The sequence below is a fragment of the Theropithecus gelada genome, chromosome 1, assembly GCF_003255815.1.
Source record: "Theropithecus gelada isolate Dixy chromosome 1, Tgel_1.0, whole genome shotgun sequence".
NCBI classification, from domain to species: Eukaryota; Metazoa; Chordata; class Mammalia; order Primates; family Cercopithecidae; genus Theropithecus; species Theropithecus gelada.
In genome coordinates, this window is record NC_037668.1 from 11,656,766 (window position 1) to 11,797,097 (window position 140,332).

The 140,332-nt window shown below is 42.6% G+C and overlaps 1 protein-coding gene and 8 pseudogenes across 4 annotated transcripts; 5 read left to right on the forward strand and 4 right to left on the reverse strand.

Annotated features, from left to right (window-relative positions):
• Positions 1-1,083: 1,083 nt before the first annotated feature.
• On the forward strand, positions 1,084-8,992 carry LOC112624233 (3 beta-hydroxysteroid dehydrogenase/Delta 5-->4-isomerase type 1). 2 transcript variants are annotated; one of them, XM_025384613.1, is made up of 4 exons: positions 1,084-1,139; positions 1,270-1,500; positions 5,385-5,549; positions 7,765-8,992. In XM_025384613.1, exons 2-4 carry the CDS (start codon positions 1,356-1,358, stop codon positions 8,574-8,576), a joined length of 1,122 nt encoding a protein of 373 aa, XP_025240398.1. In that variant the 5' UTR covers positions 1,084-1,139; positions 1,270-1,355; the 3' UTR covers positions 8,577-8,992. The 2 variants fall into 2 exon arrangements, with proteins under 2 accessions (XP_025240398.1, XP_025240409.1); XM_025384624.1 differs by having other exon boundaries at positions 1,099-1,145.
• A 21,374-nt stretch (positions 8,993-30,366) lies between these two features.
• Positions 30,367-31,359, reverse strand: LOC112624251 (annotated as a pseudogene).
• A 3,803-nt stretch (positions 31,360-35,162) lies between these two features.
• LOC112610367 lies at positions 35,163-60,212 on the forward strand (annotated as a pseudogene).
• Positions 50,676-51,263, reverse strand: LOC112624247 (annotated as a pseudogene).
• Positions 60,213-73,557: 13,345 nt separating the features above from the next.
• LOC112624241 lies at positions 73,558-74,582 on the reverse strand (annotated as a pseudogene).
• A 7,557-nt stretch (positions 74,583-82,139) lies between these two features.
• Positions 82,140-83,711, forward strand: LOC112624224 (annotated as a pseudogene). Its single transcript, XR_003119371.1, has one exon. The product of XR_003119371.1 is annotated as a 26S proteasome regulatory subunit 10B pseudogene (transcript).
• Positions 83,712-87,993: 4,282 nt separating this feature from the next.
• Positions 87,994-96,272, forward strand: LOC112624238 (annotated as a pseudogene). The gene is made up of 3 exons (XR_003119375.1): positions 87,994-88,138; positions 91,849-92,021; positions 95,058-96,272. The product of XR_003119375.1 is annotated as a 3 beta-hydroxysteroid dehydrogenase/Delta 5-->4-isomerase type 1-like (transcript).
• A 22,792-nt stretch (positions 96,273-119,064) lies between these two features.
• On the reverse strand, positions 119,065-120,062 carry LOC112633415 (annotated as a pseudogene).
• A 4,209-nt stretch (positions 120,063-124,271) lies between these two features.
• Positions 124,272-132,138, forward strand: LOC112610410 (annotated as a pseudogene).
• Positions 132,139-140,332: the final 8,194 nt, after the last annotated feature.

Consider the following 140,332-nt stretch of genomic DNA (forward strand, 5'->3'; position numbering starts at 1 on the left):
TTATATTTAAATATATATCCAGAACCACAGAGATCTTAGAAGAAAAAATTAGGGAAATATGAAATAAAATGAGAACTGTGGGAATAAAAATCAGAAAGTAGTTGCCTATGAGGTAGACTGGGGGAAGGGCAGGGAATTAACAGGGAACAGGCAGAAAACAACTTTCTGGGGTGAAGGAAATGGTCCATATCTTTTTTGGGGTGCTACTTACATGGGCATATATAACTGTCAAGGTCCACTGAACTGAACACTTAACACCTGGGCATTTTAATGAATGTAAATTATATTTAAATTTTTTTAAGTAGAGAAAAGTGTCTTGGGAAGCTTATGGCAGTGATATTTGGGCAGTTCTGGGCATAGGTTTCAGAAGCATTCACAGCATATTCAGTTCAGGGATTTGCTGAGAATGGTTTTGCAGCCAAAAATATGGGATACGTTCAAACATCTATGATACGAGTCATTGGGGCATAAACCACAAATCTCCACTCTTGTGGTACAGGCCATATCAAGTGGTTATCACTAGATAGCTTCCCTTAAATGATGTTCTTCCTCTAGGAACCCAGAGCTCTCCAGGAGAAAATGACAATTGAGGTTTTGGATATATTGGGTAAGAAAGAAAGTCACCTCACATAAAACTCAGTGATTGGAGCTGTCACCATTGCAAATTTCTAAACTTTGCAAGACAGCAGCAACATTTTAAATGATAGTCTGAGAGAGGAAATAAGGCAATGGGCTAACATGGATTTCCCTCCAGATGGATTTACGGAACAAGGGCACAATTCAAATTGCACTTGGAGATTTCTCCTGGTCTAGTTTAAGTTCACAAATTGTGGATCCCAGACAGCTGGTATCAACTGACTAGTGTCCTGTGAAGGCTAAGCCTAAGACTCTTTGCCACACTGCAGCATTAGGATGGGACTTCTCTTCCTGTTCCTGGGAAGAATTAGAGATATAACCCAAAGGTCACTATTTTTCTGAGATAAGGGATCCTGCAGGAGGAGAGAGCAATAAGTATGTGGCCAGAGATCAAAGGGATAAGAGCTGGGCCAGAAGCCACAGTGCATAAAGCTTCAGCCCTGCCACAGGGGATGAGGGGACAAGTACTTCTACTCTTCTGTCCAGCTTTTAACAATCGAATGGTTAGAGCTTTTTCACTTTCTTTCAGCTACTCCTGGCAGTGGTAAGGACACAGAATGTTTGCAAAAAAAATGGGGTAGAGGAAAATAAGGCATCTGTGTGAGTGTATAACCATTTGACATCTCTTTTTAGCCCTCTCCGGGGTCACCCTAGAATCAGATCTGCTCCCCAGCATCTTCTGTTTCCTGGCGAGTGATTCCTGCTACGTTGGATTGGCCATGACGGGCTGGAGCTGCCTTGTGACAGGAGCAGGAGGGTTTCTGGGTCAGAGGATCGTCCGCCTCTTGGTGGAGGAGAAGGAGCTGAAGGAGATCAGGGTCTTGGACAAGGCCTTCAGACCAGAACTGAGGGAGGAATTTTCCAGTAAGTAAACTTGGGTCATGGGTGTGTGGTTCCATCTTAAACCCTGTATGCATGGGGGGGAAGGTGGACCTTGTCTAGCAAGTTATTGAAATTTGAAGCCAAATCTAAGCCAATCCCACATCCAAAGTCATCAAAAAATAAATATTAAATAGTATACAATGGCATAGTATGAAAGATACTGGATGGGATTTCCAGAGACTGGATTCTGGCCCTGACCCAGAACTTGAGAGGCAGCCGCCTCAGCCTCCAGGCCTCTTTTCTTCTCATCTAGAAAATCCCACACTAGTTCTTATTCTTGTCTGCAACTGTTTTATGTTCTGAAGCTTTTGTCTTGGCAATTGCTGTACAACATTCACAAATGACACCATTACACTGGAGACCTCAGCAGTGGGTCATTGTCTCGCTAGACCGTGCCAGGCTGTGTTTTGTTTTGTAGCTTCCTTAGTATCTTTAGTGAGGGAAAAATAAAAGGAAGTGGAGGTAAAGATGAGTTTATAAGGGTGTGTGTGTGTGACAGAGAGAGAGGAAAACAATAAGGGGGAGAGAAAGTCAGAGACAGAGACAATAAGAAAGAGAGAAATAATGAGAAATATATAGTGAGAGAGAGAGCATCAGAGAGAGAGAGTGTGCGTGCACAGTGCAAAGCACAGAGCAGAGACAGAGTAAAAAGTGGTATAAGGCCAGATATGCTTCATTTAGATTTCGCATATATGGCTTTAAAAAAAAAATTTACCTCTGTTGCTCATCATCAAAAACAAATTGATTGCAGAATTTGCTATGGCAACTCCTTGTACAAATGGCCCCATGAGGCAGTAGAAAAGGGGTCACATCCAACTGGACAATGAACGCATCAAGGTCCAGAACCATAAAGCGACTTGCTAAGGCCATCTGATTGATGTGCAGCAGAGCTCAGACCAGAGCTTTATCCATAGGCTTTATCACTTGGTCCCAGAACTGATGCTTAGCAAAGTGGATTTTCAGTCTCTCCCTTTGCCCCTTGGTGTGTCCCAAAATGATTCCCTGTCTTCCTCTACAACCCAGGGGATTTGGCGGACTGTGTGTCTACATGGGGGCTCTGGCTGCTCAGAGGGTCCTGCCCTGCCCACAGAGAAGCCCCCACTTGACAGCACTCAGGAACCACACCCAGCACTCTACTTTTGATCTTCTCTGACCTCTTGAAATGTTTGATTTCTTCCGCCCTCTGTTTTAATGGTGTCTTTGATAAACAAGTATTAACACATTACCAATATTAAATGCTTGTAATCCTTGTGTCTCAGCAATATTTACAATTTAACATCTGAAGCCAGAAAAAAGCAGTGCTCGGCCTAGTGGTATTGTTCCCCTAGGGCAAAAATGCAGGGCATATAATAGATAGGCAGGATTCTGTATGAAGGTAAAAGCAGAGAATCCTTTCGGTGTTCTTTATGTGCCAGGCACTTGGCCAGAGGTTTGCTGACTCATTTGCTCCTCATAACAACCCTATGAGATCGATGATATTATCCTCCTTTTTTACAGATGAGGAGATAGAAACAGAGAGGTTAATTAACTTGTCGGAGGTCCTACAGTTAGAATATGACAAATCTGGATTTGAACTCAGACAGACTAGTGCAGCATCTGTGCTCTTAAGCGGTAATTTGTCTTACGGCTTCTCTGGGCCTTCCTCTAGCCCAGCTTAAACCATCTAAGTGATTCCATTTAGTCTACATAAGACACTTGCCAAGTCTACAGTGCCTTGGAGAAGAGAGCCATGACTTCATCAACAAAGTCCCCTTTCCTAGTCCCTCTAGGACTTCACCAACAAAGTCCCCCTTTCCTAGATCCCTGGGAACTCACTGGGGAAGAGTCCTTTTCTCTCAGCTTTGGACTTCTTCCACTTTGACACTCCTTTGAGCCAGTCTGTCTGAAGTGGCAGCAAAGAAGAAGCAGAGGAAGGCAGCAGGAAGGGCAGAGGTGGAAATAGAACCAGAGAACATCCCACTCTCAGGTTGTTACCCACATCGCCACCAGCAGCCTCTTCCCTGACTCCCCCACTCCAGGACCTTTTTGGAGTTGCCTGACAATGGGAAGAGGTTGGGAGTAGACAAAACACGGCAGAGGCATCAGGAGAGCAAGTAGTTCTGCTTGTACCCCAGGAAGGAATTTCTCCAGCTTTGAATTTTCCACTCTGAATTTTACTCTCACTGGTCTTCGGTCTTTGTTGCCAATTTCAGTTAAACTGGCTAATTCTTTGGAAAAGAATGATTAAACAACAGAAAAGTTGGTATTAAACAGCCAGTCCTGCACCTGGTGTACAGGGTACAAGCTTGGAGGCAGGGTGGGCATGTTTAAGCCTTCAATAGAAACGTGACCTTAGATCTGTCCCTTAACCTCTCTGAGACTCAGTTTCCTCACTGATAAAGTGGGACTCAGAATACCTAACTCATGAGATAGCGGTAAAAAGAAATAAACCTCCTGTAAGTTGCATACAGATTATAAAGCACAAATGAGTGTAGAGTATTTATCTGAGCTCCATGTAAAATGGTGTTCATTTTAGGAGCTAATTCCAGATGATAACCTTACTGGCAGCATCACTTCCTGTGGATTTCAGAGGAACCTGAAGACAATGATGTTGTAACCACTGCCTCTGGCTAGACAGCTGCGATGTTAGTTCATTGGTGGTTAACTCATTTTCAGCATGGCTACCTGCTTTTGATGATACCTGATAAGAGTTTTTCAGAGAATTTCATCATTGAAACCCACCCACAATTCCTGAGTAATGGCTCCACTCTCCTCCCAGTTGCCCAAGCAGGAAACTGTAGGTGTGATTTATATTATCCTTTTCCTCTCAGCCCAGCTCCAATAGGTACCAGGACCTTCAAGGTAAGGTCTGAAATTCAAACCTGGTGTATCTCTCCCCTCCTCTGCTTCCACTGCTTCCAGTCCTCACCTAAACTTTGGCACAGACATTCTGATTAATCTCTTGATCACCTGGCTTTCTCATATGCCCTATACCAGTCCATTTTATATCCTCAAGCCAAGATTAACTTCCTACACCACAATCCTGCTTCTGTTTCTTTTTCTTGTTTGTGTTTTTGTTTGTTGGTTGGTTGGTTTGGGTTTTTTCTTTTTTCTTTTTCTTTTTTTTTTTTTTCTTTTTTTTTTTTGAGACAAGGTCTTGCTCTACCACCCAGGCTAGAGTGCAGAGCTGTGATCGCGGCTCACTGCCAGAAGCCAGAGACCCCAGCCTCCATTTATCTTCCCACCTCAGCCTGCAGAGTAGCTGGGACTGCAGGCACACGCCACCATGCCCAGTTATTTCATGTATTTTAATAGAGATGGGGTTTCCCCCTGTTGTCCAGGCTGGTCTCAACCTCCTGCACTCCAGTGATCCATCTATCACAGCCTCCCAAACTGTTGGGATAACACGCATGAGCCATGGGGCTTGGCCTTTTTGTTATCTTATTCCAAATATAAATACGGGGTTTTCTTTAACATGGTGCTGGAGTCCCAAAATTATGATTCCATACATGATTTCTCATTACTTACAGAATTAACTTCAAATTTTCGCTCATACTCTCTACAATCACCCTACTCTCCTTAGAAAATTTGATGAGCTTCCCATGACTCTAGAAATGCTTATATTCCAGGCATACCTGACAGCTCACTGCTCAGATTACTTTTCTAAAATGAGATGGGCAAGAAACAGATGTTTGCTCTTTCCGAATAAATTTATACATATGCTGATTTCTGTGCCTTTTTTACTTGTTCCTTCCAAAGAATGTACACCCTCCACTTTAACACCCTGCTCTAACTATTCTTGAACACCTGTGTAACATCACCTTTATCAGAAAACTTCTCAGCCAGATACAGAAATCATTCCAATGACCTGATCTGTGTTCACACAGAGCTCCAGAACAAGACCAAGCTGACAGTGCTGGAAGGAGACATTTTGGATGAGCCATTCCTGAAGAGAGCCTGCCAGGACGTCTTGGTCGTCATCCACACCGCCTGTATCATTGATGTCTTTGGTGTCACTCACAGACAGTCCATCATGAACGTCAATGTGAAAGGTATGGTAGGCTGGGGAGGAGATGAAGCAAGGTGGGGAATTAAGGATCACAAAGAAGGGCAGGAAGGGAAGAGAAGTTCCCTCCACTGAATACCTGCTGTGCTCTGGGCCAAGTGCCTTTGTTGATCACTACCAACTAGGGAGTTTAAGGCTGCTAACTTTAGTTTTTTAGATGATAAAACTAGGACTGAGAGATGGCAAGTAACTTGTCCAAGGTCTCCCAGGCAAGTAAGCAGGTAGGAGAGCTAGACTTTAAACTCACCCCTATGTGACTCCAAAGGCTGTGGAAGCTCTTTCTACTGTGGTTTCAATCAAAAGTCAACTAATCTCTGACTTCAGACTCTCGATATTCAGCCACCCCTTGCCTCCTGGGCCAGAATCAGACCTTGGAGGTACAACTGTAGTCACCATTTTGAACCTTGTGTGCAGGCTGATGAGAACATTCAGAGCCCTCCTGCCCACTTCAAAAAAGAAGTCCTCTCAAGAGAACTAGCAAAGCTGGTTCAGAGGTCTGTCAGGACAGAATTATCCGGCACATGCCTTCCCACAAAATTTTTTAACAATAAGATTTTTCCAGTATCAAGAATACAATCTCTTCAGCTCACCACAGGGCCCACTATTCCAGAGCCATTTCCAGCCAGGTGCCCAAAGTGCACCCTCATTTAATCCTCATCCCTTAAATGCTTGGGGTTTCCTTTCAAAGTATGGCTTTCCAACTACCTTAAATTCAGACACATTTCCTTAAGGAATCTTCTCATAAAGTCTCACCCTCTGATCTCCAGAGTCCAGCCTCTTCAGCACCATAGCACCTCAAACTCCAATCTGGCCCTCCATATTCAGTCTACTCTGACTCTTTTTCCAAAGCAACCAATTGCTTTTGAGTCTCCAGCACTATCAGAAAGAAAGAGAGAAAGAAAGAAAGAAAGAAAGAAAGAAAGAAAGAAAGAAAGAAAGAAAGGCAAAAACAACTTCCAGTTTCTACTTACCCATACCTCTAGGTACCCCTACTGTGCAAGGAGGGTGCTAAGAGTAACCAGTTTTTTATTTTAATTACTACCCTTAACAGCTCCCAAAAGGAAGGGATATGAAATGACAGGAGAAGTGTTAGAGGCATCTGTTTGCTAGAACCATTACCACTCCCAGGCTTAGAAAATACTTCAAAATGTTGGTCATTTCCCCCTTGAAAGTAAACTAACTGCAAATTTTCTCTGCCACAAGATTAATTTTTGAAAACATGAGGCTGTCTCTTCAGAAACTCAAATTGCACAGAGACATTAAAATGGCTAAGAATACAAAAATTTGTAAATAAAAATGATCCTTTGCCTGGGAAATCCCTTCCTTCTTCAAGGGAAGGCACTATGGATACCTCCATGAGCTTTGCTTCTACACAACTCAGGAGAGGTTGCAAGCTCCTCCCAGTGCAGGTGTTACCAGCAGAGGGCACACTCCTCTCCCCAGTCCTCCACCAGGCTCCACAGGAAACACCAGGGCAGGGTTTAAAAGGAAGGTTTATCACCTCCACTTTACATAACTGGGTGATCAGAGTCACAGCCAGAATTGGGAAGCAGCTTTCCCAGGGAACACACAATCAGGAAAAGAGTGTGGGTTTCCAGCAGCTCCCCACAACCCACTGTTTGCTCAATGACTCCAGGATGGTCCTTGTGACAAAGTTTTATTAGAGCCCAGCGACATGAGAAAAGTACCAGCAATTTCATATATATTGAAGAGTTTATATTGCCCATATACAATGGTGTACGTGTGTGTGTGATGTGAATTCTTCAACTGCCCATTTTTGCCTAAGGACTGGAACTGTCCATATTCGCAGAGTATAGCCTCCCGATTTTTCAGATTTCAAATGATCTGACTTCAATGCTACTGATTACAAATTATAATTTTTCAATACCTTTACTTGGCAAAATAAAAAGTGATAACCCTAGGTCCCTTTGCAAAGTTAAAGTACACACACACACGTCCATGAAACCCAAAAGTCTAGAAATTCTTACCTCCAGAACCCACATGTCAGTTCCTCTTCATTTCGATGTTTTTCCTATGGCTGTAGTATGACCCGATCTCAGTCAGAGACACAGAAGAATGCGCCCTCAGTCTGTTACAACCATTATATTTGGCAGTGGGGAGTGGGGCACATGGATCTGTGCTTGTGGTTGGACCCTCTTAGGGATATATACTGACACTGACAGTATGCTCTTCGTGGGCAGGTACCCAGCTCCTGTTAGAGGCCTGTGTCCAAGCTAGTGTGCCAGTCTTCATCTACACCAGTAGCATAGAGGTAGCCGGACCCAACTCGTACAAGGAAATCATCCAGAACGGCCACGAAGAGGAGCCTCTGGAAAACACATGGTCTGCTCCATACCCATACAGCAAAAAGCTTGCTGAGAAGGCTGTGCTGGCAGCTGATGGGTGGACTCTGAAAGACGGTGGCACCTTGTACACTTGTGCCTTAAGACCCACGTATATCTATGGGGAAGGAAGCCAATTCCTTTCTGCTGGTATAAATGAAGCCCTGAACAACAATGGGATCCTGTCAAGTATTGGCAAGTTCTCCACTGTTAACCCAGTCTATGTTGGCAACGTGGCCTGGGCCCACATTCTGGCCTTGAGGGCCCTGCAGGACCCCAAGAAGGCCCCAAGTGTCCGAGGACAGTTCTACTACATCTCAGATGACACACCTCACCAAAGCTATGATAACCTTAATTACACCCTGAGCAAAGAGTTCGGCCTCCGCCTTGATTCCAGATGGAGCCTTCCTTTAGCCCTGATTTACTGGATTGGTTTCCTGCTGGAAATAGTGAGCTTCCTTCTCAGGCCAATTTACACCTATCGACCACCCTTTAACCGCCACAGGGTGACATTGTCAAATAGCGTGTTCACCTTCTCTTACAAGAAGGCTCAGCGAGATCTGGCGTATAAGCCACTCTACAGCTGGGAGGAAGCCAAGCAGAAAACTGTGGAGTGGGTTGGTTCCCTTGTGGACCGGCACAAGGAGACCCTGAAGTCCAAGACTCAGTGATTTAAGGATGACAGAGATGTGCATGTGGATGTTGTTAGGAGATGTCATCAAGCCCCACCCTCCTGGCTTCATACAGAAGGTGACAAGGGCACAAGCCCAGGTCCTGCCTCCTCCCTTTCACCCAATGGCCAACTTATTGTCTTCCTCATGTCATCAAAACCTGCGGAGTCACTCGCCCAACAGGAAGATTTCTGTCTTAATCATATACCAGAGGAAAGACCATGTGATTTGCTGTTACCAAATCTCAGTAGCTGATTCTGAACAATTTGGGATCTCTTTTAACTTGACTGTCTCTTTTGACTACCATAGCTCCATTTCCCCTCTTAAATGAGAAATGATTTCCTTTCTTTTTAATCTTCCATTTCTTCACATAGTTTGATAAAAAGATCAATAAATGTCTGAATGTTTAACATGGAGGGAGGTGTGAGTTATGTTAATACATACTTTCCTCCTTTCTCCTTCTTTTTCAGGTGTTGCCATCTCCAATTTAGGAGAGTAGGATAAAACCTGGGCTGGGGAGAGGGCAGAGTAGTAGGAGGGCCAGAAAGCGCGGATGAAGACTGAATAAGCTCTACTAACTTTCAGGCATGTACAACATGACCTACATATGACATATATTATCTCATTTAATACTCATCAGAAACCTATCTGGTGGGGGTGACTAATCCCATTTTACCACTGAGGATACTTGTTCACAGTCACACTAACTGATTAGCGGCTATGTCTGCTACCAGGGAGTTGGCCTTGAAAGCAGTTATCTTTCCACGGAATCATGCAGCCTGAACTGGTCTTGTCAGTGGTACAGCAGAGCACTGGAGCATGGGGTACCGATACTTGGAAGAGACCCATCTCCCTTGGGTTACCTCCTTCTTGCCCAATCCCATGCAGGGGACTCTCTGGAACCCAGGAGAATCCCTGGGGAGCATCTGGAAGGGTTTGAATGTCTTACCAAAAGGCCCTGAGCAGGGGTGAGTGAAGCAAAAATGCCTCCAGCCTCCACCTTCAGTGCCGATTTCCTTGAAGGTCTCTAGAACACACCTGGCTATATGTGTGTTAGTCATTCTGATCATACATAACCCTGCATTTCACCCTTTCAAATCACACAGTGAAGCCACACCATGTGTTCCTGGGCAAGTAAAGGGAACAATTTAAAGATTCCCCCAAAATGTGCTTTCTATTCAGCCCAAGAATAGAGGTCTACTGTCCCACATCCCCAGATTTAACTGCCTCTTTCTTCTTTCTCCTTCTGTCTTGAGATCACATCCTTTCCTCCTTTATTCTTTCATCTCCTTAGCCTCTTTCCTTCCCTCCAAATCCCCTTAAATCATTGACTCTCTCATTCTTCTCAATTTCCCTGAGGAGAGGAGACCAGTCAAGACAAGCTTGGGGACTTCGATGATGACACAGTCATTAACCAACCAAAGGAGCAACAGTCAAAAAAAAAAAACAAAAACAAAAACAAAACCACTGTCAAGGCATCAGTGACAGAGCTGAACTGAAGTGGGTGAGGAAGTTGCTGTGGGTCCAGAGTGTGGGGCGAGGAAAATTGTCTCCCTCTGGACCTGGGTGTATCACAGTCATGATGAGATCATATCCAACTTCAAGATGGCTTCTTTCTCACACACGAAATTTACAGAATATTAATCAGTTGAATTTGATTACTACAAAAAGATAGTTTCAGTACTCATTCTGAAAGGAAAAGGTACACACATTCTGGTCCAGAAGAACAGGTTTCCACCACCATTAACATGTCAAGAGTCAGATAATCAGCACCAGCATCGGGGGGAGTGGCCCCAGGCAGTAGGGTAACATGGAAAATGGAACACCCATCCTTCCCCAGTGCTGCACAAAATGCAAGAGCCAGCATCTGTCCAGCTCTGGAAATGTATGCACACCGTCTATATGTTAATGCAAAATAGCAGTGGAAGGAAAGGAGGGTAGTGGAATTTTGGAAAAGGGCCCTTTTGGGTCCCTTTTCTCCACCTGGGTGGCTCTGCAAGGTAGCTGGCAAAGGAATGAATGAAAGCACCAGCCAGCACAGCCTGAGCTTTGGCTGAATGTACCATCTTGCCCTAGCATAACATGTGAAACCTTGATATGAAGACATTTCCCCTGTCCACCTCCCACCCCCTGCAGCCCCCAGCCCCAAATTCCTAAAGTCATACTTACAGTTGGCAAAATAATTCACCACAAGCAGGTTGGGCAGGCAGGGAACAAAATCAGCCTTCACCTTCACCCTTAAATGGTGTTGAAATGTGTAAGCATCTCTATCTCTCTCATGCCTGTCTCCCTAGCACTGAGCACTATGCCCGGCACTTGCCCACTCAGCTGAGGGGTGAACTTCCCAGGAGCTCTGCTCCTACTGAGACATAGCCTTGGTTCCCGGGGAAGGCCAGCCATTCACAGATGGTATCAGAACACCCAGGCAGAACCACTCCCTACTTCAGCTATAGTAGGTCCAGAAAGGCATCTCAGTGGACTGTCTTCAGTGAATAAAAAGAATGCATGGAACTACTTTCAATGAATCCCTGGTCTCCAGGAACTGAACTCTGTCAATCCTTTTACTTGTGTTGAACGTTCTTCAAATAGATGTATGGGAATGCCAGCTTGAACGCAGCATGTACAATGATACCTTTTTCAAACTTCTTAAACAGAGGGAAACATGGGCTATGGAACAACTTGCTGCCCACCTCATTGACTTCCAAAGCTGAGCACTCCCAGCTCCGGAATGAGGCAGGGCACCAGCTGGGTATAGAGAGCACTGAGAACTGTGGCCTGGATCTCAGGGGAGCAGATGGAAATTGAAATCCATTGGAATGTGCTTTGGGTTAGTAGAGGTGACCTTGACAACACAGTCTGGCAGCAGAAAACTGCAATCTGCGTGGCACTTGAGATTGTGACAGGGAGACAGGGGAACAAGCATTAACAGCAAAGTTAGAGATAGCTGGGCACTAAGGCTCATGTCTATAATCCCAGAATTCTGGAAGGCCAAGGCAGAAGGATCACTTGACCCTAGGATTTCAAGATCACCCTGGGCAACATAGGGGAGACTCCATCTTTACAAAATTAAAAATGTGTTAAAAGACAGTCAGGGCTTGGTGGTGTGCACCTGTGGTCCCAGCCACTCCCAAGGCTGAGGTAGTAGAATCACTTGGCCTGGGAAGTTGAGGATCATGCCACTGCACTCCAGTACTCTGGGTGGCAGAGAAAGACCCTGTCAGAAAATAAGAAAACAATAAAGAAGAAAAAATGGTTAGAGGAAAAAAAGAATGTCTGAATGAATAATGTCAGCACCGGATTCCCCATGATCTTTTGCTACTTGCCACACTCTGTTCTCCATACAGAGAGATGTTTTTAAGTAAATTCAAATCCTATGTCCCACCTATATAAAACCTTTCTGGGGCTTCCCATTCCGTTTACTATAGACTCTAAACTGATCTCCAGCTCTCCCGGACACTGCATGATCTGCTCATCCTTCCAACTCGTGTCCTCATCACTCTCCCTTTTACTCATGATGCCTCAGCCAGATTGGCCTTCCTTCTATTCCATAAACAAGCAAATCTTTCTTGCTTTTGGATCTTCACATTTATTATTCCCTTTACATAAAATGGTGTTCCTCATCTTCTCATGGTTGGCTCTCTGTTGACATGTAGATCTCAGCTGAACTGTCACGGCCCTGATGAAGTGAGACGTCCCTGTCCATCCTCTCCCGAATAGGCTCTGCTTCACTCATCACATCACACTGTTTCTCCCCTCCTGGCTGTTACCACAACCTACAACTAACTTGCCTGTTGTCTGTTTTATTGTTTATCTGTACCTGCATAGAGACCTTAGACAGTCTTGCTCCCTGCTACATTCCCAAGAACCTAGAACCATGCCCAATGTCATAGAAAGTCCCATAAATATTTATTAAATAAATTAATCCACGAAGGCAAAGCTGGATCAAATACATCAGCACATCTGGAGAATTATAGCAGTCAGAGGAGGAAAACAGTGAGTTAGGATGGAACGCAGCAGAATGGGTCACTACCTAAGCCAACAGACCTGAAAAGTCTTCTATCATTCCTCAACTGGACAGTTTCCTGCATGAACCCATGCCATAGTGCAGGTCCACTTTTGCCCAGATTAACCCACAGAGCCAAGAGTTGGGTCAAGGAAACATTCTCATGGAAAATACCAAAAGAGAAAGCAGTCCCACAAGGAGTTGCTCTGGTAGTGACTTTTAAGGCCTATTTGTTTAACCCATATATATGTATAGGACGTATACCACCCACATATTTGTACAGGAAAAATAAACTACCATTGTACAGCTCTGCTTTCACATGACTGCGATTCAGAACACAGAATTCAGGAAAGTGAACATCAAACTTTCAAATCAGCAGTCACTTAAAAAATTGTTTTTCATAAAGTGTCTGATTCAAAGCAGCTCCTTTGATTCCTCTCAGAACAAAAGATCTTAAAAGAGCAGATCAGTAATGACTGAAACAGCCAGTGGATTATAATTTTTTTCACATCCTTTATATCGCTAGGAGATAACAATGGAACGTTGCACTCTGGACAGAAGAGCAACACTTATAAAATATTCCCCAACAAAAATCATACTCTCTATCTATTTTTTATGTTATTTTATTTTTTTATTACACTTGAAGTTATGGAATATATGTGCAGAATGTGCAGGTTTGTTACACAGGTATGTATACACGTGCCATCGTGGTTTGCTGCGCCCATCAACCTGTCATCTACATTAGGTATTTCTCCTAATGCTATCCCTCCCCTTGCCCCCATCCCCCAATAGGCCCTGGTGTGTGATGTTCCCCTCCCCGGGTCCATGTGTTCTCCTTGTTCAACTCCCACTTATAAGTGAGAACATGCTGTGCTTGGTTTTCTGTTTCTGTGTTAGTTTGCTGAGAATGATGGTTTTCAGTTTCATCCATGTCCCTGCAAAGTACATGAACTCATTCTTTTTTATGGCTGCATAGTATTCCACGGTATATATGTGCCACATCTTCTTTATCCAAGCTATCATTGATGGGCATTTGGGTTGGTTCCAAGTCTTTGCTGTTGTAAATAGTGCCGCAGTAAACATACATATGCATGGGTCTTTATAGTAGAATGATTTATAATCCTTTGGGTATATACCCAGTAATGGGCTTGCTGCATCAAATGGTATTTCTTGTTCTAGATCCTTGAGGAATCGCCACACTGTCTTCCACAATGGTTGAACTAGTTTACAGTCCCACCAACAGTGTAAAAGAGTTCCTATTTCTCCACATCCTCTCCAGCATCTGCTGTTTCCTGACTTTTTAACGATCACCATTCTAGCTGGAATGAGATGGTGTTGCATTGTGATTTTGATTTGCATTTCTCTAATGACCAGCAATGATCAGCATATTTTTTCTTATGTTTATTGACCACATAAATATCTTTTTTTGAGAAGTGTCTGTTCATCTCCTTTGCCCAGTGTTTGGTGAGGTCATTTATTTTTTCTTGTAAATTTTTTTAAGTTTCTTGTAGATTCTGGATATTAGCTTTTTGTCAGATGGATAGACTGCAAAAATTTTATTCCATTCTATAGGTTGCCTGTTCACTCTGATGCTAGTTTCTTTTGCTGTGCAGAAGCTCTTTAGTTTAATTAGATCCTATTTGTCAATTTTGGCTTTTGTCACAGTTGCTTTTGGTGTTGTAGTCATGAAATCTTTGCCCATGCCTATGTCCTGATTAGTACTGCCTAGGTTTTCTTCTAGGGTTTTTATTGTTTTAGGTCTTACATTTAAGTCTTTAATCCATCTTGAGTTAATTTTTGTATGAGGTATAAGGAAGGTGTCCAGTTTCAGTTTTCTGTATATGATTGACCTGTTTTCCCAACACCATTTATTAAATAGGGAATCCTTTCCCCACTGCTTGTTTTTGTCAGGTTTGTCAAAGATCAGATGGATGTAGACGTATGCTGTTATTTCTGAGGCCTCTGTTGTGTTCCACTGGTCTATATACCTCTTTTGGTACCAGTAGCATGCTGTTTTGGTTACTGTAGCCTTGCAGTATAGTTTGAAGTCAGATAGTGTGATGCCCCCAGCTTTGTTCTTTTTGCTTAGGATTGTCTTTGCTATATGGGTTCTTTGTTGGTTCCATATAAAATTTAAAGTAGTTTTTTATAATTCTTTGAAGAAAGTCAATGGTAGCCTGATGGGAATAGCATTGAATCTATAAATTACTTTGGGTAGTATCACCATTTTCACGATATTGATTCTTTCTATCCATGGGCATAGAATGTTTTTCCATTTGTTTGTGCCCTCTCATTTCTTTAAGCAGTGGTTTGTAGTTCTCCTTGAACAGGTCCTTCACATTCCTTGTAAGTTGTATTCTTAGATATTTTATTCTCTTTATAGCAATTGTGAATGGGAGTTCACTCATGATTTGGCTCTCTGCTTGCCTATTATTAATGTGTAGAAATGCTCATAATTTTGCACACTGATTTTGTATCCTGACACTTTGCTGAAGTTGCTTATCAGCTTAAGGAGTTTTTGGACTGAGATGATGGGGTTTTCTAAATATACAATTATGTCGTCTACAAACAGAGAGAATTTGACTTCCTCTCTTCCAATTTGAATGCCCTTTATTCCTTTCTCTTGCCTGCTTGCCCTAGCCAGAACTTCCAATACTCTGTTGAATGTGAGTGGTAAGAGAAGGCATCCTCATCTTTTGCCAGTTTTCAAAGGGAATACTTCCAGCTTCTTTCCGTTCAGTATGATATTGGCTGTGGGTTTGTCATAAATTTCTCCTATTATTTTGAGATGTGTTCCATCAATACCTAGTTTATTAAGTGTTTTTAACATGAAGGGATGTTGAATTTTATCGAAGGCCTTTTTTGTATCTATTGAGATAATCATGTGTTTCTTGTCATTGGTTCTGTCTATGCGATGAATTACATTTATTGATTTGTGTATGATGAACCACCCTTGCATCCCAGGGACGAAGCCAACTTGATCATGGTGCATAAGCTTTTGGATGTGCTGCTGGATTCAGTTTGCCAGTATTTTATCGATGATTTTCGCATTGATGTTCATCAGGGATTTTGGCCTGTAATTTTCTTTTTTATTGTTGTATCTCTGCCAGGTTTTCATATCAGGATGATGCTGGCCTCAGAAAACTAGTTACGGAGAAGCCCCTCTTTTTCTGTTGTTTGAAATAGTTTCAAAAGGAATGGTACCAGCTCCTCTTTGTACCTCCAGTAGAATTCGACTGTCAATCTGTCAGGTCCTGGGCTTTTTTTGGTTAGTAGGCTATTAATTACTGCCTCACATTCAGAACTTGTTATTGGCTTATTCAGGAATCGGAATTTTTCCTGGTTTAGTCTTGGGAGGGTGTATGTGTCCAGGAATTTATCCATTTCTTCTAGATTTTCTAGTTTATTTGCACAGAGGTGTTTAGAGTATTCTCTGATGGTAGTTTGTATTCCTGTGGGATCAGTGGTGATATCCCCGTTATCATTTTTTTATTGTGTCTATTTGATTCTTATCTCTTTTCTTCATTTGTCTGGCTAGAAGTCTATCTATTTTGTTAATCTTTTCAAAAAACAAGTTCCTGGGTTTATTTATTTTTTGAAGGGCATTTCATGTCTCTATATCCTTCAGTTCTGTTCTGATCTTAGTTATTTCTTGTCTTCTGCCAGCTTTCGAATTTGTTTACTTTTGCTTCTCTAGTTCTTTTAATTGTGATATTAGGGTGCTGACTTTATATCTTTCCAGCTTTCTCATGTGGGCATTTGGTGTTATAAATTTCCCTCCAAACACTGCTTTAACTGTGTCCCAGAGTGTCTAGTATGCTGTGTCTTTGTTCTTATTGGTTTCTAAAAACTTATCTATTTCTGTCTTGATTTTGTTATTTACCCAGTAGTCATTCAGGAGCAGGTTGTTCAGTTTCCACGTAGTTGTGCGGTTTTGAGTGAGTTTCTTAATCCTGAGTTCTAATTTGATTGCAGTGTGGTCTGAGAGACTGTTTGTTATGATTTCAGTTCTTTTGCATTTGCTGAGGAGTGTTTTGGTTCCAATTATGTGGTCAGTTTTAGAATAAGTGCTATGTGGTGCTGAGAAGAATGTATATTCTGTTAAGAGTGGAGAGTTCTGTAGATGTCTATTAGGTCCAGTTGGTCCGGAGCTGAGTTCAAGTCTTGAATATCCTTATTAATTTTCTGTCTTGTTGATCTTTCTAATATTGACAGTGGGGTGTTAACATCTCCCACTATTATTCCGTGGGAGTCTAAATCTCTTTGTAGGCCTCTAAGAACCTGCCTTATGAATCTGGGCGCTCTTGTATTGGGTACGTATATATTTAGGATAGTTAGGTCTTCTTGTTGCATTGATCCCTTTACTATTATGTAATGCCCTTCTTTGTTGTTGTTGTTGTTTTTATCTTTGTTGGTTTAAAGTCTCTTTTATGAGGGACTAGGATTGCACCTCCACGCCCCCCATCTTTTGTGTGTGTGTGTGTGTGTGCTTTCCATTTGCTTGGTATATATCCCTCCACACCTTTATTTTGAGCCTATATGTGTCTTTGCACATAAGATGGATCTCCTGAATACAGCACCCCAATGGGTCTTGAATCTTTATCCAATTTGCCATTCTGTGTCTTTTAATTGGGACATTTAGCCTATTTACATTTAAGGTTCATATTGTCATGTGTGAATTTTATCCTGTTATCATGATGCTAGTTGGTTATTTTGCGCATTAGTTGATGCAGTTTCTTCATAGTGTCATTGTTCTTTATATTTTGGTACCTTTTTGCAGTGGCAGGTGCTGGTTTTTTCTTTCCATTTTTAGTGCTTCCTTCAGGAGTTCTTGTAAGGCAAGCCTTGTGGTGACAAAATCCCTCAGCATTTGCTTGTTTGTAAAGGATTTTACTTCTCCTTCACTTATGAAGCCTAGTTTGACTAGACATGAAATTCTGGGTTGAAAATTCTTTTCTTTAAGAATGTTGAATATTGGCCCCCACTCTCTTCTGGCTTGTAGAGTTTCTGCTGAGAGATCTGCTGTTAGTCTGATGGGCTTCCCTTTGTGGGTAACCTGACCTTTCTCTCTGGCTGCCCTTAACATTTTTTCCTTCATTTCAACCTTGGTGAATCTGATGATTATATGTCTTGGGGTTGCTCTTCTTGAGGAGCATCTTAGTGGTGTTTTCTGTATTTCCTAAATTTGAATGCTGGCCTGTCTTGCTAGGCTGGGGAAGTTCTCCTGGATAATAAACCGAAGTGTGCATTCCAACTTGGTTCCATTCTCCCCATCACTTTCAAGTACACCAGTCAATCGTAGTTTTGGTCTTTTCATATAGTCCCATATTTCTTAGAGGCTTTGTTCATTCCTTTTCATTCTTTTTTCTCTAATCTTGTTTTCATGCTTTATTTCATTAAGTTGATCTTCAATCTCTGATATCCTTCCTTCTGCTTGATCCATTCGGCTCTTGATACTTGTGTATGCTTCACAAAATTCTCATGCTGTGTTTTTCAGTGCCTGCCAGGGTCATTTATGTTATTGGTTATTCTAGTTAGCAGTTTCTCTAACCTTTTATCAAGGTTCTTAGCTTCCTTGCTTTGGGTTAGAACATGCTCCTTTAGTGTGGTTCCAAGATGGCTGAATAAGAATAGCTCCAGTCTACAGTTCCCAGTGTGAATGATGCAGAAGACGGGTGATTTCTGCATTTCCAACTGAGGTACTGGGTTCATCTCGCTGGGGCTTGTCAGACAGTGGGTGCAGGACAGTGGGTGCAGCCCACAGACTGTGAGCCGAAGCAGGGCAAGGCATTGCCTCACCTGGGAAGTGCAAGGAGTCGGGGAATTCCCTTTCCTAGCCAAGGGAAGCTGTGACAGATAGCACCTGGAAAATCGGGTCACTCCCACCCTAATACTATGCTTTTCCAATGGTCTTAGCAAACAGCACACCAGGAGATTATATCCTGCACCTGGTTTAGAGGGTCCCACACCCACAGAGCCTTGCTCACTGCTAGCACAGCAGTCTGAGATCGAACTGCAAGGCAGCAGCAAGGCTGGGGGAAGGTCGCCCACCATTGCTGAGGCTTGAGTAGGTGAACAAAGCGGCCAGGAAGCTCAAACTGGGTGGAGCCCACCACAGCTCAAGGAGGCCTATCTGCCTCTGTAGACTCCACCTCTGGTGGCAGGGCATAGCTGAACAAAAGGCAACAGAAACTTCTGCAGACTTAAACGTCCCCGTCAGACAGCTTTGAAGAGAGTAGTGGTTCTCCCAGGACAGAGTTTGAGATCTGAGAATGGACAGACTGCCTCCTCAAGTGGGTCCCTGACCCCTGAGTAGCCTAACTGGGAGGCATCTCCCAGTAGGGGCCAACTAACACCTCGTATGGCTGGGTGCCCCTCAGAGATAAAGCTTGCAGAGAATGACAAGGCAGCAACATTTGCCATTCTGCAATATTTGTGGTTCTACAGCCTCTGCTGGTGATACCCAGGCAAACAGGGTCTGGAGTGGACCTCCAGCAAACTCCAACAGACCTGCAGCTAAGGGTCCTGACTGTTAGAAGGAAAACTAACAAACAGAAAGGGCATCCACACCAAAATGTAAAGACCATCGATGCTAGGAAGAAACTGTGTCAACAAGAGAAAGCAGGAAAGATCTAAAATTGACACCCTAACATCACAATTAAAAGAATTAGAGAAGCAAGAGCAAACACATTCAAAAGCTAGCAGAAGGCAAGAAATAACTAAGATCAGAGCAGAACTGAAGGAGATAGAGACACAAAAAACCCTTCAAAAAATCAATGAATCCAGGAGCTGGTTTTTTGAAAAGATCAACAAAATTGATAGACAGCTAGCAAGATTAATAAAGAAGAAAAGAGAGAAGAATCAAATAGATGCATTAAAAAATGATAAAGGGGATATCACCACTGATCCCACAGAAATACAAACTACCATCAGAGAATACTATAAACACCTCTACACAAATAAACTAGAAAGTCTAGAAGAAATGGATAAATTCCTGGACACATACACCCTCCCAAGACTAAACTAGGAAGAAGTTGAATCCCTGAATAGACCAATAACAGGCTGTGAAATTGAGGCAATAATTAAGAGGCTACCAATCAAAAACAGTCCAGGACCAGATGGATTCACAGCTGAATTCTATCAGAGGTACAAAGAGGAGCTGGTACCATTTCTTCTGAAACTATTCCAATAAATAGAAAAAGAGGGAATCCTCCCTAACTCATTTTATGAGGCCAACATCATCCTGATACCAAAGCCTGACACAGATACAACAAAAAAAGAAAATTTCAGACCAATATCCCTGATGAACATCGATGTGAAAATCCTCAATAAAATACTGGCAAACTGAATCCAGCAGCATATGAAAAAGCTTATCCACCATGATCAAGTGGGCTTCATCCCTGGGATGCAAGTCTGGTTCAACATATGCAAATCAATAAATGTAATCCATTACATAAAGAGAACCAAAGACAAAAACCACACAATTATCTCAATAGATGCAGAAAAGGCCTTTGACAAAATTCAACAACCCTTCATGCTAAAAACTCTCAAAAACTAGGTATTGATGGGACGTATCTCAAAATAATAAGAGCTGTTTATGACAAACCCACAGCCAATATCATACTGAATAGGCAAAAATTGGAAGCATTCCCTTTGAAAACTGGCACAAGACAGGGATGCCCTCTCTCACCACTCCTATTCAACATAATGTTGGAAGTTCTGGCCAGGGCAATCAGGCAGGAGAAGGAAATAAAGGGTATTCAATTAGGAAAAGAAGAAGTCAAATCATCCCTGTTTGCAGATGACATGACTGTATATTTAGAAAACCCCATCATCTCAGCCCCAAATCTCCTTAGGCTGATAAGCAACTTCAGCAAAGTCTCAGGATACAAAATCAATGTGCAAAAATCACAAGCCTTCCTATACACCAATAAAAGACAAACAGAGAGCCAAATTATGAGTGAACTCCCATTCACAATTGTTTCAAAGAGAATAAAATACCTAGGAATCCAACTTACAAGGAATGTGAAGGACCTCTTCAAGGAGAACTACAAACGACTGCTCAGCAAAATAAAAGAGGACACAAACAAATGGAAGAACATTCCATGCTCATGGATAGAAGAATCAATATCGTGAAAATGGCCATACTACCCAAGATAATTTATAGATTCAATGCCATCCCCATCAAGCTACCAATGACATTCTTCACAGAATTGGAAAAAAATATTTTAAAGTTCATATGGAACCAAAAAAGAGCCTGCATTGCCAAGACAATCCTAAGCAAAAAGAACAAAGCTGGAGGCATCACGCTACCTGACTTCAAACTATCCTACAAGGCTACAGTAACCAAAACAGCATGGTACTGGTACCAAAACAGACATACAGACCAACGGAACAGAAGAGAGGCCTCAGAAATAATACCACACATCTACAACCATCTGATCTATGACAAACCTGACAAAAACAAGAAATGGGAAAGGATTCCCTATTTAATAAATAGTGCTGGAAAACTGGCTAGCCATATGTAGAAAACTGAAACTCGATCCCTTCCTTACACCTTATACAAAAATTAATTCAAGATGGATTAAAGACTTAAATGTCAGACATGAAACCATAAAAACCCTAGAAGAAAACCCAGGCAATACCATTCAGGACACAGGCATGGGTAAGGACTTCATGTCTAAAACACCAAAAGCAATGGCAACAAAAGCCAAAATTGAGAAATGGGATCTAATTAAACTAAAGAGCTTCTGCAAAGCAAAAGAAACTAACATCGGAGTGAACAGGCAACCTACAAAATGGGAGAAAGTTTTTGCAATCCACCTATCTGACAAAGGGCTAATATCCAGAATCTACAAAGAACTTAAACAAATTTACAAGAAAAAATCAAACAACCCCATCAAAAAGTGGGCAAAGGATATGAACAGACACTTCTCAAAAGAAGACATTTATGCAGCCAACAGACACATGAAAAAATGGTCATCATCACTGACCATCAGAGAAATGCAAATCAAAACCACAATGAGATACCATCTCACACCAGTTAGAATGGCAATCATAAAACAGTCAGGAAACATCAGGTACTGAAGAGGATATGGAGAAAAAGCAACACTTCTACACTGTTGTTGAGACTGTAAACTAGTTCAACCATTGTGGAAGACAGTGTGGCGATTCCTCAAGGATCTAGAACTAGAAATGCCATTTGACCCAGTCATCCCATTACTGGGTATATACCCAAAGGATTATAAATCATGCTGTTATAAAGACACATGGACACGTATGTTTATTGTGGTGCTATTCACAATAGCAAAGACTTGGAAGCAACCCAAATGTCCATCAATGATAGACTGGATTAAGAAAATGTGGCACATATACACCATGAAATACTATGCAGCCATAAAAATGGATGAGTTCATGTCCTTTGTAGGGACATGGATGAAGTTGGAAACCATCATTCTCAGCAAACTATCGCAAGGACAGAAAACCAAACACTGCATGTTCTCACTCATAGGTGGGAATTGAACAATGAGAACACTTGGACACAGGGTGGGGAACACCACACACCAGGGCCTGTCATGAGGTGGGGGGAGGGGGGAGGGATAGCATTAGGAGATATACCTAATGTAAATGATGAGTTAATGGGTGCAGCACACCAACATGGCACATGTATACATATGTAACAAACCTGCATGTTGTGCACATGTACCCTAGAATTTAAAGTATAATAATAATGATAAAAAGAACATGCTCCTTTAGTTCAGAGGAGTTTGTTATTACCCACCTTCTGAAACCTACTTCTGTCAATTTGTCTAACTCATTCTCCATCCTGTTTTGTTCCCTTGCTGGTGAGGAGTTGTGATGCTTTAGAGGAGAAGAGGCATTCTGGTTTTGGGAATTTTCAGCATTTTTGCACTGGCTTTACCTCATCTTCATGGATTTATCTACCTTTGATCTTTGATGCTGATGACATTCATGGATTTATCTACCTTTGATCTTCATGGATTTATCTACCTTTGATCTTTGATGCTGATGACCTTCACATGGGGTTTGTGTGTGGGTGTCCTTTTTGATGATGTTGATGTCATTGCTTTCTGTTTGTTAGTTTTTCTTCTAACAGTCAGGCCCCTCTTTTGCAGGTCTGCTGGAGTTTGCTAGAGGTCTACTCCAAACCCTGTTTGCCTGGGTATCACCAGCGGAGGCTGCAGAACAGTAAAGATTGCTGCCTTCTCCTTCCTCTGGAAGCTTCATCCCAGAGGGGCACCTGCCAGATGCCAGTCAGAGCTCTCCTGTATGAGCTGCCTGTTGACCCATGCTGGGACGTGTCTCCCAGTCAGGAGGCATGGGGGTCAGGGACCCACTTGAGGAGGCAGTCTGTCCCTTAGCAAAGCTCGAGTGCTGTGCTGGGAGATCCTCCGCTCTCTTCAGAGCTGGCAAGCAGGAATGTTTAATTCTGCTGAAGCTGCGCCCACAACCACCCCTTCCCCCAGTGCTCTGTCCCTGGGAGATGGGAGTTTTATTTATGACCTTCTGACTGGGGCTGCTGCCTTTCTCTCAGAGATGCCTTGCCAAGAGAGGAGGAATCTAGAGAGGTAGTCTGGCTATAGTAGCTTTGCTGTGCTGTGGTGGGTTCCACCCAGTCCGAACTTCCCAGTGGCTTTGTTTACACTGTGAAGGAAAATCACCTACGCAAGCCTCATTGATGGCAGACACCCCTCCCTCCACCAGGCTCTAGCTTCCCTGGTTGACTTCAGAATGGTGTGCTGGCAGTGGGAATGTTAAGCTACTGGTTCTTAGTTTGCTGGGCTCCATGGTGGTGGGGCCCACTGAGCAAGACCACTTGGCTCCCTGGCTTCAGCCCCTTTCAAGGGAGTAAATGGTTCTGTCTTGCTGGTGTTCCAGGCACCACTGGGGTACAAAAAATAACTACTGCAGCTAGCTCGATGTCTGCCCAAATGGCCGCCCAGTTTTGTGCATGAATCCCAGTGCCCTGGTGGTGTAAGCACCAAAGGGAATATCCTGGTTTGCAGGTTGCAAAATCTGGGGGGAAAGCGTGGTATCTTGGCCCGATAGCACAGTCCCTCATGGCTTCCCTTGGCTAGGGGAGGTAGTTTCCTGACCCCTTGTGCTGCCTGGGTGAGGCGACACTCCACCCTGCTTCTGCTTACCCTCCGTGGGCTGTGCCCACTGTCTAACCAGTCCCAATGAGATGAACCGGGTACGTCAGTTGGAAATGCAGAAATCACCTGCTTTCTGCATTGATCTTACTGGGAGCTGCAGATTGGAGCTGTTCTTATTTGGCCATCTTGCCAGATCCCTATACTCTCTATCTATTAAACAGTGCAGCAGAGGAAAATCAGAGGAAAGGAAAAAAAAGCAGGTGTCAATAGAATACTTGGAAGAACACTGTATACTTTGGAGAATTGTGGTCATTTAAAAGAAGCTAAGAAGTTTAAATTAGATGTCATTGTAAATGGACTGATAAAAAGAAAAGGGAAATTGACCATGATTCCACTGTTAGGCCTTCACGTTTTATTCGCATCTCAAATTGACTGCCGCTTTGGTGGACTGATAATTTCAGGACACGGAATGGGGGGTCTTTAATCTGGCAGCAAAGATGGAGTGCTTGTGCTGAAAGTTCAGGGACATACTAAGAAAGAACATGACTATGGGTGACTGGCTGATGCAGCAGTAACAGTGCCATTGTGGGACAGGATGCCTAGATGACCATGGGCCTTGAAGATGACTTCAAATACCCTGATTTATGTGGCAATATGTGACTTGGAAAAAAATGGAACCTTCATGATTTAGTCTGTTTGTGCTAGTATAACAAAATATATGAGCTTGGGTAACTTACAAACAATTGAAACTTATTTCTCATGTTCTAGAGGCAGGGAAATCAATAATGAAGGTTCTGTTATATTCCATGTCTGGTGAGAGCCCAGCATCTCCTTCCAAGACAGCATCTTGTTGCTGCATTCCCTGCAAGAGATGGACACTGTGTCCTCACATGGCGGAAGAATGGAAAGAGCCACCTAGTTCTTTCAAACCCTCTTACAAGGTCACAATCCCATTCATGAGGGCCCTGTCATCATATGTTAATCAATTCCTAAAGGAACCAGCTTTAAATCCAATCACATTGGCAATTAAAATTCAACCTATGAATCTGGAAGAGATACATTCAGACCATACAATTTCACAAGATCAAGAAGGAATATGGGACAAAGGTAATCTTGGTAAGCCTAACTCATGCACTGCTGCGAGGAACTTTGGGAATATTTTTTACTTCAAGTCACAGAGCCAAGGCCAGAGACAAGAAAAATCGCAGGAGAGAAGGAAAGCGTAAAATATTCACTGTCAACACCTAGGATATCACAGGATTGTATGGCCCATTGACTAACATTTATTCTGTGCAATGCACTGACCTCCAAGAAAAGTAGCAGAAAGAGAGTTTTCAGATAAGGGATTCAGGAGCTCTAGAAACAAATTAAAATTGACTAATTCAGTTCTTCAAGAGTAAATAAGAAAGGAGATATGTTTGTTTTGCTCATATTGGATAGCTTTAGTAGATAGATGGAGGCTTTCTCAATAAAGTACTACAGAGCTAACAAATGGCAGAGACTTAAGTCTAAGAAATCTCCTCTTACTCAGGGATCTCAAGAACATGACCTCAGACATTGGGCAGACTCGTTAGAGAGCTCTCCCACCAGCCACATCCTACAGCATATGACCAAACCTAGGCAGATTTTGCTCTCCTCTGGCCTGTTCCCCAACCTTCATACCCTTGTCCTCCATCAGGAATCTGCCTCACAGACAGTGGGACTTGGTGCCCTTTCTAGATATTTACTCTTTGGAAGTTCACATCTAGATCATAGAACTCTTTCTCACATACAACTTTTCTCATTGTCTTATCTGTGTTCAATTCATAACCATGGTCTCATGATTCTCCTCACATCAGAAAAAGATAAAAACATCTCAGTACTAAAATGTTCTTTGTGGTTAAATATATAAATAAGTAAAACCTTGAAGATAAGACTTGAAATCAGAGAAAGCATTAGTAGGATAACATCCACCTCTCCAAACACCCAATCACAGTCTCGTAAATCAATTTTTTTTTTCATGCTTTCATGCTAGCTAGTAATCATGTTGCAAAATTTCCCAAAGTTTATTTTTATTACAGGGACTTCAAAGCAGGCATAATGGCCTGCTTAAGGTCATCCCTTCAACACTGAAATCACCAACTGAGGACTTGTGGGAGTCAACAGAGATTGATTTGTGGTAAGATTGAAACAAATCACATGAGCATACGGTATTAAAGCAATGTGGTATACAGACAATGATGTTAGCTTACTTTGTAAGAGAATGTAGTAGAAACTCTCTTTGAATACATCCACCTGGTGATAACTGTGCTGCTGGACACATGTGTGTAATTTTTAAAGTTGTGCTTGTACTCAGAGGGCAAGATCCAAAATTCTAAGGGAAATGGCAAGAATATTAAGATAATGCCAAAATAGTTTTCTCCATTGCTCAGAAACAGGGAAAAATGAATGTCCACAGTAAACTGAAGAGGTGCATAGAAAAATCTCAAAAGGAATCTCTTAACTCCTAGAAATTCTTACATTTGGAATGCAATCTGATACAAAGATAGGCAAAAGACCTGAACAGACACCTTGCCAAAGAAGATGTATAGAATGCAAAAATGCATGTAAAAAGATATTCAACATCATACGTTTTTAGAGAATTGCAAACTAAAATGAAAATGAGATAACACTGCACACCCATTAGAATGGTGAAAATCCACAACACTGACAACAACTAATGCTAGCAAGAATGTGGAGCATCAAGAATGCTCATCCATTGCTGGTGGGGATGCAAAATGGTACAGGCACTTTGTAAGGCAGTTTGACAGTTTCTTATAAAACTAAACATTCTTACCATATGACCCAGCAATCGTGCTTTATTGAATTTACACAAATAAATTGGAAACTTATTTCTTAAAACCTACTTTTAAGTTAGATCTTCTTTATTTTCTTTATTTTTTTTTTTTTAGATGGAGGGGTTTTTTTGTTTTTTTGTTTTGTTTTGTTTTTGTTTTTGTTTTTTGGTTGGTTGGTTGGTTTTGTTTGTTTTTGGTTTTGCTTTTTTTTTTTTTTTTTTTTTGATGGAGTTTCACTCTTATTGCCCCTGATGGAGAGGAATGGCATGATCTTGGCTCACTGAAACCTTTGCCTCCAGGGTTCAAGTGATTATCCTGCCTCAGGCTTCCAAGTAGCTGGGATTACAGACATGCGCCACCATGCCTGGCTAACTTTGTATTTTTATTAGACACGGGGTTTCTCCATTTTGGTCAGGCTGGTCTCGAACTCCGACCTCAGATGATACGCCCACCTCGGCCTCCCAAAGTGCTGTGATTACAGGTGTGAGCCATCATGCCTGGCTGGTTAGATCTTTATAGGGGTTTATTCATGATTATTAAAACTTGGAAGAAGTCAAATTGTCTTTCGGGAAGTGAATGCATAAACAAACTGTGGTACATCCAGACAATGATATATTATTCAGTGCTAAAGAATAAAAAAGCTATCAAGCCACAAAAAGACATGGAGGAAACTAAATGCAAGAAGCCAAGTGAATGGGCTACGTGCAGTGTGATTCCACCTATATGACATTCTAGAAAAGGCAAAACCTTGGAGACAGTAAAAAGATCAATGGCTGTCAGGGTCAGAGTGCACAAAGGAATGAATAGGTAGAGGATAGAGGATTTTAGGGCAGATGGTACTAAAATGGTGGTGATATGCCATTATACATTTGTCAAAACTCTGAGAATGTAGAAGACCAAGAGTAAACTTGGACTTTGAGTGATAAAGATGTGGTCAATGCAGGTCAATTCATTGTAATAAATGTACCATTCTGGTGGAGGGTGTTGATAGTGGGGGAGGTTATGTATGTTTGGGTGTGGGAGTATACGAGAACTCTCTGCTGTTTCCCTTCATCTTGTTGTGAAGTTAAAACTATTATAGAAAATAAGGCCCATTTTAAAACTTAAATGAGATAATATATGTAAAGCACCTGATATATAGTAAAGGGCTCAATTAATATATTATTAGAGCTCATATGTGGAGCTTTCTATGTGCAAGAAGTCCCATATGACCTCTTGGTCTGATCTTAACTGATTAGTCTTTAAAATAAAGTTCTAAAGTGGACTTGCTGGGTCAAGTGTGTGAAAGTTTACAATATTTTGTCAGATACTCACTAGAAATTTGCATCAACTTACACTTCCAAAAATAACATGCCTGTTTCCCCACATCTTCACTAACACTTTAGTAACTTGAGTTATTTTAATATTTGGTAAACTACTTGTGGCTTTCATACTGGGTTCAATGAAGGGTTCATGTTCTTTGTAATGCAAGAGAAATTCCCACAGAAAAAGGCACCTCACTGGAAGTATGACAATCTACCTTTTTTTTTGTTCTTAAACATTAGAATTTCCAGAGCTCTTGCATCAGCATAAAGTTTGATTTCATCTGAAAACTCAACTGGGGAAAGATCTAATTTCAAGTTCCCTTGCAGAGTTGTTGGGAGATTCAGTTCCTTGCAGGTTATTAAACTGAAAACCTCAGTTCTGCCTTGACTGTTGGATGCCTTCAGTTCCTTGCTATATTTTCCCCCTCTCCAGCATGGCAGCTTGCTTCATCAAAGCCAATGAGAAAGTGGAAGTGTAAAAGCAAGATGGAAGTCACAATACTTTCTAATCTAATCATGGAAGTAACATTTCATCACTTTTGTCCTATTATACTGGCTAAAACAAGTCACTAGTTTCAGCCCACATACAAGGGGATGAATACCAGGGGGTAGAGATCACTGGAGTCACCTTAGAGTCTGGCTACTATACCATCATGGTCAACACCTAGACCACCTAGTTGAATGCCATCTATGTGACCTCCCACTGCCCAAGATAATTGGCAGACAGAGGAATAAGTAGAAGATGGAAATCAGATTTTTCTAAAGCCTATACCTTCCGCACTTCAAAGGCCTTCTGGGAAAGACAGCAAAGTTGAGCTCATATAAACCAAAATCTCAGGTCCCAGCTCTCCTTGTATGGTGGAGAGAATTGCCCATTCTTTCTTACTTCTAACAACTGGCTCTTTAAGTATACTTCAAATACCTGGGAACCTACTCATATCCATTCTCTGAATGGGAAGAAAATTGCTTCTCCTTGGCAAACATCTTTGGCCTGGGCAAAAGTCCCAGGCTCTCATTAGTATGGGAAACTCACTTTTTTCATTTTTGTGGTCACTGTTCTCTTCTATATCCTTTTATGTATTCGTCCATAAGCACTAACTTTCAAAAGCACTAAGACGTTCTAGAGTCCTTGATTGTTCACTCATCCTTCCATTCCTTTGTTCAATAAACATGTATTAAGTTCCCATTATGTCAGATGTGCAAATTCTTATGGTAATAAAAAGACGTAAGAGATATAGTCAGTTTATTTAGTCAAACACTCAACAATATTTGAACATCTGCTCTGTACAAGGTGCTAAAGATCAATAAAGGAGTAGTGCAGTTTAAGACAACACAACAAAAACAAACTCTTGACTCCACTGGCTGTAACACCTTTTTACTGAGATCTTCGTGGCACAACTTCTTGAACAAGTGTTGTTTTTAATAGTCACTCTCTTCACATTTTTCTTCTATTCCTCAACACACAGAAGAAACGTGGGTTGGACTTTGCAGTTGAACTTTCAATGTGTGGAAATTGCTCTTACCAAATTACTTACGATGTTGCCAAAACCAATGATCAATTCTCTTCCTATTGCATTCATGCATCAGCAGCATCCACCATAGTGGACCACGTTCTTCTTGAAATACTTTCTTCACTTGATTTTTACAATGCCATCCCCTCCTAATTTTCCTTCTACCTGCCACCAACTCATACTCAGTATCTTTAGCTGGCCCCTCCTCCTCTGTTCAACCTTTAAATGTTGATATATCTATTCCAGGATTCAGTCTAGAAACTTTTCCTTTTATCCCTGAATATTCTTACACTAGCTTATTTCATCTAGCCCTGGGATTTTAAAAATTATTTTATGCTACTCATGACCAAGCTGACCTCTCTAAGACTATTGCACAAGGGGTATAATTATTCTAAAGTAACCCAGAAGTTTAATAAGCTGGCCAAGAAGAGGGATTTTCTTTTTCCCAGCATGAGGTACTCTACCTAGTATAGGTCTCTGTAGAATGGGTGGCTTTCTCCCCTAAGAAAAGGAAAACGCTTTGCACGAGCCCCCAAAACTCTAGGTTCTGGGCAGTTGATTTTCCCAGACAATGCTGTGAACAGCTGGCATCTAAATCTAGACTGTTTCACACCAGAAGACTGTGTGTTCCTTCATTGATAAAGCTGTGTCCTTGTGCTAACATGATAAAAAATTATAGTAAGGGAAACTAGTCTTCCTACACTGAAATGCAGACTCACATTGTGAGCCCAGATATTTCCTGACCATTTATGCATCAGTGTAAGATACTTCTATTCTTTTGTTGATTAATAATCTTTGTCAGTTTTCCTAATACGGCATTTTTTTTTTTTTTTTTTTGGCTGAACGCAGAAGAATGTATTGATGGTACACAGCAAGGTGGGGCTCCCTAGGCCTCTCCCTCTTCAGAGGGTCTGCATGGAAACTGTGAGGAGGGGAGATTCTCATTGTGGTGTGGGACTGAGTGTGGCAGGGACTCCCCAGCAGCTGAGGGCCTCTGTTTTCCTCTCATGCTCTTGCTGGGGCTGGTGGTCCAGGGATCTTACTCTTTGAAGGCCATGTGGGCAATGAGGTCGACCACCCTTTTGCTATGGCCAAATTCATTGTCATACCAGAAAATAAGCTTGAGAAAGTGGTCATTGAGGGCAATACCTGTCCCAGGATCGAAGGTGGAGGAGTGGATGTCGCAGTTAAAGTCAGAGGAGACAACCTGGTTCTCAGTGTAGCCCAGGATGCCCTTGAAGGGGCCCTCCGATGCTGCTTCAACACTTTCTTGATGTCATCATACGTGGCAGGATTTACACATGGCAGGTCAGGTCCACAACCACCATGTTGGCAGTGGGGACACGAAAGGCCATGCCAGTAAGCCTCCTGTTCAGCTCAGGGATGACATTTCCCATAGCCTTGACAGTGCCAGGAGATGCAGGGATGACATTCTGCAGAGCCCTGCGACTGTCATGGCACAGTTTCCTGGAGGGGCTATCTACAGTCTTCTGGGTGGCAGTGATGATGTGGACCATGGCCATAAGTCCTTCTATGACACCAAAGTTGCCATGGATGACCTTGTCCAGGGGTGCTAAGCAGTTAGTGGTACAGGTGGCATTGCTGATGATCTTGAGGCTGTTGTCATACCTCTCACGGTTCATGCACATCACAGATATGGGGGCATCAGCAGATGGGCAGAGATAACGACCCTTTTGGATCTCTCCTGCAAGTGAACCACAGCCTTCTCTATGGTGATGAAGATGCCGGTGGACTCTATGATGTACTCAAGGCCAGCACCAGCCTATTTGATTTTAGTGGGATCTAGCTTTGGGAAGATGGTGGTGAAATTTGTATTCATGACAAGCTTCCCGTTTTCAGCCTTGACGGTGCCATAGAAATTGCCATGGGTGGAATCATACTGGAACATGTAGCCCATGCAGTTTAGGTCAATGAAGGGGTCATTGATGGCAACGGTATCCACTTTAACAGAGTTAAAAGCAGCCCTGGAGACCAGGCACCCAATACAGCCAAACCCATTGACTCCAGGCTTCACCTTCACTGTGGTGTCTCAGGGATGCGGCTGGCGCTGCACAAGAAAATGTGGCTGTCTGTCGAATGGGAGAAGCAGAGAGCTACAGCTTATTATTTAACCCATAATTATTTAACCCATAATTATTTAACCCATAATTATTTAACCCATAATTATTTAACCCATAATTATCATATTGAGAAATTCTTTGTGAACCCTGATGCCAATAGGTGTTGAGTCAGATGGGCATCACTTGACATAGCATGCTGACCTTCCCTGAGCATGTGGACAATTCAGTTGTCTCAGTGTTACTTGTTTAAAAGACTATCATTTTGCCCCATTGAATTTACTTTTGTGAAAATCAGTTGGTCCTATGGTTTTGGCCATTAACTAACACATAAGCAATAATTTCCTCAAAATGGATTATAGGCCTAAATTTAAAGGCCAAACTATATACGTCTTAGGAGAAAACATAGATTAACATACTCAGAAACTTGAGTTAGGCAAAATCCCAATGTTTCCTGGTAGAAGAAAAAAGTTGAAATATGAGTCATGATCAAAACTAAAAATGTTTGCATTTTTAAAGACATCAATAAGATAATGGAAACATAACTCAGAGACTGAGAAAAAAATTTCGAATCATACATACATTTGCTAAAAGATTTGTATCCAAAATATAAAATACACTGACAATTAAATAGCAAAAAGACAAATAAACCAATTTTAAATTGGGCAAAATATTTGAATAGCCACTGCACCAAAAAGGTACGGGAATAGCAAATAAAGCACATGAAAAGATGGTCAGCATCATTGAAATGCAAATCAAAACTACAACGAGACACCACTTCTTACCTACTAGAATGCTATAATAAAAATGAAGGACACTAACAATTGAGGAAGTGAAATAACAATGATGTGGAAAAATTGAAATACTCATGCATTGTTGATGGGACATGCAGCCATGCTGGAAACCAGTTTGGCAGTTTCTTAAAATGTTGAAGATACATTTACCATATGACCTAGCACTTTCACTCCTAGCTGTCTACCCCAAAGGAAAAAACCTATGTCCACACAACACATGAAGGTGAATATTCATAGCAGCTTTATCCATAATAGTCCATAAAGTGGAAACACATCAAATATCTATCAACTGATGGAAGAATTAAAAAATGGGAATGATCCATATAATTTAATAGAATTTAGCACCTAAAAAAATTAAATATTGATACATGCTACATCATAGACGAACCACAAAAGCATATTAAGCTAAGTGAAAGAAGACAGATACAAAAAAAACACATGTTGTATGATTCCATTTTTATAACATCCAGAAAAGACAAATCTGTAGAGTCAGTAAGTCAATTAGGTGTTGCCTGGAATTGGGGAGTGGGAATAAGGGGTGGTATTGATGAGCATGAGAGATTTCTTAGGAATTGTAGAAATGTTCCAAAACAAGATTGTGATGATGGTCACACAAGTCTAAAATTTTACTAAACATAATTGAACTGTACACTTAAAACAGGTGAATGTTATGATATGTCAATTACACCTCAGTAAAGCTGTTTAAAAACAAAAGAATGTTAGTGGTGTGGCCTTACTGGCCCCTAATCAGTCTTGCTCTTTGTTTTATTTCTTGCTTCCTTTAGTGCTTACACTTATCAGTTCCACTCAGAGACTCCAAGAGACACTGGCTGAAATCTACCAGACTCCAGAACTCTCAACAGCTGAAAGAATGAGTGACCCTCTCCTGAAGGCAATGGGGATTCTTAAGGTGCACTCCAGCATCTGCTATAGGAGGTACACGCACGTGATGCGCCTGAGTGGTTTCAGGTAGTGCTCCACACATCTCAGCAAGACCCAGGGCCTGCAGCTAGTTCTGATAGCTTCAGAGAACAAGCTGCTGCATCCTGGGTCACAGGGCCAAGTGCGTTTGAAGCATTGAGTGTCAGATCCCAAGTAGAAGGTGAGTCTACAACACGGGATGAGGTAAAGACCCAGAGTGGGGTTTCAGACCAAATCATTTCTGGAGTACTACTTCCAACAATTGCAGAAAGCATTCTTGTTAAGTGTTTATGGTATGTTCACCAACATACACCATATGCTGCACCATAAAACAAGTCTCAGTATATATCCAAAGATCAAAATCATACAGAGTATATGCTCTGGCCACAATAGTATTTAATTATAAAGGCATAACAATAAGATATCTAGAAAATCCACAACTTTAGAAAACAGGCAACATGCTTCTGATGAACACTTGGGTCAAAGAAGAAATCACAAGGAAATTTTTTAAACATCATTAACTGAATGATGATAATCCAGCATTAAAAGGTTGGATACAGCTAACATAGTGTTTACAGAGAAATTTACAACTTTAAATGTCTGTAGTGGAAATGAACAAAGGAGTAAAGTTAATTATCTATGATTTTATCATAAGAATCCTGAAAAAGAAGAGTAAAATAAACCCAAAGTTAATAAATGTAAGTCAATGAAAAAATAATGAAAATCATGAAATAGAAAAATGAACAAACAGTAGAGACAATCAATGGTCAATTTTTCTGTACTCCATGCACAAAACCTACGAGGTAGATTCGGGGAAGAGCAGAAAGATAACAGAGAGCAGGCAGAAAATCTTTCTGGAGTGAAGGAAATGATCTATATCTTCTTTTGGGTAGTACTTAAATGGGCATATATGACTGTCAAGGTTCACTGACACTGAACACTTGAGATCTGGGCATTGTAATGCATATAAATTACCTCTCAATTTTTTAAAATAGAAGAAAGTGTCTTGGGGAGATTATGATGGAGATATTTGGGCAGTTCTGGGGCATAGGCTTCAAAAGCACTTACAGCATCTTCAGTTCAGGAATTTGCTAAGAATTGTTTTGCAGGCAAAACTATGGGATAAGTTCAAACATCTATGATAAAAGTCATTGTGGCATGCAACTAAAAATCCCTACTCTTGTGGTACAGGCCATATCATTAAGTGGTTATCACTAGAGAGCTTTCCTTCAATGATGTTCTTCATCTAGGAACCCAGAGCTCTCCAGGGGAAAATGGCAATTGAAGTTTTGGATATACTGAGTTCGAAAGAAAGTCATCCCCATGAAGCTTAGTGATTGGAGCTGTCACCACTGCAAATTTCTAAATTTTGCAAGATAGCAGCAACATTTCAAACGATACTCTGACAGAGGAGATAATGGGCTAACGTAGATTTCCCTCCAGATGTATTTATTGTACAAGAACAAAATTCACATTTCACTGGGAGATTTCTCCCAGTCTAGATTAAGATCACAGGTTGCAGATCCCAGACAGCTGGTATCAACTGGTCAGTGTCCTGTTAAGGCTAAACCCAAGACTCTTTATCACACGGCAGCATTAAGATTGGATTTCTCCTATTGTTCCTGGGAAGAACTAGATATAGCCTATTCAGTATTCTTCTGAGATAAGGGATCCTGCAGGAGGAGAGAGCAATGAGTATGTGGCCAGAGTACAAACTGACACAACCCGGGCCAGAAGCCACAGTGCATAAAGCTTCAGCCCTGCCACAGGGGATGAGGTGACCAGCACCCTGATTACTCTGTTCACCTTTTAACAATCTAACAAATGGCTAGAGCTTTTGCATTTTTTTTTTTCAACTACCACTGGCAGTGGTGGGGACATGGAATTTTTGCAAAACAGAGGGTGGAAGAAAAAAAGGGATCTGTGTGAATATATAAGCATTTGACCACCCTTCTTAGTCCCCTCCTGGGTCACCCTAATCAGATCTGCTCCCCAGCATTTTCTGTTTCCTGGCAAGGGTTTCCTGCTACTTTGGATTGGCCATGACGGGCTGGAGCTGCCTTGTGACAGGAGCAGGAGGGTTTCTGGGTCAGAGGATCGTCCGCCTCTTGGTGAAGGAGAAGGAGCTGAAGGAGATCAGGGCGTTGGACAAGGCCTTCAGACCAGAGCTGAGGGAGGAATTTTCCAGTAAGTAAACTTGAGTCATGGGTGAGTGGCTCCATCTTAAACCCTCCATGCATGTTGGGAGGTGGACCTTGTCTAGCAAGTTATGGAACGTTGTAGTCAAATCAAAGCCAATCCCATATCCACAGTAATCACAAAAGAAATATTAAATAGTATAAAATGGCATAGTGGGAAAGATACTGGATGTGATCTCTGGAGACTGGATTCTGACCCTGACCCAGAACTTGAGAGGCAGCCGCCTCAGCCTCCACGCATTTTTTCTTCTCATCTAAAAAAAAAAAATCCCACATCAATTCTCTTTCTTGTCTACAACTCATTTGTTCTGAGGCATTTTGTCTTGCCAATTGCTATGCAACATTCACAAAAACCACCATTTACCTGGAGACCTCACCAGTGAGTCCCTGTCTGTCTAGACTTCCACAGGCTTTGTTTTGTTTTGTAGCATCCTTAGCATCTTTAGTGAAGGCAAAATAAAAGGAAATGGAAAAAAAAAAAAAAGATGAGTGTGTAAGTGTATGTGTGCATGTGTGTGACAGAGAGAGACAAATGAGGGGGAGAATCACAAAGAGAGAATGAGAAAGACAGAGTGAGAGAGAGAGACAGCATCAGTGAGAGAGAGAGAGTGCACACAAGTGCACAGCACAGAGCAGAGACAGAGTAAGAGGCAGTATGAGGCCAGACATGCCTCATTTAGATTTCACATATATGGCCTTTTAAAAAACCATTTGTCTCTGTTATCACCAAAATAAATTGACAACAGAATTTGAAGGAGGAACTTCTTATGCAAATAGACCCAAGAGGGAGTTAGAAGAGGGGTCACAGGCCAGACGCGGTGGATCACGCCTGTAATCCCAGCACTTTGGGAGGCCAAGGTGGGCAGATCACGAGGCCAGATGTTTGAGACCAGCTTGGCCAACATGGTGAAACCCTGTCTCTACTAAAAATACAAAAATTAGCTGGGCGTGGTGGCGTGCCCCTGTAATCTCAGCTACTCAGGAGGCTGAGGCAGGAGAATCACTTGAACCCAGGATGTGGAAGTAGCAGTGAGCCAAGATCACGCCACTGCACTCCAGCCTGGGTGACAGAGCGTGTCTCCATCTCAAAAAAAAAAAAAAGAAAAGAAAAGAAAGGAAAAAGAAGTGGGGTAACATCCAACTGAACTAAGAACTCATCAAGGTGCAGAAACATAGTGTGACTTGCCAAGAACATCTGCTTAATGTGTAACAGAGCTGAGACAAGAGCTTCATCCAGAGGCTTCATCACTTGGCCCTGGAGCTGATACTTGGCAAAACAGGTCTTCAGTCTCTTCTTTTGCCTCCATGTGTGTCCCAAACCAATTCCCTGTCATCTTCCCCGACCCAAAGGATTGGGGGGACTGTGTGTCTACATGTGGGCTCTGGCTGCCCAGAGGGTCCTGCCCTGTGCAGAGAGAAGCCCCCCATTGACCGCACTCTGGGACCACACCCAACAATCTACTCTTTTTTCACTCTTCTCTGACCTCTGCAAATGTCCCATTTCCTCCGCTCTCTGTTTTAATGGTGTCTTTGATAAACAAATATTAATGCACAACCAATATTAAATGTTTGTAATCCTTGTGTCTCAGCAATATTTGCAATCTAGCATCTGATATCAGGAAAAAAGCAATGCTCAGCCTAGAGGAACAGTTCCCCTATAGTGAAAATGCAGGGGGCATAATGGATGGGCAGGGGTCTGTATGAAGATAAAACAGTGTTCTTTCTGTGCCAGGCACTGTGCTAAAGGTTTTGCATGTGCTGACTCATTTACTGTTCATAACAACCTTATGAGATTGGTAATATTATTAACCTTATTTCTTACAGATGATGAGACAGAGAGGTTAATCAGCTTGTCCAAGGTGTCTCAGTTAGATTATGGCAAAGCTGGATTTGAACCTAGACAGTCTAGTGCAGCTTCTGTGCTCTTAAGCTGTAGTTGTCTAGCAGCTTCTCTAGACCTCCCTCTAGCTCAAGTCATGCCATAAAAGCAACTGCATTTAGTCTACATAAAACACTTGCCAAGTCCACAGTGCCTTGGAGAAGGAGGAAGCTATGGCTTCATCAACAAAGTCCCCTTTCCTGGTCCTTCTAGATCCCTGCAAACTCACTGGGGAAGAGTCTTTTTCTCTCTGCTTTGGAGTTCTTCTGCTTTGACATAGCAATTCCTTTTAGCCAGTCTTTCTGAAGTTGGCAGCAAAGAAGCAGAGGAAGGGAGTAGGAAGGGCAGAGGTGGAAAAACAATCAGAGAAAATTCCACTCTCAGGCTGTTAGCCACCTCCTCCCCAGCAGCCTCTTTCCTACCTCCCCCCACTGCAGGGCCTTCTTAGAGTTGCCTGACAAAGAGAAGGGTCTGGAAGTAGACAAAACATGGCAGAGGCATCAGGAGAGCAAATAGTCCTGCTTGTACCCCAGGAAGGAATTTCTCCAGCCTTGAATTTTTCACTCTGAATTTTACTATCACTGTTCTTTAGCCTTTGTTGCCAGTTTCAGTTAAACTGGCTTATTCTTACTCTTTCTCAGAAAAGTTGATTCTAAACAGCCAGTCCTGCACCTGGGGTACAGGGTACAAAAATGACAGGTGGGATGGGCAGATTTGAGCCTTCACTAGAAGCCTGACCTTAGGTCTCTCCTTAACCTCTCTCAGCCTCAGTTTCTTCACCAATAAAGTGGGACTCAGAATAGCTACCTCATGAGATAGAGATAAAAGGAAAGAAGCAAGCTGTGGGCTGTAGGCAGATTATAAAGCACAAATGAGTATAGAGTGTTTATCTGAGCTCCATGTAGCATGGTGTTCATTTTGTGGCTAATTCCAGGTGACAACTTTGCTGGCAGCATCACTACCTGTGGATTTCAGAGGAGCCTGAAAACATTGATGTTGTAACCACTGCCCCTGGCTAGACAGCTGGGATGTTAGTTCATCGGTGGCTAACTCATGGTCAGCATCTCTATCTGCTTTTGATGCTATTTAATAAGAGTTTTTAATAAAATTAATCATTTCAATGAAATTCTTTCATTCATAATTCATCACTTTATCATTTTATCTGTAATTCCTGAGTCATGGCTCCACTCTCCTCCCAGTTGCCCAAGCAGGAAACTGTGGGGGTAATTTTATCTTCCCCTTTTCCTCTCAGCCCAGCTCCAGTAGGTACCAGGACCTTCAAGGTAAGGTCTGAAATTCCAGTCTGGTGTATCTCTCCCCTCCTCTGCTTCCACTGCTGGACCCTGCCTCCAGCCCTCATCTAAACCTTGGCACAGACATTCCGATTAATCTCTTGATCACCTGAATTTCTCATATCCCCTATACCAGTCCATTTTATATCCTCAAGCCAAGGTTAACTTCCTGCATCACAACTCTGCTTCTGTTTCTCTCTTTTTTTTTAATTTTTTTTCTTGAAACAGTGTTTTGCTCTGCTATCCAGGCTGGAGTGCAGAGACATAATCTTGGCTCACTGCCATCTTCACCTCCTGGGCTCCATCCATCCTCCTGCCTCAGCCTCCCAAGTAGCTGAGACTATAGGCACTATAGCCCGGGTAATTTTTGTACTGTTAGTAGAGACAGGGTTTCACCACATTGTCCAGACTGGTCTCAACTTCCTGGGCTCAAGCAATCCACCCGCCTCAACCTCCCAAAGTGCTGGCTGGAATTACAGGGGTGAGCCACCATGGCCAGTCTGTTTTTCTACTTCTTTTACATATAATTAATAGGTTTTATTTGGTATGATGCCAGAGACCCAAAATCATTATTCCTGGTTACATATAGAATTAAATTAAAATATTTTCCTCTTATACACAACTCTCTATAATCACCTTACTCCCCTTAAGAAATATGGTGAGCTTCCCATGGCTCTAGCAATGCTTATATTCCAAGCACACTTGACAACGCACTGTTCAGATTAGTTTCCTGGAATGATTGCTCTTTCCCAATCAACCGCTACGCATGCTGATTTCTGTGCCTTTGTTTACTTGTTCCTTTTATGGAATGTACACCCTCCACTCTAACACCCCTACTCTAACCATCCTTGAACACCTATGAAACATCACCTTTATCAGAAAACTTCCTAGCCAGATCCAGAAATCCTTGCAATGACCTGACCCATGTTGATACGAAGCTCCAGAACAAGACCAAGCTGACAGTGCTGGAAGGAGACGTTCTGGATGAGTCATGCCTTAAAAGAGCCTGCCAGGACGTCTCGGTCGTCATCCACACCACCTCTATCATTGATGAATTCTGTGTCACTCACAGAGAGTCTATCATGAAAGTCAATGTGAAAGGTATAGTATCCTGGGGAGGCGATGGAGCAATGTGGGAAAATGAGAATCAGAAAGAAGGACGGGATGGAAAGAGAAGTTTCTCCACTGAACACCTGCTGTACTCTGGGCCAAGTGCCTTTGCTGATCACTACCAACTAGGGAGTTCAAGACTGCTAACTTTAGTTTTTTAGATGATAAAACTAGGGCTAAGAGATGACAAGTAACTTGTTCCAGGTTCCCCCAGGTAAGTAAGTAAGTAGGAGAGTTAGACTTTAAACTCACTCCTGTGTGACTCCAAAGACTGTGGAAGCTCTTTCAACTGTGGGTAGAAGTGCAAAGGGGAGTGAGAGTGATGGAGGAGGACAAAGTGGGCCTTTCATGCTTTATTCTGTATACCCCTGTACCACTGGTTTAAAAAAATAAGCATGCAGGCCTGGCGCGGTGGCTCACGCTGTAATCCCAGCACTTTGGGAGGCCGAGGTGGGCGGATCACTTGAGGTCAGGTGTTCGAGACCAGCCTGGCTAACACGGTGAAACCCAGTCTCTACTAAAAATACAAAAAATTAGCCTGGCATGGTGGTGGGTGCCTGTAGTCCCAGCTACTTGGGAGGCTGAGGCAGGAGAACCGCTTGATCCCGGGAGGCAGAGCTTGCAGTGAGCTGAGATCACATCATTGCACTCCAGCCTGGGCAAAAAGAGCGAAATTCCGTCCAAGAAAAAACAAACAAACAAACAAACAAAAAACTCTCCTGAGAAGTAACATTTTTAGATTTATTTTATTTTCCTACTGTAGTCATGGATACCTGGTAGCTCCGAGTTCAATATTATGTATAATCATAGAAGACAACTTTTCTGTTACAGAACAATTATTTCTGTGATTCCAGCCTTCCCATATGTGGTACCAGATTTGTATTTTACTTTTTTGTCCTATACATTCTATTATTTCTGGCTATTGCCTTAAACACCTTTCAGAAGTAGGATATGTTTGAGTTATAACAAAAAAAATCACATTTCTCTCCACAAGAGATAACCTACTCCTGGTGATGTTGAACCTTTTCCTGCTGGAAAGAATGGAGTATTCAAAAGGTGACAATCTGACCAGAGATAAGCACACGAGCTTTCAACACAGACTGGGGATGAAGTCCCAGCTTTGCCCCCATGATTTGGGGGTAATTTAACTCACCTTGGTAAGCCTCAATCTCTAGTTCTACAAAATGGTGATAATAGAACTAAGATATTATTACAAAGTTGAGAGAGTGAAATGAGAACTATGTAAGGCACTGTTCCTATTTGGTTCAATAAACATCACTTCTTAGAAACGGTGTCCATATCATGTGGTCAAAGGACCACCCCGTTCCCCCCGCCACCTAATTCCTTGTAAGGCCACCCGGATAGTACAAATTTCAGCTCAGGGCTCTTTCCATATTGCAGTGCTTTCTCTAAACTGACTGTGAAGATCATCAGATTTAGAGATGAAAGGGCTTTGTAGGTTGCAAAGAGAGATAAAGACAAACATAGGCCATCCCCAGCTAAGCGGAGCAGAAATAGGGTGCTCATCTTCACCTTCTCTGCTTGTGCCTCTCCCTATAACCTCTGCAGCCCCCATGACGATCCTTGGGATGACCTGTCTTCAAGCAGTCCTCCAGCCCCAGAAGCGGGGCAGTAACAGAGCATTATCTTCAAAGGGATATTTATGAGAACACCTTGAAGGAGCAGAGGGACTGTTCAGAACAGGCTCTCAGGTAGAACTCTACTGCTGGCCTCTCTTGTTCCAGGGCCATGGCTGTGACGGTCAGCACCTCACCAAAGCACAGGCACCTGCTGCATGTGGAGCCTTTCCCAATGTCTGAGGGGCTCACACTCATTTGAGGGGCCACGGAGGGAGACGGACACACACCATCCCCCATTTTCATTCCTCTTGAGCTTCCCCCTATCAAGGTACCAACCAGATGCTGCAAAATGTATAAGTTCCAAACACGTTAATATATCCTTGGTTAAAACTTTAGTTGAAAACACAGCATGCGGCTGGGCATGCTGGCTCACACCTGTAATCTCAGCACTTTGGGAGGTCGAGGCGGGTGGATCACCTGAGTCCAGGAGTTCGAGATCAGCCTGGGCAACATGGCGAAACCCTGCCTCTACTAAAAATACAGAAATTAGCCAGGCAAGGTGGCGGGCGCCTGTAATCCCAGCTACTCGAGAGGCTGAGGCAGGAGAATCGCTTGAACCCGGGAAGCAGAGGTTTCAGTGAGCCAAGACTGTGACACTGCACTCCAGCCTAGGTGACAGAGTGAGACTCTGTCTCAAAACAAAAAACAAACAAAAAAGAAAGCAGCATACAAAATAAGATCATGAAAAACCTAAAAAGGAGCAGTCGACATAAGCAGCTTTGAAATGCAATCTCCTGGGCTAACATTATCCGTTGTTGTGACAAAAAGGAAGTTACAGATTAATTAAAAAATTGTAACAATGACTACAACATTCCTGAGGTGGGGCAAAGACCCCCTTTGTATTAGATATATGCATATTCTCATTCTTGTTAGCATAAAATTTATTCCTAGATTAATTTTTTCTGCAAGAAGTTTTCTGAAATATTTCACTAAATTTAAAAATAATTGTTGTGAAATGTAACACTTCATCTCAGGATTCACAGCTTGTATGTACATTTGTAGTAATAAACTACACTTACTAAAAAGGTATGTTAGAGAAAATAGACTGCCCTAGAAAACAGACCTTGCTCATCAGTCTTACATATTTTTTGCTTTGATTACTTTGATCTTGTTAAAAACAATCCAGCTAGCCTGTAAGTTCTGGACATAAGGGGTTTTTTTAAATTTTTTATTTTTTTTACTTTTTATTTTTTAGCTTTCATCACTTTATTGTTAACCAATGAATATTAGAATATTATCCAAAATTAGAGATATAATTGTAACTTAATTGTACAACACAAAATTATGCTAATGGTAAAAGCCTACTGGGATTTACCAAATACTCATTAGTGTATTTTTACCTGGACTATATGAATATGTGCTTGCAACTCCTAATGATAAGTTGTAATTGGTTTGATCTCTATGAAAATCCATATTGCAAATGGTTCTTGTTTAGAAAAATTCACTCAGCCTTAAAAATGGATTAAGTCCATTTTAAACCTAATCTACAAATAGATCATAAGCAGCAAAATATAACTGATAATTTTTCAATGCTGTATCAAACTGATATAGCTATGGTAGTGCACATAATTCAAAATGAGGAAAATTAACAAAAATCCAATGAAAGTTCAGGTTTTTATCTGTTATGGCAATTGCTTTAAAGTGAACATTTATGTTTCAAAACATGAATAGTACGGTCCACCATCCATTCCTTTGATGTACTGCAAGTAGGAACATTCTCTTCCATAGGATTCTGAAGCATGTGCACAAACATGGTACAACAGTCACTTCAAGGTTAATGAGCTATGTTTTGTCCTACAATGTTCAAAAAATATGTTAAACGCAACCTTTCCTTTTCATAATGTCTGTCCAGATTAATCCTTTTAAAGTCAGCAAAATCAAAAAAGCACAAGAGACATTTTCAGACACAAGTTGAATCTACTGTGCATAAAAAGGTTTAATAAAATGGCAATTTTAATAGATAAATGTAAATTTGAGTGTGTAATACCAAATGGAAAGTAGCTGAACCACACAGAGAAAACAAGGCTTTACATATCTCCAAATTTAGCTGTTTTACAATAAACAACGTATTAGAACATGTGAATATTAGAACCTCCTCCCGATTGGAAAGATTTCTTCAGTAAGATATAAATGAAATTAATATAAACTAAAATTATAATTTCTAAAATAGAATTAACAAACCAAATTTAAGCATCTTTAATTAGAGATTGAAAAAAAAGAAGCACAGTGATCTAGAAACCAAATATACTGATTATGTAACTATCATATCAGGGTACAGACATTCTTCACATGCTACAAGGTTAGCATCTCTCTCTCCTCACACACACACACACACACTCTCTCTCTCTCTCTCACACACACACTCTCTCACACACACACACACACACTCTCTCTCTCTCACACACACTCTCTCTCTCACACACACACACACACACTCTCTCTCTCTCTCTCACACACACTCTCTCTCTCTCACACACACACACACACACTCTCTCTCTCGTTCTCTCTCTCACTCTTCCTCAGTCATACAGCACCCCTCCAGGATGATAGTATACCAGTGAGGAACTTACAATCTTAATACAAATCAGAATCCCACAGTTCGACTCAACGAAAAGGCAGTTAAAAATTTAGCACTCTAGATATTCTGAGGGAAAATAAAATATCAAAAGTATTTCTTGATGATTGAGGCTATCATTATGAATTATAAAACATATAGCTACACACTCCACTGTGTTTGAAGAACCAGTCATTGCCGGTGTAGTAGTGAGGTAGTATTGTTGTCCCCTCCTCGAGACTGATGTTTTTATATGCTGCCCTTCCAGAAAGGTCCAAGTTTTAAAAAATAATTAAAATCAGTTACCAACAAATGTATATTTTCTTTTATTAATCATTTGTTTTTTTTAAATAAGTCTAGAAAAGAACGAAACTTTTAAAATCTTGCAGACACTGTTTCATCAATAAACTCTCCTAGGGAACTACTACTGCTGTCTGAACCTCTGTGAAATGGTAGGCAAGAAAAAGCCATCAAAGGATTACAGGAGATAAAACACCAATCAATGTAGCTGTTAAAGATGACTGTGATTAAATAACCAAATATCAAATATCCAATAAGGTAATTAAATTTGGATTTAAACAAACTAACCACCAGCTGTACATTCATTATTAAATATTCTAATCTCTTTCCTGATTCATAGGTATATTCTACATGATAATCAAAGACTGTCCACTGTGCTACTACCATCATTTTAAACACTGACTGATCTGTATGATGGCGGAATTATGGCCATTTTAAATTGTCTTTTAAATAAAGTCCTTTTTCTCTTTTTGAATGGTATATATATATATATAATATATATTATATTTTTAAAAATGTATGTTGAGACCAATGAAGTATATTAACTTCAATATTTTTCTTTAATGAGAATGTGATATTGCATATTTGAGACAAAGTTTTAACATATAGATTATATCTATTTTACTAATGCTCACTTTAATAGATAAAACCCAAGTTGGATAATAAACCACAGATTATTGTAAAATTTAGAATTATCTACTCAAATAACAAGTCACCAAATAAAATCAAATAAAAAATGTTAATAAAAAGTGTATTCTTATTTATGTTTGGGGGATGGGATGCATTTCACACCACTAAGCCACATGTTTCTGTTTAAGGTTTATAAATTACACTGAAATAAGCAATCTTTCATATTGAGAGATTCAAATTGTATTAAATTTAAAATGTTCATTGATTTGAGCATTGAGAACATCAGGTGATTAACCTAATGATGCTTTTAAGGAGAAACAAGTGAAACACTTCATAATCCTTGGTAGTGGCACTAAACCACGTTCATTAATAGGAGAAACATAGATCAGAAGTAGTTGTTCATAGTTGAATTAATTTACATGTTATCTACTGAATTAGACTTATTATGGCAACCTAAAATAACAGCACAGATTAGCTCTCAAAAGACAATGAGTTTATTTAAACAAAGGATTGCAAACAGGAATGCACTGGGTATAGCAAGTCATAGGTACATCTGAGAGGTTGGGGTAGTGGGAAACTTTTAAAGGCAAAAAGAAGTCCACAGAAGCTACTTTAAAACAAAGTTTATTGGTCACAGAAGCTGACTGCAGGAGTTGGCATTGGCTTATTGGTGGAGACAGCCATTGCTAGGCATGTGTTCTTGAGAGAACATTTTATCTGCAATGCTGCAGTCTTGAATATAATGCAGTTACAGAAATACGTGTGTCCATGCAGAATGAGCAAAGTGTGTAAGACCTGCTGATGGTGTAAAGCATGCAGGATGTGCCATAATCTCTTGTGGGTTTTAGGGAGTCCTTGTGATAGTTCTTACCTCAAATATACAAGCATGGGCTCCCCTCCTTCATGACCCTCCAGCTCCACTTCACCTGGATCTGACGATAGTGGACTTCATCTTGGTAGTAACAACTTTCACATCAAAGTTTTAAGAAAATATTCTTTTTCCTCTTGGAGTGTAGGTAGCAGGAGGCAAGACTGGAAGTGGGGAACCCAGCTGGTACAGTAGTTCGTGGAGGAGAGGTTGGAAGCTTGGAGGAAAAAAGTGTCTGTGAAAAGGCAGAGGAATGGACACATGGGAGAGGGATGTTAGAGCTGACATGAGCAGACTTCTTGATGAGAAAAGGAGGACTTTTGAATCACTCTCAGATTTCTGACTTTCAGGGTGGCTGGGTCCAAATACATAAGTGGAAGTTTTGGTGGTAGGGCAGTGAGGTGTTTCCTCACTGATAGTTTCTCTCTATTCTGTCAATGTGGCTTAAGGCAAGGCCATCAGCTGTCAGTGGGCAGTCAGGATCATGACTGGGGATAGGGGTGAGGATATTTGGTATAGATAATTGTTTCAAAGTATGGGAATACAAACTTGAGTGTAGGTTTTTGTGATAGTGTTGAGAGCTCTTCTGAAGATAAAAGTGAGACTGTCCCATAGATACTACTTTTTCCAGCCTATCCATTTGGAAAAACATGACAAGGTGGTTGAGTTTCTCTTTTCTCTCTGTTTGGACATGGATGATGCAAATGTGACAGAAGAGAAAGGTGCAGAAATGCTGAGGGAGTTTGAAAGGGTGTAATTATAGTGATAAACCATGAAACCTGGCTTCGAACCGGAAAGGGTGAATAAGTAGGGACAGCTGGAATCCATGGGTTGTGGAACAATGCATGGTGAAACAGCCCTTATAGTTTAAATAAAGAAGCAAAAGTGAATGGCAAGATGTGGTCTTATAGTTGGGGCATGACTATTTCAGATTTTGATCTGGTGGTGAGGTTCTTGATGACTATGGCCATGGGTGTCTCTGGTGGGGTGTAGACAAGTGCAGTTGGAGAATTGAGAGTGTTGAGGGTGTTGGGTGGATAATCTGTGTGGATGCTAGAATTGCTAAGAACTGTGGCAGTAGTTGGGTGTGGGGAAGCATGAGAGGTGAGAGCTAATATTATCACTAAAAATCAGGGTGTGGGAAGTATGGGGCATGATTATGTGTTGAGCAGATATGGTGAGAAGACTTTCTAGGTTGTTGAATACCTCTAGTGTTGGCTTATTGGATCGAGGGAGGGGAGCTCTGATTGGAAGTTGTAATGGTGACCTCCTACATCTGACTATCTACTATGTAGAGTGGGAAATTGAGATTTAGATTTGCTGTATTGAAAATACAATGGTTTCTTGAGGAAGTAGCCAGAGAAAGAGGCAAATGGATGTTCACATGGTTATTGAAGATGAAAACTGACATTTGGATACAAATTTCAGGAAGATTTGAAGATAAATCTTAACTATAAAAGTGAGTTATGCCAGAGAGAAGAATATTGTGATAAGGACCAGTCAAATGAACATTGCTTTAGGTGTGTCTGACAAATTTCTATTTCTTGATTACATGATGTATGCCTTATAATATTTTCTTAACCAACTCCTTTATTTTGTTTGGTTTTCTGTATTTGTGTATGTGTGTTTTTTCTTCCATTTTAAAATTACCATAAGAAAACTAATAAAACACTCAAAAAATGAGGGAAATACTTTATATTTCATGAAAAAAAACTTAACATTATAAGTATGTTAACAGCTTTATTTGTAATTGTTTTATTTCCTCTCCTTTACTTCCTCTCCCTCTTCACTTCCCATGTCCAATCTTTCCTCCTCCTCCTTCTTCTTCTGTTTTGAAACTGAGTCTCGCTCTGTTGCCCAGGCTGGAGTGCAGTGGTGCCATCTTGGCTCACTGCAACCTCCACCTATCAGGTTCAAGCAATTCTCCTGCCTCAGCCTCCCTAGTAGCTGGGAGTACAGGTACATGGCACCACACCAGGTTAATTTTTGTATTTTGGGTTACTGGTATGAGCCACTGCTCCCGGCCCCATGTCCAATCTACCCCAAAGTCTGACCTGGATTATGTAATCACCATGTGGCTTGTTTGTGGTTTTACACAAGTCGAATCCATGAAGCAGAGTATGTAATACTTCAAGCTCAGTCTGTTGGTTGAAGTAAGTTGTAAGGCAATGTCCCTGGATAAAGGGGGATGGGTAAGAGACTGCACATCATGATAGGGGAATGGCACATGTGTTCAGCAGAGAGAATGGCTGGAAGCTATTTTTACAGATGCACAACTGTACCTGACAAACTATCAGATTGACAAATGTCAAAAGCTTGACACTATACCCTGCTGGCAAGTTTGTGAGGGAAAAGGCATGTTTGCCAGTGGTGATGAAAAACGTTACAACCTCTATGGAGGGAATCTTGAATATCTAATAAATTTAAAAACACATTTACTCTGTCTTCCAAGTAGTCTTATAAGTAGCTAGGACTCAGGTGTGTGCTACCACACTTAGCTAATTTCTATATTTTATATTTTTGTAGAGACAGGGTTTCACTATGTTGCTCAGGCTGGTCTTTTGAACTCCTGGCCTCAAGGCGACTCTCCTGCCTCAACCTCTCAAGGTGCTGGGATTACAGGCATGAGCCACTGTTCTGGCCTATACTTCTCTTTGACTACAGTAATCCTACTTCTAAAAATTAACCATAAGGTCTATCAGCAGAATTATCCAACTGGAGCAGTGAGAAAAAAAGAACAAAAAAGAAAAGAAAGAGATCCTCAGGTACTGGAGGAACAATATCAAAAGGTCTAACAGATGTGTAGTTTGGGTCTCAAAATGAGGTGCGAGAAAGAATGGAACTGATTTTTGTTTTTGAGGCAATAATGGTGAAATTATTCAAATTAGGTAAAAAGCTGAAAAATTACAGATTCAAAAAGCTCATGGAACTTCAAGGAGGCTTAAAAACAAAGAAAGTTATATGTAGATGCCTCACAATCAAACTGAAAATTAAGACAAGGGGAAAAAAATTAAATGTAGCCAAAGGATGCAGGACAGAAAACGCTGGTACCTTAGTAGCATCAAGCACACCCGATTTTGATTACTCTCATCGTCCTCCAGTAATACAAACAGGATGATTTGGAGAAATTGTTGATTCTGGGACTGAGGCTGGAAATATATAAGATGAACCTGGGGCATCTCATAATGTCAGAGTGAGTTTCCTTTCCCATGAAAAATGAAGTAAAACAAAACAAACACCACGATGGGACACGTGAAAGGGTCCAGGAGGCAACTGAAAGCGCTTGTGATGGCCAAAACAGCAACAGTTTGAGCAACAAAACAAAGAAGGATCAAACTGTAACCCCACATAGAAAAATAAATATCCAAGATTCCATACTGCTATGAAGAAATAACTGAATACATACATTCATGAGGGGGAGAATAGACACATCTGTGTGGAGTAAGTCCACATAATTTACGTGGATAATCCACCCATAGGGAAGTAGAGCACAAGTCCACACTCCTTAAATGTGGGCAGCACATAGGGACTTTTTCTAAGGAGTCCAGCATGGAAAACGTGAAAAAGGCTGAATTCACAGTGGAGAAGGCTGATGAAGTGGAGCTGGAAGGTCATGAAGGAGGGGAGCCCATGCTTGTATATTTGAGATAAGAACTATCAGAAGGACTCCCTAAAACCCACAAGAGATTATGGCACATCCTACACGCTTTACACCATCAGCAGGTCTTACACACTTTGCTCATTCTGCATGTCCACACGTATTTCTATAACTGCATTTTCTTCAAGACTGCAGCATTCCAGATAAAATGTTCTCGCAAGAACACATGCCTAGCAATGGCTGTCTGCACCAATAAGCTAATGCCAACTCCTGCAATCAGCTACTGTGACCAATGCATTTATTTCCAAGCAACTTCTGTGGACTTCTTTTTGCCTTTAAAAGTTTCCCCTTACCCAAACCTCTCAGGATACACCTGTGACTTGTTATACCCAGTGCATTCCTGATTCCAATCCTTCATTCAAATAAACTCATTGTCTTTTGAGAGCTAATCTCTGCTGTTATTTTAGGTTGCCATAATCAGTCTAGTTCAATAGATAACATGTAAATTAATTCAACTATGAACAACTACTTCGGAACTATTTTTCCTCTATGGGTAAACATGGTTTAGTGCCACTACCAAGGATTATGAAGTGTTTCACTTGTTTCTCCTTGAAAACATCATTAGGTTTATCACCTGATGTTCTCAATGCTCAAAGCAATGAACATTTTAAACTTAATAAAATTTCCACTCTGAAAGATCCCTTTTTTTTTTCAGTGTAATTCATAAGGTTTAAACAAAAGCATGTCACTTAGTAGTTTGAAATCCATCCCCCAAACAGAAATAAGAATATACTTTTAAAAAATTTTTTTTTTCATTTAATTTGATGAACTATTATTTGAGTAGATAACTCCAAATTTTACAATAACATGTAGTTCATTACCCAACTTGGATTTTATCTATTAAAGTGAGCACTAGTAAAAAAGATATGATCTATAGGTAAAAACATTTATCTCTTTAAACATGTAATATTATACTCTTATTAAAGAAGAACAACATTTAAGTTAATACACCACACTTCATTGGTCTCAACTAACTTAAAAAATTTAAAAATTAAAAAAATAGCCCTCAAATTGTGAAAAGAAAGTTCATTTAAAAGGTGCTTATCTATACAATGTTATTTATCTGCTGAGTACCCTTAAACAAATCATTTTTCCAGCAGTCCATTATCAACTCTGCTTGCTTATCTGGAAAATGCAGTCATGGTGGGATAGCGTCCTTGTAGAATTATATAAGCACTAAATTCATTATTCTATGTAATGCACCTAGAACAATGCCAAGCATGTTTCAGTGCTTTTAAAACTGTTAGTCCTTCTCATTTCCCATAAAATATTTCCTTGGTAATCGTCCCTTTCCAGGTGATATGTACAAAAGTAATACAAACAGCACTCGGTGGAAGGTCTTTGCAGATGCTTCTCACAATAAATCTGGACTAAAGTCCCATGCCTAAGTTCTTACTGAGGAAGGGCACAAAGCCAGCCCAGATCTTCAGTAGAAGCAGACGGTGTGAAGAAAGCTTCTTCCTGACTTCTCCTCCATTTGCAACAGCAGCTCCTCCAGACTGTCTTCCATGTCGTCTGACTGCTGCAGGCACTGGCAAAGCTCACAGATGAGGAAAGCTCCCAGGGTGGCATCTTCCAGGGTATCTTTGATGTCCATGTTGATCACGTGCACAGGCTGCAAGGTCTGCTGTTCTCTGGAACACAGATCTTCCACCACTGTGTCATAGACACTCTCCTCACAGGTGAAGATGACATCAAAGAAATCAGTGCACTCCTGAAATCTTTCTGGACCGGGCTTGATTCTCTCATTTCTTCCCAAGATGTGTAAGATCCCATTATGGGTGTAACATTCTCTATCTTTCCTGACGAGGTCATTGTACATCTCCTTATATGTTGCTGCAAAATCATAAACTACAGGACGACCGGGTCTTGGTCCTGGTAGCCTCACATTAGATTCCGTTCCGAAAGACCGGACACTCAGCCATTTTCTCCTGAGGATGCTGTGGGCCTCCATGCTCCTGTTGATGTTGCTCACACACACCACAGCCACCTTGAGTGAGAAGGAGGAGAACATGATGGCGGCCACTCGGAACCAGAGAGACACAGACGCCTCAGCTGCAGCACGGACTCTGAGCCAAGGAGACGACCACCTGTAGCCAGGTCTTCCAAATGAGCTAATGTGGAGGCACAGGAGGCAGGTTTATATTGAGTCACCTTAATTAGTGGGTGGAGACTTCATGACTTCTAGATTGATTAGGTTGTGATAATGGACTCCTAACTCATCACAAGAACCATCAAGATGATTAAATTACCTCAAGCAGTAACTCTCAACAAAGGTGGCACCACCCAGTCCGGATTCATTTAAAATCTGGAGTTTGCTCTGTTGGTTCTCCTAGTGAATGGGGGCTGCTATTGACAATGGTCAAGACAATTAAGCTTCCTGCAAGCATGTCATAGGACTCTCCAGGGACCTTCAGACATGAAATTGGATGATAAACATGCTGACAATTTCCAAGGCCTCACCCTATTTAATGATAAATTACAAGTATTGTCGCTTGTTTTAATTTTCATAATGTTCAAGAAGCGCAGTTGCATAAATCATAGGACCACTGTATATAGCCTTGTCCAGAAACTCACAAATTTTTTTCACCAATACAAAAAGAATCCCATTCTGAACAACACATCTGCTTATGCTATTTTAAGAGTTATTGAATACCAGATTTTTCTGCATTTGATATTATTGAACTCATAATGATTCTTCAGGGAATGCAGGAATTGATGCAATCCTCTGCCTCCAAGTACAGCTGTGTTTGAGCTTTTCTACACTTAAATGCAATGTTTAGAATTTTTTTAGTAGTTGTATAATTTATTAAGAAAATAAAAGAGATTTTAAAATTATGAATGGGGTTTCAAAAAATAAGATAATCATGTCTCTTTTGAATTGATTAGATTATGATAATGGACTGCTACTCACAAAAACAATCAAAATGATTAAATTCCTAATTCAGTAACTCTCCACACAGGTGGCCCCACCCAGTCAGGACTGATGTATAGGTGAGCTCACCCTCACCTCACCCGGCCCAATTTTACTTGTTTTTATTAATCTTTCTTAAATGTATGTATAGCTCACATTCATTTCAGTATAAATCAGATCAGGGATATCACTTTTGTCCCTGGTGCAGGGACAAAATCTATGAAGTAATATACTGTATTTTTCTACGTCCCTCTTACTGTGATTCTTACATTGCAAATACAGCAGGTTCTCAAATAACATCCTTTTTTTTTTTTTTTTTCATTTTTTGAGACACAGTTTTGCTCTGTCAACCTGGCTGGAGTGCAGTGGTGCCATCATGGCTCACTGCAGCCTCAAACTCCTGGGCTCAATCAGTCCTCCCACTTCAGCCTCCTGAGTAGCTGGAACTACAGGTGTGTACCACCATGTCTGGCTAACTTTTTTTTTTTTTTTTATAGAGGATGGGGTTTCACCATGTTACCCAGGCTGGTCTCAAATTCCTGGGCTCAAGTGATCCACCCACTTCAGCCTCCCAAAGTGCTGGGATTACAGGCATGAGCCACTGTGCCCAGCCTCAAATAATATCATTTTATTATAATATTAATTTTAAAAATTTCTGGCAGACCAATGTCTGCATGGGGTTTGCATATTCTCCCCATGTTGGTGTGGGTTTTCTCTGGATATTCTTGTTTCCTCCCACATCCCAGAGATGTGCAAATTAGATGAACTGACATCCTTATGGTCCCAGTGCGAGGCTGTGCCCTGTGCCCCAGATGGGGTCCTGTCCAACATTGGGTCCTGCCTCGCACCTACAGCTGCCAAGATAGGTTCCAGCCACCTGCCACCCTGAACTGGAATCATCGGGTTGGAAAATGAGTGAATGAATACAAATTATTGAAAAATAAAAATTCATAAAACATGCAGTAATCATACAAATGCAAGACAATAACGATGAGAGTACAAAATAGATCAGCCAGCCTGCAGTGTCTGTCATTGTTGATTTTTTAACTGTGTAGTAGTAGGAGGTGCTCCTTACAATTTTTTCTTTGCAAACATCTATTCCTTGGTTTAACTTAACCACAACTGCGACCACGATCACCCACTGATTCACCAAAAATTAGGTGAATAATAATCTTACTAGGTTTTATTAGGCTTTCTTAATTGTATGTACAGCTCACATTTGTTTCTAAGTTTAATATTCTAAGGGTGTTGAATCTTTATTTAGAAATTTGGTGATGTTTTTGTGACTCTTGTTCATATCAATTAGCCTATGATAAAATTAATTTTATCATACATCATTTCACTTGAAGTCATCGTTTTGGGTTTGGTGGCTCACGCCTGTAATCCCAGCACTTTTGGAGGCTGAGGCGGGGGGATCACCTGAGGTCCAGAGTTCGAGAACAGCCTGGCCAACATGGTGAAACCCTGTCTCTACTAAAGAAATACCAAAAAAATGTGCCGGGCATGGTGGCGGGTGCCTGTAATTCTGGCTACTCCAGAGACTGAGGCAGGAGAATTGCTTGAACCTGGGAAGCGGAGGTTGCAGTGAGCAGACATCATGCCATTGCACTCCAGCCTGGGCAAGAGGAGCCAAACTCCATCTCAAAACAAACAAACAAACACACAAATTAGGAAACACCTTAAAGTTTCTCAAAGTGTGTTCTTAGACTAGCAGCATTAGCATTAATTGGGAACTTGTAAAAAATGAAAATGTAGACCCCAAACCAGTGAATCACAAAGTCTAGTGGTGAACCCCAGAGGTTTGTGTTCTTTTCTTCCCATTTCCATGAATTGTTCAGGTTCACATAAGTGATAATGTTTGGAAAGTCTTCTCTCTAGTAGGTTTCTCTGTGGGGAACACAGGAGATAAACTGCCTGAATTGCTGTGTATCTTTCCTTCACCCTGACACAGGGCCACATCGTGGCTGGGTACAGCATTGCTGGGCTGTAGTCCTTTCTCTCAGTAGTCCTTAACTGCCATGCCACCGTCTGTTCCAGCACAGGAGATAAAAAGTCTAATTCCAGCATCATTCTTCTTCTGTAGATAAGATGCTCTTTTTAATTGGATGTTTGTAAAATGTTTCTCTTTCTCCTTAGTGTTCAAAATTTTTACCAGCAGATGCCTCAATGTTTCTTATTTCTCTTCACTCTAGTCCAGTATTTCTCCATTTTTTCATCAATCCCCACTTATGGAGCCTTTTTAGACACTTTTTCCTAATCGCCGTCTCATACAATTTTAATAGCACAGGTATATTGTATATTTGTTTATGTACTGTATTTGTGCTTTGTACATAAAGAGAGTGAGATTTTTATTCACTCCCCCAAGAACAAATATTTGCCCCATTAGGGACACTATCACCCCCTTTTCACCTCTGTTGAGAGAGCATGGTTTAACCTGAAACAGTGAGCCTTCTATTACACTTCAAGGAATAATCTACTATTCTTGGTTTAATTATTGTCTTCTCTCCATTAATACCTTTTACTGCTTGTGACACTTTGTTATTCTTGATTTATCCTCCAAGTCCCTTATCTTTTCTTCATAGTTTCTTATATTTTTGCTTCTTGTTTTGAAATATTTGTGAAATCAAATTTGGATCTCAAGGAAGACCATCCCTTCTCTCAATTCACTCACTAAATTATTTATTAGTTTGGCCTCAGAAAGGATGGCCCCCTTGAATTTTTTTAATGGGGTTGTTTTTTTCTTGTAAATCTGTTTAAGTTCCTTATAGACGCTGGATATTAGACTTTTGTCAGATGTATAGTTTCCAAATATTTTCTCCCATTCTGTAGGTTGTATACTCTGTTGATAGCTTCTTTTGCTGTGCAGACACTCTTACGTTTAACTAGATCCCACTTGTGGATTTTTCCTTTTGTTGTTCCTCTGGTGTCTTTGTAATAAAATACTTGTGCTTTCCCCTGTCCAGGATGGTATTGCCTAGGTTGTCTTCCAGAGTTTTGATAGTTTGGCATTTGACATTTAAATCTTGAATCTACCTTGAGTAGATTTTTGTGTATGGTATAAGGAAGGGGTCAAGCAGCAATCTTCTGCATGTGGCTAGCCAGTTATCCCAGCACCATTAATTGAATTAGGGAGTGTTTTCCTCATTGCTTGTTTTTGTCAGGTTTGTTGGAGATCAGATGATCAGGTGTGTGGCCTTATTTCTGGGCTCTCTATTGTACCACCGGACTATGTGCCTGTTTTTGTACCAGTGCCATGCTGTTTTGATTACTGTAGCCCTGTAGTATAGTTTGATATCAGGCAATTTAATGCCTCCAGTTTTGTTCTTTTTGCTTAGGATTGCCTTGGCTATTCAGGCTCTTCTTTGGTTCTTTATACATTTTTAAATAGTTGTTTTTTTGTTCTATAAAGAATGTCATTGGTCAGTTGATAGGAATAGCGTTGAATCTGTAAATTGCTTTAGGCAGTATGGCCATTTTAATGATCCCATCCATGAGCATGAGATTTTTTTTTCCATTTTTTGTGTCTTCTCTGATTTCTCTGAGCAGTTTTTGTAATTTTCACTGTAGAGATCTTTCACCTCCCTGGTTAGCTGTATTTCTAGGTATTTTATTCTTTTTGTGGCAGTTATGAATGGGACAATCTTTCTGATTTGGCTCTTGGCTTGGCTGTTGTTGATGTACAGGAATGCTAGTGATTTTTGTGTTTTAATTTTGTATCCTGAAACTTTGCTGAAGTTGTTTATCAGCTGAAGGAGCTTCTGGGCCAAGACTATGGGGGCTTTCTAGATATAAGATCACATCGTCTGCAAATAGAGATAGTTTGTCTTCTTCTCTTCCTATTTTTATTTCTTCCTCTTTTTATTTCTTCCACTTTTTATTTCTTTCTCTTGCCTGATTTCTCTGGCCAAGACTTCCAATACTATGTTGAATAGGAGTGGTGAGAGAAGGCATCCTTGTTTTGTGCCAGTTTTCAAGGGGAATGCTTCCAGCCTTTGCCCATTTGGTAAAACGTTGGCTGTGGTTTTGTCATAGATGGCTCTTATTATCTTGAAGTATGTTCCTTTAATACCTAATTTATTGAGAGTTTTTAACATGAAGGGGTTTTGAATTTTATCAAAAGTCTTTTCTGCATCTGTTGAGATAATCATGTGTTTTTATCTTTAGTTCTGTTTATGTGAGGAATTACATTTATTGATTTGCATATGTTGAATCAACCTTGAATCCTGGGGATGAAGCCTACTCGATTGTGGTGGATTAGCTTTTTGATGTGGATTCATTTGCCTACTTGATTGTGGCGGGTTAGCTTTTTGATGCTGGATTCATTTGCAAGTATTTTGTTGAGGATTTCTGCATCGATGTTCATTAAGGATATTGGCCTGATGTTTTCTTTTTTTTGTTGTGTTTCCACCAGGTTTTGGTATCAGGATGATGCTGGCCTCATAGAATGAGTTGGGGAGGAGTCCCTTCTCCTTAATTTTTTGGAATAATTTCTGTAGGAATGGTAACAGCTCTTCTTTATACATCTGGTAGAATTCAGCTATGAATCCATCAGGTCCTTGGCTTTTTCTTGTTGGTAGGCTATTTATTACTGACTCATTTTTGGAGCTGATTATTAGTCTGTTCAGGGAATCAATTTCTTCCTGGTTCAGTCTTGGGAGGGTGTATATGTCCAGGAATTTAATCATCTATTCTAGGTTTTCTAGTTTGTGTGCATAGTGGTGTTCATAGTAGTTTCTGATGATTATTTTTATTTCTGTGGGGTTAATGGTAACATTTCGTTTGTCATTCCTAATTGTGTTTATTTGGATCTTCTCTCTTTTCTTCTTTATTAGTCTAGCTAGTGGACTATTTATTTATTTTATCTTTTTTTTTTTTCCAAAAAACCAACTTTTGGATTCACTGATCTTTTAAATGGTTTTTCATGCCTCCATTTCCTTCAGTTTAGCCCCTCTCATTTTGGTTATTTCTTGTTTTCTGCTAGCTTTGGGGTTGATTTTTTTCTTGCATCTCTAATTCTTTCCGTTCTTTCAGTTGTGATGTCAGGTTGTTAATTTGAGAACCTTATAACTTTTTGATATGGGCATTCAGTACTATGAATTTCCCTTTTAACACTGCCTTACCTGTGTCACAGAGATTCTGGTATGTTATATCTTTATTTTCATTAGTTTCAAAGAACTTCTTGATTTCTGCCTTAATTTCATTATTTTCCCATAAGTCTTTCAGAAATATGTTGTTTAATTTCTATGTAATTTCATATTTACCCAAAAGTCATTCAAGAACATGTTGTTTAATTTCCATGCAATTTCATGGTTTTGAGCCATTTTCTTGGTCTTGACTTCTATTTTTTATTGTGTCATGGCCTGAGAATGTGTTTGGTTTGATTTTTGTTCTTTTGCATTTGCAGAGGATTATTTTATGTCCAATTATGTGGTTAGTTTTAGAGTATGCGCCATATAGTGGTGAGAAAAATGTATCTTTTCTTTTTTTTTGTTTCAATATTTTATTCAAGTTTTTTTTTAAGTGATGTTAATTACAGCATTTCAAGGGGAGGATCTAATTCCACACAAAATGGAAGACTCTAAAATGTACCCATTAAACTGCTAAAAGACAAATTGAGTGGTGAGAATACAACAGAAGCCCAATTTAGATTCTGAGTGTTGTCACCATGTGATGGCAATCACACAGACAATTCCAAGCTTATAGCTGGAACTCCTGGAAGCTATTTCATATTCTGGTGCCAGGGCAAAAATTACAACACAAGAAGGAATAAGTCCTGAATTATTGGCTTCATCACATTCCTTAAATATTGGGTGGTTTTTGCAAATTGTGGCTTTCCAATCTACTTTAAACCTACAGACACATTGGCTTAAGATATATTGTCATGTAGTCTCAGCCTCTGATTCCCAGAGCCCAGTCTCTTCAGGACCATAGCACCCCACTGCTGGTCTGGCCCTCCACATTCAGTCTACTCTGATGCCTTTTCTAATGCAACTAATTGCTTTTGAGTCTCCAGCACCATCTCAAAAAAAATAAAAAATAAAAAATAAAAAAACCTTTTCAGTTTCTAGTTACCCATAACCTGTAAGTCTCCCCTACAGTGCAAGGAGTGTGCTAAGAAAACTAGTTTTTCATTTTAATTCTTACTCTTCACAGCTCCCAACAACAGGGGATGTGAAATGACAGGGGAAGTGTTAGAGGCATCTGTTTCCTAAAACCATTATCACTCGCAGGCTTAGAGAATACTTCGCAATGTTGGTCATTTACCACTTGAAGGTAAACTAACTCCACATTTTCTCTGCCACTAGATTAATTTTTGAAAAGATGAGACTGTCTCTCCAGAAACTCAAATTGCACAGAGACTGTAAAAGGAGCCAAGAGTACAAAAATAAGCAAATAAAAATGATCTTTTGCCCAGGATTTTTATTCCTTCTTCAAGGGAAGATGCTCTGGATACCTCCATGAGCTTTGCTTTCACACAGCTCAGGGGAGGCTGCAAGGTCCTCCCCATGCAGGTGTTACCAGCAGAGGGCACACTCCCCCCCACCCCCATCCCCGCCCCCCTTCCTCCACCAGGCTCCACAGGAAACGCCAGTGCAGGGTTTGGAATACTAAGTAGAAGGAAGGCTTATCACCATCACCCCCTCTTTACATAACTGGGTACATGGAGTCACAACCAGAATTGGAAGCAGCTTGCCGGGAGAACACACAATCAGGAAAAGTGTGTGGGTATCCAGAAGCTCCCCAAACCCACTATTTGCTCAGTGACTCTAGGGATTTAGTTTTACTAGTCAAAGTTTTATTAGTCTTCAATAAAAAAAGAAAAAGTTTTATTAGTCTTTAACAAAATGAGAAAAATACCAGCAATTGCATGTATATATTTGAGTGTGTATTGCCTATATACAACTGTGAATGTCTGTGTGTGATGTGAATTCTTCCACTGCCCTTTTGTGCCTAAGGACTGGGACTGTCCATATTCTCAGAGTATAGTTTCCTGATTTTTTAGTTTTAAATACTCTGTCTTTAATGTTATCAATGAAAAAATCATAATTTTGCAATATTCTTACTTGTCAAAATATAAAGTGATAACTCTAGGTTCCTCTCCAAAATTAAAGTATACACACACACACACACACACACACACACGTCCACAAAACCTAAAAGTCTAGAAATTCCTCCTGTCTAGAGCCCAAATCTTCATTTCTTTTTATTTTTATGTTTTTCCTATGGCTGTAGCATGGCCCCAATCTCAGTCAGAGCCACAGAAGAATACAACACTCGGTGGTAACCCGAGTGTGTTACAACCACTGCACTTGGGAGTGGAGAATGGGGCACATGGATCTGTGCATGTGGCTGCGGCCCCATGGGGATATTTCCTGACACTGACAGCATACTCTTCATGGGCAGGTACCCAACTTCTGTTGGGAACCTGTGTCCAAGCTAGTATGCCAGGTTTCATCCACACCAGCATCATAGAGGTAGCCAGGCCCAACTTCTACAATGAGATCATCCAGAATGGCCACAAATAAGAGCCTTTGGAAAACATATGGTCTGCTCCATACACATAGAGCAAAAAGCTTGCTGAGGAGGCTGTGCTGACAGCTAATGGGTGAACACTGAAAAATAGCGGTATCTTGTACATTTGTGCCTTAAGACCCATGTATATCTATGAGGAAAGAAGCCCAATCCTTTTTGCCACTACAAATGAGGCCCCATTACAATGGGATCCTGTCAAGTGTCAGCAAGTTATCCACAGTCAACACAGTCTATGTTGGCAACGTGGCCCGGGCCCACATTCTGGTCTTGTGGGCCCTACAGGACCCCAAGAAGGCCCCAAGAATACGAGGTCAGTTCCACTACATCTCAGATGACACGCCTCACCAAAGCTATGATAACCTTAGTTACACCCTGAGCAAAGAGAGAGGCCTCTGCCTTGATTCCAGATGGAGCCTTCCTTTAGCCCTGATAGGCTGCATTGGCTTCCTGCTGGAAATAGTGAGCTTCCTGCTCAGGCCAATTTATACCTTGTGGACCGGCACAAGAAGACCCTGAAGTCCAAGACTCAGTGATTTAAGGATGACAGAGACGTGCATGTGGGTGTTGTTAGGAGATGTCATCAAGCTCCACCCTCCTGGCTTCATACAGAAGGTAACAAGTGCACAAGCCCAGGTCCTGCCTCCTCCCTTTCACACAATGGCCAACTTATTGTCTTCCTTGTGTCATCAAAACCTGTGCAGTCACTGGCCCAACCAGAAGCTTTCTGTGCTAACCATATACCAAAGAACAGACAATGTGATTTGCTGTTACCGAATATCAGTGGCTAATTCTGAACAATTTGGGGTCTCTTTTAACTTGAGGATCTCTTTTGACTACCAGAGCTCCATTTCCCCTCTTAAATGAGAAAGCATTTCTTTTTTTTAATCTCCCATTTCTTCACACAGTTCAATGAAAAGAGCAATAAATGCTTTAATGCTTAACCTGGAGGGAGGCGTGGCTTCTGTTAATATATACTTTCCTCCTTTCCCTTTCATTTCCAGATATCACCATCTCCAATTTAGAAGAGTACCATGAAACCAGGATTTAGGGGTGGGCAGAGTAGTGGGAGGGTCAGGAAGGGTGGATGAAGGGTGGATGAAGGTCAGGAAGGGTGGATAAGCTCTAGTATGTTTCAGGCATCTACAACCTGACCTACATATGACATATATTACCTCACTTAATACTCATCAGAAACCTCTGATGTGAGGTGACTATTTCCATTTCATCGGGAGGAAACTTGTTCATGGTCACACTAAGTGATTAGTGACTAGACCTGCTACCAGGGAGTCAGCGTTGAAAGTCCTTATCTTTCCACTGAAACACTCAGCCTGAATTTGCCTTGTCAGTGGCACAGCAGAGCACTGGAGCATGGGGTGCCGTTCCTTGAGAGAGCCCCAACTCCCTTGGGTTACCTCCTTCTTGCCCTATTCCATGCAGGGGACTCCCTAGAACCCAAGAGAATCCCTGAGGGGCACCTGAAAAGGTTTGCATGCCTTACCAAATGGCCCTGAGCAGGGGAGAGAAAAGCAAAAATGCATTTAGCCTCCAGCAGCTTCAGTGCCAATTTCCTAGAAGGTCTGTAGAACACACCTGGGTATGTGTGTGCTGGTCATTCTGGTTATTCATAACCCTGCATTTCACCCTTTCAAATCACACAATGAAGCCACACCATGGGTTCCTGGGCAAATAAAGAGAACGAGGGTGAGCTTCCCAGAAAATTTATCTCCTACTCAGCTCAAAAAGTAGAAATCTGCTATCCCACATCCCCAGATTTAACTGCCTCTCCCTCCTTTTTTATCCATCTTTCCATTAAATCACATCCTTTCTTCCTTTATTCTTCCATCTCCTTAGCTTCTCCTTCCCTACATCTCCCCTTTTATCACTGGTCCCCACATTCCTCTCAATTTCCCTGAGGAGGGGAGGCCAACAAAGACAAGTTTGGGGACTTCAGTGATGACATAGTCATTAACCAATCAAAGAAGCAACGGTCGAAAGAAACACTTTCAGGGGGATTAGGGACAGAGTTTACCTGAAGTGGGTGCAGAGGTTGCTGTGGGTCCAGAGTGTGGGAAGGGAAGCTGTCTGCCTCTGGACCTGGCTGTATATCACAGCCACGATAAGGGTTACACTCAACATCAAGATGGCTTCTTTCTTACACAGAAAATTTATGAATGGTTAATCAGTTGAATTTGATTACCACAACGGAGACAGTTTCAAAGTTCATTCTGAACGGAAAAAGGGAAAACATTCTGGCCCAGATGAAAAGGCTTCTGCCACCTCAAAACACCAAGGGACAGATGACCAGCACCAGCATCAGGGTGGAATTGCACGAGGCCAGTGGGGTAGAGTGAAAAATGGAACATCCCTCCTGCCCCATCCACTGAACAAAATGCAAGAGCCAGCACCTGTCCTGCTCTTGTAAGGCATGCCCACCATCCATATGTTTATGACAAATAGCATGGGAAGGATAGGAGGGTGGTGGAATCCGGGACAAGAGCCTTTCCCCTTGGTTTTTCAGTCGAGTGAAACCCCACTCTTATTGACCAACGAGGGCAATGTTCAAAGAGAAGTGATGGGAAAGATTATACCTCCAATGGGCAGTGAGCGGTGATCACAGAAAGAGAGGAATAAATTGGATGGGCCAGCAGTCTCAACTGGAAAAGCACAAAGGACTCGGAGTGTTGCCTCCAACAAAATGCGCCATCCCTTCTCACAACTGAGGGTGCCAGGCAGGCAGACCTCCTGCACCAAGCAAGCCTCGCTGTACCTCACGCAATGCACCACACGGGGGCAGCAAGTCTCGGAGGGAAGAGCAAGGAAGCCTGACCCAGTGGGGATTTTTGCATCCCTTTCCTCCACCTAGGTGGCTCTGCAGGGTACCTGTCAAAGGAATGAATGAAAACACAGGCAATTGCTCAGTCATCGGCTTAACGGCTAGGTGTATATGAGTATAGAGAATGGAGCTGAGCTGAAGTCACTGGGAAAAGCCACAGGAACCAGTGGGGCTTGAATGAGGCCTTGAATTCCTCTGTCCAGGCAGGGGGCACAGCCTGGGCAGTGGTGCAAAGAAAGACGAGGGGCATGAGGAGGTCCCCTGCCTGCTAGGAAACGTGTATGGACAGCAGATGAGGAACTCAGGTGCCAGACTCAGGTTTTCACCACCTGACAGCCAGGCTCTGAGGGCCAGGATGGGGCTGGGAACCCGTGATGGCCTGCTGAGAACTGGCAGGAAAGCAGCCAGAGGCCAACTCTTACGTGAAATCTCTTGATTTCTAAATATCAGCGACTAACTCTAAATTTTAAGAAACAGCTCAAAGAGCTGCTCCAAGAGAGGAATGCGTGGGCTAGTATTCAAAATATATGTGTAATATTTTATTTCTTAAAACGTAGGTGGTGAGGTGTCAGCAGCAAATCTGTTCGTTCTTGGTGATAAGTCCCAAATATACATTATTATATCATATTGTCAGCTTTTCTGTATATTTAACATAGATAATAATTTTTTAATAAATTAAATTTGGTGGGGAAAAAATCATGCAAACTAACAAAACACATTCACAGGCTGGACCCAGGACCCAGGATTAAGACCTCCAGTTTTCCATTTCTGCTCCCAATCTAGTGGTCCAGTGGGGGAGATAAAATACAAGATATGTTAGGTGCTGTGCACAGTAAATGTGCAGAGTGCCATAGAAAGGAAAGTGCTTCTGAAGGATCCATTCCCACAGGGGATTCACGGGGTCCTTGCCTTTCGGCTGGATATCAAAAGATGGGTAGGATTTCAACAGACAGGAATGCAAGTGAAAGTATTCCAGGAGGAGGCAATGCAGTCTGCAAAGACCCAAGTGAGAAAGGGATCAATTTTGGGCAACAATGAGACCAGACCCGAAAGCCCAAGGCCAGGGGAGAAGTGGAAGATACACCTGGAAAAAAATGATGGGCACAGGCAGGATCACCTGGGGTCACCCCTGGAGACACCCTGTCTGCTGCCTTCATTGCCCTCAGAGTAGGAATTCCGTGCCCCATCCCTCCTAAAGACGACTTGACATTCAATTACTTCACACATACAGCATGCCTCATGTTCTCTCAAAAATTGGACTCTACGGGAAAAAAAAAGTCTCCTATAGCTATGAATATTGATGGTGATGCAAAAAGCTGCGACATCATTCACTATGCAATGGGAATTGTTCAGCTGTCCCTGGAAGATTACCTTGGCAGCATTTTGTAGGAGGGACTGAAAGAGATGAACAGGATATTTCAAAAATCTAGGTAAGAAATGAAGGCCTGATTTATGTGTTGGTAACAAAACGGAAGACAGGGGCAACTGAGGAAGGCCTGAGGCAGAATGGCTGCTAGTTTAGATAGCACTGGGTGTGGGCACAGAATTCCCATGCACCCACATTTTCAAGCCGGACACCTGGATGGCAGCCCCAGACTCCTTCCACCTGTCATTCAGCACTACCAACTTTACCTCCACAACGCCTCTTGCATGTGTCCTCTTCCTCCCAGGCAACATCATTCTGACTTTTACTCCCCACAGGCCTCCCTGTCTTGGAGAGTCACCCATGAAACCGATCCTCAGCAGTGTTGCCAGAGTGCTCTCCAAACTAGTCTCACCATGTCACTCCCTTCCTTAAAACCAACCACTGAGGGAGCCCCTGGACTGTCAGGATGAGCCTGAGAGCCTTAGCATAACATAGAGGGCCTCTGAAGCCCTGGACCCTGCCTGACTCTCCAGACTAATTCTCACCAATCCCTGCCCTATCCCCAGATTCTCCTGCTTCGTGCCTCAACAATTTTCCAAACTCAGTGCTTCTGGCATGCAGCATGCTTTTACATCCACCCAGGCCGGTGCATGGTTTTCCTTCTGCTTAAAGGGTGCCCAGCTCTCCTGCCAGCACATCCTTCCCAGCTCCTTATTTACTATCCAATATGTCTCATTTTACAGCCTCTGTGTCTTGTGCATATCGAGTTGCACTCTCACTAGTTTTTCATTTATATATCCTATTCCGCAGCCCTACACTGCCATGTCCTGAGGACAGTAACTCACCATGTCATCTGTCTGTCCCCAGTGACGGACACAAAATAGACACATGGGCTGATGGAGGGATTGATGGATGGATGGATGGAAGGATGAAACACAAGCAAACTCAACTGTTACAATGGAGAGAGGAGGGGATAGAGTGTCAGGGAGTTGAATGCTTTGAATGACATAGTAAGAAAGAATTCACAGACGACTTTTCAAAGTGTCCATGAACCTGAAGAAGCTAGACCATCATAAAGAGATCCAGGAGAAACAGAAGGCGCATGGAGGGTATGCGGCTGAGAATGAACTCATTTGTGTGGTATGAAGAGTGAGTGGGGTTGTGAGAGGCCTACCAGCAGGGAAAGGGAAAGGCTGATGAAAGCGAAGCCAGCTGCCAAGGTTATAAAGGGACTGGGAATTAGATCCAAAACCTGAAACGGTGCAAGGCCCAGAGCATATTTATACTATAAAACAAAGAAAATCTGTCTTAAAAATTAAATTCAGAAGAGAATCTCCCACTCTTAGGCAACTCAGGTGAGGATCACTCAACATCTCCGGCTACACGTTCTTCTTGAGACATCAAGAGACTCTGGTGGCAATTTGGAGGGAGTTTTTTGGGTTTTTTTGTTTTGTTTTTGTTTTGTTTTGTTTTGTTTTTTTATCATGGCCCAAGATGCCACCCAAGGCTAATGAGCCGGGAATGGAGTCGGTGATCTGAGGCATGAAGGAGGTTCATTATGAGGAAGTGAAGGGGCAAGGCTAGATGAACAGAAGAAAGTGGATTGGCCACTGTGTCCCCAAAAGCAGGGGTCAGTGGGGTCAGTTGCAGACTCCAAAACAGTCAGTAATCTGTTCTGGAAACCTGAAGCTCCCTATTGAACTGCGCAATCTTTCCTCAAGAAATGGAAGAACCAGCACTAGCGAAGTCAGTCCTTCTTCCTAAACAGATACTGGCGACAGAGGGGTGGGCATGAGGTGGGCTGTGGGACTACTGTCAACCTAGCATGAGCCCTGGCCACTGAGGTAGGAATACCCTTCTCATGAGCCCGGCCCTAACTCCTTCCTACATCAGCTGGAGTGTCTCGAGTCCCTGGTGTAGCTCTGAGCAGGGCAGTTCTATGGGCACATGGCGTGTGTCAATACACAGGCCCTGTGCTTGGCTTAAGGGGCTGCCATGGGACCCTATATTTTGGTTGCAAAACACCTATTGCCTGACCTATGGTGGGTAAATGGAAAAGGCTCCCTGGTTCCTCCAGAGCAGATCAATGTCTTTGTGGAGTTTGGATGTTAGAGCTAAAGAAAGCTCCATCAGGCATGGTGGGACACACCTGTAGTCCCAGCTACTAGGAGACTGAGGCAGGAGGATCACTTGAATCCAGGAGCTCAAGGCCAGACAAGACCTCATCTCTAAAATTTTTTAATAAATTGAAGTTAAAGAAAGATCTAGAGATCTTTACTCCAGCTTTTAACTGTGGGCTCCTTTCCTTCTTTCATTTTAGCAATGAGAAAACTGAGGCCTGGGAAGTGAGATGACTTTCCCAACATTCACCTTGACCACTGCCTGTAATGGTGACCCAGGATTTGCTACTTTTAAGGTGAAAAGGTGGGTGAAGGCATAGAACTAGGAGGTTGCCCTACCAACATATTTATAAACGGATAAAAAAAAGACGGGATGGGAGACATTTGAAATGAGGGCAGAGGGCAGGTTTAACCAGAAATCAGCTGTCTAAGCCATTTGTCTGATCTACACAGCCCAGCCTCCTGTAGGAACAACAGCTTGAGGAACGTGGGTGCTGTATGAATGGAGACAGGCAGGTGCTTCATGGTACAGAAATAAAAGTAGCTGGCAGTGAGAGGGACTAAGGAAAAGGGGAGACAAGGGCAAAAACAAGCAAGTATTCTTTCATTTCAGAAACAGAGTATTTCTACAAATGAGAGTGAGGGGTGGACATCTCGAGTTCTCATTTCAATTTTGCCATCGAAGTGAAGCAAACCTCTTCACCTGCCTGGGTCTGTTTCCTTTCCTGCAAAATGAAGGTTATGGCTCATTTCTAAGGTCTGTTGCCAGTGACTTTGGGCTGTAAAAGTGTAAGATGATTTGCATCCTCTGGCACCTGCCCACTTCCGCAGCTAAACTTCATAATAACACAAGCCTCCATGTGCTTATTTGTTTGTGTGAAGCTGAAGCTGTTTGAGAAAGTGGTTTCCCAGCCTTTCCCTGGCTCTAGTGGCACCTGGCACCTCACTGGGAAAGGGGCACCATACCTCTCATAGGGTTGTAAAGGATCAAGAAGTGGGGCCAAGAAGTGTGGCCGATTCCCTCCCTCCCTGATATCTGATGACCACTGAACTGCAGAACTTAGTGATGACTTAAATAAGGCCTTTTTTCTTTACGTTAATCTACGGATGTTTCACAAGTAGGTTTTAAAACTCTTAGACAATCACTAGACATAAAAGTGGGCAGAGCCAACAGAGACAGTACCTACTGAAGAGGAACCAGAAACCCAGAAGAGTCATGCCTTGCTCAAGACCACTGCCAGTTCATGCCAAAGCTCTGTCCTGCACACTCCACGCACAGCACACCCTCAAAGGAGAAGCAGAACTAGTTCCTTCTTTCTTCCTGTTCTCAGGAAAGGGAGGCCACGCCTTCTCACTCCCTCATCACCCTGCCCCAGGAGCTGGAAATCCCAGAGGACAGAGGCCACATGCACTGCAACTTCCTCTCCTCCTCCTAGGCTCCTAGGAGCTGGGACACAAGACTTTAGGACGCCCCTCAGCAGCCCCTTCCCTGCAGCACTGGGCACAACCACCTGGTAACCACCTTGCCTCCTAACATTCACACAAGCCCCTGAATCTTACAAAAGCCTTTGTGTTTGTCATTTTGTTCGATTTTCCCACACCTCATACCTGCATCTTTCCACTGCACAGATGAGAGCAAGATCAAGAATACCTATAGGCCTTGGTCTAGGCTGCAGCAGCACTGACAGTGGCTGTGTGAGTCCAGGGAATCTCAGGCTGTGAAGTCATGTCTGTGATTTCCACCAAATCTACTAACTTCAACCCAGAAATCAGCAGAGCTACTTCAGCTGAAACCTTGAGGTGACCCTCATTTCAGACAATCGCTAATGCTACTCTTGACAAGAGACATGTCTAGCCAGATCCTTTTCCAGCCCCTTGACAAAGTGAATTAGCTTTTCCAAGGTCACACACTGTCCCTTCCCTCACCCAACAAAGCCAGGTACAGTGGACATTGCCTGATTTGCAGCAGTGGTGGGAACCCTGACTTATAGTTGCAAAGTCCTTGGCAGAGAATCTGCTTAACACTGAGCCTTTGTTGAATGCACCTTCGTGCCCTAGCATAACATGTGAAGCCTTGACATGAAGTTGCCCCCGTCCACCTCCCACCCCTGCAGCCCCAGGGGCCAAATCCTTAAAGTCATACTTATAGTTGGCAAAATAATTCACCCCAAGGAGGTTGGGCAGGCAGGAAACAAAATCAGCCTTCACCTTCACCCTTAAATGATGTTGGAATGTGTAAGCATCTCTAGCTCTCTCACATCTGTCTCTCTAGCACTGAGCACTGTGCCTGGAACATGCCCACTCAGCTGAGGGGTGAACTTCCCAGGGTCTCTGCTCTTAATGAGTCACAGCCTTGGGGCCGGGGAAGGCCAGCCCTTCACAGATGGCATCAGAACACCCAGGCAGAACCACTCCCTACTTCAGCCCTTGATGCTTTCAGAAAAGCATCTCAGTGGAGTGTCTTTAGTGAATACAAAGAATGCATGGAACTGCTTCCAGTGCATCCGTGGTCTCCAGCAGTCTGTCAATTCTTTTACTTGTGATGAACATCCTTCAAATATATGTGTGGGAATGCCAGCCTGAACACCACACAAACACTTATACCTTTTTCAAACTTCTTAAACAGAGGGAAACGTGGTATATGGAACGACTTGCCACCCACCTCACTGGCTTCCAAAGCTGAGCAATCCGGGCTGCTGGATTGAGGCAGGGCACTGGCTGGATGCAGACAGCACTGAGAAAAGTGGCCTGGATCTCACAGGAGCAGCTGGAAATTGAAACCCATTGGAATGTGCTTTGGGTTAGTGAACGTGACCTTAAAACCACAGTCTGGCAGCAGAAAACTGCAATCTACAAGGTACTTGCAGCTGTGATAGGGAGACAGTGGAGCAATCACTAGGCAATTCATGCTGGAGACTGGCCAGGTGTGCTCCTCCCCTCCCACCAGGGGCAGAGAGGATGGAAATTATGTGATTGCCAAGGGCAGCTGAGAAAACAAGTCATGCCTGGGGTTTTATTTGTTAAGTGAACTGAGTTGGGGGAATGAAGATCTGAGAGAAGGGGAAGAAGGCTGACTGTGAGTGGTGAAGATGGTGAAGGCCAGCAGCAGCCTTCCACAACTATTCCATTATCATCTGATGGACAGCCAAGACAGGCACTTTTCCTGGCTCTTACTTATGGTATTGTCTTCACTATTTGCCACAGTCATGTGAAAGGTGGCCTACCAGAAGCAGACAAAGCCTGTTGCCCCTTGCACTGCCCTTTGCCTCCATAATTCTGGGGAAGGAGAGAATTTGAGCCTTATATATTATACTTACTGTAATCCCGAAGAAAGAAAGGGGGTCCCTAATTGGTCCTACAGAGTTCTCACCCTCTTTGCCCATTAAAATCACCCAGGGAGTTTCTACAAAATTACAGCTACTTAGGCCTCACTTCAACTAATTGCTCTCTACATTTAAAAGACAAACAGAAAAGCTCTCCAAGGTTAAGAAAATCTGTAGCTTAAACTAATCAAACCTCAAGAATTCCACGCAGTCAGGTACAGTTTCTTTAATTGGAATGTGGGGCAGAGGCTCACACACGTCAAAGTTAGAGATAGCTGGGCACAAAGTCTCATGTCTATAATTCCAGCACTCTGGGAGGCTGAGGCAGGAGGATCACTTGAGCCTAAGATTTCAAGACCACCCTGGGCAACATAGGGAGACCCCATCTCTACAGAATTAAAAATTTGTTAAATGCCTAGCCAGGCACAGTGGTGCATACCTGTCATCCTACACACTCCTGAGACTGAGGTGGGAGAATCTCTTGGTCTGGGAAGTTGAGGATTGCGCCACTGCACACCAGGCTCTGGGTGACAGAGCAAGACCCCGTCTCCAAAAAACAAAAAACAAAAGAATGTTAGAGGAAAAAAAAATCTCTCTCTAAATGAACACCAGGAGCACTGGCTTTTCCCATGATCTCTCTTGCTGCTTGCCACACTCTGTTCTCCATACAACAGCCTGAGAGATGTTTTAAAGTAAACTCAAATCCTATGTCTCACCTATATAAAACCTTTCTGGGGCTTCCCATTCCATTTACGACAGACTCTAAACTGATCTCCAGCTCTCCCGGACACTGCATGATCTGCTCACCCTTCCAGCTCGTGTCCTCATCACACTTCCTTTTACTCACAGCGTCCCAGCCGGATTGGCCTCCCCGCAATTCTGTAAACACGCAAGACTTTCTTAGCTCTGGATCTTCACATTTATCACTCCCTTTATATAAAATGATGTTCCTCATCTTCTCATGGTTGGCTCTCTGTTGATATGTAGATCTCAGCTGAACTGTCACTGCCCTAATGAGATGAGATGTCCCTGACCATCCTCTCCTGAATAGGCTCTGCTTCATGCATCACATCACACTGTTTCTCTCCTCCTAGCTGTTAAAACTATCATAGAAAATAAAGTCCATTTTAAAAACTAAATGAGATAATATATGTAAAGCACCTGATACATAGTAAAGGACTCAATTAACATGTTAGATCTCATATGTAGAGCTTTCTATGTGCAAGGAGATGTCCTATATGACCTCTTGGTCTAATCTCAACTGATTATTCCTTAAAATAAGCATCTGGGTGAACTCGCTGGGTCAAGTGTGTGAAAGTTTAAAATATTTTGTCAGATACTCACCAGATGTTTGTGTTAACTTACACTTCCATGAATAACACACCTGTCTCCCCACATCTTCACCAACACTTAGTAACTTCGATGAATCTAATATTTGCTAAACCACTCATAGTTTTCAAACTGAGTTTAATGAAGGGATAATGTCCTTTGTAATGCAAGAGAAATCCCCAAGAAAAGAAAGCAGCTTGTTAAAAGTATGCCAGCCTACCTTTTTTCTTCTTAAACGTTGGAGTTCCAAGAACTCTTGACTTGATTGGCACAAAGTTCCAGTTTCATCTGAAGACTCAGCTGGGGAAATATCTACTTTCAAGCTCACTTACATAGGTGTTGGAAAATTCACTTCCTCGAAGCTTATTGGACTGGGAACCTCAATTCCCCTTTGACTGTTGGCTGCCCTCAGTTCATTACTATATTGTCCTGTCTAGCACAGCAGCTTGTTTCATCCAGCCCAATGAGAAAGAGGAAGTGTAAAACAAGATGCAAGTCACAATCATTTCTAACCTAATCATGGAAGTAACATTCCATCATTTTTGTCCGATTATACTGATTAAAAGCAAGTTACTAGGTTCAGCCCACACACAAGGGAATGAATACCAGGAAGCAGAGATCACTGGACTCACCTTAGAGGCTGGCTACCATACCATCATTGTCAGACTCCAGAGGAAATGGTTGAGTGACATCTATCTGACCTCCCCCCAAAAATAATTGACAAACAGAGGATTCAGTAAGAAATAAAAAAAGAGATTTTGCTAAAGCCTTCTCCTTTCTCACTTTGAAGATCTTGCCTGGAAAGACAGCCAAGTTGAGCTCATATAACCCAAAAACTCTGGCCCTAGTTCTCCCTGTATGGTGGAGGGGATGGCCCATTGTTCCTTACTTCTGGAAACTGGCTCTTCAAGTACATTTCAGATACCTGGGATCCTACTCACATCTGTGCTATAGATGGGAAGAAAGTTGCATCTCCTTGGCAAACAGCTTTGGCCTGGGCAATGATCCCAGCCTCTCATTAGTATGGGAAACTTTCCAGTATTTTCTTTTTTGTGGTCACTGTTCTCTTCTATTTCCTTCTATGTATTAGTCCATAAGCACTAAGTTTCAAAAGCACTAAGACATTCTGGAGTCTTGATTGTTCACCATCCTTCTTTATTCAATAAACATGTATTAAGTTCCTATGATGTGTCAGATGTGCAAATTTTTATGGTAATAAAAAGATGTATGAGACATAGACAGTTTATTTAGTCAAACACTCAACAATATTTGAACATTTGCTCTGTACAATGTGCTAAGGATCAATAAAGGAGTAGTACAGTTTAAGACAACAAAACAGGCCAGGCGCAGTGGCTCATGCCTGTAATCCCAGCACTTTGGGAGGCTGAGGCGGGTAGATCACGAGGTCAGGAGATCGAGACCATCCTAGCTAATACGGTGAAACCCCGTCTCTACTAAAAATAGAAAAAATTAGCCGGGCAAGGTGGCGGGACCAGTAGTCCCAGCTACTCGGGAGGCTGAGGCAGGAGAATGGCATGAACCCGGGATGCGGAGCTTGCAGTGAGCCGAGATCGCCCCACTGCACTCCAGCCTGGGCAACAGAGCAGACTCTGTCTCAAAAAAAATAAAATAAAATAAAAATAAAAGACAACACAACAGAAACAAACTCTTCACTCCACTGGCTGTAACACCTTTTTACAGAGATCTTCATGGTACAATTTCTTGAACAGGTGTTGTTTTTGAGGGTCACTCTCTCCACATTTTTCTTCTCTTCCTCAACACACAAATGAATTGTGTGTTGGACTTTCCAGTTGAACTTTCAACCCAACTATTTGTGTAAATTGCTCTTATAAATCACTTACAATTTTGCCAAAACCAATAATCAATTATTTTACTATTGCATTTGATGCGTCAGCAGCATCTGACATAGTGGACAAAACTCTTCTTGAAACACTTTCTTCACCTGACTTTTACAAGGCCATCTCTTTCTAATTTTTCTCCTTCCTGCCACCAACTCCTACTCACCATATTTATCTGGCCCCTCCTTCTCTGTTCAACTTCCAAATGTTGATATGTGTATTCCAGGATTCAGTCCAGAAACTTCCCCTGTTATCCATGAATATTCTTACCCTAGCTTATTTAAACTACTCCTGTGCCTTTAAAACTTATTCTATGCTACTCATGTCCAAATTGACCTCTCTAGGACTCAAGCACAAGGGGTGTAATTATCCTAAAGTAACCCAGGAGTTTAATAAGCTGGCCAAGGAGAGGAATTTTCCTTTTCCCATCATGAGGGGCTGTGCCTACTATAGCTCCCTGTAGAATGGGTGGCTTTCTCCCCTAAGAAAAGGGAAGCCCTTTGCATGAGCCCCAAGGACTTCAGGCGCCGGGTAGTTGATTTTTCCAGATGATCTTGTGAACAGCTGGTGCCTAAATCTAGACTATTTCACACCAAAAGCCTGTGTGCTCCTCCATTGATAAAGCTGCGTCCTTGTGCTTACATGATAAAAAATTTTAACAAGTGAGACTAATGTTCCCACACTGGAATGCCGACTCCTATTGTGAGCCCAGCATTTCCTGACCATTTATGCATCAGTATTAAATAGGAGGATGGAGAAATCACACTGTCTATTCTTTTTCTGATCAGTAATCTTTGTGAGCTTTCCTAATACTGCATATTTTTTTTCTGAGCACAGATAAGGGACTTTATTGACAATACATGACAAAGTGGGGTTCCCTAGGCCCCTCCCTCTTCAAGGGGTCTGCATGGAAACTGTGAGGAGGGGAGATCCTCAGTGTGGTGGGGGACTGAGTGTGGCAGGGACTCCCCAGCAGCTGAGGGCCTCTTTTTTCCCCTCATGTTCTCGCTGGGGCTGGTGGTCCAGAGGTCTTACTCCTTGGAGGCCATGTGAGCCATGAGGCTCACCACCATATTGCTGTAGCCAAATTCATTTTCATATCAGAAAATGAGCTTAAGAAATGGTCATTGAGGGCAATGCCAGTCCCAGGATCCAAGGTAGAAGAGTGGGTATCAATGATTAAGCTGGAGGAGACAACCTGGTTCTCAGCGTAGCAAAGGATGCCTTTATGGGGACCCTCTGATACCTGCTTCACCGTCTTCTTGATGTTATCATACTTGGCAGGTTTTTCCAGATGGCAGGTCAGGTCCATGACCAACATGTGGGTGGTGGGTACATGGAGTGCCACACCACTGAACTTCCCATGCAGCTTATTGATATACTTGCTCACAGCCTTGACAGTGCCAGGAGATGCAAGGATGATGTTCCTTTGAGCCCTGCAGTTTTCATGCCACATTTTCACAGAGGGGTCATCTACAGTCTTCTGGGTGGCAGTGATAACGTTGACTGTGGTCCTGAGTCTTTCCACCATATCAAAGTTGTCATGGATGATCTTGGTCAGAGTTGCTAAGCATTTGGTGGGAAGCATGTTTTAACACCATCAAGAAGCATAGATGATGATCATGAGGCTGTTGTCATATTTCTTATGGTTCATGCCCATCACAAACATGGGGGTGTCAGCAAAGAGGTTAGAGATAATGACCCTTTTAGCTCTCCACTACAAGTGAGCCACAGCCTTCTCCATGGTAGTGAAGATGCCAGTGTACCGTATGATGTACTTAGGGCCAGCATTTCCCTATTTGATTTTGGTGGGATCTAGCTCTTGGAAGATGCTGGTGGGATTTCCATTTATTAAAAGCTTCCTGTTCTCAGCCTTGGTGGTGCCATGGAATTTGTCATAGGTGGACTCATACTGGAATGTGTAGACCATGTAGCTGAGCTCAATGAAGGGGTCATTGATGGTGACAATATCCACTTTACCAGAGTTACGAGTACCCCTGGTGACCAGGTACCCAATAGGGCCAAATCCATTGACTCTGGCCTTCACCTTTACCATGGCGTCTCAGGGATGTGGCTGGTGCTGCACAAGAAGATGTGCTGTCTGTTGAACGGGAGAAGCAGAGAGCTGCAGCATATTATTTAATCCATAGTTATCATATTGAGAAATTCTTCACACACTCTGATGCCAACAGGTGTGGTGACTTGGATGGGCATCACTTGATATAGCAGGCTGACATTCCCTGAGCATGTGGACAGTTCAGTTGTCTCAGTGTCACTTGTTTAAAAGACAATCTTTTTCCCTATTGAATTTACTATTGTCAAAATCAATTGGCCATATGAATTTAGGCCATTAACTCACACATAGGCAAAAATTCCCTCAAAATAAATTGTAGGCCTAAATTTAAGGGCTAAACTATACACTTCTTAGGAGAAAACATAGATTAACATATTCATGTCTTGAATTGGCAAAATCCCAACTTTTCCTGGTTAAAAAATAGTTGAAAAATGAAACAGGATCAAAACTAAAAATGTTGGCATTTAAAAACCACCAATAAGAAAATGAAAAGATAAACCATAGACGGAGAAAAATAATTTCAAATCATATATTTGATAAAGGACTCGTGTTCAGAATATGAAATACTCTTACAACTAAGCAACAAAAAGATAAATAATCCAATTTTTAAATAGGCAAAATATTTATATAACCATTTCATGAAAAAGATGTAGGAATGGCCAATAAAGTACATGAAAAGATGGTCAGCATCATCAGTCAGCAGGAAAATGTGGATCAAAACTACAGTGTGACACCACTTCTTACCCACTAGAATGCTATAATAAAAAAGGACAGTAACACCTGGAGGAAGTGAAATAATAATGATCTGGAGAAATTGAAATATTCATGCATTGTTGATGGACATGAAACCATGTTGGAAACCAGTTTGACAGTATCTTAAAATGTTGAAGATACATTTACCAAATGTCCTAGCACTTTCACTCCTAGCTATCTACCCAGAAGAAAAAAAACCTATGCCCACACAACACATGAATGTGAATATTCATAGCAGCTTTATCCACAATAGTCCATAAAGTGGAAACACATCAAATATCTATCGACTGATAAATGAATAAACTAATGGGAGCTATCCATACAATTTTATAGGATTTGGCACATAAAAGGAATTAAATATTGATATGTGCTGCCACATACATGAACCATAAAAGCAAATTAGGCTTAATGAAATAAGACACATACAAAAGACCACACATTACATGATTCCATTTCTATTGTCTCCAGAAAAGGCAAATCTGTAGAGTCAGTAAGTCAATTAGGGATTGCCTGGAGCTGGGGACTGAGAAAAAGTAGTGGTGATTGATGAGCATGAGGGATTTCTTAGGAATAATAAAAATGTTGCAAAACAGGATCGTGATGATGGTCACAGAAGTCTAAAACTGTACTGAAAATAATTTAACTGCACACTTAAAATAAGCGAATGTTATGTCAATTATACTTCAGTGAAGCTGCTTAAAAATAAAAGAAATTTAGTACTGTGGCCCCCATCAGTCTTGCCCTTTGTTTAATTTCTCAGTTTCTTTAGGGATTTTATTTATTGGTTCCACTCAGAGACTCCAAGAGACACTGGCTGAAATCTGCAGCCTCCAGAACACTCAACAGCTGAAGGAATGTGCAGCCCCATCCTTAAGGCGATGGGGATGTGTAAGGTGCACTCTAGCATGTGCTACAGAAGACAAAGTTGTGTGATGCACCTGCGTGGTTTCAGATAGCGCTCCACAAGTCTTGGCAAGACCTATGGCCTGTAGCTATCAGAGAACAAGCTGCTACATCTTGCCACACAGGGCCAACCTTTTCTAGGCAAGTGGGTTTGAAGCATTTGTAGTCAGGTCCCAAGTAGCAGTTGAATGTCTACAACATGGGAGGAGGGCAAGACTGAGAGTCAGGTTTCAAAGCAAATCATGTACAGAATATTACTTTCAACAACTGCAGAAAGTATTCTTTTCAAGTGTTTATGGGATGTTCACCAACACAGACCCTGTTGTGCTGCACCATAAAACAAGTCTCAATATATATCCAAGGATCAAAATCATACAGGGTATATGCTATGGCTACAATAGTATTTAATTAGAAATTCAAAACAATAAGATATCTAGAAAATTCCCAATTTTAGAAAACCAGCAACATACTCTGTTGGTATGGGTTACTTGGGTCAAAGATAAACTCACAAGAAAAAATTCAAAACATCAGTAACTGAATGATGATAACCCATCAAAATGTTGGACACAGCTGACATAGTGCTTAGAGAGAAATTTACAACTTTAAATTCCTGTAGTGGAAATGAGCAAAGAACTAAAGTCAATTATATATGCTTTTATAATAAGAACCCTGAAAAAAAAGAGTAAAACAACCCCAAAGTTAATAAATATAAGCCAATAATAAAAATAAAGAAAATCATGGAATAGAAAAATGAACAATAGAGACAATCAATGGTCAATTCTTCTGTACTCCATGCACAAAAATTCAGTTCAGAATGATTTTATATTTAAATATATATCCAGAACCACAGAGATCTTAGAAGAATAAATAAGAAAATGTAGGAATAAAATGAGAATTCTGTGGGAATAAAAATTAGAAAGCAGTTGCTTACCAGGAAGATTGGGGGTAGGGCAGGGAATTAGCTAAGAACAGGCATAAAAGAACTTTCTGCAGTGAAGAAAATGACCTATACATTTTTTGGGGTGCTACTTATGGACATATATAACTGTCAAGGTTCATCAAACTGAACACTTGAGATCTGGGCATTTTATTGAATATAAATTATACCTCTTTTTTTAGGTAGAGGAAAGTGTCTTGGAGAGCTCATGGTGGTGAAATTTGGGCAGTTCTCAGGCATATGCTCAAGGAGCGTTCACAGCATCTTCAGTTCAGAAATTTGCTCAGAATGGTTTTGTACCCAAAAATATGGGAAAAGTTCAAACATCTATGATAACAGTCATTCAGGCATACAACCACAAATCCCCACTCTTCTGGTACAGTGTTACAGGCCAAGAAGAATGAGGGTTGTGACCAACTCCGTATACCACTGGAGGCTATATGAGCAAACAGAAAACTGTTCTCATGAAAGCAGGATGTTGGAAAACTGACAAACTACATCTGCCACCAGAAGGGGTGCTGAGGGCAATCACGCCCCCAGTGCAGTGTTCCTTGCGATTATCTGTAGAAACATCTGAAGCCTATTGTACAAAGAAGCAATTATGTGTATCTGGGATAAATCAAGCAGCTGACCAGCCATTACCTCTCCTTCCCTGTTCTTTCTACCTAATAAATACAAAGGGCTATAGAAGCTCAGGGCTGCCTTTGCTCACTAGAAGCAAGGAGGCCCCAACCCCTTGTTTTAAAAGATATCCTTTTGTCTTTGTCTTCATTTCTGCATTCGTCCCCCTTCATTCACCCCATAGTAACCGACAGTGACAAGTGGCGCCTGGGACAGGGGCGTGAGTAAAGAAGGTGTGCTGGAGCAGAGAAAGTGAAACTGACAAGACGAACGAGAATCCCCAGGAAGAGTCTGCTAGCAGATAGAAGGTCAGTGCCTTAAAGAGGTACTGGGATATAAGGTCAGCACCCTAAATAGGTTCTGGGGTATAAGGTCAGTGCCCTAAAAAGGTACTGGGAGTGGGATGTTTTCTGAATCAGGGTAACATGGGGCAGAATGTTTCTATTCAGGAGCAACATTATGTGCATTTCCTTAAAGTTTTACTTAAATAATCTGGTGCTCAGGTTAGTTCTCAAACACTAAGATGCTGCAGGAGGTTATGCATAACCCATGGTTTCCACAGACAGGTACTCTTAATGCAGAAAATTGGGACAGAGCAGAAGAAGGATTAAAATGGGCTCATCAAAAAGGTCTTAAAGTTGATCCTTCTGGAGTTTAGTCCGTACTGTCCTCCTGCCGTTCTCTCTTTCTTATTCTGGTAGACAGCAGGAGTCAGGTTCTAAGTCTAAAAGTTTGAAAGAACATTTTGTCCCCCACCCACAGCACCAATTGAAAATAAAAAACAGGAGGAGAAGGATAAAAATTGGCCTATATCACCCCCTCCAGTAGCAGAAACATCTGTACTGCCTCCTTCAGTAGCAGAAATAGAGACCCCAATACAAAGAAATTTATGCTCTGCTACTATTGCTGGAGAGCCCTTAGGACCTTGCACTTTTCCCATTTCTGTAAGGCCCAATCCAAATAATCCACAGCAGTTTATTCATGAACACACCCCACTAGAGTGTAAGTTGCTGAAGGAATTGAAAACTAGTGTAGTTAATAATGGAGTACAAAGCCCATTTACTTTAGGATTGCTAGAATCTATGTTTGGCGCTATAAGCCTTCCACCATTTGATGTAAAGCATTTGACTTGCACTTGTTTGTCTGCTGGTGCATACCTGGCATGGAATTTAAATTGGCAAGAACTGTGTGCAGACCAGCCTGGACAGAACTGTGCTGCTGGACATGGAAACATTACAGAGGATATGCTGTAGGGTAATGGCCTTTATTCAGACCTAGAACATCAAATGGCACTCCCAGACGCTGCTTATAAGCAGTGTGTGTTGGCTGCTAAACATGCCTGGGCCACAATTCCAGAGGAAGGGGTCCCAGTACAATCTTTTTTACATATCATGCAAGGATCACAGGAGCCCTATGCACATTTTCTTGCAAGATTACAAGAGGCAGTGAACTCAAACATGGATTGTAAACGTGCAGTGGCACCTGTGAGAAAAAACTTGGGAAATTTTCTCAAAGCTTGTCAAGATGTGGGAACTGAGCTTCATCACTCTATAATGATGGCTCAAACAATGGCCAATTTAGTGGTGGACAAATCTAAAAAAATGCCAAGGGGCAAATCCTAAAATGGGAAAATGTTATAATTGTGGAAAAATCAGACATTTCAAAAAAGAATACCATCAGACCTCTGGGCAGAAGGGATCTTACAATGCAGCTCCCCTATCCCTACCAGAAAAAAACACCAGGACTTTGCCCTCATTGCAATAAAGAAAATCACTGGGCTAGTCAATGCTGCTCAAAATTTCATCAGAATGGCACCCCCCTGTTGGGAAATGAGAAGGGGGCCTGAACCCAGGCCCCACAAACAATGAGGGCATTCCCAGTCCAGGCCACAACCCCACTTCAGGGAGAGGTTTCTGGAGGAACATTGATTCCCTATTCCCAGAAACACTCAGAAATGCAGGGCTCGATCTCCCAGTCAGAGAGAGGGTTATGTTAGTTGGAGAAGACAAACTCACCAAGATTCCCACTGATATTTGGAGACATCTGCCAACAGGATATATGGGATTAATTTTGGGCAAAATCTGTCTTAACTTACAGGGAATTACTGTAGTCCCAGGAGTTGCTGACTCTGATTATGAGGGAGAAATTCAAGTAGTAGTAATGTCACAAGACCTTTGGGGTTTGAACTGGGAGAATATATTGCTTAGATATTGTTTATTCCCTGCAAATTGCACCCTTCCCCACAAAAGGAAGAGCAAGGAATTCAAGGATCTGGGAGTACAGTTAGGAGGGAAATTTATATATCACAACTCATAGCATCTAATAGACCCACCTGTACAGTGAAAATTAAAGGAAAGAAGTTTTATGGGCTTATGGATACGGGAGCTGATGTGTCAGTAATATCTAAAAATAATTGGCTCCCATCCTGGCCCTTACAATTAACTTCTACATCCCTAGTGGGAGTAGGAACAGCTCAAAGTGTTTAACAGAGTGCTGAGATTTTACCCTGTCTTGAACAGGATGGACAGTCACGTACTTTTCAACCTTATGTTGCAAATATAGCTGTTAATCTATGGAGTAGAGATGTACTTACAGCATGGGATATGAAACTTACAAATAAAACTATTGACAATCCAGGATTTAAAATGTTAAAGAAAATGAGATATCAGAGCTGAAAGGGCTTAGGAAAGTCCCTACAGGGAAACCTTGATCCTATATCTATAACTGGGCAAGGCTAGGTCATCAGGATTTCTGACAGGGGTGATTGATATTTCTCCTCCACCCCCTGGTTTGCCACTAGAGTGACTGACTGACAAACCTGTATGGGTGGATCAATGTCCCCTATCTCAGGAGAAACTCACTCAACTCCATCAGCTAGTAAAAGAGCAATTGGATGCAGGACATATTGAAGAGGCAGTTAGCCCCTGGAATTAACCAATATTTGTAATTCCAAAAAAAAGTCAGGAAAATGGCAATTGCTACATGATTTAAGAGCTATTAATGCACAGATTAAACCAATGGCTGCATTACAGTAAGGTCTGCCACCCTCAGCAGCCATTCCAAGGGATTGGCCTCTTATAGTTACAGATCTTGAAGATTGTTTCTTTACTACACCCTTACATGAGAAGGATAAGCCTCGATTTGCCTTCTCTGTGCCTTCTATTAATCAAAGGGAGCCTGTCTCTTGTTATCAATGGAGAGTTTTACCCCAAGGCATGCTTAACAGTCCTACGCTATGTCCGCATTTTGTAAGGCAGGCATTAAAGGAGCCTTAAAATATGTTTCCTACGGCTTACATCATTCATTATATGGATGACATTCTTTTGGCCACTCCTAAGGAGTTATTACACCAATCGTTCAGAGAAACAAAACAGACTTTGATTAAATGGAATCTCAAAATAGCTCCAGAAAAGGTGCAAACAACTTCCCCATACCAGTACTTAGGCACTACTGTTACTAAAAGAAGTGTTCCACCTCAGAAAGTAGTTCTCTGTAAGGACAGGTTGGAAACCTTGAACAATTTCCAATAATTTTTAGGGGATATTAATTGACTGTGCCCAATGCTAGGTATCACTTCTAATAAACTCAGACACCTTTATTGGACCCTCCAAGGAGATTCTTCATTAGATTCTCCTCGGCCTCTTACTAAGGAGGCAGAAGCTGAATTACAGTTTGTAGAACAAATCCCTCAGTAGAGACATGCCTCCTGGCTACAGGTGCAAAAGCCTTTGCTTCTGTTTATTCTTCCTACTGCCCATTCTCCAACAGGACTTTTGGGCCGGTTCATAGACGAGTCCGTAATGGTAATAGAGTGGCTCTTTTTATCCAGTCAGACAGTAAAATCTTTACAACTTTTTCTTTAATTACTCAACATATAACAATTGGTAGGCATAGATCAAAAATGCTTACTGGATATGATCCAGACAAAATTACTGTTCCGTTAGATTCCCAACAACAGGTTGCAGCATGGGAAATGTTGACTGCACGGCAAGTAGCTCTTGCAGATTTTGTGGGAATAATAGACCACCACTATTCATCAGACAAAGTTTTGCAATTTTACAAACTTCACCTTTTTATCCTCCCTGTAATTACTCATCACAAGCCTATTCCAAGAAGCCAGACTTATTTTACTGATGGCTCTTCCAAAGGCCCTGCAGCTATTTATGGACGTAAGCGTACTCAAACAATAAAAACCTCTGGAGTTTCAGCTCAATGCTCAGAATTAACAGCAGTTATTCAGGTTTTATAGCTCACTGCTTCAACTCCTATTGTCTGTGATTCAGCCTATGCTATAAATGTAGCCAGTCGCATTGAGACTGCCACTATTAAAATGACCCTAGGGCTTCTCATCATGGCGGACCCTAGAGATAAGGCGCTTCAGGACTGCCGCAAGAAGCTGCTTGAGCACAAGGAGATCGACGGCCGTCTTAAGGAGTTGAGGGAACAATTAAAAGAACTTACCAAGCAGTACGAAAAGTCTGAGAATGATCTGAAGGCCCTACAAAGTGTCAGGCAGATTGTGGGTGAAGTGCTTAAACAGTTAACTGAAGAAAAATTCATTGTTAAAGCTACCAATGGACCAAGGTATGTTGTGGGTTGTCGTCGACAGCTTGACAAAAGTAAGCTGAAGCCAGGAACAAGAGTTGCTTTGGATATGACTACACTAACTATCATGAGATATTTGCCAAGAGAAGTGGATCCATTGGTTTATAACATGTCTCATGAGGACCCTGGGAATGTTTCTTATTCTGAGATTGGAGGGCTATCAGAACAGATCCAGGAATTAAGAGAGGTGATAGAATTACCTCTTACAAACCCAGAGTTATTTCAGCATGTAGGAATAATACCTCCAAAAGGCTGTTCGTTATATGGACCACCAGGTACGGGAAAAACACTCTTGGCACGAGCAGTTGCTAGCCAGCTGGACTGCAGTTTCTTAAAGGTTGTATCTAGTTCTATTGTAGACAAGTACATTGGTGAAAGTGCTCATTTGATCAGAGAAATGTGTAATTATGCCAGAGACCATCAACCATGCATTATTTTTATGGATGAAATAGATGCTATTGGTGGTCGTCGGTTTTCTGAGGGTACTTCAGCTGACAGAGAGATTCAGAGAACGTTAATGGACTTACTGAATCAAATGGATGGATTTGATACTCTGCATAGAGTTAAAATGATCATGGCTACAAACAGACCAGATACACTGGATCCGGCTTTGCTGCGTCCAGGAAGATTAGACAGAAAAATACATATTGATTTGCCAAATGAACAAGCAAGGTTAGACACACTGAAAATCCACGCAGGTCCCATTACAAAGCATGGTGAAATAGATTATGAAGCAATTGTGAAGCTTTCAGATGGCTTTAATGGAGCAGACCTGAGAAATGTTTGTACTGAAGCAGGTATGTTCGTAATTCGTGCTGATCGTGATTTTGTAGTACAAGAAGACTTCATGAAAGCAGTCAGAAGAGTGGCTGATTCTAAGAAGCTGGAGTCTAAATTGGACTACAAACCTGTGTAATTTACTGTAAGATTTTTGATGGCTGCATGACAGATATGGCTTAATAGAAAAATAAAGTTAAAGAAAATAATGTATGTATTGGCAATGATGCCATTAAAAGTATATGAATAAAAATATGAGTAACATCATAAAAATTAGTAATTCAACTTTTAAGATACAGAAGAAATTTGTATGTTTGTTAAAGCTGCATTTATTGCAGCAAGTTACAAAGGAAGAGTGTTGAAGCTTTTCATATTTGCTGTGTGAGCATTTTGTAAAACATTGAAAGTTGTTTGAGATAGTGGTATAAGAAAGCATTTCTTATGACTTATTTTGTATCTTTTGTTTTCCTCATCTAAAAAGTTGAATAAAATCTGTTTGATTTAGTTCTTCTACAAAAAAAAAAAAAAAAAAAAAAAGACCCTAGACCCAGAGCTGTTTAACTCGTTTCGAAGACTTCAGCAAGCTATTCACTCTCATGCTGCTCCTTTTCATATTTCTCGTATTTGTTCTCACACACAACTTCCTGGGCCACTATGTTTAGGTAATGACAGAGCAGGTAAACTGATTGGTTCTATATTTCAACAAGCTCAAGCTTCTCATGCATTACTGCATCAAAACACTTCTGCCCTTACTCATATGTTTCATGCACCTCACACCCAGGCTCAAGCTATTGTGCAAGCCTGCCCCACTTGTCAGCATGGCCCTGGTGATACACCTGTAGAAGGATGTAGCCCACGAGACTTAGCTTCAAATGAAATCTGGCAGATGATGTTACACATGTAGCAGCCTTTGGCAAACTTAGCTATGTTCATGTGACTATAGATACTTACTCTCATATGGTACATGCCACATGTCAAACAGGGGAAACAGCTGACCGTGTCCAATGACATTGTTTATCATCATTTGCCCATATGGGGGTGCTTAAACAAATAAAAGCTAACAATGGACCTGATTGTGTTAGTCACGCTTTTCAAAATTTTTTACAGTTATGGGCAATCACTCATAAAACAGAAATTCCTTACAATCCCCAAGGACAAGGCATTATAGAGTGGGCACATCAAACATCACAATGTATTTGAAAAGACAAAAAGGGGTAGTAGGAGACCAGCTACCACCTCAAACAAAATTACATTTAGCCTTATTTACTTTAAATTTTTTGACTCCTGGTATAGATAATGAGAGTCCAGCAGAACAACACTGACAAATATTACAGGGAAAAAAGAAAGTTTACCAAAGGTATTATGGAAATCCCAGGAAAAAGGACAACGGCAAGACCCGGTACATTTACTGATGTGGGGATGAGGGTATGCTTGTGTTTTTACAGGTGATGAACAAATCATGTGGGTGCCCTCAAGATGTGTGCGATCATGGAATGGGAGACTGGAGGGACCCATGGATCCCAAATCTGGGCCTGGTTCCCCCAGGACGAGCCATGAGCCAGTTGAATCTGAATGCAAAGACAGAGCAAGGGCCAACCAGAGTCACACAGACATCAACCCCCCATAACATGGGGACAGATCAATAAAATCACACAGGAAGCTGAGAAACTGCTGGAGCATCAGGGTCAGGCAAAAACCCCTGACTCCATGTTTAAGGCCATGCTAGCTGTAATATCCTATGCAGTATGTTTTCCCTGTGTAGAGGCGAAGGCATATTGGGCATATGTTTCCACCCGCCCAGCAGAATGACCTGTACTCTGGAGTGACACTCCTCCTGAGATATATCATGATCAAGGAACACGGGCACCAGGATCCCTAATTCCCCCTGACATAGAGCAATTAGACTCTCAGAACAATGGTATCAATTATACGGCTCCTTTGGAGGGACTTCCTTTATGCATCACCCAGGATACATCGCTCAATCACAGTTGCCTTACAATTCAATCCCAGGCATGGTTGAGTTACCATGGAAAATATATGTACCTATTAGGCCTTAGCTCTATGAATATTACTGGTATAGCTACTAATCACTCCTGGCCCAATTGCCCAAATTGTATTAATTATACAGAATGGGCTCCCTTTGATCATTCTAACCCCCTCCTTGGACCCAGTGTCTTGGCCCCCTAGCTAGACAACAGTCCATGCTAATGGAAGACATTATTGACTGGGGTCCCCGTGGTCATTTTGTTGGGAGAGATGAGCATCAGACCTCATGGCAAGAACTTCACTGGCACTGGTGGTGAAACTTTAACATCTCTTCACTACACCATCTTGGGATTCAATCCCAATCTCCTGTGCAAATTGCTTGGTACCACGAAGGCTTTAGCCCACGTTTGCCTCAATGGCATTACCAAGGAAAGAGAGGTCCAATTCAGGAGTTGATATGGAAAGCAGCAGTCCCATTTATGAATAGCAGCGTTTGGGTGAGAACACTATTCAATACTAGTAACAGTACTAAATGCAGGTCTAATGTTACCCTTGTAGAAAATATTACCACTCAATTTACAATTTGTGTTTTAATCCTTATGTTTTTCTAGCAGCAAAAAGGGATCAACTCCAGATGGACAATGCCCAGTTGACTTGTGATTCCTGTCAACTGTATCATTGCCTTAATCATAGCACAATACAAACACACAGTATATCCACCCTAATAATTCTAGGTCACATTCCCAGATTATGAGTTCCTGTAAATTTGTCTGAGCCTTGGGTGGCCACCCCCACATTACATCTCATAAAACTCTTTTTAACTCAGCTTACTCGTGGTGCTCATAGAGCCTTAAGCATGATAATTTTTGCTATAGTCTCCTTAGTTACATTAATAACCTCTGTTGTGGTGTCCTCAGTATCAATGCACAGCTCCATTCAAACAACTCAATATGTAGAAAACTGGACTTGTACAGCCGACCAGGCATGGATGCTTCAAAATAAAAGTAACACCGAGATACAAACAGAAGTGGCAATGTTAAAGACTACTGTTCTGAGCTAGGAGAACAAGTAGAAAGCTTGCAGTTGCAGCAGGAATTGCGTTGTCATTTTAACCATACTCATATTTGCATGACCAATTTGGAATATAACAAAAGTGAATATCCATGGGACCTTGTAAAGGCCCATTTACAGGGAGCTTTCACATCCAATGTTGCTTTTGATTTAATGATTTACAAAGTAAAATCCTTAATTTGAATAAGCAGACTCAAGCGTTTCAGCCCTCTTTAAAAGCTTGAGCAGAATTTCAACAATGTTTTGAAAGCCTTAACCCTTGGAACTACTTCAAACAGCACCTCAATGCCTTTTTTATAACTCTTGGATTAATGTTACTATGTTTCTGGGGTTTTTTTGTTCATAGTCTGCAATATCAGCTGGACCACCAAATGGCAATTGAGAGCTGCACAACCTGCAATTATCTTTATTCAATTAATGCAAAAACAAAAAGGGGGAGATGTTACAGGTCAAAAAGAATGAGGGTCATGACCAACTCAGTATACCACTAGAGGCTATTTGAGTAAACAGAAAACTGTTCTCATGAAAGCAGGATGTTGGAAAACTGGCAAACTACATCTGCTGACAGAAGGGGTGCTGAGGGCAGTCACACCCCCAGTGCAGTGTTCATTGTGATTATCTATAGGAACATCTGAAGCCTGTTGTATAAAGAAAGCAATTATGTGTACCTGTGATAAATCAAGCAGCTGACCAACCATTACCTCTCCCTACCTGCCCTTTCTACCTAATAAATACGAAGGGCTGTAGAAGCTCAGAGTTGCCTTTGCTCACTAGAAACAAGGAGCCCCCTGACCCCTTGTTTTAAAACATATCCTTTTGTCTTTGTCTTCATTTCTGTATTCTCCCCACGTCGTTCATGCCATAGTAACCAACAGTGACAGTACAGGCCATATAATTAAGTGACTATCACTAGATAGCCTTCCTTCAATGATGTTCTTCATCTAGGAACCCAGAGTTCTCCAGGGTAAAATGGCAACTGAAGTTTTGGATATATTGAGTAAGAAAGAAAGTCACCTCCATAAAACTTAGTAATTGGAGCTGTCACCACTACAAATTTCTAAACTTTGCAAGACTGCAGCAGGATTTCAAATGATACTCTGAGAGAGGAGAGAATGAGCTCATGTGGATTTCCCTCCAAATGTATTTGCTGCACAAAGGCAAAGTTCACATTACACTTGGAGATTTCTCTCAGTCTAGTTTAAGATCACAGATTGTGGATCCCAGATAACTGGTATCAACACACCAGTGTCCTGTTAAGGCTAAACCTAAGACTTTTTACCACACTGCAGCCTTAGAATTGGACTTCTCTTCCTGTTGCTGGGAAGAATTAGAGATATATATTAAAGGTCACTTTTCTTCTGAGAAAAGGGATGCTGGAAGAGACAGGAGCAATGAGTGTGTGGCAGGAGTTCAAAGTGATAAGGTGAAAGCCAGGAGCCACAGAGCATAAAGCTCCAGGGCTGCCTTAGGGGATGAAGTGACCAGCACCCTGGCTCTTCTGTCCAGCTTTTTAACAATCTAACAGTTAGAGTTTCTTTATTTTCTTTCAGCTACTCCTGGAAATGGTGAAGACATGGAATTTTTGCAAAAAAAAATGGTGTGGAGGAAAATAAAGCCTCTGTGTGAGTATATAACCATTTGACCTCTTTTTTAACCCTCTCCAGGGTCACCCTAGAATCAGATCTGCTCCCCAGCATCTTCTGTTTCCTGGAGTGTGTTGTCTGCTACTTTGGATTGGCCATGATGGGCTGGAGCTGCCTTGTGACAGGAGCAGGAAGGTTTCTGGGTCAGAGGATCGCCTGCCTCTTGGTGGAGGAGAAGGAGCTGAAGGAGATCAGGGCCTTGGACAAGGCCTTCAGACCAGAGCTGAGGGAGGAATTTTCTGGTAAGCAAACTTGATTCATGGGTGTGTGGCTCCATTTTAACCTCTGCATGGGTGTGGGGAGGTGGACCTTTTCTAGCAAGTTACAGAAAGTTGTAGTCAAATCTAAGCCAATCCCACATCCACAGTCAACATAAAAAGAATATTAAATAGTATAAAATGGCATAGTGTGAAGGACACTGGATGGGGTGTCCAGAGACTGGATTCTGGCCCTGACCCAGAACTTGAGAGGCAGCCACTTTGGACACCAGGCCCATTTTCTTCTCATCTAGAAAATCCCACAACAGTTATTTTTCTTGTCTACAACTGTTTTATGTTCTGAAGCTTTTTGTCTTGACAATTGCTTTGCAACATTCACAAAGGATGCCATTGACTTGGAGACGTCACCAGTGGGTCCCTGCCTCTCTAGACCTCCCTGAGCTTTGTTTTGTTTTGTAGCATCCTTGGCATCTTTAGTGAAGGCCAAATAAAAAGAAGTGAAGGTATAGGCAAGTGTGTAAGTATGTGTGTGTGTGCCATAAAGCGAAACAGAGAGAGAAAATTAGGGAGAGAGAAAAATCAGAGACAGAGAATGAGAAAGACAGAGAATGCATGAGAAAGAGTGAGAAAGAGAGAGAGGATAAGAGAGAGAGAGCATCAGTGAGAGAGAAAGCTCGTGCACAAGTGCACAGCACAGAGCTGAGACAGTAAGAGGCAGTATGAGGCCAGATATGCCTCATTTCGATTTTTCATATATGGCTTTATTTTTTAACCATTTGTCTCTGTTGCTCAATCATCAAGAAATTGCAGAATTTGGTGTAGCAGATCCTTGTGCAAATAACCCCATGAGGGGTATAAAAGGGGTTGTATCCAACTGAACAATGAACCATCAAGGTCCTGAAACATAAAGCAACTTGCCAAGACCATCTAATTAATGTGTAGCACAGCTCAGACCAGAGCTTCCTCCAGAGGCTTCGTCACTTGACTCCAGAGTTGATGCTTGGGAAAGTGGGTCTTGAGTCTCTCCCTTGCCTCCCTGGGTGCCCAATTCCCTGTCCTCCTCCCCAACCCAGGAGATTGGGTGGACTGTGTGTCTTCATGTGGGCTCTGGCAGTATGGAGACTCATGACCTGCCCTCAGAGAAGCCCCCACTTGACAACATTCAGGGACCACACCCAACACTCTGTTCCTCTTTTGCTCTTCTCAGACCTCTTCCAATTTCCTCCACCCTCTGTTTTAATGGTGTCTTTCACAAACAAATATTAACACAAGACCAAGATTAAATGTTTGTAATCCTTATGTGTCACCAATATTTACAATCTAACGTGTAATACCAGAAAAAAGCAATGCTCAGCCTAGAGGAATTGTTCCTTATGGTGAAAAGGCAGGGGATATAATGGATGCACAGTGGCCTGTATGAAGATAAAAACAGAGAATCCTTTCAGTGTTCTTTCTGTGCCAGGCACTGTGCGACATGTTTTACATGTGCTGACTCAATTGTTACTCATAGCAACCCTATGAGATTGTTAATATTATTATCCTCCTTTCTTACAGATTAGGAGACAGACACAGAGAGGTTAACTAACTCACTGGAAGTCCCAGAGTTAGAATATGGCAAACCTGGATTTGAGCCCAGAGAGTCTAGTGCAGCATCTGCACTCTTAAACAGAGTTAGTCTAGCAGCTTGAGGAAGGAGCGAACTATGGCTCCACCAAAAAGTCCCCATTCCTAGTTTCTAGATCCCTGTGAACTCACTGAGGAAGAGCCTTTTCTCTTGGCTTTAGACTTCTACATCTTTGAAATGGCAATTCCTTTGAGCCAGTCTGTCTGAAGTTGGCAGCAAAGGGGAAGCAGAGGAAGGGAGCAGGAAGTGCAGAGGTGGAAATAGAACCAGAGAAAATTCCACTCTCAGGCTGTCACCCACGTCCTCCCCAGCAGCCTCTTCCCTGCCTCCCCCATTGCAGGGCCTCCTTGGAGTTGCCTGGCAATAGGAAGGGGCTGGGAGTAGACAAAACATGACAGAGGCATCAGGAGAGTAAATGGTCCCATCTGAACCCCTGGAAGGAATTGCTCCGGTCTTGAATTTTTCACTCTGAATTTTACTCTCACTGTTCTTTGGCCTTTGGTGCCAATTTCAGTTGAACTGGCTTAATCTTACTCTTTCTCAGAAAAGTTTGTTGTAAACAGCCAGTCCTGTACCTGGTGTACAGTGTACGAGGCTTGGAGGTGGGGTGGGCAAGTTTGAGTCTCCACTAGAAATGTGACCTTTGATCTGTCCCTTAACCTCTCTGAACCTCAGTTTCCTCGTCAATAAAGTGGGACTCAGAAAACCTATCTCATGAGATTGCTGTAAAAGGAAATAAGCAAGTTGTGAGTGGTATGCAGATTGTAAAGCACAAACAAGCATAGAGTATTTATCCAAGCTCCATGTACCACAGTGTTCATGGCGTGGGCTAATTCCAGGTGACAACTTTACTGTCAGCACCATGTCTTGGGTATTTCAGAGGAGCCTGAAAACATTAAAGTTGTAACCACTGCCCTCAGTTAGACAGCTGGAATATTAGTTCATTGGTCGCTAACTTTCAGCATTGTTTTCTGCTTTTGATATCTGATAAGAGTTTTTCATGGAAATTCCTCATTTAAGCCCATCCGCAATTCCCTAGTAATGGCTCCACTCTCCTCCCAATTGCCCAAGCAGGAAACCACAGGGGTGATTTTGTCTTCTTTTTCTCTCAGCCCAGATCCAGTAGGTATCAAGACCTTCAAGGTAAGGTCTGAAATTCAAACCTGTTGTATCTGCCCTCCTCTGCTTCCACTGCTGGACCCTGCTTCCAGACCTCATTGAAACTTTGGCATAGATACTCCGATTAATCTCTTAATTACCTTACTTTCTCATATCCCCTATACCAGTCCGTTTTATATCCTCAAGCCAAGGTTGACTCCCCACATCATAATTCTGCTTCTATTTCTCTCTCTCTCTCTCTTTTTTTTTTTTTTTTTTTGGAAACAGGGTTTGGCTGTGCCACCAAGGCTGGAGTGCAGAGGCATGATCTCTGCTCACTGCCACCTTCACCTCCTGGGCTTCATTCATCCTCCTGCTTCAGCCTCCTGAGCAGCTAGGACTATGGGCACGCACCACTAAGCCTGGCTAATTTTTGTATTTTTAGTAGAGACGGGGTTTCATGAGGTTGTCCAGGCTGGTCTTGACCTCCTGGGTGCAAGCAATCAGCCCACCTCAGCCTCCCAAAGTGCTGGAATTACAGGTGTGAGCCACCATGCCCTGCCTGGTTCTCTACTTATTCCAAATATAAATAAGGGGTTTCTCTGACGTGGTGCTGGAGACCCAAAATCATGATTCTGTATTACCTACAGAATTAAATTCAAACTTTTCCCTCTTATACCCAACTCTCCACAATCACTCTACTCTCTTTAAAAATTTTGGTGAGCTTTCCATGACTCTAGAAATGCTTATATTCCAGGTACACCTGACAGCTCATTGCTCAGATTACTTTTCTGAAATGAGATGGGGTAGAAACAGATGTTTGCTCTTTCCCAATAAATTGCTACATATTCTGACTTCTGTGCCTTTACTTGTTCCTTCCATGGAATGTACACCCTGCACCCCAACACCATGACTCTAACCATCCCTGAACACCTATGTAACATCATCTTTATCAGGAAACTTCCAAGCCAGTTTCAGAAATGTTCCGATCACCTGACCCGTGTTCACACAGAGCTCCAGAACAAGACCAAGCTGACAGTGCTGGAAGGAGACATTCTGGATGAGTCATGCCTGAAGAGAGCCTGCCAGGACATCTTGGTCATCATCCACACCACCTCTGTCATAGATGTCATTGGTGTCACTCACAGAGAGTCTGTCATGAACGTCAATGAGAAAGGTACAGTAGTACAGTAGCTTGGGAGGAGATGGAGCAAGATGAGAAAGATAAATAACAAAGGAAGAGAAGTCCCTCCACTGAACACCTGCTGTGCTCTGGGCCAAGTGTCTTTGCTGATCACTACCAACTGGGGGAGTTCAAAGCTGCTACCTTCAGTTTTTTACATGAGGAAACCAGTGCTAGAGATGGCAAGTAACTTGTCCAGGCCCCCCAGGTGAGTAAGTAAGTAGGAGAATTAGACTTTAAACTCACTCCTGTGTGACTCCAGAAGCTATGCACACTCTTTCTATTGTGGCTCCGGTCAAAAGTCAACTAAACTCCAACTTCAGATTCTTGATATCCAGCCACTCTTTGCCTCTGTGGGACAGAATCAAACCTTCCAGGTGCCGCCATAGTCATCATTTTAAACCTTGTATGTAGGCTGATGATAATGAAATGGGAAAAATTCCCTCTTCCCCCTCAGCAGGCATGCAATGGGGGTGTGGCTTGCTTCTTCAGTGCTTCACTGCTCAAACCTCTATGGGAGCGTATAGAGAGGCAGGTTGTGGGACTCCGACTCTGCCTGGGGTGAATGTTTACAGTTCCTGAAACCCCAGTGGGTGTGTGTTACACAGTGCTCTTTTAGTCTTGCTCTTTTAGTTGTGACATCTATAGGCAGCTTGTTTTAACAAGCTACAGTAGACCCTCTACCTTATCGGAAATTCAGAGGGCTTTCTGTATCTCAGGTTGTTGCTTTGGTTACCAACGCAATTGGATCACACCTGGGCTGGGAGAATGAGTGCAAGGTTTTATTGAGTGGAGGTAGCTCTCAGCAGCTGGGGGATGCCAGAAGGCGAGGGTTTTCCTCTGGAGTCAGCTGCTCAATTACCTAACTCTTCTCCTACTGCCCCAGGAAAACTCCACATCATTTTGCCAGTGGGTGTGTTCCTCCCAAAGTCCAGCTGCCCATGTATTCCTCTGCTGATGTGTTCCTCTGCTGATGTGTGCCCCTCCTGACATCCAGCATCGTCTGTCTTCTTCTGCCAATCTGCTTCTCTCCTTGCACAGCAGCTTGTGCATGTGCCTCTTGGGGTCTTGGGTGGTTTTTATAGGCACAGAATGGGGGCATGGCAGGCCAGGGTGGTCTTGGGAAATGCAACATTTGGGCAGAAAATGCTTGTCCTCATCTAGGTTCCTGGAAGTGGAGCCCTAGCCAGAGACCACACTCTCCTTCACCCAGCACTTCCCTTCCCCACTCCCATATCATTTAAAGGGACCACGCTCTTCCCTTCCCAGCACTCCCATATCAAGAACTTTCAGAGCCCTCCTGTCCACCTCAAAGAAGTTCTCTCGAGAGAACTAGCAAAGCTGGTTCACAGAGGTCTGTCAAGACAGAATTATCCAGCACATGCTTTCTCACAATATTTTCTTAACAAAAGAGTCTCCCAGTATGCAAAATACCATCTCTTCGTCTCACTGAAGGGCCTGCTATTACAGAGCCGTTTCATGCTATGTGCCCAAAGTGCACCTTCATTTAATCCTCATCCCTTAAAGTCTTGGTGGTCTTTCTGAATTGCAGCTTTCCAAACCACTTTAAATTCAGACTCATTTCCTTAAGGAATCTTGTCATGCAGTCTCACCATCTGATTCCCAGAGTCCAGTCTCTTCAGCACCACAGCACCCAACCGTGGGCCTGGCCCTCCACGTTCAATCTACTCTGATGCCTTTTCTAACTGAACTAATTGATTTTGAGTCTCCAGCACCATCAAAAAAAAAAAAAAAAAAGAAAAGAAAAGAAAGAAAGATAGAAAAATCCCTTCCAGTTTCTATTTACGCATACCTTTCAGTACCCCTAGAGTACAAGTGGGGTGTTAAGAATAACCAGTTTTTCATTTGAATTCTTAACTCTCCACAGCTCCCAATGACAAGAACTGTGAAATGACAGGAGAAGTGTTAGAGGCATCTGTTTCCTAAACCATTATCACTCCAAGGCTTAGAAAACATTTCACAATGTTGGTCATTTCCCTCTTGAAAGTAAACTACTTTCTCTGCCACCAGATTAATTGTTGAAAATATGAGGCTGTCTCTCCAGAAACTCAAATTCCACAGAGACTTTAAACTGGGCCAAAAAAAAAGAAAAAGAAAAAGAAAAAATAATAATCCTTACCTAGGAAATTCCTTGCTTCTTCAAGGGAAGGCACTCCGAGCACCTCCATGAGCTTCACTTCCACACAGCTCAGGGGATGCTGCCAGGTCCTCCCAGTGCAGGTGTTACCAGCAGAGGGCACACTCCTCTCCACAGTCCTCCACCAGGCTCCACAGGAAATGCCAGGGTAGGGCTTAAGGGAAGGTTTATCACCCCGACTTTACATAACCAGGTAAACAGAGACACAGCCAGAATTGGAAGCAGCTTTCCCAGGGAACACACAATCAGGAAAAGAGTGTGGGTTTCCAACACCTCCCCACAAGCCACTGTTTGCTCAATGACTCCAGGAATGGTCCTTGTGACTAAGTTTTATCAGTCCACTCAAAATGAGAAAAATACCAGCAATTGTATGTATATTTAAGAGTATATTTAAGAGTGTATATTGCTTATATACAACTGTGTATGGGTATGTGTGTGACATAAATTCTTCCACTGCCCTTTTTTGCCTAAGGACTGGGACTGTCCATATTCTCAGAGTATAGCTTCCTGATTTTTCAGTTTTTAATAATCTGCCTTTAATGATACTGATGTCACATTATAATTTTTCAACATCATTATTTGACAAAATATAAAGTGATAACTCTAGGTCCTTTGCCAAAATTACAGTACACACACACACATCCATACACCCAAAAGTCTAGAAATTCTTGCTCTCCAGAACCCATGTGTCAGTTTCTTTTCATTTTGGTGTTTTTCCTATGGCTGTAGCATGGCCCAGTCTCAGTCAGAGTCACAGAAGAATGGACCCCGAGTCTGTTATAACCACTGCACTTGAGAATGAATATCTGTGCATGTGGTTGGGGCCCCTTAGTTATATTTCCTGACACTGACAGCACGCTTTTTGTTGGTAGTTACCCAGCTTCTGTTGGAGGCCTGTGTCCAAGCTACTGTGCCAATCTTCATCTACACCAGTACCCTAGAGGTAGCCGGGCCCAACTCCTAAAAGGAAATTATTCAGAACGGCCATGAAGAAGAGCTTTTGGAAAACACATGGTCCACTCCGTACGCATACAGCAAAAAGCTTGCTGAGAAGGCTGTGCTGGCGGCTAATGGGTGGACTCTGAAAAATGGTGGCACAATGCACACTTGTGCCTTAAGACCAATGGTTATCTATGGGGAAGGAAGCCCAATCCTTTCTGCTGGTATAAATGAGGCCCTGAACAACAACGGATCCTGTCAAGTTTCAGCAAGTTCTCCAGAGTCAACCCAGTCTATGTTGACAACGTGGCCTGGGCCCACACTGTGGCCATGAGGGCCCTGCAGGACCCCAAGAAGGCTCCAAGTGTCCGAGGACAGTTCTACTATATCTCAGATGACACGCCTCACCAAAGCTATGATAACCTTAGTTACACCCTGAGTAAAGAGTTCGGCCTCCGCCTTGATTCCAGATGGAGCCTTCCTTTAGCCCTGATGTACTGGATCGGCTTCCTGCTGGAAATAGTGAGCCTCCTACTGAGGCCAGTTTACACCTATGGACCGCCCTTCAACCGCCACACAGTGACATTGTCAAATAGCGTGTTCACCTTCTCTTACAAGAAGGCTCAGCGAGATCTGGCGTATGAGCCGCTCTACAGCTGGGAGGAAGCCAAGCAGAAAACCGTGGAGTGGGTGGGTTCCCTTGTGGACCGGCACAAGGAGACCCTGAAGTCCAAGACTCAGTGATTTAAGGATGACAGAGATGTGCATGTGGGTATTGTTAGGAGATGTCATCAAGCTCCACCCTCCTGGCTTCATACAGAAGGTGACAAGGGCACAAGCCCAGGTCCTGCTGCCTCCCTTTCACATAACAGCCAACTTATTGTCTTCCTCATGTCCTCAAAACCTGCCCAGTCCCTGGCCCAGCCAGAAGCTTTCTGTCCTAATCATATACCAGAAGAAAGACGATGTGATTTGCTTTTTCCAAAACTCAGTGGCTGATTCTGAACAATTGTGGTCTCTTTTAACTTGAGGTCGTTTTTAACTACTAGAACTCCATTTCTCCTCTTAAACGAGAAAGAATCTTTTCTTTCAAATCTCCTACTTCTTCACACAGTTCAATATAAAGAGTAATAAATGTTTTAATGCTTAACCTGGAGGGAGGTGTAGTTTCTGTTAATACATAGTTCCCTCCTTTTCTTTTCATTTCCAGGTATCACCATCTTTAACTTAGGAGAGTAGTATGAAGCCAGGGTTGTGGGGTGGGCAGAGTAGTGGGAGCATCCGGAAGGGCGATGAAGACTGAATAAGCCCTACTATGTTTCAGGCATGTACAACATGACCTACATATGACATATATTCCCTCACTCAGTACTCATCAGAAACCTATCATGTGGGGGTGACTATTCCCATTTTACCATTGAGGAAACCTGTTCACAGTCACACTAACTAATTAGTGGCTAGGCCTGTTACCAGGAAGTTGGCCTTGAAAGTCCTTATCTTTCCATGGAATTATGCAGCCTGAACTGGTCTTACCAGTGGTACAGCAGAGCACTGGAGCATGGGGTGCTGATACTTGGGATAGTCCCAGCTTTTTGGGGTTACCTCTTTCTTGCCCAGTCCGGTACAGGGGAATCTCTAGAACCCAGGAGAATCCCTGAGGGGTATCTGAAAGAGTTTGCATGTCTTTCTTAACGGCCCTTAGCAGGGCAGAGAGAAGCAAAATTGCATCAGGCCTCCACCAGCTTCAGTGCCAATTTCCTTGAAGGTCTCTAGAACACACTGGCTATACGTGTGTTGGCCATTCTGATCATACATAACCCTGCATTTCACCCTTTCAAATCACACAATGAGCCACACCATGGGTTCCTGGGCAAGTAAAGAAAACAAGTGTGAACTTTCCCCAAAATATACTTTCTACTCAGCCCAAAATTAGAAGTCTACTATCGCACATCCCCAGGTTTAACTGTCTCTCTCTTCTTTCTCCTTCTCTTCTTTAAATTATATCCTTTCTTCTTTTATTCTTCCATATCCTTAGCCTCTTTCTTCCCTCCATCTCCTCTTTAATCACTGGTTCTCTCATTCTTCTCAATTTCCCTGAAGAGTGGAGGCCAATAAAGACAAGTTTGGTGACTTCAGTGATGACATAGTCATTAACCAATCAATGAAAACACAGTCAAAAGAAACACTGTCAGGGGCATCAGGGACAGAGTTGAACTGAAGCAGATGAGTAGGTTGCTGTGGATCCAGAGTGTGGGGAGAGGAAGCTGTCTCCCTCTGGACCTTTGTGTATCACAGCAATGATGAGAGTCACATCCAACATCAAGATGGCTTTTTTCTTACACAGGAAATTAACAGATCATTACTCAGTTGAATTTGATTACCACAACGGAGTTAGTTTCAGTGTCCATTCTGAAAAGAAAAGGGAACCATATTCTGGCCCAGATGAACAGGTTACCACCATCTTCAAAACCCCAAGGAACAGATGATCAGCACCAGCATCAGGGGGGAGTGGCCCCAGGCAGTGTGGTAATGTGAAAAATGCAACACCCAGTGGTCACTTCCAAGATGGCCAAATAGGAACAGCTCCGATCTGCAGCTCCGAGCGAGATCGATGCAGAAGACGGGTGATTTCTGCATTTCCAACTGAGGTACTTGGTTCATCTCACTGGGACTGGTTGGACAGTGGGTGCAGCCCACAGAGGGCAAGCTAAAGCAGGGTGGGGAGTTGCCTCCTCTGGGAAGCACAAGGGATCAGGGATTTCCCTTTCCTCACCAAGGGAAACCGTGACAGACTTTCGTGGAGAAAAGGTACACTCCTGACCAAATACTGTGCTTTTCCAGCAGTCTTAGCAACCAGCAGACCAGGAGACACCCTTCTATGCCTTGCTCACTGGGTCCCATGCCTATGGAGCCTTGCTTACTGCTAGCGCAGCAGTCTAGAGGGAGATATACTGGCAATGCTGTAGCTTGATGGAGGGGATGGGTGTCTGCCATTGCTGAGGCTTGAGTAGCTCACAGTGTAAACAAAGAGGCTGGGAAGCGTGGACTGGGCAGAGCCCCACTGCAGCTTAGCAAGGCCTACTGCCTCTATAGATTCCACCTCTGGGGGCAGGGCATAGTAGAACAAAAGGCAGCAGACAGCTTCTACAGACTTAAATGTCCCTGTCTGACAGCTCTAAAGAGAGCAGTGCTTCTCTCAGCACGGCATTTGAGATCCAAGAACAGACAGACTACCTCTTCTAGCGGGTCCCTGACCCCTGTGTAGCCAGACTGGAAAACACCTCCCAGTAGGGGCTGACAGACCCCTCAAACAGGCAGGAGCCCCTCTGGGATGAAGCTTCCAGAGGAAGGATCAGGCAGCAATACTTGCTGCTCTGCAGCCTCCACTGGTGATACCCAGGCAAACAGGGTCTGGCGTGGACATCCAGCAAACTCCAACAGACCTGCAGCTGAGGGGTCTGACTGTTAGAATAAAAACTAATACATAGAAAGGAATAGTATCCACATCAACAAAAAGGACTTCCACACCAAAACCACATCTGTAGGTCACAGTCACCAACATCAAAGACCAAAGGTAGACAAAACCACAAAGATGGGGAGAAACCAGAGCAGAAAAGCTGAAAATTCCAAAAAAACAGAGTGCCTCTTCTCCTCCAAAGGATCACAGCTCCTCACCAGCAAGGGAACAAAACTGGACAGAGAATGAGTTTGACGAGTTGACAGAAGTAGGCTTCAGAACTTTGGTAATAACAAACTTCTCTGAGCTAAAGAAGCATGTTCTAACCCATTGCAAGGAAGCTAAAAGCCTTGAAAAAAAGGTTAGACGAATGGTTAACTAGAATAAACAGTGTAGAGAACACATTAAATGACCTGATGGAGCTCAAAACCATGGAATGAAAACTTTGTGATGCATGCACAAGCTTCAACAGCCAATTCAATCAAGTGGAAGAAAGCATATCAGTGATTGAAGATTAAACTAATGAAATAAAGTGAGAAGATAAGATTAGAGAAAAAAGAGTGTAAAGAAATGAACAAAGCCTCCAAGAAATATGGCACTATATGAAAAGACCAAATCTACATTTGACTGGTATACCTGAAAGTGACAGGGAGAATGGAACCAAGTTAGAAAACACTCTTCAGGATATTATTCAGGAGAACTTCCCCAACCTAGCAAGGCAGGCCAACATTCAAATTCAGGAAAGACAGAGAACACCAAAAAGATGCTCCTCGAGAAGAGCAACCCCAAGACACATAATCATCAGATTCACCAAGGTTGAAATGAAGGAAAAAATGTTAAGAGCAGCCAGAGAGAAAGGTTGAGTTACCCACAAACGGAAGACCATCAGACTAACAGCGGATCTCTCAGCAGAAACCCTGCAAGTCAGAAGAGAGTGGGGGCCAATATTCAACATTCTTAAAGAAAAGAATTTTCAACCCAGAAACTCATATTCAGCCAAACTAAGCTTCATAAGTGAAGGAGAAATAAAATCCTTTACAGACAAACAAATGCTGAAAGATTTTGTCACCACTAGGCCTGCCTTACAAGGCTCCTGAAGGAAGCACTAAACATGGAAAGGAACAACCACTGCAAAACCAGCCACTGCAAAAACATGCCAAATGGTAAAGACCATCGACACTGTGAAGAAATTGCATCAATTAATGGGCAAAATAATCAGCTAACATCATAATGACAGAATCAAATTCAAATATAACAATAATAACCTTAAATGTAAATGGGCTAAATGTCCCAATTAAAAGACACATACTGGCAAATTGGATGAAGAATCAAGACCCATCAGTGTGCTGTATTCAGGAGACCCATCTCATGTGCAAAGACACACATAGGCTCAAAATAAAGGGATGGAGGAAGATCTACCAAGCAAATGGAAAGCAAAAAAAAAAAAAAAAAAAAAAAACAGGGACTACAATCCTAGTCTCTGATAAAACAGACTTTAAACCAACAAAAATCAAAAAAGACAAAGAAGACCACTACATAATGGTAAAGGGATCACTTCACCAAGAAGAGCTAACTGTCCTAAATAAATATGCACCCCATACAGGAGCACCCAGATTCATAAAGCAAGTCCTTAGAGACCTGCAAAAGAGACTTAGACTCCCACACAATCGTAATGGGAGATTTTAACACCCCACTGTCAATATTAGACAGATCAACTAGAGAGAAGGTAAACAAGGATATCCAGGACTTGAACTCAGCTCAGCACCAGCGGACCTAATAAAAACAGCTACAGAACTCTACACCCCAAATCAACAGAAAATACATTCTTCTCAGCACCACATGACTTATTCTAAAATTGACCACATAATTGGAAGTAAAACACTCCTCAGCAAGTGTAAAAGAACAGAAATCACAACTGTCTCTCAGACCACAGTGCAATCAAACTAGAATTCAGGGTTAAGAAACTCACTCAGAACCACACAACTACATGGAAACTGAACAGCCTGCTCCTGAATGACTACTGGGTAAATAACAAAATGAAGGCAGAAACAAAAATGTTCTTTGAAACCAATGAAAACAAAGACACAACGTACCAGAATCTCTGGGACACATTTAAAGCCATGTGTAGAGGGAAATTTATAGCAATAAATGCCCACAAGAGAAAGCAGGCAATATCTTAAATTGACACCTTAACATCACAATTAAAAGAACTAGAGAAGCAAGAGCAAACAACTTCAAAAGCTAGCAGAAGGCAAGAAATAACTAAGATCGGAGCAGAACTGAAGGAGACAGAGACACAAAAAACCTTCAAAAAAATCAATGAATCCAGGAGCTGGTTTTTTTTTTTTTTTTTAAGATCAATAAAAAAGATAGACTGCTAGCAAAACCAATAAAAAAGAAAAGAGAGAAAGAAAATCAAATAGATGCATTAAAAATGGTAAAGGGGATATCACCATTGATCCCACAGAAATACAAACTACCATCAGAGAATACTATAAACACCTCTATGTGAATAAATTAGAAAATCTAGAAGAAATAGATAAATTCCTGGACACTTACACCCTCCCAAGACTAAATCAGGAAGAAGCTGAATCTCTGAATAGACCAGTAACAGGTTCTGAAATTGTGGCAATCATTAATAGTCTACCAACGAAAAAAGGTCCAGGACCAGACGGATTCACAGCTGAATTCTACCAGAGGTACAAAGAGGGGCTAGGACCACTCTTTCTGAAACTATTTCAATCAATAGAAAAAGAGAGAATCCTCCCTAACTCATTTTATGGGACTAGCATCATCCTCATACCAAAGCATAGTAGAGACACAACAAAAAAGAGAATTTTAGGCTAATATCCCTGATGAACATTGATGCGAAAATCCTCAGTAAAATACTGGCAAACTGAATCCAGCAGCACATCAAAAAGCTTATCCACCACGACCAAGTCAGCTTCATCTCTGGGATGCAAGGCTGGTTCAACATATGCCAATCAATAATCATAATCCATCACATAAACAGAACCAACAATGAAAACCACAGGATTATCTCAATAGATGCAGAAAAGGCCTTTGACACAATTCAACAGCCCTTCTTGCTACAAACTCTCAATAAACTAGGTATTAATGGAAGCTACCTCGAAATAATAGAGCTATTTATGACAAACCCGCAGCCAATATTGTACTGAATGGGCAAAAACTGGAAGCATCCCTTTGAAAACTGGCACAAGACAAGGATGTCCTCTCTCACCACTCCTATTCAACATAGTGTTGGAAGTTCTGGCTAGGGCAATCAGGCAAAAGAAAGAAATAAAGGGTTTTCAATTAGGAAAAGAGGAAGTCAAATTGTTTCTGCTTGTGGATGACATAATTGTATATTTAGAAAACCCCATCCTCTCAGCCCAAAATCTCCTTAAGGTGATAAGCAACTTCAGCAAATTCTCAGGATACAAAATCAATGTGCAAAAATCACAAGCATTCCTATACACTAATAATAGACAAAGAGAGAGCCAAATCATGAGTGAATTCCCATTCACAATTACTACAAAGAGAATAAAATACCTAGGAATCCAACTTATAAGGGATGTGAAGGACCTCTTCAAGGACAACTACAAACCACTGCTCAACAAAATAAAAGAGGACACAAACAAATGGAAGAATGTTTCATGCTCATGGGTAGGAAGAATCAATATCATGAAAATGGCCATACTGCCCAAGGTAATTTATAGATTCAACACTATCCCCATCAAACTACCACTGACTTTCTTCACAGAATTGGGAAAAAACTACTTTGAAGTTCATATGGAACCAAAAAAGAGCCTGCATAGCCAAGACAGTCCTAAGCAACAAGAGTAAAGCTGGAGGCATCACGCTACCTGACTTCAAACTATACTACAAGGCTACAGTAACCAAAACAGCATGGTACTGGTACCAAAACAGACATGCAGACCAATGGAACAGAAGAGAGGCCTCAGAAATAACACCACACATCTACAACCATCTAATCTTTGACAAAACCCGACAAAAACAAGCAATGGGGAAATGATTTCCTATTTAATAAATGGTGCTGGGAAAACTGGCTACCCATATGCAGAAATATGAAACTGGATCCCTTCCTTACACCATACACAAAAATTAACTCAAGATGGATTAAAGACTTAAATGCAAGACCTAACACCATAAAAACCCTAGAAGAAAACCTAGGTAATACCAGTCAGGACATAGGCATGGGCAAAGACTTCATGACTAAAACACCAAAAGCAATGGCAACAAAAGCGAAAATTGACAAATGAGAGCTAATTAAACTAAAGAGCTTCTGCACAGCAAAGGAAACTATCATCACAGTGAACAGGCAAACTACAGAATGGGAGAAAATCTTTGCAATCTACTCATCTGACAAAGAGCTAATATCCAGAGAGTTTACAAAGAACTTGAACAAATTTACAAGAAAACAACAAACAACCCCATCAAAAAGTAGACAAAGGATATGAACAGACACTTCTCAAAAGAAGACATTTATGCAGCCAACAGACATATGAAAAAATGCTCATCATCACTGGTCATCAGAGAAATGCAAATCAAAACCACAATGAGACACCATTCATGCCAGTTAGAATGATGATCACTAAAAAGTCAGGAAACAACAGATGCTGGAGAAGATGTGGAGAAACAGGAACACTTTTACACTGTTGATGGGAGTGTAAATTAGTTCAACCATTGTGGAAGACAGTGTGGCGATTCCTCAAGGATCTACAACTAGAAATATCATTTGACCCAGCGATCTCATTACTGGGTATATACCCAAAGTATTATAAATCATGCTACTATAAAGACATATGCACACGTATGTTTATTAAGGCACTATTCACAATAGCAAAGAGTTGGAACCAACCCAAATGTCAGTCAATGATAGATTGGATTAAGAAAATGCAACACAACCATAAAAAAGGATGAGTTTATGTCTTTTTGCAGGGACATGGATGAAGCTGGAAACCATCATTTTAAGCAAACTATCACAAGGACAGAAAACCAAACACTGCATGTCCTTACTCACAGGTGGGAATTGAACAATGAGAACACATGGACACAGGGCAGGGAACATCACACACTGGAGCCTGTCAGGGGTGAGGGGCTGGGGGATATATAGCATTAGGAGAAATACCTAATGTAAATGACAAGTTGATGGGTGCAGCAAACCAACATGGCACATGTATACCTATGTATCAAACCTGCACGTTGTGCACATGTACCCTAGAACTTAAAGTATAAAAAAAAATTAATTAAAAAAAGAAAAATGCAACACGCCTCCTTCCCCTGCACAAAATGCAAGAGCCAACATTTCTCCAGCTCTTGTAAGGCAAGCACAACATCCATATGTTAATGCAAAATACCATAGGAACCAAAGGAAGGTGCTGGAATCAGGGACAAGAGCCCTTCCCCTAGTTTTTCAGCCTAGTGAAACGCTAGGCTTATGAAACCACCAGGGCAATTTTCACAGGGAAAGGAAAGAAGAGGACATATCTCCAGCGGGCAGTGAGGGGTGATCAGCGAAAGAGGCGAAGAGGCCAGATCAGTCAGCAGTCTCAACTAAACAGGTACAAAGGCTTCAGAGTGTTGTGGCCAACAAAATGTGCCATCCCTTCTTACACCGGAGGGTGCCAGGCAGACCTCCTGCACCAAGCCCCGCTGCACCTCACATGATGCACCACACGGGGGCGGAAAGGCTCTGAGGGAAAAACAAGGAAGCCTGACCTGGCAGGTACTTTTGGGTCCTTTTTCTCCACCTGGGTGGCTCTGCAGGTTACCTGACAAAGGAATGAATCAAAGCACAGGCAAGTGCTCAGCCAACAGCTTAAGGGCTACATGTGTATGAGTACTGAGAATGGAGCTGAGCTGAAGTCACTGGGAAAAGCCGCAGGACCCAGTGGGGCTTGAATGAGGCCTTGAATTCCTCAGTGCAGGCAATGGGCACAGCCCGAGCAGTGGTGCAGAGGAGGACGGGGGGCATAAGGAGGCCCCCCGCCTTCTGGAAAGTGTGTACAGAGGGCAGATGAGAGAGCTGGGGTGCCAGACTAAGCCACAGACTAGATAGGCAGGTTCCAAGGGCCAAATATACGTTATTATATCATATTCTCCACTTTCCTGTACGTTTAACATAGGTTATAATTTTTTAATAAGTTAAATTTGATGGGGAACAAATATGCAAACTAAGAAATCACATTCACAGTCTGGCCCCAGGATTAAGGCCTCTGATTTTCCACTTCTGCTTCCAGTCTAGCGGTCCAGTGTGGGAGACAAAATAGAAGACATGTTAGGTGTTATGCACAGTAAATGTGAAGAGTGCCATAAGAAAGGAAAATGCTTCCAGGAGATCCATTCATAGGGGATTCATGGGGTCCTTGCATTTGGGCTAAATATCAGAAGATGGGTAGGATCTCAACAGACAGGAATGCGAGGAAAAGTATTCCAGGTGGAGACAATGGAGTCTGCAAAGACCCAGGATGGGAAAGGGGTCACTTTTATGGACCAATGAGACCAGACCAGAGAGCACTACGCCAAGGTAGAAATGGAAGAGACACCTGGAAAGACATGCTGGGCACACACAGGATCACCCAGGGCCACACCTGGAGACACGTGCCTGCTTCCCTCACTGACCTCAGAGTAGGAGTTCTGTATCCCCATTAAAGATGACTGGCCGGGCACGGTGGCTCACGCCTGTAATCCTAGCAGTTTGGGAGGCTGAAGCAGATGGATTACCTGAGGTCAGGAATTCGAGACCAGCCTGGCCAACATGGCTAAAGCCCATCTCTACTAAAAATACAAAAAAATTAGGAGGCATGGTGTTGGTGCCTGTAATCCCAGCTACTTGGGAGGCTGAGGCAGGAGAATTGCTTGAATTCGGGAGGCAGAGGTTGCAGGGAGTTGAGATCACACCATTGTACTCCAGCCTGGGCGACAGAGCAGGACTCTGTCTCAAAAAAATAAAATAAAGTAAAATAAAATAAAATAAATAAATAAAACCAAGAAACAAACAAACAAACAAACAAAAAGACTTGATTAAATTACTTCACACATACAACATGTCTCACGTTCTCTCAAAAACTGGACTCTACGGGAAAAGAATGTCTCCTCCAGCAATGAATATTGATGGTGATGCTAAAAGCTGGGACATCATTCACTATGCAATGGGAACTGTTTAGCTGTCCCTGGAAGATTACCTTGGCAGCATGTTGTAGGATGGACTGAAAGAGATGAAGAGGATACTTCAAGAATCTAGGTAAGAAATGAAGGCCTGATTTATGTGTTGGTAACAAAATGGAATACAGGGGCAACTGAGGTAGGCCCGAGGCAGAATGGCCGCTAGTTTAGACAAGACTGGGTGTGGGCACAGAACTCTCATGCACCCACTTTTTCAAGCCAGAAACCTGAATGGCAGCCCCCTACTCCTCCCACCTGTCATTCAGCACTACCAACTTTACCTCCACAACGCCTCTTGAATGTGTCCTCTTCCTCCCTGGCAACATCATTCCGACTTTTACTCCCCACAGGCCTCCCTGTCTTGGAGAGTCACTCATGAAACCTATCCTCAGCAGAGTTGCCAGAGTTGTGTCTCTAAACTAGTCTCACCATGTCACTCCCTTCCTTAAAACCAACCACTGGGTGGAGCCCCAGGACTATCAGGATGAGCCTGAGAGCCTTAGCATAACACAGAGGGCCTCTGAAGCCCTGGACCCTGCCTGACACACCAGACTAATTCTCACCAATCCCTGCCCTATCCCCAGATTCTCCTACTTTGTGCCTCAACAATTTTCCAAACTCAGCGCTTCCTGCATGCAGCATGCTTTTACATCCACCCAGGCCAGTGCACGGCATTCCTTCTGCTTAGAGGGTCCCCAGCTCTCCTGCCAGCACATCCTTCCCAGCTCCTTATTCACCATCCAAAGCACCTCTTTTACAGCCCCTGTGCTTTCTGCATATCTAGTTGTACTGCCATTAATTTTTCATTTATATGTCCTGTTCCCCACCCCTACACTGACATGTCCTGAGGACAGTAACTCACCATGTCATCTCTCTGTCCCCAGTGACTGACACAAAATAGACACATGGGCTGATGGAGAGATAGATGGATGCGTGGATGGAAAGATGAAACACCAACAAACTCAAATGCTAGAATGGAGAGAGGAGGTGATGGGGAGTCGGGGAGCAGAATGCTTTCAATCACAAAGCAAGAAATAATTCAAAGATGAATTTTCAAGGTGTCGATGAAACTGAAGAAGCTGGATCATCATGATGAGAGCTGGGAAAGAGAAAAACCACACAGTGGGTATGGTGCTGAGAATGAACTCATTTTTGTGATATGAAAAGTGAGTGGGGTTGTGAGAGGCCCGTGAGCAGGGGAAAGGGAAAGGCTGATGAAGGTGAAGCCCAGCTGCCAAAGTTATAAAGGGACTGGGAATTAGATCCAAAACCTGAAATTGTGCAATGCCTAGAATATTTTTATACTACAAAAAAAGGAAAATCTGCTTTTGAAAATTGAATTCAGAAGAGAATCTCCCACTCTTAGTTGACTCAAGTGAGGACCACGCAACCCCTCTGTCTACATGTGCTTCTTAAGACATCGGGGGACTCTGGTGGAAATTGGAGGGGAGTTCTTTTCCTTTATCTTGGCCCAGGATCCCACCCAATGGGAATGAGCAGGGAATGGAGTCGGCAATCTGAGGCATGAAAGAGGTTCACTACAAGGAAGTGGAGGGGGAAGGCTGGATGAAAAGAAAGTGGCTTGGCCACTCTGTCCCCAAAAGCAGGGGGCACTGGGGTCAGTTGCAGACTCCAAAACAGTCAGTAATCCATTCTGGAAACCTGAAGCTCCCTATTGAACAGCATAATCTTTCCTCAAGAAATGGAAGAACCAGCACTAATGAAGTCAGCCCTTCTTCCAAAACAGGTACTGGTGACAGAGGGGTGGGCGTGAGATGGGCTCTGGGCCTATTGTCATTTTAGCATGAACCCTGGCCACTGAAGTAGGAATACCCTTCTCATGAGCCCGGCCCTAACTCCCTCCCGCACCAGCTGGAGTCTGTCAAATCCCTGGTGTAGCTCTGAGCAGAGAAGCTCTCTGGACACAGGGCCAGTGAGGTCACCCAAGCCTGTGCTTAACTCAAGGGGCTGCCATGGGACCCCACATTTCATTTTGCACTGATCCCTGTAAAATACACAATCAGTCCTGATTATGAGAAGTTCTTTCAGCAGCAGGCAAAATACCTATTGCTGACCTTTTGTGGTTAAATAGAAAAGGCTTCCTGGCTCCTACAGGGCAGATCAACATCTTTGTGGAGTTCAGATTTTCGAGCAAAGAAAGCTTCATCAGGCATGGCGGGGCACACCTGTATTCCCAGCCACTGGGAGGCTGAGGGGGAAGATCACTTGAATCCAGGAATTCAAACAGACTAGACTTCATCTCTAAAATTTTTTTTAAACTGAAGTTAAAGAAGGATCCAGGGACCTTTATTCCAGTTTTTAACTGTGGACTCCTTTCCTTCTTTCATTTTACCGATGAGAAAACTGAGGCCTGGGAAGTGAGATGACTTTCCCAACGTTCACCTAGGCCACTGTCTGTAATGGTGACCCAGGATTTGCTATCTTTAAGGTAAAATATTTATTAAGGGAAAAAAAAACTGGGATGAGAGACATTTGGAAAGAGGACAGAGGGCATGTTTAAGAAGAATTCCGCTGTCTAAACCATCTCTCTTGCCCATATAACCCAACCTCTCATCTGAACATCAGGTCATGGACATGGAAGCTGCATAAATGGAGACAGGCAGGTGCTTCATGATAAAGAAATAAAATTATCTGGGGGTGAGATGGACTAAGGAAAGGGGGCAAGGAGGGCAAAAAAACAAGCAAGTATTCTTTTCTTTTAGAAGAATATTTTTGTAAATGAGTGAAGAGTGAAAATCCTGGGTTCTCATTTCAATTTTGCCATTGAAGTTAAGCAAATCTCTTCACCTTCCTGGGTCTGTTTCCTTTCCTGCAAAATGAAGGTTTTATGGCTCATTTCTAAGGTCTGTTGCCAGTGACATTGGGCTGTAAAAGTGTAAGATGATTTGCATCCTCTGGCACCTGCCCACTTCCGCAGCTAAACTTCATAATAACACGAGCCTCCATGTGCTTATGTGTTTGTGTGATGCCAAAGCTATTTGAGAAAGAGGTTTCCCAGCCATTCCCTGGCTCTAGTGGCACCTGGCACCTCACTGGGAAAGGGGCATCATACCTCTCATAGAGTTGTAAAGGATCAAGAGGTGGGGCCAAGGAGGAACCAATTCCCTCCCTCCCTGATATCTGATGAACGCTGAACTGCAGAATTTAATGCTGACTTAAATATGGCCTTTTGTTTTGGCATTAAGCTATAGATGTTTCCCAAGTAGGTTTTAAAACTCTAAGACAATCACTAGAAATTTAAATTGGCAGGGCCAAAAGAGATAGTGCCTAGTGAAGAGGAAAGGGAAACCCAGAAAGTCACACTTTGCTCAACACCACTGCCAGTTTATGCCAAAGCTCTGCCCTGCACACTCCACTCACAGCACACCCTCAAAGGAGATGCAGAACTAGTTACTTCTTTCTTCGTGTTCTCAGGAAAGGGAGGCCACGCCTTGTCACTCCCTCATCACCCTGCCCCAGGAGCTGGAATTCCCAGAAGATACAGTCCATATGCACTGCAACTGCCTCTCTCCTCTTTCTGGGATCCCAGGAGCTATGATACGAGACTTGAGGACGCCCCTCAGCAGCCCCTTCTCTGCAGCACTGAGCATGAACATCTTGTAACCACCTTGCTTCCTAACATTCACACAAGCCCCTAAATCTTACGAGAGACTTCATGTTTGTCATTTTGTTTGATTTTTCCCACACCTCATACCTGCATCTTTCCACTGCACAGATGAGAGCAAGATCAAGAATACCTATAGGGCTTGGTCTAGGCTGCAGCAGCACTGACAGTGGCTGTGTGAGTCCAGGGAATCTCTGGCTGTGAAGTCATGTCTGTGATTTCCACCAAATCTACTAACTTCAACCCAGAAATCAGCAGAGCTACTTCAGCTGAAACCTTGAAGTGACCCTTGTTTCAGACATTTGCTAATGCTATTCTTGACAAGAGAAATGTCTAGCCAGATCCTTGACAAAGTGAATTAGCTTTTCCAAGGTCACACACTGTCCCTTCCCTCACCCAACAAAGCCAGGTACAGTGGACATTGCCTGATTTGCAGCAGTGGTGGGAACCCTGACTTATAGTTGCAAAGTCCTTGGCAGAGAATCTGCTTAACACTGAGCCTTTGTTGAATGCACCTTCGTGCCCTAGCATAACATGTGAAGCCTTGACATGAAGTTGCCCCCGTCCACCTCCCACCCCTGCAGCCCCAGGGGCCAAATCCTTAAAGTCATACTTATAGTTGGCAAAATAATTCACCCCAAGGAGGTTGGGCAGGCAGGAAACAAAATCAGCCTTCACCTTCGCCCTTAAATGATGTTGGAATGTGTAAGCATCTCTAGCTCTCTCACATCTGTCTCTCTAGCACTGAGCACTGTGCCTGGAACATGCCCACTCAGCTGAGGGGTGAACTTCCCAGGGTCTCTGCTCTTAATGAGTCACAGCCTTGGGGCCGGGGAAGGCCAGCCCTTCACAGATGACATCAGAACACCCAGGCAGAACCACTCCCTACTTCAGCCCTTGATGCTTTCAGAAAAGCATCTCAGTGGAGTGTCTTCAGTGAATACAAAGAATGCATGGAACTGCTTCCATTGCATCCGTGGTCTCCAGGAGTCTGTCAATTCTTTTACTTGTGATGAACATCCTTCAAATATATGTGTGGGAATGCCAGCCTGAACACCACACAAACACCTATACCTTTTTCAAACTTCTTAAACAGAGGGAAACGTGGTATATGGAACGACTTGCCACCCACCTCACTGGCTTCCAAAGCTGAGCAATCCGGGCTGCTGGATTGAGGCAGGGCACCCACTGGAAGCAGACAGCACTGAGAAAAGTGGCCTGGATCTCACAGGAGCAGCTGGAAATTGAAACCCATTGGAATGTGCTTTGGGTTAGTGAACGTGACCTTAAAACCACAGTCTGGCAGCAGAAAACTGCAGGTCACTTGTGGCTGTGACAGTTAGACAGGAGCAAGGACTAGACAGTCCATTCTGGAGACTGGCCAGGTGTGCTCCTCCCCTCCCACCAGGGGCAGAGAGGATGGAAATTATGTGATTGCCAAGGGCAGCTGAGAAAACAAGTCATGCCTGGGGTTTTATTTGTTAAGTGAACTGAGTTGGGGGAATGAAGATCTGAGAGAAAGGAAAGAAGGCAGACTGTGAGTGGTGAAGATGGTGAAGGCCAGCAGCAGCCTTCCACAACTATTGCATTGTCATCTGATGGACAGCCAAGACAGGCACTTTTCCTGGCTCTTACTTATGGTATTGTCTTCACTATTTGCCACAGTCATGTGAAAGGTGGCCTACCAGAAGCAGACAAAGCCTGTTGTACCTTGCACTGCCCTTTGCCTCCATAATTCTAGTGGAGAGGATTTGAGCCTTATGTATTATATTTACTGTAATCCCCAAGAAAGAAAGGGGATCCCTAATTGGTCCTACAGAATTCTCTCCCTCTTTGCCCATTAAAATCACCCAAGGAGTTTCTACAAAATTACAGGTACTTAGGCCTCACTTCAACTAATTTCTCTCTACATTTAAAAGACAAACAGAAAAGCTCTCCAAGGTTAAGAAAATCTGTAGCTTACACTAATCAAACCTCAAGAATTCCACGCAATCGGTATAGTTTCTTTAATTGGAATGTGGGCAGAGGCTCACTCACATGAAAGATAGAGATAGTTGAGCACAAAGGCTCATGACTACAATCTCAGCATTCTCGGTGGCCGAGCAGGAGGATCACTTGAGCCTAGGATTTCAAGACCACCCTGGGCAACATAGGGAGACCCCATCTCTACAGAATTAAAAATTTGTTAAAAGTCTAGCCAGGCATGGTGGTGCATACTTGCGGTCCTAGTCACTCCTGAGACTGAGGTAGGAGAATCTCTTGGCCTGGGAAGTGGAAGATCGCGCCACTGCACACCAGTACTCTGGGTGACAGAGCAAGATCCTGCCTCATAAAAAGAAGGTTAGAGAAAAAAATATATATATATCTAAATGAATAGCCTCAGCACTGGCTTTTCCAATGACTCTCTTGCTGCTTGCCAAACTAAGTTCTCCATACAACAGCCTGAGAGATTTTTTAAAGTAAACTCAAATCCTATGTCTCACCTATATAAAACCTTTCTGGGGCTTCCCATTCCATTTACAACAGACTCTAAACTGATCTCCAGCTCTCCTGGGCACTGCATGATCTGCTCATCCTTCCAGCTCGTGTCCTCATCACACTTCCTTTTACTCACAGTGTCCCAGCCAGATTCGTCTCCCTTCAATTCTGTAAACACGCAAGACTTTCTTAGCTCTGGATCTTCACATTTATCATTCCCTTTACATAAAATGGTGTGCCTCATCTTCTCACGGTTGGCTGTCTATTGACATGTAGATCTCAGCTGAATTGTCACTGCCCTAATGAGATGAAAGATCCCTGACCATCCTCTCCCGAATAGGCTCTGCTTCATTCATCACATCATACTGTTTCTCCCCTCCTAGCTGTTACCACAACCTGCAACTAACTTATCTATTGTCTGTTTTATTGTTTATCTGTACCTGCATAGGGACCTTAGACTGTCTTGCTTCCTGCTACATTCCCAAGAGCCTAGAACCATGCCCAATGTCACAGAGAGCCCCATAAATATTTATTAAATAAATTAATCCATGAAGGCAAAGCTGGATCAAAATACATCAGCATATCTGGAGAATTATAGCAGTCAGAGGAGGAAAACAGTGAGTTAGGATGGAATCCAGCAGAATGGGTCACTACCTAAGCCAACAGACCTGAAAAGTCTTCTATCATTCCTCAACTGGACAGTTTCCTGCATGAACCCATGCCACAGTGCAGGTCCACTTTTGCCCAGATTAACCCACAGAGCCAAGAGCTGGGTCAAGGAAACATTTGCATGGAAAATGCCAAAAGAGAAAGCAGTCCCATAGCAGTCTCCCTGGTAATAACTTCGAAGGCCTATTTGCTTAATCCAAATATACATAGAGTGCCTTCACCACCCACATATTTGGAAAGGGGAAATGAAGTATGGTCATATAGCTCTGCTTGTCTATAACTGCAATTCAGATCCCAAAATTTAAAACAAGTGAACAGCCAAACTTTCAAAACAGCAGTCCCTTTAAAAAAAAATAGTTCGTTAAGTGTGTGACTCAAAGAATTCCCATTGATTCTTCTCAGAACAAAAGATCTTAATAGGGCAGATCAGTAATGACTGAAACAGCCAGTGGATTATAATGTTTTGCACATACTGTGCAAAACTATGGAACTTTGCACTCTGGACAGAAGAGCTATACCTATAAAAATTTCCCCACAGAAATCATACTCTCTATCTATGAAACAGTGCAGTAAAGTTAAATCAGTTGAAAGGGAAAAAAGCAGGTGTCATTAGAATACTTGGAAGAGTAGTGGATATTTTGGAGAATCATGGTCATTGAAAAGAAGTGCAGAAGGTTAAACTGGATAAAATTTTTATTGGGTTGGTAAAAAGAAAAGGGAAATTGACCATGCTCCCAGAGTTAGGCCTTAACTTTTTATTTAGGTGTCAAATTGGCTGCTGCACTGGTGGGCTGATAATTTGCGGCCAAGGAGGGGTCTTTAATCTGGCAACCAGGATGGAGTGCTTGTGCTGAAAGTTTAGGGAAATACTAAGAAAACACACGTCTAGGGGTGACTGTCTGGCTGACACAGCAGTCACAGCTGCATTGTGGAACAGGATGCCTAGATGACCATCAGCCTTGAAGATTAATTTCAACACCCTAATTTGAGTGACTTGTAAAAAGTGGAAGCTTCATGATTTAGTCTATTTGTGCTAGTATAACAAAATATGTCGGATTAGAAAATGTACAAATAACAGAAACCTATTTCTTATGTTCCAGATGCCGGGAAATACATGATCAATGTGTCTATGAGTTTCATGTCTGGTGGGAGCCCAGTGTCTCCTTCCAAGACAGCATCTTGTTGCTGCATTGTCTGTGTCCTCATGTGGCAGAAGAATGGAAGGGGTCAGCTAGTTTCCTCAAGCCCTTTTATGAGGTCACTAATCCCATTCATGAGGGCCCTGTCCTCATATGCTAATCGCTTCCTAAAGGCCCCAACTCTAAACACTATCACATTGGCAATTAAGTTTCAACATATGAATTTGGAAGGAACACAATCAGACCATACAATTTCACAAGATCAAGAAGGAATATGGGACAAAGGTGAATTTGGTATAGCCTAACTCATGCACTGCTGCAAAGGACTCTGGGAATATTTTTACTTTGAGTCACACAGCAAAAACCAGAGACAAGAAAGAACAGGGGAGCAAAGGAAAGCCTAAAATATTCATTGTCATGACCTAGGATGTTACAGGATTTTATGGCACTTGGACTAATGTCTATTCTGTGCAATTCACCGACCTCCAAGAAAAGTAGCAGAAAGACAGTTTTCAGATAAGAATTTCAGGGACCCTGGAAACAAATTAATATTGACTAGCCCAGTTCTTCACCAGTATATGAGAAAGGAGATATCTTTATTTTGGTCATATTGGATAGTTTTAGTGGATACATGGAAACTTTCTCAATATGACAGTGATTAACGTCTAAGAAATCTCTTACCCAGGAGTCTCCAAGAACATGGTCTCAGACAATGGGCAGACTCATGAGAGAGCTGTCCCACCAGCCATGTCCCACAGCAAATGACCAATCCTAGGCAGACTTTGCTCTCCTCTGGTCTGTTCCCCAACCCTAATACCCCTGTCATCCATCAAGAGTCAGCCTCATGGACAGTGGGGCTTGGTATACTTACTTGATGCGTACTCTCTGGAATTTCACTTCTAGATCACAGAACTGTTTTGTAGATACCACCTTTCTCAGCCCCCTTCTATTTGTGTTAAGTTTATAACTATAGTCTCATGATTCTCCTCACATCAGAAAAAGATAAGAACATTTTAGTGCTAAATTGTTCTTTGTGGATAAGTAAATAAATAAATAAATCCTTGAATACAAGACTTGAAATCAGAGGAAACATAAGATCCAAACACCCAATCACAGTCTTCTAAATCAATTTTTTTCATGCTTTTATGCTGGTTAGTGGTCAAGTTACAAAATTTCCCAAAGGTGCCTTTATTACAGGCACTTCAATGCAAGCATAGTGGCCAGCTTAAGGTCACCTCTTCAATCCTGAAATCACCAGCTGAAGACTTGTGGGAGTCAATAGAGATTGGTTTGGGGTAAGAGTAAAACAAATCACATGAGTATATGGTATTAAAGCAATGTGGTATACAGACAATGATATTATCTTACTTTACAAGAAAATGTAGTAGAAGCTATCTTTTTATACATCTATCTGGTGATTACTGTGCTCCTGGACACAAATGTGTGTAATTTTTTAAGTTGCATCTGGCTTAGAGGTCTACATCAAAAATTCCAAGGGAAATGAGCAGGAATCTTATCAAGATAATACCAAAAGGCTGTTTTCCATTGCTTAGAAATATGTGAAAAGGAATGTCCACAGTAAACTGAAGAGATGCATAGGAAATCTCAGAAGGAATCTCTTACCTCCTAAAAATGTCTTACATTTGGAATGCAATCTGATGCAAAGATAGGCAACAGACATGAACAGACACCCACCAAAGAAGATATACAAATTACAAGAAAGCATATGAAAAGATACTAAGCATCATATGTCATTAGAAAATTGCAACCTAAAACAAAAATGAGATACCACTGCACACCCATTAGAATGGTGAAAATCCTCAACACTGACAACAACTAATGCTAGCAAGAATGAGGAGCATCAGGAATGCTCATCCACTGTTGGTGGGGATGCAAAATGGTACAGGCACTTCGTAAGGCAGTTTGACAGTTTCTTATAAAACTAAACATATTCTTACCATATAATCCAGCAATCATGCTTCATTGTATTTACACAAATAAATTGGAAACTTATGTCCACACAAAAACCTATTTCTAGGTTAGATCTTTATAGCAGTTTTATTCATGATTATCAAAACCTGGAAGCAGCCAATTTGTCCTTCAATAGCTCAATGGATAATGAAATATTATTCAGTGCTAAAAGAAAAAAAGTGCTATCAAGCCATCAAAAGACATGGAGGAAACTTAAATGTATATTACTAAATGCAAGAAGTCAACATTAACAGGCTACATACAGTGTGATTCCAAGTATATGACATTCTGGAAAAGGCAAAACCTTGGAGACAGTAAAAAGATCAATAGCTGTCAGAGTCAAGGTGCACAGAGGGATTAATAGACAGAAGCAGAAGATTTATAGGGCAGATGACACTAAAATGGTGGTTATATATCAGAATACATTGGTCAAAACTAAGAATGTGTGAGACCAAGAGTAAACTGTGGACTTTGAGTGATGAAGATGTGTCAATGCAGATCAATGATTGTAATAAATGCACCATGTGGTGTAGGATGGTGACAGTGGGGAAGTCTGTGTATATGTGGGAGTGGGAGTATATGAGAACTCTCTGCACTTTCCCTCAATTTTGTTGTGAAGCTAAAACTGTAATAGAAAATAAAGTCCATTTTAAAAACTAAATGAGATAATATATGTAAAGCACCTGATACACAGTAAGGGACTCAATTAATATATTAGAGCTCATATATAGAGCTTTCTATGTGCAAGGAGATGTCCCATATGACCTCTTGGTCTGATCTCAACTGATTATTCCTTAAAATAAATATCTGGAGTAGACTTGTAGGGGTCAAGTGTGTGAAAGTTTAAAATATTTTGTCAGATACTCACCAAAAATTTGCATAAACTTACAATTCCACGAATAACACACCTGTCTCCCCACATCTTCACCAACACTTAGTAACTTCAGTGAATCTAATATTTGCTAAACCACTTGTGGTTTTCAAACTGAGTTTAATGAAGGGATAATGTTCTTCGTAATGCAAGAGAAATCCCCAAGAAAAGAAAGCAGCTTGTTAAAAGTATGTCAGTCTACCTTTTTTCTTCTTAAACATTGGAGTTCCAAGAGCTCTTGACTTGATTGGCACAAAGTTCCAGTTTCATCTGAAGACTCAACTGGGGAAATATCTACTTTCAAGCTCACTTACATAGGTATTGGAAAATTCACTTCCTCGAAGCTTATTGGACTGGGAACCTCAGTTCCCCTTTGACTGTTGTCTGCCCTTAGTTCAATACTGTATTGTCCTGTCCAGCATGGCAGCTTGCTTCATCCAGCCCAATGAGAAAGAGAAAGTATAAAACAAGATGCAAATCACTACCTTTTCTAACCTAATCATGGAAGTAACATTCCATCATTTTTGTCCCATTATACTGATTAAAAGCAAGTTACTAGGTTCAGCCCACACACAAGGGAATGAATACCAGGAAGCAGAGATCACTGGACTCACCTTAGAGGCTGGCTACCATACCATCATTGTCAGACTCCAGAGGAAATGGTTGAGTGACATCTATGTGACCTCCCCCCAAAAACAACTGACAAACAGAGAATTCAGTAAGAATTAAAAAAGACATTTTGGTAAAGCTTTCTCCTTTCTCATTCTGAAGGTCTTGCCTAGAAAGACAGCCAAGTTGAGCTCATATAACCCAAAACTTCTGGCCCTAGTTCTCCCTGTATGGTGGAGAGGATGGCCCATTGTTCCTTACTTCTGAAAACTGGTTCTTTAAGTACACTTCAAATACCTGGGATCCTACTCATATCTGTGCTATAGATAGGAATAAAATTGCATCTCCTTGGCAAACAGCTTTGGCCTGGGCAATGATTTCAGCCTCTCATTAGTATGGGAAACTTTCCAATATTTTCATCTTTGTGGTCACTGTTCTCTTCTATTTCCTTCTATGTATTAGTCCATAAGCACTAAGTTTCAAAAGCACTAAGACATTCTAGAGTCTTGATTTTTTCACTCATCTTTCCATTCGTTTATTAAATAAACATGTATTAAGTTCCTATGATATGTCAGATGTTGTGCAAATGTTTATGGTAATAAAAATATGTATAAGACATAGATACTTTATTTCGTCAAACACTCAACAATGTTTGAACATTTGCTCTGTACAAGGTGCTAAGGATCAGTAAAGGAGTAGTACAGTTTAAGACAACACAACAAGAACAAACTCTTCACTCCACTGGCTGTAACACCTTTTTACTGAGATCTTCATGGTACAACTTCTTGAACAGGTGTTGTTTTTAAGAGTCACTCTTTCCACATTTTTCTTCTCTTCCTCAACACACAAATGAATTGTGTGTTGGACTTTCCAGTTGAACTTCCAACCCAACTATTTGTGGAAATTGCTCTAAACAAATTACTTACAATGTTGCCAAAATCAATAATCGTTTATTTTCCTATTGCATTTGATGTGACAGCAGCACCCAACATAGTGAACCAAACTCTTCTTGAAACACTTTCTTCATTTGACTTTCACAAGGCCATGTCCTCCTAATTTTTCTCCTTGCTGCCACCAACTCCTACTCAGCATATTTAGCTGGCCCCTCCTTCTCTGTTCAACTTTCAAATGTTGATATGTGTATTCCAGGATTCAGTCCAGAAACTTCCCGTTATCCATGAATATTCTTACCCTAACTTATTTCATCTAGTCCTGTGCCTTTAAAACTTATTCTATGCTACTCATGACCTCTCTAGGACTCAAGCACAAGGGGTGTAATTATCCTAAAGTAAACCAGGAGTTTAGTAAGCTGGCCAAAAAGAGGGATTTTCCTTTTCCCAGCATGAGAGACTGTGCTTAGTATAGATCCCTGTAAAATGGGTGGCTTTCTCCCCTAAGAAAAGGGAAACGCTTTGCGTAAGCCCCAAGGACTCTAGATGCCAGGCAGTTGATTTTTCCAGACAATCTTGTGAACAGCTGACACCTAAATCTAGAATGTTTCACACCAACAGCCTGTGTGTTCCCCCATTGATAAAGCTGTGTCTTGTGCTTACGTGATAAAAAATTATAACAAGGGAGACTATTGTTCCCACACTGGAATGCAGACTCCCATTGTGAGCCCAGCATTTCCTGACCATTTATGCATCAGTATAAAATAGGAGGATGGAGAAATCATGCTGTCTATTCTTTTGCTGATCAGTAATCTTTGTGAGTCTTCCTAATATTGCATTTTTTTTTTCTGAGTACAGACAGGGGACTTTATTGGTGGTACATGACAAGGTGGGGTTCCCTAGGCACCTCCCTCTTCAGGGAGTCTGCACTAAACTGTGTGGAGGAGAGATTCTCAGTGTTGGGGGGGACTGAGTGTGGCAGGGACTCCCCAGCAGCTGAGGGCCTCTGTTTTCCTCTCATGCTATCACTGGGGCTGGTGGTCCACAGGTCTTACTCCTTGGAGGCCACGTGAGCCATGAGGTTAACCACCCTGTTGCTGTAGCCAAACTCATTTTCACATCAGAAAATGAGCTTAACAAAGTGGTCATTGAGGGCATTGCCAGTCCCAGGATCCAAGGTGAAAGAGTGGGTGTCAGTGGTTAAGCTGGAGGAGACAACCTCGTTCTTAGTGTAGCACAAGATGCCCTTATGGGGGCCTTCTGATGCTGCTTCACCACCTTCTTGATGTTATCATATTTGGCATGTTTTTCCTGAGGGCAGGTCAGATTTATGACCAACATGTTTGTGGTGGGGACCTGGAATGTCATGCCAGTGCTCTTCCCATGCAGCTCATTGATATACTTGCCCACAGCCTTGACAGTGCCAGTAGATGCAAGGATGATGTTCCTTTGGGCCCTGCAGCTGTCATGCTACAGTTTCACAGAGGGGCCATCCACAGTTTTCAGTCATAGCACTGACTGTGGTCATGAGTCCCTTCACTGTATTAAACTTGTCATGAATGATCTTGGCCAGCGGTGCTAAGCAGTTGGTGGTACAAGAAACATTGCTGATGATCTTGAGGCTGTTGTCATATTTCTCATTGTTCATACCCATCACAAACATGGGGGTGTCAGCAGAGGGGTTAGAGATGATGATCCTTTTCACTGTCCCCCGCAAATGAGCCACACACTTCCCCATGGTAGTGAAGATGCCACTGGAGTCTACGATGTGCTTAGTACCAGCATTGCCTTATTTGATTTTGGTGGGATTTAGCTTGTGGAAGATGGTGGTGCGATTTCCATTGATGACAAGCTTCACATTCTCAGCCTTTACAGTGCGATGGAATTTGCCATGGGTGAAATCATATGGAACATGTAGACCATGTAGTTGAGCTCAATGAAGGGATCATTGATGGTGACAATATCCACTTTACCAGAGTTATAAGTAGGCTTGGTGACCAGGCACCCAATAGGGCCAAATCCATTGACTCTGGCCTTCACCTTTACCATGGTGTCTCAGGGATGTGGCTGGCACTGCACAAGAAGATGTGGCTGTCTGTTGAACGGGAGAAGCAGAGAGCTGCAGCATATTATTTAACCCACAGTTATCATATTGAGAAATTCTTCACACACTCTGATGCCAATAGGTGGTGACTTGGGTGGGCATCACTTGACATAGCAGGCTGACATTCCCTGAGCATGTGGACAGTTCAGTTGTCTCAGTGTCACTTGTTTAAAAGACAATCTTTTTCCCTATTGAATTTACTATTGTCAAAATCAATTGGCCATATGAATTTAGGCCATTAACTCACACATAGGCAAAAATTCCCTCAAAATAAATTATAGGCCTAAATTTAAGGGCTAAACTGTACACCTCTTAGAAGAAAACATAGATTAACATATTCATGATCTTGAATTAGGCAAAAACCCAACTTTTCATGGTTAAAAAGTAGTTGAAAAATGAAACAGGATCAAAACTAAAAATGTTGGCATTTAAAAGCCATCAATAAGAAAATGAAGAGATAACACATAGACTGAGAAAAAAAAAATTCAAATCATATATTTGATAAAGGACTCATGTCCAGAATACGAAATGCACTTACAACTAAGCAACGAAAAGATAAATAACCCAATTTTAAAATAGGCAAAATATTTGAATAACCATTTCATCAAAAAGGTGTAGGAAGAGTCAACAAAGTACATGAAAAGATGATCAGCATCATCAGTCAGCAGGGAACTGCAAATCAAAACTACAACGAGACACCACTTCCCCACTAGAGTGCTATAACAAAAAAGGACAGTAACACCTGGAGGAAGTGAAATAACAATGATGTGGAAAAACTAAAATACTCACGCATTGTTGATGGGACATGCAGCCATGTTGGAAACCAGTTTTGCAGTATCTTAAAATGTTGAAGATACATTTACCATACGACCTAGCACTATCACTCCTAGCTATTTACCCAAAAGAAAAAAACCTATGTTCACACAACACATGAATGTGAATATTCACAGCAACTTTATCCATAACAGTCCATAAAGTTGAAATACTCAAATATCTATCAACCGATAAATGAATAAACTAATGGGAGCTATCCATATAATTTAATAGGATTTGGCACCTAAAAGGAATTAAATATTGATCTGTGCTGCCACATACATGAACCATAAAAGTATACTAACTAAATGAAAGAAGACAGATACAAAAGACAACATATTGCATTATTCCATTTATACGGTCTCCAGAAAAGGCAAATCTGTAGAGTCAGAAAATCAATTAGGAGGTGCCTGGAGCTGGGGACTGGGAAAAAGTGGTGGTGATTGATGAACATGAGGGATTTCTTAGGAATGATAGAAATGTTGCAAAACAGGATCGTGGTGATGGTCACACAAGTTTAAAATTTTACTGAAAATAATCTAACTGCACACTTAAAATAAGCAAATGTTATGTCAATTATACCTCAGTAAAGCTATTTAAAAATAAAAGAAATTTAGTACTGTGGCCCCCATCAGTCTTGCCCTTTGTTTAATTTCTCACTTTCTTTACGGCTTTTATTTATTGGTTCCACTCAGATGCTCCAAGAGACACTGGCTGAAATCTGCAGCCTCCAGGACTCTCAACATCTGAGGGAATGTGCAGCCCCATACTGAAGGCAATGGGGGATCTATAAGGTGCACTCTAGCATGTGCTACAGCAGGCAAACATGTGTGATGCACCTGAATGGTTCAGATAGTGCTCCACATGTCTCAGCAAGACCCAGGGCCTGTTGCTATCAGAGAACAAGTTGCTACATCTTATAGCACAGGGCCAACATTTTCTAGGCAAGAGGGTTTGAAGCATTGGTAGTCAGGTCCCAAGTAGCAGTTGAATGTCTACAACATGGGAGGAGGGCAAGACCTAGAGTGGGGTTTCAAAGCAAATCATTTGTAGAATATTATTTCGAATAACTGTAGAAAGCATTATTTTCAAGTGTTTACGGGATGTTCACCAACACAGACCATATGCTGCACCATAAATCAAGTTTCAATATATATGCAAGATTCAAAATCATACAGAGTATATGCTATGGCCACAATAGTATTAAATTAGAAATCCATAACAATAAGATACCTAGAAAATTCCCAATTTTAGAAAACAAGCAACGTACTCTGTTGGTATGGGTCACTTGGGTCAAAGAAACTCACAAGAAAGAATCCAAAACATCAGTAACTGAATGATGATAACCCCATGCACCAAAATGTTGGACACAGCTGACATAGTGCTTAGAGAGAAACTTACAACTTTAAATGCCTGTAGAGGAAACGAACAAAGGACTAAAGTCAATTATCTATGCTTTTGTAATAAGAACCCTGAAAAAAAAGAGTAAAACAACCCCAAAGTTAATAAATATAAGCCAATAATAAAAATAAAGAAAATCATGAAATAGAAAAATAAACAAACAATAGAGACAATCAATGGTCAATTCTTCCGTACTCCATGCACAAAAATTCAGTTCAGAATGATTTTATATTTAAATATATATCCAGAACCATGGAGATCTTAGAAGAATAAATTAAGAAAATACAGGAGCCGGGCATGGTGGCTGATGCCTGTAATCCCAGCACTTTGGGAGGCTGAGGTGGGTGGATTACATGAGGTCAGGAGTTCAAGACCAGCCTGACCAATATGGTGAAACCCTGTCTCTTCTAAAAATACAAAAATTAGCCAGGCGTGGTGGTGCATGCCTGTAATCCCAGCTACTTGGGAGGCTGAGGCAAGAGAATTGCATGAACCCAGGAGATGGAGGTTGCAGTGAGCCAAGATTGTGCCACTGCACTTCAACCTGGGTGACAAAGCAAGATTCCAACTCAAAAAAAAAAAAAAAAAAAAAAATAAAAAAAAAAATATATATATATATAAAGAGAGAGAGAGAGAGAGAGAGAGAGAGAGGAATAAAATGAGAATTCTGTAGGAATAAAAATCAGAGAGTAGTTGCTTACCAGGTAAATTGGGGGTAGGGGAGGGAATTAACTAAGAACAGGCAGAAAAGAACTTTCTGCAGTGAAGGAAATGACCAGTACATTTTTTGGGTGCTACTTACATGGGCATACATAACTGTCAAGATTCATCAAACTGAACACTTGAGATCTGGGCATTTTAATGAATATAAATTACACCTCGATTTTTTTAAGTAGAGTAAAGTGTCTTGGAGAGCTTACAGTGGTGAATTTGGGCAGTTCTCAGACATACTCTCAAGGAGCATTCACAGCATCTTCAGAAATTTGCTGAGAATGGTTTTGTACCCAAGAATATGGGAAAAGTTCAAACATCTATGATAAGAGTCATTAGGGCATACAACCACAAATCCCCACTCTTGTGGTACAGGCCATATCATTAAGTGGTTAACACTAGATAGCTTTCCTTCAATGGTGTTCTTCATCTAGGAACCCCAGAGCTCTCCAGGGGAAAGCTACAATGGAGGTTTTGGATATATTGAATAGGAAAGTAAGTCACGTCCATAAAACTTAGTGATTGGAGCTGTCACCATTGCAAATTTCTAAACTTTGCAAGACAGCAGCAACATTTCAAATGACACTCTGCGAGAGGAGATAATGAGCTAATGCAGATTTCCTTCCAAACATATTTACTGCACAAAGGCAAAGTTCACATTACACTTGGAGATTTCTCTCAGTCTAGTTTAAGATCACAGATTGCGGATCCCCGACATCTGGTATCAACCGACCAGTGTTCTGTTAATGTTAAACCTAAGACTCTTTACCGCACTGCGGCCTTAGAATTGGACTTCTCTTCCTGTTGCTGGGAAGAATTAGAGATATACATTAAAGGTCACTATTCTTCTGAGAAAAGGGATGCTGTAGGAGGTGGGAGCAATGAGTATGTGGCAGGAGTTCAAGGGGATAAGGGGCAAGCCAGAAGCCACAGAGCAGAAAGCTCCAGAGCTCCCTTAAGGGATGAAGTGACCAGCACCCTGACTCTTCTGTTCAGCTTTTAACAATCTAACTAACAATAAGAACTTCTTCATTTTCTTTCAGCTACTCCTCGCAATGGTGGAGACATGGAATTTTTGCAGAAAATGGGGTGGAGGAAAATAAGACATCTATGTGAGTATATAACCATTTGACCTCTTTTTTTAGCCTTCTCCAGGGTCACCCTGGAACCAGATCTGCTCCCCAGCATCTTGTTTCCTGGAGTGTATTACCTGCTACTTTGGATTGGCCATGACGGGCTGGAGCTGCCTTGTGACAGGTGCAGGAGGGTTTCTGGGTCAATCATCCGCCCCTTGGTGGAGGAGAAGGAGCTGAAGGAGATCAGGGCCTTGGACAAGGCCTTCAGATCAGAATTGAGGGAGGAATTTTCCTTGATTCATGGGTGTGTGGCTCCATTTTAAACCCTGCATGGGTGCAAGAAGGTGGACCTTTTCTAGCAAGTTATAGAAAGTTGTAGTCAAATCTAAGCCAATCCTCCACCCACAGTCTAAAAAACAAGAAAAAAAAAAAAAAGAAAATTAAATAGTATGAAATGGCATGGTGTGAAAGATTCTGAATGGTGTGTCCAGAGACTGGATTCCGGCCCTAACCCAGAACTTGAGAGGCAGCCACTTGGACACCAGGCCCCTTTTCTTCTCATCTAGAAAATCCCACATCAGCTTCTTGTCTACAAAAGTTTTCTTGTCTACAACTTTTTTATGTCCTGAAGCTTTATGTCTTGGCAATTGCTTCGCAACATTCACAAAGGACACCATTTACTTGGAGACCTCACCAGGGGGTCCCTGCCTCTCTAGACTGCCCTGAGCTTTGTTTTGTTTTGTAGCAACCTTGGCACCTTTGGTGAAGGCAAAATAAAAGGAAGTGAAGATATGGATGAGTGTGTAAGTGTGTGTGTGTGTGAGAGAGAGAGAGAGCAAAAGAGAGAGAGAAAATGAGGGGGAAAGAAAATCAGAGAGAGAGAATGAGAAAGAGAGAGAATGCATGAGAAAGAGTGAGAGAGAGAGGGAGAGGAGAGAGAGAGCATCAGTGAGAGAGATAGACAGCATGCACAATTGCACAGCTAAGAGCAGAGACAGAGGAAGAGGCAGTAAAAGGCCAGATATCCCTCTTTTCGATTTGTCATCTAAGGCTTTAGTTTTTAACCATTTGTCTCTGTTGCTCAATACCCCCAGGAAATTGCAGACCTTGCTCTAGCAACTCCTTGTGCAAATAACCCCAAAAGGAAAATAGAAAAGGAGTCATATCCAAGTGGACAATGAACTATCAAGGTCCAGAAACATAAAGCAACTTGCCAAGACCATCTGGTTAACGCGTAGCAGAGCTCAGACCAGAGCTTCCTCCAGAAGCATCATCACTTTACCCTGGAGCTGATACTTGGCAAAGTGGGTCTTTGCCTCCCTGGGTGCCCAATTCCCTGTCCTCCTCCCCAGCCCAGGGGGTGGGTGAACTGTGTGTCTACACCTGGGCTCGGACTGTGCAGAGAGCCATGCCCTGCCCTCAGAGAAGCCTCTACTTGACAGCACTCATGGACCACCACACCCAAAACGCTGCTCTTCTTTTGTTCTTCTCTGACCTCTTCCAGTTTCCTCCACCTTCTATTTTCATGGTGTCTTTCATAAACAAATACTAACACAAGACCAAGACTAAATGTTTCTAATCCTTGTGTGTCACCAATATTTGCAATCTAACACCTAATACCAGTAAAAAAGCAATGCTCAGCCTAGAGGAATTGTTCCTTATGGTGAAAAGTTAGGGGATATAACGGATGGGCAGTGGCCTGTATGAAGATAAAAACAGAGAATCCTTTCAGTGTTCTTTCTGTGCCAGATACGGTGTTACATGTTTTGCATGTGCTGACTCATTTGTTACTCATAGCAACCCTATGAGATTGTTAATATTATTGTCCTCCTTTCTTACAGATTAGGAGACAGACACAGAGAGGTTAATTAACTCATCGAAAGTCTCAGAGTTAGAATATGGCAAAACTGGATTTGAACCCTTGAGGTCTAGTGCAGCATCTGTGCTCTTAACCAATAGTTCTTCTAGCAGCTTGGGGAAAGAGGGAGTTATGGGTTCATCCACAAAGTCCCCTTTCCTGGTCTCTAGATCCCTGTGAACTCACTGAGGAAGAGCCTTTTCTCTTGGCTTTAGACTTCTACATCTTTGAAAAGGCAATTCCTTTGAGCCAGTCTGTCTGAAGTTGGCAGCAAAGGGGAAGCAGAGGAAGGGAGCAGGAAGTGCAGAGGTGGAAATAGAACCAGAGAAAATTCCACTCTCAGGCTGTCACCCACGTCCTCCCCAGCAGCCTCTTCCCTGCCTCCCCCATTGCAGGGCCTCCTTGGAGTTGCCTGGCAATAGGAAGGGGCTGGGAGTAGACAAAACATGACAGAGGCATCAGGAGAGTAAATGGTCCCATCTGAACCCCTGGAAGGAATTGCTCCAGTCTTGAATTTTTCACTCTGAATTTTACTCTCACTGTTCTTTGGCCTTTGGTGCCAATTTCAGTTGAACTTTCTCAGAAAAGTTTGTTGTAAACAGCCAGTCCTGTACCTAGTGTACAGGGTACGAGGCTTGGAGGTGGGGTGGGCAAGTTTGAGTCTCCACTAGAAATGTGACCTTTGATCTGTCCCTTAACCTCTCTGAACCTCAGTTTCCTCGTCAATAAAGTGGGACTCAGAAAACCTATCTCATGAGATTGCTGTAAAAGGAAATAAGCAAGTTGTGAGTGATATGCAGATTGTAAAGCACAAACAAGCGTAGAGTATTTATCCAAGCTCCATGTACCACAGTGTTCATGGCGTGGGCTAATTCCAGGTGACAACTTTACTGTCAGCACCATGTCTTGGGTATTTCAGAGGAGCCTGAAAACATTAAAGTTGTAACCACTGCCCTCAGTTAGACAGCTGGAATATTAGTTCATTGGTTGCTAACTTTCAGCATTGTTTTCTGCTTTTGATATGTGATAAGAGTTTTTCATGGAAATTCCTCATTTAAGCCCATGCGCAATTCCCTAGTAATGGCTCCACTCTCCTCCCAATTGCCCAAGCAGGAAACCACAGGGGTGATTTTGTCTTCTTTTTCTCTCAACCCAGATCCAGTAGGTATCAGGACCTTTAAGGTAAGGTCTGAAATTCAAACCTGTTGTATCTGCCCTCCTCTGCTTCCACTGCTGGACCCTGCTTCCAGACCTCATCGAAACCTTGGCACAGATACTCTGATTAATCTCTTAATTACCTTACTTTCTCATATCCCCTATTTCAGTCCATTTTATATCCTCAAGCCAAGGTTGACTTCCTACATCACAATTCTGCTTCTGTTTCTCTGTCTCTCTCACTTTTTTTTAATAGGCTTTGGCTGTGCCACCAAGGCTGAGTGCAGAGGAATGATCTCTGCTCACTGCCACCTTCACCTCCTGGGCTCCATTCATCCTCCTTCCTCAGCCTCCCGAGCAGCTAGGACTATAGGCACGCACCACAACGCCTGGCTAATTTTTGTATTTTTAGTAGAGACAGGGTTTCATGGGGCTGTCCAGGCTGGTCCTGACCTCCTGGGTGCAAGCAGTCAGCCCACCTCAGCCTCCCAAAGTGCTAGAATTAGAGGTGTGAGCCACCATGCTCTGCCTGGTTCTCTACTTATTCCAAATATAAATAAGGGGTTTCTCTGACGTGGTGCTGGAGACCCAAAATCATGATCCCGCATCACCTGCAGAATTAAATTCGAATTTTCCCCCTTACATCCAACTCTCCACAATCACCCTACTCTCTTTCAATATTTTAGTGAGTTTCCCATGACTCTAGAAATGCTTATATTCCAGGTACACTTGACAGCTCATTGCTCAGATTACTTTTCTGAAATGAGATGGGGTAGAAACAGATGTTTGCTCTTTCCCAATAAATTGCTACATATTCTGACTTCTGTGTCTTTTTTTACTTGTTCCTTCCATGGAATGTACACCCTCCACTCCAACACCACGACTCTAACCATCCCCGAACACCTATGTAACATCATCTTTATCAGGAAACTTCCAAGCCAGTTTCAGAAATGTTCCGATCACCTGACCCGTGTTCACACAGAGCTCCAGAACAAGACCAAGCTGACAGCGCTGGAAGGAGACATTCTGGATGAGTCATGCCTGAAGAGAGCCTGCCAGGACATCTTGGTCATCATCCACACCACCTCTGTCATAGACGTCACCGGTGTCACTCACAGAGATTCTGTCATGAACGTCAATGAGAAAGGTACGGTAGCCTGGGGAGGAGATGAAGCAAGGTGGGGGATTAAGGATCACAAAGAAGGACAGGAAAGGAAAACTAGTCCCTCCACGGAACACCTGCTATGCTGTGAGCCAAGTGTCTGCTAACCACTACCAACTGGGGGAGTTCAAAGCTGCTATCTTCAGCTTTTTACATGAGGAAACCAGTGCTAGAGATGGCAAGTAACTTGTGCAGGGCCCCCCAGGTAAGTAAGTAAGTAGGAGAGTTAGACTTTAAACTCACTCCTGTGTGACTCCAAAGGCTGTGGACACTTTTTCTATTATGGTTCCAGTCAAAAGTTGACTAAACTCCGACTTCAGATTCTTGATATCCAGCCACTCTTTGCCTCTGGGACAGAATCAAACCTTCCAGGTGCCACCACAGATATCATTTTAAACCTTGTGTGTAGGCTGATGATAATGAAATGGGCAAAATTCCCTTGTCCCCCTCAGCAGGCATGCAATGGGGGTATGGCTTGCTTCTTCAGTGCCTCACTGCTCAAACCTCTACGGGAGCGTACAGACAGGCAGGCTGTGGGACTCTGACACCATGGCAGTGTCTGGGGTGAATGTTTACAGCTCCTGAAACCCCAGTGGGTGTGTGTTACACGTACTCTTTTAGTCTTGCTCGTTTAGTTTTGATATCTATAGGTGGCTTGTTTTAACCAGCTAAATTAGACCCTCTACCTTGTCGGAAATTCAGAGGGCTTTCTGTATCTCAGGTTGTTGCTTTGGTTACCAGGGGAATTGGATCACACCTGGGCTGGGAGAATGAGTGCCAGGTTTTGTTGAGTGGAGGTAGCTCTCAGCAGCTGGGGGATGCCAGAAGGGGAGGGTTTTCCCATGGAGTTGGCAGCTCAACTGCCCAACTCTTCTCCGACTGTCCCAGGGAAACCCCACATCACTCTGCTGGGCGGTGTGTTCCTCCTAACGTCCAGCTGCCCGTGTGTTCCTCTGCTGATGTATTCGTCCGTTGATGTGCCCCTTCTGACATCCAGTCCCTTCTGTCTTCTTTTGCCAATCTGCTCCTGTCATTGTCTGGCAACTTGTGTGTGTCCTGCTACGGTCTTGGGGTTTTTTATAGGCACAGAATGGGGGCATGACAGGCCTGGGTGGTCGTGGGAAATGCAACATTTGGGCAGAAAATGCTTGTCCTCATCTACGTCCCTGGGAGTGGAGCCTTAGCCAGGGACTACACCCTCGTTCACCCAGCACTTCCCTTCCCCACTCCCATATCATTTAAAGGGACCACGCTCTTCCCTTCCCAGCACTCCCATATCAAGAACATTCAGAGCCCTCCTGTCCACCTCAAAGAAGTTTTCTCAAGAGAACTAGCAAAGCTGGTTCACAGTGGTCTGTCAGGACAGAATTATCCAGCACATGCTTTCTCACAATATTTTCTTAACAAAAAGGGTTTCCAGGTGTCCAGAATACACAATCTCTTCAGCTCACCACAGGGCCTGCTCTTACAGAGCCATTCCCAGCCAGGTGTCCAAAGTGCACCTTCATTCAATCCTCATCCCTTAAAGTCTTGATGGTCTTTCCGAATTGCAGCTTTCCAAACCACTTTAAATTCAGACACATTTCCTTAAGGAATCTTGTCATGCAGTCTCACCATCTGATTCCCAGAGTCCAGTCTCTTCAGCACCACAGCACCCAACCGCGGGCCTGGCCCTCCACATTCAGTCTATTCCGACACCTTTTCTAAAGCAGCTAATTGCTTTTGGGTATCCAGCACCATCTCAATAAAAAATCTTTCCAGTTTCTACTTACACATACCTTTAAGTACCTCTACAGTGCAAGGAGGGTGTTAAGAGTAACCAGTTTTTCATTTGAATTCTTAACTCTCCACAACTCCCAACAACAAGAAATGCGAAATGACAGGGGAAGTGTTAGAGGCATCTGTTTCCTAAACCATTATCACTCCAAGGCTTAGAAAACATTTCACAATGTTGGTCATTTCCCTCTTGAAGGTAAACTACTTCCACATTTTCTCTACCACCAGATTAATTGTTGAAAACATGAGGCTGTCTCTCCAGAAACTCAAATTCCACAGAAACTTTAAACGGGGCCAAGAACTAAAAAAATAATAATAATAATAAAATAAGAAAAAATAATAATCCTTACCTAGGAAATTCCTTCCTTCTTCAAGGAAGGCACTCCGAGCACCTCCATGAGCTTCACTTCCACACAGCTCAGGGGATGCTGCCAGGTCCTCCCAGTGCAGGTGTTACCAGCAGAGGGCACACTCCTCTCCACAGTCCTCCACCAGGCTCCACAGGAAGCGCCAGGGCAGGGTTTAAGGGAAGGTTTATCACCCTGACTTTACATAACCAGGTAAACAGAGTCACAGCCAGAATTGGAAGCAGCTTTCCCAGGGAACACACAATCAGGAAAAGAGTGTGGGTTTCCAACACCTCCCCACAAGCCACTGTTTGCTCAATGACTCCAGGAATAGTCCTTGTGACTAAGTTTTATCAGTCCACTCAAAATGAGAAAAATACCAGCAATTGCATGTATATTTAAGAGTATATTTAAGAGTGTATATTGCTTATATACAACTGTGTATGGGTATGTGTGTGACATAAATTCTTCCACTGCCCTTTTCTGCCTAAGGACTGGGACTGCCCATATTCTCAGAGTATAGCTTCCTGATTTTTTAGTTTTTCAATAACCTGCCTTTAATGGTATTGATGTCACATTATAATTTTCAACATCCTTACTTTGCAAAATATAAAGTGATAACCCTAGGTCCTTTGCCAAAATTAAAGTACACACCCACACACACACACACATTCATACACTCAAAAGTCTAGAAATTCTTGCTCTCCAGAACCCTATGTCAGTTTCTTTTCATTTTAGTGTTTTTCCTATGGCTGTAGCATGGCCCAGTCTCAGTCAGAGTCACAGAAGAATGGACCCCGAGTCTGTTATAACCACTGCACTTGAGAATGAATATCTATGCATGTGGTTGGGGCCCCTTAGTTATATTTCCTGACACTGACAGCATGCTTTTTGTTGGTAGGTACCCAGCTTCTGTTGGAGGCCTGTGTCCAAGCTACTGTGCCAATCTTCATCTACACCAGTATCCTAGAGGTAGCCAGGCCCAACTCCTACAAAGAAATCATCCAGAACAGCCATGAAGAGCCTCTGGAAAACACATGGTCTGCTCCATACCCATACAGCAAAAAGCTTGCTGAGAAGGCTGTGCTGGTGGCCAATGGGTGGACTCTGAAAAATGGTGGCACCTTGTACACTTGTGCCTTAAGACCAATGGTTATCTATGGGGAAGGAAGCCCAATCCTTTCTGCTGGTATAAATGAGGCCCTGAACAACAATAGGATCCTATCAAGTTTCAGCAAGTTCTCCAGAGTCAACCCAGTCTATGTTGGCAACGTGGCCTGGGCCCACATTCTGGCCATGAGGGTCCTGCAGGACCCCAAGAAGGCCCCAAGTGTCCAAGGACAGTTCTACTACATCTCAGATGACACACCTCACCAAAGCTATGATAACCTTGATTACACCCTGAGCAAAGAGTTCGGCCTCTGCCTTGATTCCAGATGGAGCCTTCCTTTAGCCCTGATGTACTGGATTGGTTTCCTGCTGGAAATAGTGAGCTTCCTGCTCAGACCCATTTACACCTATGGACCGCCCTTCAACCGTCACATAGTGACATTGTCAAATAGCATGTTCACCTTCGCTTACAAGGCTCAGCGAGATCTGGCGTATGAGCTGCTCTACAGCTGGGAGGAAGCCCAGCAGAAAACCATGGAGTGGGTTTGTTCCCTTGTGGACCGGCACGAGGAGACCCTGAAGTCCAAGACTCAGGTTTTAAGGATGATTTAAGGATGACAGAGATGTGCCTGTGGGTATTGTTAGGTGATGTCATCAAGCTCCACCCTCCTGGCTTCGTACAGAAGGTGACAAGGGCACAAGCCCAGGTCCTGCTGCCTCCCTTTCACACAATGCCCAACTTATTGTCTTCCTCATGTCATCAAAACCTGCCCAGTCCCTGGCCCAACCAGAAGCTTTCTGTCCTAATCCTACACCAGAGGACAGACAATGTGATTTGCTTTTTCCAAACCTCAGTGACTGATTCTGAAAAATTGTGGTCCTTTTTTTTTTTTTTTTTTTTTTTTTTGAGTCTTGCTCTGTCTCCCAGGCTGTAGTGCAGTGGTGCGATCTCAGTTTACTGCAAGCTCCACCTCCTGGGTTCACACCATTCTCCAGCCTCAGCGTCCCGAGTAGCTGGGACTACAGGTGCCCACTACCACAACACCCGGCTGATTTTTTGTATTTTTAGTAGAGACGGGGTTTCACCATGTTAGCCAGGATGGTCTCAATCTCCTGAGCTCGTGATCTGCCCGCCTCGGCCTCCCAAAGTGCTGGGATCACAGGTGTGATCCACTGTGTGAGCCACTGTGCCCGGCTTGTGGTCTCCTTTAACTTGAGGGTCGCTTTTAACTACTAGAGCTCCAATTTTCCTCTTAAATGAGAAAGGATTTCATTTCTTTTCTTTTAAATCTCCTATTTCTTCACACGGTTCAATGTAAAGAGCAACAAATGTTTTAATGCGTAACCTGGAGAGAGGCATGGTTTCTGTTAATATATACTTTCCTCGTTCCTTTTCATTTCCAGGTGTCACCATCTTTTACATAGGAGAGTAGCATGAGGCTGGGGATGGGGGGTGGGCAGAGTAGCGGGAGGGTCAGGAAGGGCGGTGAAGACTGAATGAGTTCTGCTATGTTTCAGGCATGTACAACATGACCTACATATGACATATATTCCCTCACTGAATACTCATCAGAAACCTATCAGGTGGGGGTGACTATTCCCATTTTACTGGTGAGGAAACTTGTTCACAGTCACACTAACTGATTAATGGCTAGGCGTTCTACCAGGTACTTGGCCTTGAAAGTCCTTATCTTTCCACGGAATCAGACAGCCTGGACTCATCTTGTCGGTGGTACAGCAGAGCACTGGAGCATGGGGTGCTGATACTTGGGAGAGTCCTAGCTTTTTTTGGGTTACCTCTTTCTTGCCCAGTCCACATGCAGGGGATTCTCTAGAACCCAGGAGAATCCCTGAGGGGTATCTGAAAGAGTTTGCATGTCTTTCCTAATGGACCTGAGCAGAGCTGAGAGAAACAAAAACTGCATCCAGCCTCTATCAGCTTCAGTGCCAATTTCGTAGAAGGTCTCTAGAACACTCCTGGCTATATGTGTGTTGGCCATTCTGATCATACATAACCCTGCATTTCACCCTTTCAAATCACACAATGAGCCACACCATGGGTTCCTGGGCAAGTAAAGAAAACAAGTGTGAACTTCCCCCAAAATATACCTTCTACTCAGCCCAAAATTAGAAGTCTACTATCCCACATGCCAAGATTTAATGCCTCTCTCTCTTCTTTCTCCTCTTCTTTAAATCATATCCTTTCTCCCTTTATTCTTCCATATCCTTCGCCTCTTTCTTCCCTCCATCTCCTCCTTAATCACTGGTTCTCTCATTCTTCTCAATTCCCCTGAAGAGAGGAGGCCAATAAAGACAAGTTTGGTGACTTCAGTGATGACATAATCAGTGAAAACACAGTCAAAAGAAACACTGTCAGGGGCATCAGGGACAGAGCTGAACTGAAGCAGGTATGGAGGTTGCTGTGGGTCTAGAGTGTGGGGACAGAAGCTGTCTCCCTCTGGACCTGGGTGTATCACAGCAATGATGAGAGTCACCCCCAACATCAAAATGGCTTCTTTCCTACACGGGAAATTAACAGATCATTAATCAGTTGAATTTGATGACCACAATGGAGTTAGTTTCAGTGTTCATTCTGAAGAGAAAAGGGAACCATATTATGGCCCAGATCAACAGGTTTCCACCACTTTCAAAACCCCAAGGAACAGATAATCAGCACTACCATCAGGGGGGAGTGGCCCCAGGCAGTTGGGTAAGGTGAAAAATGCAACATCCCTCCTTCCCCAGCCGTGCACAAAATGCAAGAGCCAGCATCTCTCCAGCTCTTGTAAGGTGTGCTCACGATCCATATGTTAATGTCAAGTACCATGGGAATCAACGGAGGGTGGTGGAATCAGGGACAAGAGCCCTTCTCCTGGTTTTTCAGCCTAGTGAAACCCTACACTTATGAAACCACCAGGGCAATTTTCACAGGGAAAGGAAGGAAAAGGACAGAGCTCCAACGGGCAGCGAGGGGAGTTCTAAGAAAGAGACGAGGGGGCCAGATGAGTCAACAGTCTCAACTGAACAAGCACAAAGACCTCGGAGTGTTGTGGCCAACAAAATATGCCATCCCTTCTTACACCTGAGGGTACCAAGCAGGCAGAGCTCCTGCACCAAGCCCCGCTGCACTTCACGTGATGCACCACACGGAGGCAGCAAAGGCTAGGAGGGAAGAACAAGGAAGCCTGACCTGGCCGGGATTTTTTTGTCCTTTTTCTCCACCAAGGTGATTTTGCAGGGTACCTAATACAGGATTGAATGAAAGAACGGGCCAGTGCTCAGCCACCGGCTTAAGGGCTAGGTGTATATGAGTACTGAGAATGGAGCTGAGCCGAATTCACTGGGAAAAGCCACAGGAGCCAGTGGGTCTTGAATGAGGCCTTGAATTCCTCGGTCCAGACAGTGAGCATAGCCCAAGCAGTGGTGCGGAGGAGGACAGGGGGCATGAAGAGTCCCCTCGCCTCCTGGAAAGCATGTACAGAGGGCAGATGAGAGAGCTCGGGTGCCAGACTAAGCCACAGATTGGATAGGCAGGTTCAAAGGGCCGGGGTGGGCCCCAGAGCCTGTGATGGACTGGTGAGAACTGGCAGGAAAGTGGCCGAAGGCCAAATCTTATGATGTGAAATCCTGTGATTTCTAAATATTAGTGACTAACTCTAAATTTGAAAAAGCAGTGTGAAGATCTGCTTCGGGAGAGGGATGTGTGGGCTAGTGTTCAAAGTGTATCTGCAATAATTTATATCTTAAAACGTGGTGGCGAGGTGTCAGCAGCAAATCTGTTCCTTCTTGGCGATAAGTCCCAAATATACATTATTATATCATATTCTCTGCTTTCCTGTATGGTTAACATAGGTTATAATTTTTTAATAAATTAAATTTGGTGGGGGAAAAATAAGCAAACTAAGAAATCACATTCACAGGCTGGCCCCAGGATTAAGGCCTCTGATTTTCCACTTCTGCTCCCAGTCTAGTGGTCCAGTGTGGGAGATAAAATAGGATACATGTTAGGTGCTGTGCACAGTAAATGTGAAGAGTGCCATAAGAAAGGAAAATGCTTTCGGGAGATCCATTCCCATAGGGGATTCATGGGGTCCTTGCATTTGAGCTAAATATCAGAAGATAGATAGGATCTCAAAAGACAGGAATTCGAGGAAAAGTATTCCAGGTAGAGACAATGGAGTCTGCAAAGACCCAGGATGGGAAAGGGGTCACTTTTAGGGAACAATGAGACCAGACCAGACAGCACTACGCCAAAGGAGAAATGGAAGATACACCTGGAAAGACATGCTGGGCACACACAGGATCACCCGGGGCCACCCCTGGAGACGCCCTGCCTGCTTCCCTCACTGACCTCAGAGTAGGAGTTCTGTGTCCCCATTAAGGATGACTTGGGCCAGACACAGTGGCTCATGCCTGTAATCCCAGCAATTTGGGAGGCTGAGGCAGGTGAATCACCTGAGGTCAGGAGTTCAAGACCAGCCTGGCCAACATGGCAAAAGCCCCTCTCTACTAAAAATGCAAAAAAATTAGCCAGGCAAGGTGTTGGCGCCTGTAATCCCAGCTACTTGGGAGGCAGAGGCAGGAGAACTGCTTGAACCCGGGAGGCAGAGGTTGCAGTGAGCCGAAATTGCGCTAATGTACTCCAGCCTGGGTGACAGAGTGAGACTGTCTCAAAAAAAAAAAAAAAAAAGACAACTTGACATTCAATTACTTCACACATACAACATGCCTCATGTTCTCTCAAAAACTGGACTCTACGGGAAGAGAATGTCTCCTTTAGCAATGAATATTGATGGTGATGCTAAAAGCTGGGACATCATTCACTATGCAATGGGAACTGTTCAGCTGTCCCTGGAAGATTACCTTGGCAGCATGTTGTAGGATGGACTGAAAGAGATGAAGAGGATACTTCAAGAATCAAGGTAAGAAATGAAGGCCTGGTTTATGTGTTGGTAACAAAACAGAATACAGGGGCAACTGAGGCAGGCCCGAGGCAGAATGGCCGCTAGTTTAGACAGGACTGGGTGTGAGCACAGAATTCTCATGCACGCACTTTCTCAAGCCAGAAACCTGGATGGCAGCCCCCCACTCCTCCCACCTATCATTCAGCACTACCAACTTTACCTCCACAACGCCTCTTGCATGTATCCTCTTCCTCCCTGGCAACATCATTCCTACTTGTACCCACCACAGGCCTCCCTGTCTTGAAGAGTCACCCATGAAACCTATCCTCAGCAGTGTTGCCAGAGTGCTGTCCAAACTAGTCTCACCATATCATGCCCTTTCTTAAAAGCAACCACTAGGGAGAGCCCCAGGACTGTCAGGACCGTCAGGGTGAGCCTGAGCACCTCAGCATAACATAGAGGGCCTCTGAAGACCTGGGCACTGCCTAACACTCCAGACTAATTCTCATCAATCCCTGCCCTAGCCCCAGATTCTCCTACTTTGTGCCTCAACAATTCTCCAAACTCAGCGCTTCCTGCATGCAGCATGCTTTTACATCCACCCAGGCCAGTGCACGGCATTCCTTCTGCTTAGAGGGTCCCCAGCTCTCCTGCCAGCACATCCTTCCCAGCTCCTTATTCACCATCCAAAGCACCTCTTTTTACACCCTCCATGCTTTGTGCATATCTAGTTGCCCGGCCATTAATTTTTCATTTATATGTCCTGTTCCTCACCCCTACACTGACATGTCCTGAGGACAGTAACTCACCATGTCATCTCTCTGTCCCCAGTGACTGACACAAAATAGACACACGGGCTGATGGATGGAAAGATGAAATACAAGCAAACCCAACTGTTAGGATGGAGAGAGGAGGTGATGGGGAGTCGGGAAGCAGAATGCTTTGAATGACAAAGCAAGAAATAATTCAAAGATGAATTTTCAAGGTGTCGATGAAACTGAAGAAGCTGGATCACCATGATGAGAGCTGGGAAAGAGAAAAGTCACACAGTGGGTGTGGTGCTGAGAATGAACTCATTTGTGTGATATGAAAAGTGAGTGGGGTTGTGAGAGGCCTGTGAGCAGGGAAAGGGAAAGGCTGATGAAGGCGAAGCCCAGCTGCCAAGGTTATAAAGGGACTGGCAATTAGATCCAAAACCTGAAATTGTGCAATGCCTAGAGCATTTTTATACTACAAAAAAAGGAAAATCTGCTTTTGAAAATTGAATTCAGAAGAGAATCTCCCACTCTTAGTTGACTCAAGTGAGGACCACGCAACCTCTCTGTCTACATGTGCTTCTTAAGACATCGGGGGACTCTGGTGGAAATTGGAGGGGAGTTCTTTTCCTTTATCTTGGCCCAGGATCCAACCCAATGGGAATGAGCAGGGAATGGAGTCGGCGATCTGAGGCATGAAAGAGGTTCATTATGAAGTGGAGAGGGAAGGCTGGATGAAAAGAAAGTGGCTTGGCCACTCTGTCCCCAAAGGCAGGGGGCACTGGGGTCAGTTGCAGACCCCAAAACAGTCAGTAATCTGTTCTGGAAACATGAAGCTCCCTATTGAACAGTGCAATCTTTCCTCAAGAAATGGAAGAACCAGCACTAATGAAGTCAGCCCTTCTTCCAAAACAGGTACTGGTGACAGAGGGGTGGGCGTGAGATGGGCTCTGGGCCTATTGTCATCTTAGCATGAACCCTGGCCACGGAAGTAGGAATACCCTTCTCATGAGCCCGGCCCTAACTCCCTCCCGCACCAGCCGGAGTCTGTCAAATCCCTGGTGTAGCTCTGAGCAGAGCAGCTCTCTAGGCACACGGCTGGTGAGGTCACCCAGGACCTGTGCTTGGCTTAAGGTGCTGCCATGGGACCCCACATTTCATTTTGCACTGATCCCTGTAAAATATGCAGTGAATACTGATGATGAGAACTTCTTTCAACAGGAGGCAAAATACCTATTGCTGACCTATCGTGGGTAAATGAAAAAAGCTCCCTGGTCCCTACAGGGCAGATCAACATCTTTGTGGAGTTCAAATTTTCGAGCAAAGAAAGCTTCATCAGGCATGGCGGGGCACGCCTGTATTCCCAGCTACTGGGAGGCTAAAGGGGAAGATCACTTGAATCCAGGAATTCAATGCCGGACAAGACTTCATCTCTAAATTTTTTTATTAAATTGAAGTTAAAGAAGGATCTAGGGACCTTTATTCCAGCTTTAACTGTGGACTCCTTTCCTTCTTTCATTTTACCAATGAGGAAAGTGAGGCCTGGGAAGGGAGATGACTTTCCCAACGTTCACCTAGGACATGGTCTGTAATCGTGACCTAGGATTTGCTACCTTTCAGATGAAAAGGGGGGGTGAAGGCATAGAACTAGGAGGTTGCCCTACCAACATATTTATAAAGGGAGGGAGGACCTGGGATGAGACAAATTTAGAAAGAGGGCAGAGGGCAGGTTTAACCAGAAGTCAGCTGTCTAATCCATTTGTCTGGTCCATACAGCCCAACCTCCCATCTGAACGTCAGCTTGTGGACGTGGGTGCTGCATACATTAAGACAGGCAGAGGCTTCGTGGCATAGAAATAAAAGTAGCTGGGGGTGAGAGGAACTAAGCAAATGGGTCAGGAGGGCAAAAAACAAGCAAGTATTCTTTTGTTTTAGAAGCAGAATATTTTTGCAAATAAGAGTGAAGAGTGAAAATCCTGCATCCTCATTTCAATTTTGCCATCGAAGTTAAGCAAATCTTTTTACCTTCTCGCATCTGTTTCCTTTCCTGCAAAATGAAGGTTATGGCTCGTTTCTAAGGTCTGTTGCCAGTGACATTGGGCTGTAAAAGTGTAAGATGATTTGCATCCTTTGGCACCTGCACACTTCTGCAGCTAAACTTCATAATAACACGAGCCTCCATGTGCTTATTTGTTTGTGTGAAGCCAAAGTTATTTGAGAAAGTGGTTTCCCAGCCATCCCCTGGCTCTAGTGGCACCTGGCACCTCACTGGGAAAGGGGCATCATACCTCTCATAGCGTTGTAAAGGATCAAGAGGTGGGGCCAAGGAGGAACCGATTCCCTCCCTCCCTGATATCTGATGACCACTAAATTGCAGAACTTAATGCTGACTTAAATATGGCCTTTTATTTTGGCATTAAGCTATGGATGTTTCCAAGAAGGTTTTAAAATTCTTTGACAATCACTAGAAATTCAAATGGGCAGGGCCAATAAAGACAGTGCCTACTGAAGAGGAAACAGAAACCCAGAAAGTCATGCTTTGCTCAACACCACTGCCAGTTCATGCCAAAGCTCTGCCGTGCACACTCCACTCACAGCACACACTCAAAGGAGATGCAGAACTAGTTACTTCTTTCTTCGTGTTCTCAGGAAAGGGAGGCCATGCCTTCTCACTCCCTCATCACCCTGCCCCAGGAGCTGGAAATCCCAGAAGACACAGTCCATACGCACCGCAACTGCCTGTCTCCTCTTTCTGGGATCCCAGGAGCTATGATACGAGAGTTTAGGATGCCCCTCAGCAGCCCCTTCTCTGCAGCACTGAGCAGGAACACCTTGTAACCACCTTGCTTCCTAACATTCACACAAGCCCCTGAATCTTATAAGAGCCTTCGTGTTTGTCATTTTGTTTGATTTTCCCACACCTCATACCTGCATCTTTCCACTGCACAGATGAGAGCAAGATCAAGAACACCTATAGGCCTTGGTCTAGGCTGCAGCAGCACTGACAGTGGCTGTGTGAGTCCAGGGAATCTCAGGCTGTGAAGTCATGTCTGTGATTTCCACCAAATCTACTAACTTCAACCCAGAAATTAGCAGAGCTACTTCAGCTGAAACCTTGAAGTGACCCTTGTTTCAGACAATCGCTAA

Excerpts from the sequence above, each read along its gene's own strand:
- LOC112624233 (XM_025384613.1), top strand. The coding sequence starts at position 1,356 with ATGACGGGCTGGAGCTGCCTTGTGACAGGAGCAGGAGGGTTTCTGGGT. Across the intron at positions 1,501-5,384 it reads ACTGAGGGAGGAATTTTCCA|AGCTCCAGAACAAGACCAAG; the intron begins GTAAGTAAACTT and ends GTGTTCACACAG. Across the intron at positions 5,550-7,764 it reads CATGAACGTCAATGTGAAAG|GTACCCAGCTCCTGTTAGAG; the intron begins GTATGGTAGGCT and ends CTTCGTGGGCAG.